Below are 144,179 nucleotides of genomic sequence, written 5' to 3' on the forward strand. Positions count from 1 at the left end.
CTAAAGAGGGTTGTGACAAAGTTTATCTGCATGGAGAAGACTTGTTACTTAAGAATAAACACAGGTGGGGGTGAGAGTTCTCCCTTTAAAAATGTGAAGAGGTGAGATATGGAAAAAGAGGTAGTTAAGTAGTCCAAAATATTCAGAGCTTTTATATGAAAATCTGTTTTACATTCAGAAACAAGAAAAGTTTATTATTGAGGAATTACAATGTGGAGTGTGCTCCACAGTATGATTTATTTTATTTGAACAAGTGGTAAACTCTAAGGGAGATGAAGCCAGCACTGTGGAAGACCCCCAAACTCTGCTATGGTTTCATAAAATCTTGAATAATTCATTCAACTATCATTATATCTGGTGAAGAACAAGCTTCTAATTTTTTTTTAAATCATTAAGATTTAACTGTCATTACATTGGGAATGAATCAGTAATGCAAATTCCTTGAAGTTTAATCAGCATGATCCAATAAACTAAAAAATTTCAACACATACCAAAAAAAAAAAGCAAAAACACCTCTAAGAGAGAGAAGGATTAAAGAAATAACAGACTTTCCATTTCATCAGTAATACTTTGGCTTTTCTTTGCTTTAATTTCAGGAGCTCATCTTGAAGGTTTTGTTTTCACTACTGATTAGAGTTACATTAACTAATAATAAACATATCTTGACATTAAAACCAACATAGAAACTATGGTTGCTTAAAGATGAAGGAAAAATAGCTGCTTTACAAAATAAAAACTTAAAATTTTTGTATAAAGAAATAGAGTCCAAGTTTTGCTTCTTCAATGTCCACTGAATAATTAAGACTCCAATATACACTATATATCTGAATACTCACTTTTAAGAAAAAGTGTAACTATATGATTCAGTATTGAGGAAGTGAATGTTCATGTCAGAAAACTCTTCAGTGATATCCTGATTAGTCTACAGGAGTTGGAATCTACAGCTAAATGCAGGTGAATATGGGCAGCTGACTTGCTCACAGAATACTTAAAATCTAAAGAGGGTTGTGACAAAGTATATCTGCATGGAGAAGATTTGTTACTTAAGAATAAACCACTTAATTTTAAATTGAACATTTATTTTTGAATATTAAGTGCTAAATGCTGTGATACAAAAGCAGATGAAGACATTTCCCTGTCTTTAAGAATCATATACATAAGCAGAAGTCACTCCTATAGACAAATAATATGATAACAATAATATTGAGGTACAGATCTCACAACTGTGTAATATATATATCAAATTTAGTTAAAAAAAATGCATTGTAACTTGTAAAAACGTGAATAGAATGGTAGCAGTAGAATTTGAACTCAGTTTAATTTAGTTCCAAAACTTACTTCTTTCCTTTAATCCACACTCCCATTGACAAGCAAATAAAATAGAAACAGTATGTATTAGTGATCTATTGTTTGGTTATAAATTACCTCAAAACTTAGTGGCTTAAAGCAACATTTATTACCTCAAATATTCTATGGGTCAAGAATCTGGAAATGGCTTTGCTGAGTGCTCTGATTCCTCACATACTGCAATCAAGTGTCAGCTATAGCCACAATCATCTCTAGGTTCTACTGGAGGTGAAGCCACCTCCAGATTCACTTATGTGGTTGTTGGCAGGATTCAGTTCCCCTCATGTAGCTAGACAGAGGTTGTTGAGTTATTAGCCAAAGACTTGTCTTAGTTCTCTGTGACATGAGCCTCTCCATGGAGTATCCCACAACATGGCAGCTTTCTTCATTAGAGTGAGCAAGTCAGAGAGCAAAAGAGGTCTAACAAGATGGAAGCTGAAGTCTTTTTGCAAATTAAATGGGTGTGACATTTCATCCCTATGGCTGTGTTCTATTCACTATAAGTATTTCAGTTCACATTCAAAGAGAAGGGACTACATATAAGCATGCATACTAGAACTCAGACATCATTGGGAGCCACTTTAGAAACAGTCTACCATAAAATGTATAAAAAATACAATAGTAGCTCAGAGGAGGAGTTGTTAAATCTTATCAAGTAGGGGCAAGATTTGAAAAGAAACAATGTATACCTGAACTGCATATTGAAGATCTTATGGTAGTTAGGCAATAATTTTGTTTTATAGGTTTGTTTGTTTATATAGAGGAAGTGTGCTTAAAACAAAAGGGTAAGGGAAGGGCATACTCAGAAGTTACAATAACATGGGAAAATATATTGAGTCATAAAGCTATGGAAGCCAGTTGGAGATGAAATTGAGAAAAGTAGATTTTAAATTTGGCAGTGGACATGATCAATTTAAATAATTGATGAAAATAATTGTAATGTTCTCAGAAGAAAATTGACCATAAATATAATATTTGTTGCTTTACTAAAATTATCTGTAGATCCAAGTTAAAAACTAACAAAATCTCCATAGTTAATCCAGGGAAAATTTTAAAGGACATCAGTTCAGTTCAGTTCAGTCACTCAGTCGTGTCTGACTCTGTGACCCCATGAATCGCAGCACGCCAGGCCTCCCTGTCCATCACCAACTCCCAGAGTTCACTCAAACTCATGTCCATCGAGTCGGTGATGCAATCTAGCCATCTCATTCTCTGTCATCCCCTTCTCCTCCTGCTCCCAATCCCTCCCAGCATCAGGGTCTTTTCCAATGAGTCAACTCTTCACATAAGGTGGCCAAAGTATTGGAGTTTCAGCTTCAGCATCAGTCCTTCCAATGAACACCCAGGACATACTTACTAGGAAATTGGGATTTTATCTTACAAGGCAACAGTCAGTTTCTGAAGAAACTTTAAGCAAGAGAATGAAATGATGACATTCACTAACAATAGGTGGACTGTCACTAACTGATTACAGGAAACAAGCCATATTATAAGGCTATTTAGTAACCTAGGCAACAAAGAGATCTGACTGGAGCTGTGATGTTTAGGTAGAGAGAAAGATTAATCTCTAGGAGATACAATCAACTGGACTCATTGACTAATTTAAAACTTGAGGGATACAGAAAGGAGAAGGACTTTAGATTTCTGGTTTTAGAAGCTGCGTCATGTGAAAAGAAAATCACAGTGGAGTAGGTATTTTTAAGAAAGACTGTAAAATGGAGCTGAGAGGCCACTGAGGAAGTGTGACTTAATGTATGTCTCAGCCCAGATGGAATCTAAACTTTTGATCACTTATTGTCTTAAACAGGCATCCAGAACATCTTCCAGAATCTCAAGATACTTACTGAACACTTACCTAAAGTAACGTGACAGCCTATTCCTTAGGGACAAATATTTCTTTTCCTGATCACAGTCAATCTCAGCTCCTGCTAAATGACTTTTAAGAACCATGCAAGTTTTGTTTGTATAATGCCCTAAATCTTTCTCTTCTTCAGAACACTATTTCATTTTCACCCAAATCAATGTCTCTGGAATTGCAATTTTTAAGACTCCAAAGAAAGTTCTTTGTTTATTGCAGCCTTGACACTGATTATTTTTCAACAGTGATAACACTTAGAGATAATAAAAAATCCTTATTTCTTTCCTATGGAGGGAGAAACCCAGTTCTTTACTCCGTTTTTCTTCTCTGTGAGTCCCCTTTACTATTTACATAAAACGTTTCACTTTTGACACCTTTGGTCACCAAATGTGTGGGGATTTTTCCTGCATAAGTGGAAGCAGGTCTCCAGGACACAAGCTGGTTGCCGTACAATTTAACTTGATCTTAAACTATCTACCTGGAGACAATGACAGATCCCACAGGTTAAGCTCAGTTCCACAAGACTGCTCCCACCCCCACTTCAGATGACAGTCATAAGCCTAGCTCATAACCTATACTTCTGGCAAAACAGCTGTAGGTTGACGATTCTAACGACCTCCTCCTCAGGTTTGATCAACTTGCCACAGTGGCTCACAGAACTCAGGTGAAACACTTATGTTAACTAGTATATTAAAGGATATGATAAAAGAATCATATAAACTGAGATGAAGAGATATATAGGGTGACGTCTGGTTCTGGGTGCAGGAGCGTATCTGTTTCTGTGGAAGTCGGGTGCATCACCCTCTTGTATGTTTGCCAACCTGAAAACTCTCTTAACTCATGCTTTTGGGGTTTTATGGAGGCTTCTTCATGCAGACATGATCAATCATTAATTCTATTTCCAGCCCTTTCCCTTCTCAAGAGAATGTGGAGTGGGGTGCTTCTAATCATGGCTTGGCTTTTCTGGTGAGCGGCCCTCATCCGGGAATCCACCCAGAGTTGCTGACTCATTAGAACCAAAGATACTCCTATCACCTAGGAAATGACAAGGGTTTTGGGAGAGCTGTATCAGGAATATATAGATATATAGATGTAGATATATAGCATCTACCCCCAGTTACATTATATATAAATAATATATATCTATATATTTCTATTGGGCTTCCCTGGTGGCTCAGAGGGTAATGCATCTGCCTGCAACACAGGAGACCTGGGTTCAATCCCTGGGTCATGAAGATCCCCTGGAGAAGGAAATGGCACCCCACTCCAGTACTCTTTCCTGGAAAATCCCATGGACAGAGAAGCCATAGACTACAGTCCAGGGGATCACAAAGAGTCGGACACGACTGCGCGACTTCATTCATATTTCATATTATCTCAGAGTATATATTAACACATATACTATTTTTTCTTAGAAATAAAAGAATAAATGTAACATTAGTAAAATAGATATGCCTGTATTGGCTATTCCTAACATTGTTAGAAATAAGATTTAGAGTCCCTTAGACAGCAAGGGGATCAAACCAGTCAATCCTAAAGGAAATCAGTCCTGAATATTCACTGGAAGCACTGAGGCGGAAGCTGAAGCTCCAATACTTTGGCCAACTGATGTGAAGAACTGACTCCTTGGAAAAGACTGATGCTGGGAAAGATTGAAGGCAGGAAGAGAAGGGGGTGGCAGAGGATGAGATGGTTGGATGGTATCTCCGACTTGATGGACATGAGTTTGAGCAAGCTCCAGGAGTTAGTGATGGACAGGGAAGCCTGGTGTGCTGCAGTCCATGGGGTTGTAAAGAGTCAGACACGACTGAGTGACTGAACTGAACTGAATATTGTTTAAGTACAATATCTGCCTATAATAGAAATAAATTTCATGGCACCTGGAGAAAAATGCAAGTAGAGAGGAACTGTCTACCATACAAATGAGATAGAAAATGCTGAAAATGCCCAGTGCTTCTCTTAAAATATTGTAGACTAACTAATGGAATTGCACTTCTTAATTTAATTAATGAAGTTTGCAGCCAGAAAATGCTTCTCTCTATGTTATTAGTCTGACATTCATTTGATTTATGTAAGCCAAAGAATATTTCAAATCACCTTAGGTTTGGGGTTTTCCATCTTATTTTATTCCTTTCTCCTTGTTCCTTATCCAACTCCAATTCTCCTTGAAAAATGCAACTGAGCTATGATAGACAAAAGGAATAGAAAATCATAGAGGTATGAACTGTATTCTTTCCCTTGGCGGTGTGAAACTGGTTATCTTTTAAGAATCAAGGCCCTGAGAATGACCTAGGTCTAGGTTTCAGAGATCAGTTCCCGGTCCTTCTGCCCTCTAGCCACCTTCTCCAACCTCTGACAGGTTTCAATTCAGTTCAGTCGCTCAGTAGTGTCCGACTCTTTGGGAACCCATGAATTGCAGCACGCCAGGCCTCCCTGTCCATCACCAATTCCCAGAGTCCACCCAAACCCATGTCTGTTGAGTCAGTGATGCCATCCAACTACCTCATCCTCTGTCATCCCCTTCTCGTCCTGCCTTCCATCTTTCCCATCATCAGGGTCTTTTTAAATGAGTCAACTCTTCACATGAGGTGGTCAAAGTATTGGAGTTTCAGCTTCAACATCAGTCCTACCGATGAACACCCAGGACTGCTCTCCTTTAGGATGGACTGGTTGGATCTCCTTGCAGTCCAAGGGACTCTCAAGAGTCTTCTCCAACACCACAGTTCAAAAGCATCAATTCTTCAGTGCTCAGCTTTCTTTATAGTCCAACTGGTTTAAAGGTTGTCATTTAGGGAGCAATATATTGACGCTTGTATAAAAATTTCACAGTGAAAAAATGCCATATGAATTCTTATGTTTTTTCATCTGAACTTTGGCCTAATGATAACTTCAGTTTAATACACTAAGAATGTTAGGGTCATTTGGCTGAACCATCAACAGTAAAACACATGTTTACTGAGTTCCTATACATGGAATATAGGAATGAATATAATATATTTACAAGCTACAGTCATTCCCTTTAAGAATTATAAACCTAGTAGAAGTCCTAAGAGTATATAAATAATTATGAAGAAAATAAAATTTATAAACACGACACTATTAATATATTCTGAAAATCCAGAGAAAGAGATCATACATTTCAATAAGAACTCAGAACTATTTCATTTAGTAGGTGGCATCTTAAACAACCTATAAGCAACCAGTAAGATTTTTGAGAAGTAGAAACAAAGCAGAAGAAATGGGAGAAAATACAGTCATGAGATTTCAGGAAATGTTACTGTTTATTGAAGTTTTTTCAAGGAAAATAAAAATGAACTTAGAAAAATATAGTTGAATTAAAATTAATTTAGGCTTGTTACTAAAAATATTCATTGATCTCTGTTACAAGAACTGGCTGGCTGTTTACCAATCCTGTTTTTTCTTCCTCCCTTGCATAGAGATAACTTGCATTTACTAGCATACTTTGCAGTTGGGTGTGGCCAAGTGATTGAATTTTGACAATAATGCAAATGTGCTACTTACAGAGGTGGCCCATAAAAGATTGAATGTAATCCTCCATGTTCTTTCCCTTCAGAACAAATTCTGAATACTCAAATTACCTGATTTGATGACTTGGATTAGTCAAGAGTTTTTACATAAGGCACTGGGAACATGATATATAAGATAAAAACTGCTAAATTAGACTTCATCAAAATTGAAAACTTGTGTTCTATGAAAGAACTGCTGAGAGAATGAAGAGATCAATTACAGAGCCAGAGAAACTATTTTAAAATCACATTTCTGACAAAGTTTATAACTAGAATGCATAAAATTTTCTAAAAGTCAAACAATGAAAGAAAACCCAATATTAAAAAGCAAAAGATTTGAACAAACTCTGCATCAAAGAAGATATTTTGATGGTGTGAAAGCATAGGAAGAGATATTCAAGAAAGCTAATCATTAGGGAAATGTAACCTATAGTCACACAAGATACAGGTATATACTTATTAACATTGCTATAATGAAAAAAATTACTTACCATATCAAGTGATAGAGAGGATGTGGGGCAAGTGGAACTCACATTTTTGGTGGTACAAATGTAAAATGATACAACTGCTTTGGAAAAGAGTTTGGCAGTTTCTTGTAAAGTTAAACTTACACTTGACATATGATCCAATAATCCACCTCCTAGGTATTTGGCTTAGAGAAATGAAAATATATAATCACACAAAAGTATGTTTCTGAATGGATATTAGCTTTTTGTTAATCAGCAAAACTGAAATCAACACTATTTCTGTTGTTGAATAAACAAACTTTGATACATCAATGCAATGAAATTTTACTTGGCAATAATAGGAATAAAATTTTGATTCATGCAATAATACAGATATATCTCAAATACATTTTGCTAAGTGAAAGAAGTTAAACACTCAAATACATTGAACAACAGAGGAATTCTACAATTATAATCACTTCTAAAATAAAAACAAAAATAGTATTTTTAAGTTCCTGAGTTTATGAACCTCTATATTCTCCTACATCATACAAAATAACATGGGAATTTTTTTAAAAGAATATTTCTATATATTTTTATTTTTAATGCTCAAAGTATTTTAAATAACTCTCATCAAAATGGTAAAAGGTAAGTTAGAAAAATTAGAGAATAATTAGATAGTGAGGTAGTTTATATGTATTTGGTTAGGGAATTAACCTTTTATTTGTGGCCCAACCACAAAATTGCAAGTTTGACATGTATTATTGGTATTAATAGCAATACTTCTACTTGTCTTTGTTTACTACTGCAACTGCAAAGTTATATATTTCATTGATTACATCATATCATACTTTAAAATTCAGATGATACTCTGGTGACAGTCTAAATATCAATACTAACATAAAAAGAAGTAACAAGATCTAAAAGAATAGGCAAACTTTGCTAGTAAAATGCTCTCTGGCATACATTTGTCTTTCTTTTCTTAAAACAAATATACATGCATTTCAAACCTATTTCTCAGAAAATAATTTGTATCAACTTCATGCATAATTCAACAAGGTAAATTCTGACATTTTAAAACTCTTTCCGGAGGTGTTAAAAATGTTTTCGAGAAATACTGTTACCAGATCCAGGAAGAACACAGTCATCACTTACTACTAGAAACTCTGCATGTCCCACATTCCCCCGCAAGCAAGAGATATAAACAAAGGAAATGACAATCACATATTTTGCAATTTCTAGATTTGCTATTCTTATTCATAGATTAGTTATAGATTTTTTCATTCTTTAATAATACTAAATTAGAAAACATGAAAAAAAATTTTTTAACTTACAGTCTTTCTGTACTACTCATTAGATTTAAGAGAAAGAAGAGAAAGAGAAGAGAGGAGAGAATGACTGAGAGGATTTGGGAAAAGAAGGAAAAAGAAAGAAACCTAAAGTAAAACTTTAACATTTAACTCTAAGTTGAATTTTGATTTAACCTACTAACATCTTGATTGAAACTAAAATGCCCATCACAAATATGAATGTCTTTTGCTCCCAACAATTTACAGCACTTTATGGCCTATTTCATTGCATCATAAATGTCATAATGACCAAATGTTCCATGAAATGTCATAAAATGACATGAATTACAGCTATCATCTAGTCTATGTCTGAAAAGAACGAGGTACTGGCTCCTGCTCAGGTAACATTGTGCTTTTTGTGCTTGAAATCTCTGTGTACTGTGACACTGAGTTAATTAATTTTATCATCCAAATGTACTGTTGTCCTCTCTCAAACAGTAATTCCTTAGTCTGGAGAGTACATACATAACTGAATTAAGTATCATTCAATTATAATGCTGTTATTTCTTTAAATATCAGCTATTTAAATATTCTTAAAAATCTCATCTTAATAAAGCTCTCTGGCATGACAATACTTTACAACTAAGGTTTCATTTTCAATATTAGGACGTTTGCTGCTCTGGGAGTTATTAACGTGCATGAGATTTTATCATACTGTTCAAATTCCATAATGAATGCCATGTTCTTTGGCTACCCCATTCTCCCGTTATTGTGTGCATGCCAGAATGCAATCTAATAGTTTCCTAAATGTGAGTAAGGAAAAAGAGAAGATCATAATGATGCTATTCACACACTTGTGCTGCCTGTACCTGTATTACTAAACCTATTTTTCACAACTTGGTTTTACTATTCAGCTTTGATCCAGCTGGAAATTTAGCTTGCTAGCTATAAAGCAGTTTTTGAAATGTTAATTTTCAATTTATATCAATATTTCTTCTCTTTATCTTAATCCAAATAGAGAAATGATATAACTCTCAGACTGTACCTAAGAGTACAACTGTTGTGTTGGAGAAGACTCTTTAGAGTCCCTTGGACTGCAAGGAGATCCAACTAGTCCATTCTGAAGAAGATCAGCCCTGGGATTTCTTTGGAAGGAATGATGCTAAAGCTGAAACTCCAGTACTTTGGCCACCTCATGCGAAGAGTTGACTCATTGGAAAAGACTCTGATGCTGGGAGGGATTGGGGGCAGGAGGAGAAGGGGACGACAGAGGATGAGATGGCATCACTGACTTGATGGACGTGAGTCTGAGTGAACTCCGGGAGTTGGTGATGGACAGGGAGGCCTGGTGTGCTGCGATTCATGGGGTCGCAAAGAGTCGGACACGACTGAGCGACTGAACTGAACTGAACTGAAGAGTACATTTTAATGTACCTGTTTATTCAACAAGTACTTACTGAACCCCTTCTGAATCTGGGTACTGCCATTTAGAGGAAGAAATAAACATGGCAACTGCTGTTTCTGCCTTCATGACACTTATCCAGGAGCTCAGAAAACAAATATGTAATTGTACATCCAGTTCTAAGGGGTTGACTTCGGTAAGCTAAGGCATCTTCTACAGAATGCCATTATTCCAGATCCATAGAGGAATAAAAATTGAAACACTTGAACCAGCGTTTTCAATTCTGCAATCTATTTCTTTTCCTTCTTAGTGAATTTTCCCTGCACTTTTCCACTGAGTAAATTATAGGCAAACTAATGCAAATCCCTCCTTCTTTGTAGGGGTGCATATCTGTGGACAACCAAGGTAACTGTAATAGTGGACACTTTACTATTCTTGATTTTCCAGTCTCACTCTGTATATTCCTGCTATTAACAGAAAGTAGTGAGCAACTGAAAATCCTGAGTAGTAATGAACATCCTGGGCCTCTGCATCTATCTAGTTCTCTCTCCTCTTACCTTCCTTAACAAAACATTTGTGTCTTAGTTCTTTCAACACCCAATTAGTTCTTTACCAAGTGGTAATTGCTAATCCCTACCCTAACATATAATAGTCATTCAGTAAATGACACAACCCCGGAAATAAGCTACAGAGAGTTTAAAAAATATCTGCAGATTCATGGTTCATTCCATTTGGCATGATATTTTTACCTGGTGTTTTCCTTAAATAATTATTCTGTGCAGAAAGAAGCTAAAACAATGTTTTAAAATTTTTGTCAGGGTTAGACAAAAGATCCATAAAACAATGGAATTTGTCATATTGGAGGCGTATGTGATTGGACAATGAATTTTAAGGCAAATATGCTTATTATAATGCCCCAAGAGAAAATCCTAAAGCCCAACTCAGAAACAATAGTCAGAGTTTACATAAGGCAATTTACATATTCCAAGGGAGGAAATCACTGCAGTGCTGGGGCACTTCATAATGTGGAAAAATACAGTGAGAAAAGCTGTGAGCCTAATGTTTCAATCATACTAAGTCTATACGGGAATAATTTCCTTGACTTCAATTTTTCTAAAGTGGCTCTTCATCAACAAGGAAAAAATTGGGAGGAAAATGTCTGCTTAAGGTTTTGTAAAGTTCTGAAACTTGCATCTGTGTCTTTTGTGTAAAATCTGCCTGTTGTTTCAATACAATTTATAATTTTTTCAAGGAATTTATTTTTCAGTTTGGCATATCATGAGAAATCCCTGTATTGAGAAAAACTGTGCAGACAAAGTTTGAACTACCTGTGGTTTTCTAATAATTCTAATTGCAAGAACTTCTGACTCAGGAAAAAAAATAAAATATCTGTAGGAACATTTAAGTACTTGGAAGAGAGGTGTTGGATAATGACAAATGAGATATTTGGCCTTGCATGACTAAGTCAATGAGGAACATATATTACTTTAAGTTTCCACAGGCAATCATATTTCCTATATGGTTTGCTAGGTTCCAATATACCTTTCAAACTTTCCATCTAATTTGGTCTCTTAATTTCATTGTTTTATATTGGTATATTTCTGGTGATCTTTAAAAAGAAAGTTTAAATGTATTTAGAGAAAGTTTTACTTTGTGAGTGATGTTTTGCCAGGCATATTAAAAGACATACTCTGCCATGAAAGAGTTTAAGTAGTCTATAATGAGGAAGAGCTTGGTCCATTTACAGAACAAAAATGCATAGTAGAATATAGTAGGGAGATGTTTTGAATATTAAGTATTTTTCTCATGTTTTCATTTTTAAGGGTACACTGAAAAATCTCAATTGTTAATAATACCAGAAAAAGAAAAACATTGAGGGTTGATTTGCAAAACATGAGTAAGAAAAATATGTGCATTCATTACAGTCCCACTCCTGTTCAGTTCCTTTGTTTTTGAAAGAACAGAACACAGGTAGAAATTTTCAGGCCTTTGAAAACATTTTACACCTTTTCACATGTGAACATTTGGTGCACATCTTTTCTATCTTAATGTTTTCTCTTAAACTCTATCATTTCTGAAAAGACAAAATTAACATTTTAATATTTACAGTATGGCTACAATGTCCAAGACTTGAATATTCTGTGAAAGTCAAGATTTGTGAGGATGAATGAAAGTCGAATGGAAGAGTTCTTCAGAAAACCACAGAATTTGACACTGAACAAAATACTGCTGTTTATATAACACACTATAGCTGCTTTTTGTTAAATCTTTGGCATGAAATACTATTAGGTTCCTCTAGTCCTCCTGACTTTCAGCAGGCTAGTGACTTGTTGCTTTGCTATGATGACTAAACTTGAGTCAACATATGTTGACTGCCTATAGAGTTTTGCATGCTACCTTGCTGTTAAATACACAAGGCTTCTCTTCTCTCTAAATTACACAGAATTATTTTGCAAAATAGAAGTAATAAACATGCAGCTTAGCTGAACTAGAAACACAAATACTCCATAACGTTTGAAGGAATGGCATTCAGCTAACAATACTGTTATAAGAGAATTCTTTCCTGTATGTTGATGTTATCTTAAAGTGGAGGGATCAATTGTTGTTTCAGAGAAATTGTTTAAAGAAAGCTTTTTCTTTCATCATTTGTTCTCTGGTCAGATCCAGAGATTTCTTCAACTGCATTGCTTTATTCATTCATTGAACCTAAATTCACAGAGTATCTGTTTGTGGCAAAGTCTATGCTAAATATTAAATGTACAGAGATGCAGAACCTGGTCTCAAAGCTGAAGGAACTTAAAGGTTGAGGGAAACTCAGCTAAGAATAAATTAAGTGCAACATGAAAACTGTAAATTTCACCAATCCTTCAAGGAAGCTATAATTCTTATTTAAAATTTCCCAGATATTCCAACTAATTTTATAAGTTGAATAAAACACTGATACCAAAACAATAAAAATAATGCAAGAAAAAGTAGAAAATTTTCACATATAAGTAGAATGCAAGATTCAAAATAAAGTATTAGTCAATACAAACTATCACTGTGTCAAGGGGAAAAAAACACCTCAAAAGGTAGTCTTATGACTTCAAAGATTAGTTGATGTCAGGAAATCTATTAATGTAATTTACTCCAATAACAAGATTAAATGGAAATAAAATAATATCGATACATTGACAGGTAACCAATATCATATTTTGCATTACTGAAACATAACTTCATTTTTTTCTGAATACCTGTCAGAAAGCTACGGCAAAGACTTATCTTCAAATACATTTATGCCTATTTTTACATCTCCTTTCAGTGTTGAACTAAATATTTGCATAGAGTTAAATGAATATGGCTGACAATTTAACACCTTACAAAGTTGGTGATATTTGAATTTCTTTCCTTAATGATGCATTATGTATTCTTTTTTTGTTTTTTTTTTGCATATGTGTTCTTAATCCTTGGATCTTTGGATTTATCTTAAGTTCCTTTATGGTTATTTATAATTGCATTGTATTATTTACCCACAACCACCCCCCAAATTCTCAAATTAAAAAGTCTGCATTTCAAATATTAATTAATTGACTGATATTTGGAAAGTATTTTCCTGTAGAAAATGGTCTAGATAATTATATAAAACCTATTAATACTAGGGTATAAACATAATGAAGAAAACAAACCTACATTCTATGTAAGTAAAATACAGAAGTAATATTAAAGTAGTGAAATAAAATACTTTGTGATACAAGTAATACATATATAAATAAAATATCTAATAAAAAATTTCAATTTTCCTTGGATTCTTGTCCTTGGTGGCAAGTAAGTTGAGGTTCTAGACCTTCCATGGACAATTAAAAATCAATAGAAACTGTTTTGGGCTTTTCTGTTTTGATTTCTTTTCCCCATGTATAGTTTCACTTCAAAGTGAATATTTTAATTATTGAAAATACTTTAATTATTTTAAAATTAAAATTTAATTTATTTAAAATTAAAATTAAATCTTAAAAGAAATTTATTAAATGTTATTCCAGTCTTTTATTGGATTACAACTGATGTTTTAAAAGATAAGTAAAAGACTGAATTTATATAAAAACAAAAGTCATGGGACAGAAAAAGAGTATACCTGACTGAGATCATTTTATACAATATGAAATGAGGATGACTTAGGGAATATCTGTACCCCCTCTTTGAGAGAGAGAAAGGAACAATGCATTAATCCATTCTCTTGCCAGCCACTAGTCTGCATCAGTATATGTCATCTCGGCTATTATCCAAAGCAGGCGTGAATAATCTTGGGGTGCACATCAAGATGTACAAATAGTTGAAAATATTGCACATTAACCATATACATACTTGTGGCAAAATTTTGATAACTACATAACTAAATGGACTATTTCTAACAATTTTGCTAGAGTTACAATGTAAAACAGTAAATTTCAATGTAATTTGCTATTTTTGTTTAAAAACTAATTTAAATATAATGTATTTCTTCTTTCCTTTTAATTGAGTTGTACAAGATTACCCTTATTTAAAAAAAACCAAAAACTCCAAAATGAAACCTGCATAATCTTTTCAACATAGTATTTATGAGTACTTATTGTTGGTATTCAACAAAACACATAGTTTTAGCTATCTTAGAATGACATTAAAAAAAGAACATAAATTCACAGTTGAAACTCGTGAAAAATATAATGAAGGAAAAGAAAACGATGCAATGATATACAGCAAAAGGAAGAGGGGGAGGGAGTTGTAGATGAAGTGAAGTGAAAGTTGCTCAGTGGTGCCTGACTCTTTACAACCCCATGACTGTAGTCCATGGAATTCTCCAGGCCAGAATCCTGGAGTGGGTAGCTATTCCCTTCTCCAGGGGATCTTCCTAACCCAGGGATTGAACCCAGGTCTCCCACATAGATGGCAGATTCTTTACCAGCTGAGCCACCAGGAGATCCCTTATGGTCTTGCTAAAAATGGCATTTCAGCTGCAGCCTGAAGGGTGACTAGAAGTTATGCATCTGGAGAAAAAAAGGATGTGCAGAATAAATAGCTAATTAAATAATAATAGTTATAACAATCAATTTGGATGAAGGAAGAGCTTGTAAAAAAAAAAACAAAAAAACTCCAGGTGGGTTGGAGGATTTCTGAGCAATGCGGGCAGTGATACTGAGACAGGCTGGGACCTGGGAACTTTTAGTGCATTGCTTGCACCTGGACAAAAATCTCAAGCAACAGGATACAAAGAAACTAAAAGGGACTAAAAATGACTGCATGCCTGAACAATGGGACAAATTATGAACAACAAGATACAAAAAGGCCAAAACCCCAACTGTGACTTCTGAGGTACCAGGAGCAAAAACAGGGTACCACACATGATCTCTGCATACAGCGGCACCTAATGGTGGGCAGACACCTAAGACACCTCTCAGGCCCGAACACCAGAATGCCCCCACCTTCACCCTGTTTAGGGAAACAGCTCACCAGATCATCTCCCCCAACCCTCCACAACTCGCCCCTACAAAAGCAAGCAGCAAAGGCACTTGTTACTTCTTGCTCTCTTGTGCTACAGCAGGAGTCTCAGTAAAGTCTTACCTGAATTTCTCATCTGACTCCTTATCAATTTCTATTAATCATAGAATCCAAGAACCCAGTTTTGTAATAATATGAGTTGATGTTGGAATTAAATCTTGAGGTTTTTACATTATTCTGAATTTAAAAGAGGAGGTTAAGGCTGTGATAACATTATTGCCATGACAGACATTTTTTTTTTTCCCCGCTTTGGAGGATCAAATACCATCATTAATTGGGTATAGAGTAGTTAAAAAGGAGGAAAAACATAGGAGCTTATAGGTAAGGTACTCACAAGCCAGGAAAGACAGCTACTGAATCTGTTATTGTATCAACAATTAACAGAAACACACAAAAGGGAATTTATGGATACATGTAACAGGAAAGTCAAAGGTTTGTATAGCTTCAGATATATTGTATTTACATGCTCAAACAATGACTGCAAAAGCAGCTACGTTTCATCATATGTTAGCTGTTTTTATTGTGTGATTTTATTTTTCATATGAAGTGACTCATTGCCAGCAGCATCTCCAAGGTCATTTTCTACCCATCTAGTAAACCCAATGGCATAGTGCTTCTTTCTTAGTAATTCCCATAATAAAGCCTCCTTTAAATCCAAGTCACCCACCCATCCTTGAACCACTCACGACTAGGAAATGATCTAGGAAATGGAATACCCTCCTGGCCTGACTCACATCCCCAATCCTCAGTGGGCATGTGGTTAGGCTTTTCTGAATCAAATTGACTCAACATGACTGAGGTTGCAGAAGTTGTTCACCAAGGAAAAATCAGGATGATGATATTGGAAGAAGTAGAAATTTACGCTAGATGGTGGACAAATAAGGATATAGGGGATTATGAAGGCAGTTGAAATAGGGAGAATCAGAAAAGGACCAGAAGAAATTAATGTCGGGAGAGTGAATCCATGAGATTTGTAAACACAAGTCCAAAGACAGGACAAAAGTAAAAATACATATATATGCTACAGATAACCAACAAGGACAGCACAGGGAACTATATTCAATATTTTGTAATAACATATAAAGGGAAAATAATCTGAAATCATTTTGCTGTGCTCCTGAAACTAACAAAACACTATAAGTCAACTATACTTCAGTGAAAAAAAAAAGATACAAGGACATATTAATAATTTCACTCAAGATCTGCTGAATCTGAACCAGATCATCTAGGCTGTTTCCTGTTGACGTGGATTTTAAAATAAGAACACCAGGATCCCTGAGCACTCTAAAGTTTGAGAATCACTAGATTGAAATTATAACCATGGGGATGCCCGAGTCTCTCAGTAATTCAAAGTGTAGCGTTTCTTTGAGTTGTGAATTTATATGACTTTTATATTACTTGTTATCTGAAGCAGGAAAATAACCTGACCACGAAAAGGACACCTACCACATAATATTGATTTTTTAAAAAAATGTTGGTACTTCTATTCATGTATTGGTATGTTGAGAAATTTGTCCAAATCAATATAAGGCCAGTAAGACCTCTTGGTTATTTTGCTTCAACCTCCAAACTTTCAGATTTTCTCTACAGCAGATGAATTGAGTTCTTGAAAACAGGTGTGGAAACTTGAAAATGAATACCCATGAGTACCTTTGAACACGAATACATTGCAAGGTTTTGCTTTGACTCTGAATTTCTTAGTCTCCTTAGGCTGGGGTTAGTGGTTAGCACTTGCTCACTGTCAAGTGTGTTGCAAATCCTGGATTAAGATTTACTGCAAAAAAACTCATCCTTGATTATTGTGAAGTCTGTTACGATTCAGCCACCAGGTGTCAGTAAGACTTGCAGAACAATAAGGTTTTGCCAAGTCCAGTGATGTTGTTCATTCAGCCTCTAGGAGCAAATTAATATAGTCTTTGGTTATATCTTCTTTTTTTGTTGTTGTTGTTCCAGGAAAAGAAATGCAATCCATTGACAGACCCATTGAACACAAAATATAAATCTTCCTACCAACTCCCACCCCTGCCCATGACAATATCTTGCTTCCCCACACTTTTAAGAATATGGGCTAGCTTTTAATTTCCAAGAATTGAGTACCTCAAGATTCATAGTGAATGAGGTCGTTTTTCCAATCTAGAAGGAAAAGGATACATCTGAAGCAAGTGACAAGGGGGTAAATTATCTTGCCAACTACATATAATCTACTAAGAAATGTCAATTAATAAAAAATAAGTAGAAAAGTTGAGTGCTTTCAGACTATATATAATGCCAAAAATAATATGCTGGTGCACTTGCAAAGCTTAAATAAAATGGGGTCTTTTTTCTTACTAATCATCCAAGGTTTTGTGTTAGTATTCTCACTTATTATTTATATTATCTTCATTATTATTGTTTTTTACTCTGCTATTGCTGCTTATAAGACAAACAAATCCATTTGACCCTTATACAAAGCCACCTGAATACCTCAGTTTATTTTTCCTATTTCATGTAAACCTTGAATTAAAACCTGAAATCAAATATGCCACAGCATACAAATGATATCATTATAAAATGTATTATATTCTCTATAGTTTTGGGTAGAAAAGATATTTTGCAAAATGTACTCTCACTTTCTTCAGAAGTATTCTAATAGTTACTGTGTTCTGGTAAATTGGTTTATTTCACTCCAAGTTTCCTCAGAGGTAGATATTTCAGGCCCTTGACGTAGCCAGCCTATCTAGTTAAAGTCTGACCAAGGTCATAAAGTCTATTGACTCCTATGGCAATTCCTGTGTAGAACACAAAATTCTACATCATCTTTGAATGAAATCCAATGGAGCAAGATCCCAGCTGTCCTAGTATCTGTTGAAAACACAGACTGACCTAGTTTAAATTGGTTCTCAGCATTATTTTGGAGAGCATTTATGTTTTCAAGACTGTAAGAATGATACATGTATATTTTAGAAAGTTTTAAAAGTAAACATCAAGATGAAAAATAGCAATTGTTAATATTTTGATTCACAACTGTCAAGATTTTGTATTATCTTCTATGTCTCTGTGTTTACAGTAATTAAAAAGCAGCAGCAACCAGACAAAACAGCTAGTTTTGTGTAGAAATTACCTGTTTAGGAACAATTCAAAAAACTATATAAAGCTTTTCTTCCCAGAATAAGAAATGGTGAGCCACAGTGGCTAGATTGTATTGTTTTTACGCCTTAGCAAGGTGAAGTCCATGATAGCTATCACCAGACATATAGTACTAACACATCTTTTCTTCTCCTTCAAATACAACATGTTTTTAGAATTTGAATTAAGAAAAAATTATTGCAAAAGAGGTGTGGGGCAGGGACAATGGTTGGAACCAGCTTTGAATGCTGTATAAACTAGGTCCAATATTACAAGGGGGTGACTTACTTCCCCAATGCCACAAAAGAGTCTGGGTCTGTGTGACTGCAATACTGGTGAGTGGAATGAAAAGCATACTTGGTTCTTTCTTTGTGTGCACTTGCTGTTTGCCTCAAAGCTTCATTAGAACTCGCGTTAGTGAACATTCTCTTGATATCTGTCGCGTTAAAACCCTGTATATACGTCCAGTGCTGTTAAATATTTTCATATCACCTTTTATTTTGTGTTGTGTTTCAGTGGGAGTATGAGGAGTGTGAGGAGGGCTCAGTCAGGCACTCCTAAATTTCTGCCATTTAACTCAGAAGGCCCTCATTACCAGCACTATGACGTCCTCACTCTGAGTCATTAGTGAGCACTTTTCCGTTTAGGGCTTTCAGAGCAACCTAGTTGAATGTATTTCCAGTACCAATCACAGTCCCCAGGACAGAGTAGATACTGAAAAAAAAATATGAAGAGTCAATAAACTAATTTTCTAAGAGATAGCAACCTGTTGTCAGGTATTGATGATACAAAACAAATCATATTTTTCATTTGTCATGCTTCATCAGTTTAGTTGGGACATCTGGTAGAAATAATTCAAAACAGACACTATTAATATATGAGTAGCAGGGTACATGTGTGCATGTGAATGATAAATATTGGACAGAATTATAATAAGAAAATATTGAACACTTAGAACATATAAAACATAAATACAATCTCATTTTTAGAAATGAGTAATATAAGAATTAGTGGAGTTCAACGAATGGTATGAGTGGGTAAGTGGAACTTGGGTTAACAACGTGATATTGTCAAGAAGGAAACCATACTTTGATAGTGTATGAGAGAGAAATTGGATCACAAATTGAACTTTGGTTATACTCAAACTGTGAAGTTGGAACATGACCTGGGAATATCACGAGATTTATCACTTTTGATGGTTTTCAGATTATCTAGGTGGCCAGGATGCCCTTTTAAACTCTCCATCTGACTGACTGCCTGCATCCTTTCCTACAGAGCACAGGCTCTGCTACAGTGATCCCTGCATTTATCATGTTCAGATGTGTCTATTTCAACGTGTTTTTCTGAAACTGGAGGAAAAAGTCATGTGGAGATTGCAGCTGGTACCTAATGCAGTACCTCACCTCATGGCATAAGACAATCTCCAAGAGATATTACTCAGACTCCCATGTACACAAAGAGAAAACATCCCTCAGGGAAGATTACCTAGTTCACCGCCTGGATATCTAGGTGAAGATTTTTTCCAAAGTGACATGTCATTCCCAGAAAACCCTACAAGTATCCTTAAATTTTACACATAAGACACAGGCACTTTCAAGAGGATATGTTGTTATTAAAAACACTTACATTTGAAATACTATTTAAGAAATAATTCATTTTGTATTAATATCTTCCTCTTATATAGGCATGTTTCCTTTATAGCCTAATGTGTTTGGTACTAACATGTATTTGTGACTTTGGCTTCATAGGATATAATTGTGACTTACACTTTTTTCATTCATTTAATAAATATTTACTGAGCATCTCTATTTTTATATAAGTTTACTATACTTCATAGGAGATACAAAAATGTTTAAGACAAAAAAAATAAATAGACCCTCCAGGGGCTTACGGAGGAGGACACAAAATAAAAACATCACTCAGATCTTTTTATAATATATAAAACAGTAAGTTCCCTGTGAAAAGTGTCCATCACTCATTCTCAATCAGCCCGAGAGGGTGGTGAAACTTTCTAAAGATTTTTCTTGTAAAATCAAACACTGAATTCCTTAAAATGCAGTGAATTTGAAATCGAGTCAAGAATTAATTGTAGTTGAGTATCAGTAAACATAATAGTCCCAGGCCCTGAGGCATATGCATTTACATTTAATTGACAAAAGTTACCTGATTGAAAATCATAATATACGAATGGCTAACTCAATCACCTGAGTGACTGATGCAGCATTCAGTGAAGAATATTGATGTTAAAATAGCTGGGAAAAGAATCAGCTCTAAAGAATTCAATTGGTTGGCTGGGAATAGACTCTCAAGTTTATGTGGCAGGTAGGAATCTCTGTTTTATGACTTTGCTTATTTTCTATAACTACTCAAATTTCTGCCATTTTGGCAGACACAGCATTTTAATATATAGCCAACCCATTCTCTTTTTCTAAATGCATCCTAAGTCTAGGGAAATTTTACATAGGACAAGGCATTGGAGAGACTCATTGGATTCTCAGTGTCCTCTTCCTGCCCGAGTGAGGTCCATGGTTTTATCTGGACCCATTTACCAATCCATGTTTCACCCTCGTAGTCATTTCTATCCCCATTTCTTCCTCTGTTTTCTGTGCTTCCAGGCCAATTCATAGGCATAAGCATCATGCTGCTATATCCATGCAAAGGCACAGAAATCCCTGGAAGGCTGTCTGAGGGCTTACCTTTTTTTCTCCACTTCCACAATGCTGACTGGGAAGTAAAACTCAGAGTGTTTTTCTGGGAGGAAACCATCCATTTCAGTATCCAGTCGTCATCATGTCTCATCTCTCACTTGCCTCTTTTCCAAAGGAAAATTTTCTATTTAAGTGTGTGTGGAGAGTCCCCTCTTCAATTTACCCCTCTTAAATGTATATTATATACATAGTATTTCTCCATTTATTGAAGCAACTAGTGTCTTGGGAGATAATAGTCAGGACATGTCTCTTTCTGCTTTCTCTCATCTCTTCCATGAAGTATTGAGTAGGAAAAGGTCTATCAACTTGACATAGAAGAATGAAGCAAAGTAAAAGGAATAATATCCAAGAAAAATTACAATGAATAATGTCAAATATGGCTATTCCTACATTTGTATATATTTAAATCACCTCATAATTTTTTGATCAAATAGCAGTCAAATGTATAATAAACAAAACTATAGAAATGGAACAACAGATCAGAACATGTATTCATTATTTTAACATTAATCTTTGAACATTTAAGGCACTGTTTCTAGTGACTCAGGATGCAAAAAATAACTAAACTGTCTTTTTTTAGATGCTTATGAGCTGTTGGAGATGTCAACACATAAATAAGAACACAAAAGTATTATAGATTATGAAAATATATAGAAAGCAGACTGTGGATGAAGGTCTAGGAGTGGTCAATTCTACTTAGGTGGAGAAGGATTAGGCAAGTTTCATAGAAATGAAGAATCTTGAGTTGAGTGTTGAAAGGTAGCCAGGTGTTTTCTAGCTGGCCAGAGCAGTGAAAGTATTTGAGAAAAGCAAGTAGGAATAGAAGAGCCATGGCATCACCAAGAAGGATGCAGACTGGAGTAAGGGAGTCTGGTTAAAAAGAAAATATAAGCAGTTTGACAAAGCAGTGGCACAGAGTGGGCTACGTTAATAGTAAACTAGCTGAAGACATAATCTGAAGGGCCCATATTTCATTCTACAGAACTCTGTATGCCATTTTGAAAGATCAGAAATTTAGTTAGAAGGTATTGAGGAATACTGTATGGTTTTATAGGAGGAGAGTTAATAAGACCTAACTGGATCTTAGGGGTATCATGTTGGTTTCAGTTATGGAGGACAAATGTGAGGGGAGCACAGATAGAAGCAGGGAGAATATTTTGAAGAATTTTTCAGAGGCACTGGCAAGCCATATTTAAAAGCAACCAGTAGTAGCAATGGGGAGGCAGTAGCTTCATAGTGTTATAAAGAGGTTGAATTCACAAGACTGAGTGCATATACAACTACAGTCTAAAAATGAACCCTAGGATAACACTAGATTTTTGGCATGGGTCTCTGGTATACAGTGGTGTATTTTGCAAAGATTAAAAAATAAAAGAGAAGCAGGTCTCTCTGGGGGAGAAAAGTAATCTAGTATACAAATGAAAGGTAGATTAATTAGGCAAACTGGACCTTTTTAATGCTGAGAATGATTATTTTTTTCATATCATTATATAAATGAAGGTTTTGAAATGTTAAGTTTAGTGCACATAATACCTTATTGACAGATATACTTTTCTCAATCATCTGCTGTAGGTAATTTCAGTACTTCATTTCAAAGTTCTAGCTGCCACACGGAGCTTATGTATCTAGTCAGATCTCAACATCTAGAATCATTATTCTCCTCTTAACTTGTAGCCTACTACAGTAATGAATGTTTTGTGTTATTTGGAGGGCAAGATTTCAAACTGATCACACTTTCTCTCTCTTTTAAGATTTATGAACTTTATAAAAGGCTTCTTTCAGCTGGAATTGTCCTGTGTCATGTTCTGGACTGTGTTCTTCATCTAATCTCCCATTAATATTAAACCAAAGTCAACAACAACAACAGAACCTTACAAGAGAAGACTTATAATTCTGGGGATGCAATTATCTTTATGCATTTAATAGCATGTTGCCCTTTATGACATTTAAAAATTAACAGAATTCTATCTTAAGTCACCAGTTAAACAGATGGCATTAACCTGTGGGAATTTAACAAATGAAATTGTTTTTAAAATTGTGCATGTGAAAGTTGGCCATGGCATTTATGAAAGACATTCTGACTTTAGGCCTGTTAAAGGATGGAGCAAGGGACAACAGCATGTTAGTGTCAGCTTCCTTTAGCTGTCACTTTAATTTTAGGGCAAATTTTGTTTTCAGTTAAAGAAAAAAGGCACTGATTTTTCCTCTCTCCAACCTTACCATTCTCCTGTGTTTTTCATTTCTGATGATTGTCACTGTCCAGACATGCCTACCATAAAATAAATCAATCAGATAACTTTCAATTATTTTGCTCATTCAATAAGCATTCACTGAGCTTCTGAGTAAAAGTGGGAAAGCAAACATAAACTCTAAGGACTGATATGAGGAACAACTTCATACTGGCCTTTGCTATTTGACTACTAGAATAATTGATTTTCTTATGCTAATTTTTGTGGCTCCCCAAGCAGAACAATGCAATTAGACCAATAGTGATCTATTTGCACTTCTTATGAGTGTGCACTGTGGGATGAGTCAACGTGAAATAGACAAGTGTTTATAGGGGCAGTTCTGGGAGAGGTAGCCCAGTGAGGAACAGGAGATGACAAAATTCATGCAGGGAAACTGAACTTAATCAGGGGTGGAATCACCTCATTGTGGGTCCCTGTGACTTCAGAAAAGCAGACCAACCTTGTTGACCTCCTTTGGAGAGAAACAGGTCATAGTTCTAGAAAGGACACCCAGCTTCAGAAAGAAGACCCAGGTTCAAGCTGTGGGAGTATCACAGCTTGAGAGAGAGGGAGGGAAGTAGGAACACAACTGATGTTGTTGTTGTTTAGTCACTAAGTTGCATCCTACTCTTTTGAGACCCTATGGATTGTAGCCTGCCAGAATCTCTGTCCATGGGATTCTCCAGGCAAGAAAACCATAAGGGGTTGCCATTTCCTTCTCCAGGGGATCTTCACAACCAAGGGATTGAACCCATGTCTCCTTCTTTGGCAGATGGATTTTTTTTCTACTGAGCCCCTGGGAAGCTCAAGGAAACATACACTGGTGCCAACAGATTCCTACTATATTGGCACTGAAGCCAATATACATGTCCTGTTACTATTTGTATTAGTTATCTACTGATGCATTGCAAACTGCCATATGCTTAGTGGCTAAAAACCCCTCATATTTATTATTTCATAGTTTGTATTTTGGGAATCCAGACACAGCTAGTAGATACTCTATTTCACGGCTTCTCAAAAGGCTGAAATGAAGGTCTTGACCAGGAAAAGGGATTCATCTAAAAATCAAATAGGAAAGGCTCCACTTTCAAGCTCAAATGATGGTTGGCAAGATTCAAATTTAGTTTGATTATCAGGCAGAGGCCTCAGGCTCTTGCTTATTATTGGGCAGAGGCCATTCTCAGTTCCTTGTCATGTAGACGGTTCCAATGGCTGGCTTCCTTCACCCAAACGAGCAAGGGTGAGAGTCAAGAAAGTCTCCCAGCAAGACAGAAACTGCAATCTTAGAAGTGACTTACCAGTTTTTTGCCTTATCCTATAGCTTAGAAACAAATAATAGGTCCCCTTCCATACTAAAGGTGTGAATGTCAACAGGTAGCAATAATAAGGGTACCGCAAGCATACGATAGAATAGAACATGTGACTAAGACCATACACTTAGGAGCCAGACACCATGGGTTCAGATCTCAACTCTGCTACTTACTAAGCTGTGTACTTGACACTGAGTTACTTAAATTCTTTGTATCCAGTTTCCCTGTTTATAAGATAGAAAAAATAATCACATTCACCTCATAGGATTGTTGTAAGGATTGAATGAGTTCAGATGTTTAAGCAGTAGGAAAGTCTTACTAAATGTTTGTTATTACATTTTGTGAGTAATGTGGCAAAAACAGATGTATTTGTCACCCAGCTAGACCATGGGTCATCCACTCAAGAGCACTTTTGAGTTTGTAGATAGAAAGGCATGAATATCAGGAATCAGTGCTTCACAGAAAGAGCAGACCGATAGATCTGCCTCTACAAAACAGACCTGGGCCCTGGCTCTCCTCATGGAGAGCAGGGTATGGAGGGAATCACATCCATCCCGAGAGCCCTTAAGCCAAAATGAGGATGCACATGGGTCTGAGTCTTATATACTGTATTTTTCCTCTTAGGTAAAGGGATAAGAGTCCTCATATTTTGTTTCCCTCCTGAGAAATGAAAATTCTCATTTTTCTGTAGCACCAAGAGGAATAAGAATCTTGTAGTGTACTCAACTTCCACCTCAACACTTCTATGCTCTATATGTTATTGTGTATACCTAGTTCTATTCTCTGGAGAGGGCAATGGCACCCCACTCCAGTACTCTTGCCTGGAAAATCCCATGGGCAGAGGAGCCTGGTAGGCTGCATTCCATGGGGTCGCAAAGAGTCGGACACAACTGAGCAACTTCACTTTCACTTTTCACTTTCATGCATTGGAGAAGGAAACGGCAACCCACTCCAGTATTCTTGCTGGAGAATCCCAGGGACAGGGGAGCCTGGTGGGCTGCCGTCTATGGGGTCGCACAGAGTCGGACATGACTGAAGTGACTTAGCAGCAGCAGCAGCAGCTCTATTCTCCAACATCACGTTACTACCTCTTTTACATCGTTCACTATCCTCAGCAACTGACTTCTTTGTTCCCTGAGGAAACCAGGACCTTTTTTGCCTCAGGATTTTACATATGGTTTTCTTTCTAACTGAATATTTTCTCCACATCTCTTCATACTGTTGTTCTTTGGTCTCAACTTCAACGTCCTCCTCCGGGAGACACTGCTGAGGGATCTCAACCCTGCCACAAAGCACCAAGCATGTAACTTTCTCTTCCATAATTTCTTTACTTTCTCTCCTTATTAGAATCTAAGCACCAGAATTACCAAACTCTTTTCTACCTGGTTTTGTTCAATACTGGCAACATCTAGCATAGGTGCTTGTAATAAATATTTGTTGAATAATGAATGATACAGATGTAATGATATGCTTGCTGAATTCAGTTGCATTGTTACAAAAGGTAGAAAAGTCATTTTAGCCATTTTAAACTCTCAAGATTTCAAATAAAATACACTCTAAAATATAGTCACATAAAGACAGTTATTTTTTTTTTTTTTGTAACAATGATTTAAAGATATGTCTTACTTTTCCATAAGATGTTAAAGAAAAACCCAAACAAACTTTTTGGTCAACCCAAACTTTTAAACCGTCACCAGAGTAGCATTTGAATATTAAAGCTTGACATATTACAAAATTCAATCAGCCACAATATTCAATGAAATGTATAATGCAAATATATATGAAGATAAGTAGGAGAATTGCTATTAATACCAGTAATACAGCATTCTAAACTTGTAATTTTGTGGTTGGGCCACAAATAAACAGTTAATTTCCTCACCAAATACACATAAGCTACCCTCTATGCAATTATTATCTTATTTTCTAACTCACCTTTTACCATTGTAATGAGTGTTATTTGAAATACTTTGAGTATTAAAAAGAAAAACATATAGAAATATTCTTTTTAAAATAAATTCCCAATGCTATTTTGTATGATGTAGAAGAATATAGTGGTCTATAACCTCAGGAACTTAAAAATACTATTTTTTATTTTTAAAAAAGTTATTATTATAGTGGAATTATTATCATTGTTCAACGTATTTGAGTGTTTAACTTTTTTCACTTAGCAAAATGCATTTGAGATATATCCATACTACTGCATTAATGAAAATTTTATTCCTCTTATTGTCAAGTAAAATTCCATTGTATCAGTTTATTCAACAACTGAAATGCAAATTTCTTGATTTCAGTTTTGGTGATTAACAATAAAGTTGACATCCATTTAGAAACAGATTTTGGTGTGATTATACATTTTCACTTCTGTAGGCCAAATACATCAGATGAGGTGCGTTACTGGATCATATGTCAAGAGCACGTTTAGCTTTACAAGAAGCTGCCAGTTTCCCAAAACAGTTGTATCACTTTACATTTCTGCCACCAAAATATGAGATATTTCTCAATACCTGGGAAAACTCTCATAACATACAGTATAGCTAAACACAAAGAGTAGTACACAAATTCTACATACTCTGTGAACTCAATTTTTTTTAGAAAGAAAGATTGTTTAGAAATATAACCAATTATTAATGTAATTATTTCTAGGGGCTGTTTAGAGTATGAGTATTTTAGTTTTATATTATCTGCTTTTATGTTTTTTCACATTACTTCTACTGTAAATTATTTTTAATAAGGAAATTTTCTAAAACAACTACATAAAGTTTCTCTTTAGACATTTTAATGGTTGAAAATCAATGAACAGTTCTTTTTACAATGGAAGACTGATATGAATCAGCTGCATTAATTAAACCTCCAGAACAGGAATAAATGGAGGAACAATGGTTAAATAAAGTTTGGACAATAATCTGAAGGAAGTGTTTTAAGCAGTGGGTGGTGCCTGTGTAAAATAACACCCTGCCAAGAGGAGCAGTAGAGCAGTTCCCTGGGCCACTTCAGGAGAACAGAAAGAACACTTAACAGGAGAGACCCCTGAGGACTATTTTTATATTAATGGCTAAACTCACTGCTGAAGTCAGGTGGGAATTTGGCCAGGACTCTGCTAAATCTCAGGTGCTTGATGTAGCTCCTTTTAGACAACAGGTTTTCTGAAGCATGTATAGGCCAACTTCACAGAATTTGATGGTAAGTGCTTTTTTGTTGTTATTGTTAGATTTGTCAATTCCAGAGATTTGATCCCACAGGTTAGTTCAAAATTATTTCTGAGCCTTCATATTTGTTAATTTTCAAACATGTAGCACAAAGGAAGGAAAAAGTCCTTCTTTTTATAGCTCATTCATTCTTAACACTTTTTTTTCTCTGCTCTATCCCTGTTCTATTAACACAAAGACGCCTTCTATTTTATATAGCTGTAAAAACCAGCAGGCTTCTCTCTTAATCAGTGCTGTCTAGGTTCATTGCCTGAGGGCCTAGGTCGTTAGTAATAAAGGTCATTAGTTGATGTTTCCAACATCCATAGACTGTCAGATGATCCTTTCCTTTAATCTCCCTATGATTAGAAACAGGCCCACGCTTGTGCTATTTAGTAATTTTATTTTCTTGTTGTGGGAAAAGTAAAAGGTTACCTCTTGGAAACAAAAGCTTTTTAAAACTAATAGCTGCTTCACAGTAGACATGAAGGAATAACAGACTATGTATAAAGATACTCAAAGCAGAAACAAGAGAAATGGAAGGAATTGGTATCTGCTGCACCCTAGGTTTCTTCAAGGAGCTGAATTAAATCGAGCCATAGGCAGCCTCCACTTGCTTGCCCTCATTACCTTACATCTTAGAGCATTGTCTGATTTCCAGCATTCTAATTGAAAAGACTCTTTGTAGTAAAAAGCTCCATTTGAGTCACTTTGAAATCATGATCCTTGAGTTTTCTTTCTGACAAATGTTTCTTGGACATCACTAAGCTTATTAAACAGTTCTGTGTTTGGAAGCTTCTGATGTTGGAACAGACATAGTCCAGACACCTTCCTATAAAAAAAATAGCAGTCAATTCCCTGTAGATTCTTTGGAAAGAAGCTGTGTGCTTCTCTCCCTCCCTTGACCTGTATCTTTGGAAGTTCAATGCCATGTACACAGGACATACCCGGTAAACAACTGCAGTGGCAGATCATGATTATGTAATTATTATTGGTAATAGAACAAATTGCTTTTTGTTCTGCAGTCTTCTTCATCTTTTTTCCTTCATGCCCTCAAAGGAAGAATGGGAACTTGCAAAGCATCAGAAAGTTTTTAAAGGAAAAATAGTTTATTTGAGTGAAATTTAAATAATCTTTAGGGAGTTGAAGTATTTATGAAGTCTGAACACCTAACAAAATTGTTCATAGTTCATTGTTGAATGTTGAAAAATAAGATTAATGAATGTAATTATAGGTTTGTCTTTCTATTCCAACATTTTATTCAACATTATGTTATAGAATGAATACTGCCATATAATAATTGTCCTAGGAAAGTGATTTTTAAAGAAAGGTCTTTGTTTTCATTGTTATTTTTCAGAACAGAAAAATCGCCTGTTTCATTTTTTAAAATTCCTTGAGACAAGGCAATACATGAGCCGGTTAAAAAGAAACTGGCAAACATACAGGATTTAAAGCTCAAACTGGTAAAAAGCATAATCAATTGCATCACATGTGGCAAACTTTGGTTATATACTGATTATTTATCTCAGCTGAATTAGCTACTCCTGGAAATTGGCTTCTACTCTCCATAGTCGTGCTGAAGTTCATGGGGTAGCAAAAAGTCAGACATGAGTGACTGAACTGACTGACTCTACATTGTCAGCATCCCTTTGAACATTCAGGTCCTCATTAATGCAAAAGTGATGCAAAGAATTCTGTAGTCACCTGCTTATTAATACATATCATCTTTTATTTTAATCTATTAATTAAGGGATCTATTAATTAAAGGGATTTGTGATTTAAATTAAGGGGATTTGTGGAAAAATAAAGAGAAAAAAAGAACTCTGAGTAGTTGCAGTGAAGAAAGAAAGTACTGGGGCACTGAGGAAATATTGCTGGGAGATCAACCAATAGGATGGTACTTGTGTCCAGACCAATGATCATTCATAGATGTGACTATTCATTTAACACTGGATTCCTAGTATGTGCCTTCCACTGTGCCGGTACAGGCCTTAACACCAAGCACCATAGCATTTAATGAGACACGATTTAAACACGAAGGAGGGAATGGCAAAGAAAGTGATATGGGCACTGTGATGAGGAGAGACATTGGTGAGGCCCCTAATCAAATTGGTGCTCAGGTGGTGGAAAAAGAAACAAGCTTCATAATCAAAACTTAAAATGAATCTTGGAATCCTAAATGAAACATTTAAGTACAGGGCCACTACGTAAGGAAGAAGATTTATCTTTGGTTCCAGTCTAAAATGTTGGCAGATGCTAGACTGTGATTTCTGAAGGTCACAGACTAGAGAAGATAATTTTCTATAAGCCTAATGTAGCCATGGAAATCAACCCTTAATATCCATTGGAAGGACTGATGCTGAAGCTCCAATACTTTGGTCACCTGATGCGAAGAGTCGACTCATTGGAAAAGACCCTGATGCTGGGAAAGATTGACAGCAGGAGAAGGGGGTGACAGAGGATGAGATGGCAGAGGATGAGATGGTTGGATGGCATCATCACTCAATGGACATGAATATGAGCAAACTCTGGGAGATAGTGAAAGACAGGGAAGCTAGGCATGCTGCAGTCCACGGGGTCATGAAGAGCCAGACACAACTTAGTGACTGAACAATAACAACCAGAAGGGCAACCTTGGAGTAAAAAGCTGAAATTTCACTTTGTTACTGCTTCTAATCAGCAGCCACTTTTAAGTCGTGAATGATACTTTACTATTCCCAGACAGAACAAAACAGCTCTATTCTTCTGCATTGGCGTAGGTTATATTGACTCTTCCCTTGTTTTGGATAGCTTGTTTGGTGACTGAACTATATAATGGTAATCACAGACCAGTTGAATATGACTCCCCTGTCTGACAAAAGGTTGGAAAACTATGAAATAGATACCTTTGTCAAAGAGATGCCACCGTAAGCAAATTATTTATTATACATTTAAAATTAGAAATTTTCTCTAAGTAGAACTTCTAGCTATGGAGGTTCCATTATTTATGGCATTACGTTTAAAGTTTGATGAACAACATAATTAAAGAAGTAAATCAAATGTATTTTTATCATATGCCTGAGAATCACTGAATATAACGGTCTTGGAAACAATAATTTAAAAAATACATTGTATCACTTATGCTTTATAATTACTGTTTTATGCATGTACTAAAAAAACTGAAGACAGAACCAACCTTATTATAGGCTTAAAGGTAATTTGGGAAATGAAGCATTAAGACACAACCTAACTTGATACCTATAGTCAATAAGAATTGGCTACTGTGTTTAATGCAAATGATAATAAGTGTAAGTGCACAAATACCCTCTCTAACACTGGTGAATACAGAAAATGTACATTCTATAAGCATAACAGAATATTCTTTCAAGCATTCTGTAGCATTTCCTTTTTTTTTTTCTTCCCCTTCCCCTTGTTCTTGACTCCTCCTCTCCATTCTTCAGTTTCAAATGGGTATATTTGTGAGATATATATTAATAGGAATTCAAGAAAGTTTTGATTTACCTCTCATCTTTCCAATCCAATTGAAATTTTAACAGCCCACAAATTCTGCATTCAGAATTACTTATTTAAAATAAATTTACAAAGGAAAAAAATTGGCATTTTCACTTTATGAATCAAAGAAAGTTCAAATTTGCCCCCAAAATAACCTTGTATAGATAAGATAGGCTGAGCAAACTAACCCATGACTGTTGATTCCGGTTTAGTTACACAGTTACCTCACCTCAAAGTCTTATCTGACTGTGCTGCATGCTTGTTTTAGGGGAGCAAATCTTCAGCAGGAGGAGGCAAATACCAAGAGGGGTCCTTGATGGTCTTTGTAGAAACCAGGAGTACTAGGGTAAGAAAGAATGGAAAAAAAAAAAAAAAAGAAACCCCTTTGGAAAGGTTTAGTTTGTATGAGATGCTGAATCAGTAGTAACTTTGGGCCAGGAAAGTGACCTAAGCAATTTTATTTAGAAGTTATCAAAAAGAATGTGTCTGCTTAGAATTTTATGCTGAGTAGGCAAAAGATGGTTTGGGAAGGCGTACATTAGTCAATAGGCTACTTTTAAATCATGAAGTTATTTATCAGTATCTGAGCTGCTTTTGAACTCTCATATAGATCTACAGAAATAAAAAGACAAATACAAAATCAGGAACTCTTAAGTTCTACTCCAAGAGGCTCCATTCATAGAGAATAGAATGGGAATGATGCTTTTGGAACTTCTTGAACATTTGGTGAACTTCTTGAACATTTACAGATTTTCTTGAATACTTACAGTAAATTTCTGCTATAATTTGATATATTTCTGATATAATGTATATCAATCTCCATATGTAAATTTTAGAAAAAAGATAACTTTAAAACATCCTATTTAATTACTAGACAATCAGCATGCTAATTATATAGAACTGATAACCAGATCTGCAAATATTTAAAGTGACCAAAAATACATATGAATCTTGCCATAGTTTTAGAACTAATTTTGATATAATTTGACATCCATTATGGATGAAAACTCTCATTAAAGTAGAGACAGATGTAGAGTTCCATATATATGTGTGTGTCTGTGTATACATATATTTATACAAAATATATGATCATATATAAACATGATGTATAATATGTATCTCAAAGTTAACATGTTAAAACACAGGCTCCTGATCATTTCACAAAAATCTAGGTGTATTTACAATCTTCTTCATGTGTGTTAAGTCAACTCCATCCTTTCAGTTTTTCAAACCAGAAAATTTGGAGTCATACTTGACACTCAGAAAATCCTGTTAATTCTTTCAAATAAATTCTGAATGTGACTACTTCTATTGCTACAAGTTTGGTAGCAAAAATGAGGCAGACCTAATATTAAAATTATGAAAAGATGTATATTGATATATTACGTAGAATAATCAAGTTACAAATAATTTTTATGTTACCACTTGTGTTCCATAATTTCTCACTCTATATAGTAATGTATGTATATATGCACTTGTTTTGCTTTTGTAAGTAATAAGTAAGAAAGAATATCTTTGGAAGACTGATGGTGTATTTGTTTGAGATAATGAGCTGATTGGGGAAAACATGGGTGAGGGGTTCTTTTAATTGTATAATTTCCAGTACCTTCTGAATTTTATACCAAGTGAATGTATTATTAACTATTAAAACTAAAATTTTAGAAGACTATAATTATTTAAGGAAACAGTTTACTTTTCTCTTGGCAGTTACTTTATATGGTACTTTGGATAATAAATATTTTCAGATTTTCATTTTAACAATCAAATAGTAAAATATCAATTCAACATTATGTAGTATAGATAAAATTATGTTTTGATAATTTTTTATTGCTATTTTTTGTATAGATGTGGTTAGAAAGTGGAGATAAATTACTTATGCCATTATAAACTATTTTATCTAGTGAAACTTAGATAAAATTAAGAAAATGAAATGTACATTTTGTGTTTAAACAAAAACAAAATCACAAAATCCATGAATTTAACAATGGATCAAATGATCTTTCAGGGAGAATGATACAGCTAAATACAGCTATAACAAAAAAGGGAAAAGTACACAAAATATCCTTAAGGGAATAATCCTAGTATTGCAGAGACAATACATGACTTCAGAGAATGATTTCTTTCTTCTTCCTCGGTGATAAAATACTATGATTATGAACAGTAATTAACTCTAAAACAACACGGAAGTTGGATGGAAAGAACTCTACCTAAAATGTTGAATAATGAAAGCGAATGCAATAGGAAGCACGCACTGGGGACATAAAACGTGCTACCCTGGCAGAGCTATTAACTACTGCATTAGAGCCCCTAAATCATGTGCTCTTTACCTTCATTGACTTAGGTCAAACTGGATCTTTCCACTAAAGGAGCCAAATGAGCTTCATGTTTCAGCTGGTTGATGCCAATGGCAAAGAGACCTTCAGATGCACTTCGAGAAAGATGTATGATCAAGGAGTAATAAGCTTTTCTCCATTAGTGTAACAAGTCAAAATATCATTTAATTTATTTCTGAAAGTTTTTTTTTTTTCTCTTTTACTGTAACAGATCTAGCTCATCACTTAACTTCATTCACCAAACATTATGCACTAGCATTTTACTATAATTTTAGGAAGAGAAAGGAGAAGCATTTCAGGGGTGATTCATTGATATTCCTGAAAATAGGATCCTTGCTTCAGGATTCTTAAAATGTTAAGCAAGGTGGATACTGAATGCAGTACAAGTGAATAACGAGGTTACGGTCTTCTGTTGCTATTTTAACTGCATGTTGTACAGATAAATGCTTACAAAATCCACAGAAAGCATTTTGAAATTTCAAAGAAGAGATAGAAAGTATAATTGATGCCACCATTGAAGGCCAAAGAGAAGCAATGAAAATAGAGTAAAATACCAGTAAATATTAATGTAATACTACTAAGATTCTATGACGATCTGTGCTATATATAATTAGGGTCATTTTCTCATGTCATAGATTATCTGCATGAGAAAATGCAAGTATATAGATGTTATAATCTCTAGATTCTTGGTTCCATACAGAAGAAAGAAACTTATTGTGAGTTCAGTTTTTCAGTCATCTTAATAACTTATGGATGTTATGGTATCTTTTTGGTCAAAAACAAGAAGTCTGGGGACATAGAGAAGATAATTGACATAATTTAGATTGAAATTGGGGGGGTACTAAAGATTATACTGTGAATCTAGATAAAATGGGCATTTATATACAGTATTACAAAAATGAATAAACATAGTACAGGTAGTATAAACAGTTATCAGGTGGTAGTGAAATATTTTTGCATTGCAGTTTACTGTAGAAATAAAAGCATCTGGAATTAGATTCAGAAAATCATATTGATTTCATTTTCTTACTTTGAAAATTGTCATTAAAGTCACTAAATATCTCTTAAACGCTATTTATTTATTAGGAATTTAGGAATAAAACTAGGAATAATAATTCTTACATCATAGGGATATTATGGATATTAAATTAAGTAATGGGTAGCACTTGGCACAAAATAAATGCTCAATTTATTACAGCCATTATTCGGTGCAAATTTTGCTATGTTAAGCATTTCTTGTAAATGTAATTGTAAATGCATTTTGTTTCTTTTGACAGTCAGTGACCTAACTATAACTATTAATCAAGTGTTAGCCTGGTAATGTGTAAGTATGGTATAGGCTTGCTTTCAAAAGAGTGCATGATCATTAAGCCGTATAAAGAAACAGATCTGGCTCTGACTTTTGACAATGAGGTTGACTCTCTTTTTTCTATCACACTTTTGAAGCATTTTGCAGTTCCACCTTGTAGATGAACCCCACCGCCGCCACCACCTGAAGCCCGTTGGGTTTTCCCTCAGAGAACTATCGCACAGTGGTTAGGAAGGGACTCTAGTGAAGAGTCCTGACTTGGAATTCCATACTATCTTTGAAGAAGTGACTTTTGTGTAGCTTAATTTTATTATGCTAAAATAAGGATAAAAATAGCAAACTTTTATTTGAGAATTAAATGAAATGATGCATTATATGTGAAAATAATTTACAAAGGCCTATCACATAAAAATCTGTTTGTAAATGTTAGCCATCATCCTTAGTCACTAGGCTTTTGGCTTTTCTCAACAATTGAAAAGAATCTGGGAATCTGAAAGAATCATGTTCTATCCTGAAACCTATATTCAAGTTCTAATGAAGTCATATTTGTATGATTTAGGAGTGAGTTTGATTATTATTAATAAAATTAAGCACAGTCATTTTAAAACTTGGTAACATTATTATCTAAACTTGATTATAGCTGCACACTCTGACTTGGCTTAGAGTTTTACAAACTTGTTTTCCATCAATTGATTCATCTTATTTGGCTCATTGGTAAAGGAGATGCCTGCAATGCAGGAGATGCCAGAAATATGGGTTTGGAAAATCTCCTGGAGGAGGGCACAGCAACCCACTCCAGTATTCTTGCCTGGAGAATCCCATGGACAGACACTAGGCCTACAGTCTACAGTCCATAGGTCACAAAGAGTCACACATGACTGAAGCGATTGAGCACAACCCATTTTGCCCACACTACTCTCCATTTGTAAAACAGATGGCGAATGAATTACAATTTCTTTTTTTCAAATACATAGACATTCCCTTGCAAATTTATGTATAGCAAAAGTTGACTGTTGAGATACAACCAAGATCCATTCTAAAGGAGATCAGTCCTGAGCGTTCTTTGGAAGGAATGATGCTAAAGCTGAAACTCCAGGACTTTGGCCCTCTCATGCGGAGAGTTGACTCATTGGAAAAGACTCTGATGCTGGGAGGGATTGGGGGCAGGAGGAGAAGGGGACGACAGAGAATGAGATGGCTGGATGGCATCACTGACTCGATGGCCATGAGTTTGAGTTAACTCTGGGAGTTGGTGATGGACAGGGAGGCCTGGCATGTTGCGATTCATGGGGTGGCAAAGAGTCGAACATGACTGAGCCACTGAACTGAACTGAAGATATAACAGATACAATACTTTATATTTTAAATACAAGATGTTTAGTTTACTTATTTTTTGAATTGATGTAACCAAGTCATTTTCAGCTATCTATAATTACAGTACATACAAGTAACTACTTTCTTAATTGAGAACTGGAATAATTATCCATTTAATCACAAGTTAATATATGGTACATTTTAAACTAATTTGGTTACTTAATAATTATTTTTTTCTCTACATACCATTGTTTATATGATAATTGTATAATATTGGCCTTACTTTGCTAGTAAATAAATAGGCCTAAAATTCTAGAGAAATTTAACCAAGGTTTCCTTGCCATCTTGTGAGAATATATTAAGTAAATATTTTTAAAATTAAAGTAAAATAGAATTAGTTTAAGAAAGACAAAAAAGTTTTTAAAAGACTCAAAAACCCAAGGGAAACAAACTGCTTCGATGTATTTAGTTCAATGTTTGATATAAATTCTGCTAACTGCTTTAGAGGAAATTATATGACATACAAAACTAACTGGACATTTTGGTGAAACAATTAGAACAATTAGAACTAGATTTACCTTGTTTTTTCTTGGGTAAGGCATAACGGACCATGTAGGACTTAGAAATAATAGGATGGGCTCATTTAATTATGCTTTCAGAATCTTAGTTTTATATTTAAGTATTATTTTTATTATCTTTCCTGCTCTTTGCTTCTCATTAAAACAAACTCTCTTTTTCAGAATGTAGAAATCTATTTTAATAGAATAAAGTGAAACTAAATCTGTAGATCTAGGTTACAGAACATATAACTAACTGGAAATAATTTTGAATCAAATACAATATTAACTTCTGATTATTTCTGTGTTGTAAAAAATTACTGTTGATTTTACTTTTTATCTTATTGTTTATTTTCTTATTCTACAATTAATAACATATATTTCTTGTATAGCATAGTAATTTTTCAAACCAATGGTATAAATAAATGTTTGTGTTATATCTATGTATTTCAACTCATATGATGTATTCTAACTATGGGTCAAACTGAGGGAGATTTTAATTAATCGAATTCTACTTCTTATGTGTAATAATGTCTTCAATTCTCACCAGTATAACATTTTAAGCAACTATTATTTAGAATAGACACTGGCAAACAATAATGGTACTAAAATAAAATTTTGGGTTTTAAAAAGAAAAAGTTTTTTTTGTGTTACTAAATATTTTCCTTTTTATAAAAATACTAAAATACTGAAAATCAAATCAAATTAAGGCTTGATAAAGTTGTCCACTATAGACACAGTCTTATTACCACACACTAGCAATCTACCCCATTTAAATATAAATCAAAATTCACTCAATGATCATCCATGCTGTACATCATACTCTTTAGGTGTGGTATATGGGAATACTTAAGTATTTGAAAAATATAGCTTACTAGGGAGGAACTTCAAATCATCAAAGATTGGCTATGGGAAGCAACTCTTAGATTCATTTTACTACTGTAAATTGTCTTACATTTAAAATAAAAAAAACAACAAAAAAAAGATGTATGTATCTTGGTACTTTTGGGGGACACCGTCTTGGAGTTTGGAGGATGCTGCTGCTGCTAAGTCACTTCATTCATGTCTGACTCTGTGCGACCCCATAGATGGCAGCCCACTAGGCTCCCCTGTCCCTGGGATTCTCCAGGCAAGAACACTGGAGTGGGTTGCCATTTCCTTCTCCAATGCATGAAAGTGAAAAGTGAAAGTGAAGTCGCTCAGTGGTATCCGACCCTCAGCGACCCCATGGACTGTAGCCCTCCAGGCTCCTCCATCCATGGGATTTTCCAGGCAAGAGTACTGGAGTGGGGTGCCATTGCCTTCTCCGTTGGAGGATGCAGGACCCTGCAAAAAGATTTAGATGAAGAGGATCCTGAGGATCTTGGAGGCTCCTAAGACCACAAAGCAATAAACGAATCAGTAATGAAAAGATGGTATCTTGCTTTAATAGTTTTGTATACTCATATTTGTAAGGACTTGCTAACCAATGGGTCTGATCATGGTGCATTCGAGCTTCCTCATATTAAAAAAAAAAAACAAACCTGTAATTTGTCACAAACGTCTTTTGAATAAGAGACACTATGAGCTAACTTTTGGTCAGTCTTAGAATGTTTATTTTCATCTCAGTTGCTATTATACCTCTTTCATTAACCATTAATGCCTCTTACCTCAAATTTTATCTCCTTTTTATATTTGTAACTTAGCCTCAAGTAGGAGAACTTGATGATCCATCCATATGAACAATTTTCTGAGCCAGTGATCTTGCCTGGTTCTCTGTCCCTGGGCATGTAACCATAACCCTTCATAAGCTTCCTCCTCAATAAGTTCCAGGACCCAGACCTAAACACTAGCTCCTGGTATGGTTGTGGTTACAACTGTGTACTAAAAGCAGATGCTTCCATACACTAGTAACAGTTTTATGTATATTTTAGAGCAAACAAATTCATAAGAAAAGGTTTATCAGAATGATTATCAATCATATGTCGTTAACCTATTTTCCCATTCTATAAAATCAGTGGAATAAAATTCATATTTTGTAGAAAGAAAAGAAAAATTTAAACATAAAACTCTTCCTCACCTACTTGGGTCTCCTCCCTCATCTTTAGTGGTTACTGTGCATTAACTAGACCTCCTTAGGAGATAACATTTGCTCTTAATCTCATACAGGGTCACAACTCCTCAGGAGATAACCTCCTTTCTTAATTTTGTAAGAAGTCACAATGACCCATGACCCACTACTTGCTCTGTAAGTTCAGATCTGGATTGTGTAAACTATTAATAACATAATCTTTTGTCTCAAAACTTTTACAACCATGCTTTTTATCTCTAATGGGGAGAATAATTCTCAGATATTTTTGGAAGAATATCTTCCAGGTTATAAACCTCAGTTCAGTTCAGTTGCTTAGTCGGGTTTGACTCTTTGTGACCACATGGACTATAGCACACCAGGCTTCCCTGTCCTTCACCAACTCCCAGAGCTTGCTCAAACTCATGTCCAAAAGTTGGTGATGCCATCCAACCATCTCATCTTCTGTTGTCCCCTTCTCCTCCTGCCTTCAATCTCTCCCAGCTTTAGAGTCTTTTCCAGTGAGTCGGTTCTTTGCATCAGGTGGCCAAAGTATTGGAGTTTCAGCTTCAGCATCTGTCCTTCCAATGACTATTGAGGACTGATTTTTTGAGGATGGACTGTTTTGATTTCCTTGCAGTCCAAGGGACTCTCAAGAGTCTTCTCCAATACCACAGTTTAAAAGTATCAGTTCTTCAGCACTCAGCTTTCTTTGTGGTCCAACTCTCACATCTATACATGACTATTGGAAAAACTATAGATTTGACTATATGGGCCTTTGTTGGCAAAGTAATGTCTCTACCTTCTAATGTGCTGTCTAGGTTGGTCGTAGCTTTTCCTCCAAGGAGCAAGCTTCTTCTAATTTCATGGCTACAGTCACCATTTGCAGTGATTTTGGAGCCCAGGAATATAAAGTCTGTCACTATTTCCATTGTTTCCCCATCTATTTGCCATGAAGTGATGGGACCGGATGCCATGATCTTTGTTTTTTGAATGTTGAGTTTTAAGCCAGCTTTTTCACTCTCCTCTTTCACTTTCATCAAGAGGCTCTTTAGTTTCTCTTTGCTTTCTGCCATAAGGGTGGTATCATCTGCATATTTGAGGTGACACCAGCATCAAGGTCTTTTCCAATAATCCCCAGGTTGGCTCAAATAAAATTTTCCAATTCTTTCTTAGATAACTTGACTATTGATTAATTTTTCCATCACCAATGTATTTTTCAATATTTATTTCCGTATTGACTTATCTGGCTGTGGTGGGTCCTGGTTGCAGCACATGGGGTATTTGCTGTGTCAGGGGCATCTTTTTGTTGTGGTGCATGGACTCTCTAGTTGTGTTGCACAGGCTCAGTAGTTGTGGCATACTGGCTTATTTGCTCCCTGGCATGTGAGATATTAATTCCTCAACCAGGGATCGAACTTGCATCCCCTGCACTGAAAGGTGGATTCTCAACCACTGGACCACCAGGAAAGTCCCCATCAACAATATAAAACTGTTATGTTATTTTCTCAAATGTTTCTGTACTACCTCATAAACACAGGTTTAATGAACCTTCATAAAGTAAAAAAAAATTAAAAAATTTCCTTTAGGATCATAGAATCCTGTCTAGTGTACATATAATTAGACAGTGTATTTCCTAAATTCTAACTGAGAATTCATTCTTATTTAGAATCCTTCTCTCTCTCTTAAAAAAGAAAGTGGTATTTCAGGAAAACACACTTATCTTAAAGATTCTCAAGTCACTGGCAGCTATTTTTATATAGGCCAACATACAGCTTTATGTTCTAACTTTTATTAAGAGAAAATGATTTTCTTTCCATTCTCACATAATTTACTTTGAATGAGAGAGTTGTCTTCAGCACATATGGTTGCAAGACAGAACAATGAGGTGTTTATAACAAAATAATGTTGCATAATGAAGCACTTCAAGTATATGAAAAGTGAATCTCCAAAGAGATTAGAGCTGTAATTTGTATTTGGTTCTGAAGATGAACACCTGTAACAGTCATTTTTTTCTGTATGACAGCTATCTTTATAAAATTAACAGTGATTTAGATTTGACCCATATTATATGTGTGTGCTAAGGCAATTTCAAATAAGTAAAAATGCTTTTTATTTAGGTCAAAAACAAGTATTGTGAGATTATAAGACTATTTTTATAAATGAAATGCAAGTTTTAGAAAAATGACATCCTTTTCTTTGGCTAACAAATTTTTCTTTGAACATGCAATGCCTGTAAAGAAAGGAGACAAGTGGTGTGTGTTTCTTTGTCATTAACATCTTATTGTGTCTTTGTTCAATCAAATGATTTCTTCTGAACACTGAACTGAGATGATATGGAAGAATTATTTTGAAATATTGTTATTTTTCATAAAATGTTTTTCTTTGAGTTGATACTAAATGTATATGTATATACTTATCTCCTCTCTACATATAAACTTATTTGATCTTTGATAACTATGAGGTAAGCATTCATGCTATTCCTAAATAGTCATTAGGTAAATAAAAGTCAGAACTGTATCTGTTTAATTTGATAAATCAAAATAATTCAATAGAAACAATTCATATGAAGCTTACATTTGACCACACAACCATATATGATCACTGACAAGCCATACAGCATGGTAGTTAGGAGCTTTACAGCCCATCTGACTGTGCTTACATTGCCTTGAGAACCTCATAAATAGTATGAAAAGGCAAGAAGATATGACACTGAAAGATGAATCCCCCAGGTTGGTAGGTGTCCAATATGCTACTGGAGAAAAGCAGGAAATAGCTCCAGAAGAAATGAAGAGGCTGAGCCAAAGTGGAAATGATGCCCAGTTGTGGGTATATTTGGAGGTGGAAATAAAGCCCAATGCTGTGAAGAACAATATTGCATAGGAACCTGGAATGTTAGGTCCATGAATCAAGGTAGATTGAAAGTAGTCAAACAGGAGATGGCAAGAGTGAACACAGACATTTTAGGAATCAGTGAAATAAAATTGGCTCTGAGACTCAATGCATTAGTTTAATTTCTTTGAATCTCAGCTTCCTTATTTATAAAATAGAGATTGATAGCTCCCACATAATAAAGCTATGATTGGAATTCAGTATATCAGTACAGGTAAAGTTCTCAGAAGGATGCCCAGCTCATAACATAGCAGTTATTCTTATTACCATCTCAGAGACAGCACACAGGAGAAATGTAGTGATGTTATATTTTATCATCACTAAATTAATTTGCAAGTTGGGAGAATTGGAACTTAACCTTTCAGTTCAGTTCAGTTCAGTTGCTCAGTTGTGTCTTGACTCTTTGTGACCACATGGACTGCAGCACACCAGGCCTCCCTGTTCATCACCAACTCCTGGAGTTCACTCAAACTCATGTCCATCGAGTCGCTGATGCCATCCAGCCTACTCATCCTCTGTTGTCCCCTTCTCTTCCTGCCTTGAATCCCTCCCAGCATCAGGGTCTTTTCCAATGAGTCAACTCTTTACATGATGTGGCCAAAGTATTGGAGTTTCAGCTTTAGCATCAGTCCTTCCAAAGAAATCCCAGGGCTGATCTCCTTTAGAATGAACTGGTTGGATCTCCTTGCAGTCCAAGGGACTCTGAAGAGTCTTCTCCAACACCATACTTCAAAGCATCAATTCTTTTTTTTTTTTTTTTTCAAAGCATCAATTCTTTAGTGCTCAGCTCTCTTCACAGTCCAACTCTCACATCCATAATGGCCACTGGAAAAAACATAGCCTTGACTAGACGGACCTTTGTTGGCAAAGTAATGTCTCTACTTTGGAATATGCTATCTAGGTTGGTCATAACTTTCCTTCCAAAGAGTAAGAGTCTTTAAATTTTATGGCTGTAATCACCATCTGAAGTGATTTTGGAGCACCCCAAAATAAAGTCTGACACTGTTTCCACTGTTTTCCCATCTATTTCCTATGAAGTGATGGGACCAGATGCCATGATCTTCATTTTCTGAATGTTGAGCTTTAAGCCAACTTTTTCACTCTCCTCTTTCACCTTCATCAAGAGGCTCTTTAGTTCCTCTTCACTTTGTGCCATAAGGGTGGTGTCATCTGCATATCTGAGGTGATTGATATTTCTCCTGGCAATCTTGATTCCATTTTGTGCTTCTTCCATGCAGCGTTTCTTATGATGAACTCTGCATATAAGTTAAATAAGCAGGGTGACAATATACAGCCTTGACATACTCCTTTTCCTATTTGGAACCAGTCTGTTCCATGTCCAGTTCTAACTGTTGCTTCCTGACCTGCATACAAATTCTCAAGACGCAGGTCAGGTGGTCTGGTATTCCCATCTCTTTCAGAATTTTCCACAGTTTATTGTGATCCACACAGTCAAAGGCTTTGGCATAGTCAATAAAGCAGAAATAGATGTTTTTCTGGAACTCTCTTGCTTTTTCCATGATCCAGCGGATGTTGGCAATTTGATCTCTGGTTCCTCTGCCTTTTCTAAAATCAGCTTGAACATCTGGAAGTTCATGGTTCATGTATTGCTGAAGTCTGGCTTGGAGAATTTTGAGCATTACTTTACTAGTGTGTGAGACGAGTGCAATTGGGTGGTAGTGTGAACATTCTTTGGCATTGCCTTCCTTTGGGATTGGAATGAAAACTGACCTTTTCCAGTCCTGTGGCCACTGCTGAGTTTTTCAAATTTGCTGGCACATTGAGTGCAGCACTTTCACAGCATCATCTTTCAGGATTTGAAGAGCTTAACTGGAATTCCATCACCTCTACTAGCTTTGTTCGTAGTGATGGTTTCTAAGGCTCACTTGACTTCACGTTCCAGGATGTCTGGCTCTAGGTGAGTGGTCACACCATCGTGATCATCTGGGTCATGAAGATCTTTTTTGTACAGTTCTTCTGTGTATTCCTGCCACCTCTTCTTAATATTTTCTGCTTCTGTTAGGTCCATACCATTTCTGTCCTTTACTGAGCGCATCTTTGTGTGAGATGTTCCCTTGATATCTCTAATATTCTTGAAAAGATCTCCAGTCTTTCCCATTCTGTTGTTTTCCTCTATTTCTTTGCGCTGATCTCTGAGGAAGGCTGTCTTATCTCTCCTTGCTATTCTTTGGAACTCTGTATTCAGAGGAAAATATCTTTCCTTTTCTCCTTTGCTTTTCACTTTTCTTCTTTTCACAGCTATTTTCAGGCCTTCCCAGACAGCCATTTTGCTTGTTTGCATTTCTTTTCCATGGAATGGTCTTGATCCCTGTCTCCTGTACAATGTCACGAACCTCCATCCATAGTTCATCATGTACTCTGTCTATCAGATCTAGTCTCCTAAATCTATTTCTCACTTCCACTGTACAATCATAAGGAATTTGATTTAGGTCATACCTGAATGGTCTAGTGGTTTCCCCTACTTTCTTCAATTTCAGTCTGAATTTGAAAATAAGGAATTCATGATCCGAGACACAATCAGCTCCCAGTCTTTTTTTTGCTGACTGTATAGAGCTTCTCCATCTTTGGCTGCAAAGAATATAATCAATCTGATTTCAGTGTTGACCATCTGGTGATGTCCATGTGTAGAGTCTTCTCTTGTGTTGTTGGAAGAGGGGGTTTGCTATGACCAGTGCATTCTCTTGGCAAAACTCTATTAGCCTTTTTCCTGCTTCATTCTGTATTCCAAGGGCAAATTTGCCTGTTACTCCAGGTGTTTCTTGACTTCCTACTTTTGCATTCCAGTCCCCTATAATGAAAAGGACATCTTTTTTGGGTGTTAGTTCTAAAAGGTCTTGTAGGTCTTCATAGAACTGTTCAACTGCAGCTTCTTCAACATTACTGGTTGGGGCATAGACTTGGATTACCATAGTATTGAATGGTTTGCCTTGGAAACAAACAGATCATTCCATCATTTTTGAGACTGCATCCAAGTACTGAATTTCAGACTCTTTTGTTGACCATGATGGCTACTCCAATCTTCTAAGGTATTCCTGCCCACAGTAGTAGATATAATGGTCATCTGAGTTAAATTCACCCATTCCAGTCCATTTTAGTTCGCTGATTCCTAGAATGTCAATGTTCACTCTTGCCATCTCCTGTTTGACTTCCAATTTGCCTTGATTCATGGACCTAACATTCCAGGTTCCTATGCTATATTGCTCTTATAGCATCAGACCTTGTTTCTATCATCAATCACACCCACAACTGGGTATTTTTTTTGCTTTGGCTCCGTCCCTTCATTCTTTCTGGAGTTATTTCTCCACTGATCTCCTGTAGCATATTGGCACCTACTGACCTGGGGAGTTCCTCTTTCAGTATCCTATCATTTTGCCTTTTCATACTATTCATGGGGTTCTCAAGGCAAGAATACTGAAGTGGTTTTCCATTCCCTTCTCCAGTGAACAACATTCTGTCAGACCTTTCCACCATGACTCACCCATCTTGGGTGGCCCCACACAGTTGCTGCAAAGTATTTAAGGTGATTTAAGCTCTCAGTTCAGTCAGTTCAGTTCAGTCACTCAGTCATGTCCGACTCTTTGTGGGCCCATGAATCGCAGCACATCAGGCCTTCCTGTCCATCACTGACTCCCGGAGTTCACTCAGACTCACGTCCATTGAGTCAGTGATGCCATCCAGCCATCTCATCCTCTGACGACCCCTTCTCCTCCTGCCCCCAATCCCTCCCAGCATCAGAGTCTTTTCCAATGAGTCAACTCTTCGCATGAGGTAGCCAAAGTACTGGAATTTCAGCTTTAGCATCCTTCCTTCCAAAGAAATCCCAGGGCTGATTCTCCTTCAGAATGGACTGGTTGGATCTCCTTGAAGTCCAAGGGACTCTCAAGAGTCTTCTCCAACACCACAGTTCAAAAGCATCAGTTCTTCAGCGCTCAGCCTTCTTCACAGTCCAACTCTCACATCCATACACGACCACTGGAAAAACCATAGCCTTGACTAGACGGACCTTTGTTGGCAAAGTAATGTCTCTGTTTTTGAATATGCTATCTAGGTTGGTCATAACTTTTCTTCCAAGGAGTAAGCGTCTTTTAATTTCATGGCTGCAGTCACCATCTGCATTTAAGCTTTAAGGTGCTACAATGTGGGCCTCCCTGGTGGCTCAGATGGTAAAGAATCCTCCTGCAATGCAGGAGACCTGGGTTTGATCCCTGTGTTGGGAAGATCCCCTGGAGAAGGGAATGGCAACCCACTCCAGTATTCTTGCCTGGCAAATCTCGTGGACAGAGGAGCCTGGTGGGCTATAGTCCATGTTGTTGAGCTGAAAATGACTGAATGATTAACACAAAGTATTTAAAATATCCAAGTATTACGTGTTAAATATTTGCTCCTCCACCCAGTTCATGTAGTGAAATTCTAACTACCATTATTACGAAGTTATGGGGTTTTTTAAGAGCTAATTGTGTCATAGAGCCCTCATGAATGGGGTCAGTGACCTTATAAAAGTGTTTCAAAAGAGCTCTCTGACCTCTTCCACTAAGTGAAGACACAGCAAAAAGATATCCATCAAAGAACCAGGAACTGGGCCCTCACCAGACACTGAATGTGATGGAGCCTTGATCTTGGGCTTCTCAACTTCCAGAGTTATTTAAAAAAAAATTCTGTTTTTTAAAGAGTGCCAATGGCACCCCACTCCAGTACTCCTGCCTGGAAAATCCCATGGATGGAGGAGCCTGGTGGGCTGCAGTCCATGGGATAGTGAAGAGTCAGACACGACTGAGCGACTTCACTTTCACTTTTCACTTTCATGCATTGGAGAGGGAAATGGCAGCCCATTTTGGTATTCTTGCCTGGAGAATCCCAGGGACGGGGGAGCCTGGTGGGCTGCCATCTATGGGGTCGCACAGAGTTGGACACGACTGAAGCGACTTAGCAGCAGCAGCAGCAAGTCTATAGTATTTTGTTATAGCAGCCTGATAGACTAAGACTTGGTGTAATTTGATTATGACCTAAGATTGAACACAAATATATATTTTATAGTTTATAAACCACTTTTATAAGCAATATCTGTTTTAATTTTCCTGAGTTTTTTTTAATAATAATATATTTTTTTACAAAAGTTCTATAAGCAACTCACTATGTTATACAGAATGAAATGACTATAATACTAGGCAAAAAAGCAAAGTGATCACACCATCTTGGAATCATCTTGGAATTTATAATACACATAGAAATGAATGTATAGTCAGATAAACAATTTAGACTTTAGGGTAACTGATCTCAAAAGCTTCAATATAGAATAGGCTTAGATAGGACAGGATATTTATTATGGAATAGATAGGATATTCTTAAAGGAGTCAGATCAGGAGAAATGTAAGGTAATATATAAAGTAAATTCTTATAAGACAATTTAAAATAATTCAAAAGATAAAGAAATTTGGCAATACTTTTCAAATTATGGTCTATTTACTGTGTTCATTAAAATGATGTAGGCTGTCTCCTAAAAAGGTGAATTCTAGAATCATACTCCAGTTTGGCTGAGTCATTATCTGGAGCTGAAGTTCAAATCGACATTTCTTTTAATAGTTCACTAGGTGATATTCATATATGCTAAATGTTGAAGTTGGGAAAATGTGAAGTACTTTAAGTAATACAGGATGAACTGGTAAAAGACCAAAGAAGAATCACTCCTCCCAACCTTCACAAACAAATGATCTTCAAAATCAAAGGATAAATAAAACTTGGTTGAGAAAATATTTGAATTTCATAAGTGAGTTATTAAACATTAACTTATTATTTAAATACAGTCATCCCTCCATATCTGTGAGGGATGGATTTCAGACCCCTACAAATAGCCACATCTGCAGATGTTCAAGTTGCATAGTACAGTGTGCCTTTGGTTTTCCATTCTGTTTCCTCAAAGTCTACCAGTTCAGCACTCATGGATTCCAAATATAGAAATTCAAAGTTGAATCCATGAATATGAAGGCTTATTTTAATTTTCAATTTCTTTCCCAAATAAATTATACTCAAGAAACAAGAATCTTAATTTCAACCCACTATCAGTGATAACAGGGTCTTCCCTGTAGCTCAAATGGTAAAGAATCTGCCTGCAATGCAGGAGACCCAGGTTTAATCCCTGGGTCAGGAAGACCCCCTGGAGAAGGAAATTGCAACCCACTCCAGTATTCTTGCCTGAGAAATCCCATGGACAGAGGAGCCTGAAAGGCATAACTAAAGAATTATGGATAATTTCAAAAGTAGTAGAAGAGAGCTATCTACATTTTTATTCTTTCCTTTTTTCTTTTCTTTTTTTTTTCTCTCTCCCCTTTTCTCTTTGTCTTCTTCCCCTGCCTCTTTCATTCTTTTCTTGCTTTCTCTATTTTTTCTTTTCTCTTCTTTTCTTTCTGTTTTGTGGAAGCTTATCTCTAAAATACAGACGAGTGATCTTAGCAACAACCTCAATAAAATTAAACAAAATCATGTCAGCACTTAGGAAAGAGGATTGGTAGTTATGATTGTCTCTATTCACTGAGAATTTAAAATATGTATATTTTACTTTTACTGTTTTTTTCTCCTATTTTGACAAGATTATTTAGCTGGCACAGTGAAGGCCACAGATAACTGTATTTCATTAAGATTGCTTAAAGTGTCTCTTATTATGAGCTTATGGTTACCAGGGGGAAGGTTGGGGTAGGGGGAGGACAGTTAGAGAGTTTGGAATTGACTTGTATACATGCCTATATTGAAATGGATGACCAACTGTATAGCAAAGGAAACTCTGCTCAATATTCTGTAACAATCAAACTGGAAAAAGAATTTGGAAAAGAACAGATACATGTATATGTATAATTGAATCATTTTGCTGTACACCTCAAACTAGCAAAAAATTGTTAATCAACTGTACTCCAATATAAAATAAAAAGTGAAAAAAAGAAAAAAAAACACATCTCTTTTTATGTTTTTATGAGAACTCTCTTAAAATAAGAATGACCCAGTGGTTTTAATTGACTATAATTCATACTTAGACAGTAGTGAGCTATGGCTGCAAACAGAGGCCACCCCCTCCACCCCCCCCGATTCATCTTTGACAAGAGAAAGAAAATCAATCATAAATAAAACACATTTTAAAAAATTTACAAAGTCACATTTATCCCCTTAAGCAATAATTCTCAACCTTGTAATTTTGACTTTTGGTATATATTTAAGCCTGCCCCTTTATGTTTTCTTCAGCTTTTGGGTGTTTAGCCCATGAAATAAATAAAACTGGAATAGGTCAAATCTGACACTAGTTGCATTTGATGAGAGAGATACCAGGAAATTGTGAGTCATTCATCAGGGTGAACATCAGGCCTTTTCCATACTGCAAGGGCTCTAAGATGGGGACTTTCTCCTGGGTGCCATGAGGGCAGTTAGGACTCTATGCAGAAACTGGAAAGTGTGAGCTGTAAAGAGAAGCAGACTGTTCTTTTAACCCCTGAGAGACCATAAATGACAATCTGTCAGCAATATCATACAATTTGAGTTGAAATATCATTACTTCTACTTTTTTTAAATGGTGGCATAATTTGTCAAAGAAAAGTATATCACAGAATTCCAGTATCTAAACCTGACAGCAGCCAATATAAAATGGAATTCTCTGGTTAAAGTCTGAAGGGAATAAAAACCCCACTCTACTCAATCCCCTCCCCATACCCCCAGGTAGACATTATGGTTCTCCCAGAAATCTCTGAGTTTCATATGGCCTTGGAATTCACAGAACATGGTTGGAAGCTTCTTGCCTCTTTCACCTCCTTCCATCTCCTTCTACCATTTTACAAGTTTGGTGATGCATGAGGAAATTGAGAACAGAGAGTTCCAATAATCTCCCCACGGTTGCTATTAATATTAGAAGGAGAAGTGAACTGCTGTCTTTAGTTTGTTGTTTCATTGTACAACACTGTCTGGAAGCAAAGGGAATGATTCTTAACATTATTTCAAACTCATTTTCAAATCATTTCCCATCTGAATATGTTAAACTGCAAAGAGAGTGGCATTTGTCACATACTTTTGGATTACTGCAGAAACTGAAGAAAACTTTGTTTAATAACTGAGGGAGTAATTTAGGGACACAGTCTTAGACTGCATGAAAATTCAAGACAACCACAGACAGTTCAACCAATAAGATTATTATTTATTTATCAGCAAGAGTGTGGACAGGATTTTAGAAGATATTAAAGGAACATAAGACATGGCACCTTAAGGAACTATTTTGTTAGGCAAACAATGTGTGTGTGTGTGTGTGTGTGTGTGTGTGTGTGTGTGTGTGTGTGTCTGAGCTTATGCGTGTGCATGGTCCTGTGCATTGTTGTTTTTAGAGGTATCAACTGAATTGTGTAGGGTTTAATAAAAACTTCATTGCAGTTTGTGAAAGAATACAATCAAATTCTCTTACACATTAATTTAAAAAATGAGAGAGAGAGAGAGACAGAAACAGAGACAGAAAAGTTCAGGAATTTGGTTTTTGATCTTTGAAGCTATCAGTGGGTTGACAGATCTACAACTGTTCAAAGTTTTCTATCCTGTCAAATTCATGGAAAGTAGAAGCCAAAAATTTTACAGAGAAAAATGGGCAGCATTAGATAAAACAGATTTTTTATGAAAAGAGAAGCAGAAATAGAGAATGCAGAAATGGAACTGCAACTTTGGAATGTTCTAACTACTATATTTCCTAAAGTTAGGCTTTGTAAGATTGCCTTCAAAATTTTAGACTCATGAGTCATTCTTTAAGCTTTTGTGAAGGGTTTAAGTTGCATTCAATCAAACTTTTCTTGAATAATTCAGAATAAGTGGATACAAATTGCCTGGTATAGTGTATAGTATATTAAAAGCAAAACATGATATATATCATTATTACATTGAAATATTGTAATTTCCCATACCCAAGATTTCACATGGTTAATGTTATAAAAATGCAAAGCTGCTGAGTACATTGTGTAAATGGAAAAACACTGAATGGAATCTGGGAGCTGGGACCCTTAGCTCCATTTTTTTTTTTTTTTTAACCAAGTGTCCCATTAGCCTTTGGTAAGGCTAACATAAAGAAGCCTCACTTTTCTTTATTGATGGATAAAGGAGAAGATGAGTGATTTCAAAGATATATTCTGTCTTTAAATTTATGTAAATGTGGGGTTGAATCAAAGGCCTGGCATAATCTGCAAGCACTTTCTTTATTTGTCCAGTGAAACCCTCCATGCATAAATTTATGTGAAGCTATATATGACAAACCCACGGCAAACATTATTCTCAGTGGTGAAAAATTGAAAGCATTTCCCCTAAAGTCAGGAACAAGACAAGGGTGCCCACTCTTACCACTACTATTCAACATAGTTTTGGAAGTTTTGGCCACAGCAATCAGAGCAGAGAAAGAAATAAAAGAATCCAAATTGGAAAAGAAGAAGTAAAACTCTCACTGTTTGTAGATGACATGATCCTCTACATAGAAAACCCTAAAGACTCCACCAGAAAATTACTAGAGATAATCAATGAATATAGTAAAGTTGCAGGATATAAAATCAACACACAGAAATCCCTTGCATTCCTATACACTAATAATGAGAAAATAGAGAAATTAAGGAAACAATTCCATTCACCACTGCAACGAAAAGAATAAAATACTTAGGAATATATCTACCTAAAGAAACTAAAGACCTATATATAGAAAACTATAAAACACTGGTGAAAGAAATCAAAGAGGACACTAATAGATGGAGAAATATACCATGTTCATGGATCGGAAGAATCAATATAGTGAAAATGAGTATACTACCCAAAGCAATCTATAGATTCAATGTAATCCCTATCAAGCTACCAATGGTATTTTTCACAGAGCTAGAACAAATAACTTCACAATTTGTATGGAAATACAAAAAACCTCGAATAGCCAAAGCAATCTTGAGAAAGAAGAATGGAACTGGAGGAATCTACTTGCCTGACTTCAGGCTCTACTACAAAGCCACAGTCATCAAGACAGTATGGTACTGGCATAAAGACAGAAATATAGATCAATGGAACAAAATAGAAAGCCCAGAGATAAATCCATGCACCTATGGACACCTTATCTTTGACAAAGGAGGCAAGAATATACAATGGAGAAAAGACAATCTCTTTAACAAGTGGTGCTGGGAAAACTGGTCAACCACTTGTAAAAGAGTGAAACTAGAACACTTTCTAATACCATACACAAAAATAAACTCAAAATGGATTAAAGATCTAAACATAAGACCAGAAACTATAAAACTATTAGAGGAGAACATAGGCAAAAACACTCTCCGACATACATCACAGCAGGATCCTCTATGACCCACCTCCCAGCATATTGGAAATAAAAGCAAAAATAAACAAATGGGACCTAATTAAAATTAAAAGCTTCTGCACAACAAAATAATCTATAAGCAAGGTGAAAAGACAGCCTTCAGAATGGGAGAAAATAATAGCAAATGAAGCAACAGACAAACAACTAATCTCAAAAATATACAAGCAACTCCTACAGCTCAATTCCAGAAAAATAAATGACCCAATCAAAAAATGGGCCAAAGAACTAAACAGACATTTCTCCAAAGAAGACATACAGATGGCTAACAAACACATGAAAAGATGCTCAACATCACTCATTATCAGAGAAATGCAAATCAAAACCACAGTGAGGTACCATTTCACGCCAGTCAGAAGGGCTGCGATCCAAAAGTCTACAAGCAATAAATGCTGGAGAGGATGTGGAGAAAAGGGAACCCTCTTAGACTGTTGGTGGGAATGCAAACTAGTACAGCCACTATGGAGAACACTGTGGAGATTCCTTAAAAAACTGGAATTGGAATTGCCTTATGACCCAGCAATCCCACTACTGGGCATACACACCAAGGAAACCAGAATTGAAACAGACACGTGTACCCCAATGTTCATCGCAGCACTGTTTATAATAGCCAGGACATGGAAGCAACCTAGATGTCCATCAGCAGATGAATGGATAAGAAAGCAGTGGTACATATACACAATGGAGTATTACTCAGCCATTAAAAAGAATACATTTGAATCAGTTCTAATGAGGTGGATGAAATTGAAGCCTATTATACGGAGTGAAGTAAGCCAGAAAGAAAAACACCAATACAGTATACTAATGCGTATATATGGAATTTAGAAAGATGGTAATGATAACCCTGTAAGCGAGACAGCAAAAGAGACACAGATGTATGGAACAGTTTTTTGGACTCTGTGGGAGAGGGAGGGGGTGGGATGATTTGGGAGAATGGCATTGAAACATGTATAATATCATATATGAAATGAATCACCAGTCCAGGTTCAATGCATGATACAGGATGCTTGGGGCTGGTGCACTGGGATGACCCAGAGGGATGGTACGGGGAGGGAGGTGGGAGGGGGGTTCAGGACGGGGAACACATGTACACCTGTGGCAGATTCATGTTGATGTACGGCAAAACCAGTACAATATTGTAATGTAAAAATAAAATAAAAGATAATTGAAATTTCAAAAAAATAAATAAATAAAATAATACATGCATATAAAACTAAAAAAAAATAAATAAAGTTAATGAGATAGCCATATTGGGGAAAAAAAAAAAAAAAAAGAAAGACATAACACCTAAATCTAATTTGTTATCCTGAATTAGATCTTCAGTTTAGGAAATACTCTCAGGAACAGTTAGGGATGTGTGTGCATATATACTATTTCAGAAAAATATTTAAATTCATATTAATATTATATAATTATAGACAGAATGGCCAAGCACCCATGGTAAGACATTAACACTATGAAATCTGGTGGAGGTCTAACTCTGTACTATTTTCTTTTCTGTAAGTTTTATTGCTGTTGAATTGTAATTCGAATATGGTGTATTTATATTTGAAACTTTATTCTTGAAATCACTTGATGTTGTCATAGCATATGATAACCAGTGACTTTTCAGCTTCAAATTTGTAAAAAGAATACAATGTATGGCAATGAAGCTAATAAAACAGTATAGAATGAGTGAAAAAAAATTATGAGACTTCAAAATAAGACAATTTTTCTTTATGTGAACTTTTTTTATGTTAGCTTTTCAGCCTTGTACTGTACGTGTAAACCTTGTTTTGGAGACTTCCAAATAATTATCACTGATTAAGAGTTGGGAATTTTAGTTTCTAAATCATAATGTGTGGGAAGTGTGTGCTTGTTTTCCTTAACATTAACAAGATCTTAATTCCATCTGAAAAGCTGCCTTAACACAGGTTTAATCTTGTGTATCTGTTACTATTGAAAATGGATATGCCTATATATTTGATAGAAAATATGATTGTGTTCTGATGAAAGTGACATCTAAAATTAGTTTCCCAGACCCAGTGTGCCCATCGAAACCTCACAGATGGAAGAGGAGAAAAATGTCAAAGAAGCTCATATACTTGGATTTGTTCCTGCTGCCTACACTTGTCTCCTGATACCTGCTTCTTGGCATTGCCTCCAGTGCATCTAAAGGAAAACATGTTGCAAAATATGTTAGAAAATTGTATAATATTTTAATACATTTTTAAAAAGGGAATAACTTTCTCTGCTCTCCTATTGCTGACCTCTCCATTCCTATATTCATCTTCCTCCCTTTTCTTGATCCTTCAGGACACTGTAGTGTTTCCTGAAGGACAAAAGCGAAAAGAAACTCCTGGTGCTTTAACAGGTTTAGATACTGCAGGGAATTCCCAGTTCTCACAATCCTTCTTTAAATAGCAGTTTAAGGACTCACTGCTGCAAAGACTGAAGTATGTATTTTAAGCAAAAGCAGCAAGGAAAAACAAGAGGCTGGCATCTCTCTGCCCATCATTTGGTAATGCTGTCTTTCTCTAAGGCAAAACTTCAGAGCTTCATCTTCAAGTATAAGCCTATGACAAGTGACCTCTGTGGTGTTAGTGGTTGGAATTGTTACAGCCTGTAATATCACATAACATAAGGGAAAAATGTGACCCTGAAGTAAAAGGATATTTTATTTGTTAGACAATTTTAGTTTGGAAGAAACAAATTCCAAAGAAACAGATTAAATAATCTGGCAAAAATTATGGTTCATCTTGGATTCATGTATTGCTCAGTGATGATTTCATGCTTACTTTCTATTCTCCATTGTCATGATTCATTTTAAGTGCCAACTTGACTGGGTTAAGGGACGCCCAGATAGCAGGCAAGAATTATTTCTGGGTGTGTCTGTGAAGATGCTTCTGGAAGAGATTCACATTCTAATGAGACACTCAGTCAAGAAGATCACCCCTCTCCAGTCCCCAAAGTGAGCAAACATCATCCAACTTCTTGAGGGTTTAAAGAGACCAGAAAAGTAGAAGGAGGATGAATTCTCTCTCTCTCTCTTTCCTTGAGCTGGGACTTGCTTCTTATCCTGCCGTCTTTCTTAGGTCTTCAGATTCTGGAACTTGTACCAGTGTTTCCTCCCCGCAACTCCCCATCTGCATTTCTCAAGCCTTCAAATTTGAGCTGAATTATACAGCTGGCTTCCCTGGTTCTCCAGCTCACAGACAGCAGATTGTTGAATTTCTCAGCCCCCACAACTGTAGGAGCCATTCCTATATCAAATCTCCTCTCACACTTACCCGTATGTATCCTATTGCTTCTGTTTCTCTGGAGAACTCTGACTAATACATCCATCATTCTCCTCTTTTCTGAGCATTGGATATAAAATCCCTATATATTTATCCATTTTCAATGACACTGCTCTTAAAAAAACTTTGTTAGATTTCTGTGGGATATTAATCTCATCCAAATTTCAGTAAAAATACAAGGGTTAACACCAAAACTCCTAGGATATCATATCTTTTTCTGCAATAAAAAATTATTATTAATGTTCTAGGCCAAGTTTAGTAACAACAAATGTGCTCTTTCCAGAAGCTCAATTTTCCAGCATCCTAATAATTGTGATTTAATCAGGTAGCCTGAAACTGTTGATTTTAATAGAAGTTTCTGAACTAAATGCCTTGGGTAAAAACAATCAGAGGAATAATACTGTAGTGACATAGTCCCTTAACAAAGCAGTAGCACTGGACTTGAGGAGACTCCAGTCTGCCTACAGAAACTAAAGAAAAATTGCCATTGTAACAACTGTGAAGTAGGAGGAAACAAGGGGTTCCAAGTTAAATGAGGTTTTTCCTTCTAGAATTGAAAAGCAAGTCAATCCAAAAGACAAAAATGGATGGACTTTCTTACAAAATTGTGGGCTCCCCATTATTGTGAGACAACAGATGGACACTCTTCTAGGAGAATCCCACAATAGGTTGGGATTGTACCAGGTGAACTGTAAGTCCCTTCTAATGGTGAGATTCCGCTCTTCTAAGAACCATATGGTGATGGCATTAAAAACAGGACTGGGAGGAAAGAGGCACTGCTAATCCTCCAGTTATCTTCCTATTTCTCTGTACTTGCTGGTTCCCTGGAAAGGCAGCCTCTCTTTACAACAGAGATGCTAAATTTAATGGGTATGTCTAGCCTCATCTATAATCTACTAGCCTATTTCCCCAAGTCCTTGTCTATACTATTGCAGGCATCATTTAAAAACCATTAATAATTGTGTCCATTAACTACATTTTCAAATGTTCTGAGACAGTCTCAGAGATGAGGCATGTGAGGTGCCTGGAGCCTGCAATGGAGAAGAATATGAATTGCACTCAGTTTGTGGCAGAAGGGAAGAACATAGGAGACTATTCCCCAGTTCACTTAGTTTTTACCTGATGATTTACAAGGTATGTAAATTAGGAGACAACCACAGAAGGTACATTTAATGACATCTTAATGCATCATGGAATTTACGACAAGGCATGAATAGCTTGTGCACTCAACCATTGGAAGCAGATGCTGTAATAATTCTACTTAATACGTAGAAGCAAAGTAAAGCATATTGTTTTTTGTACAAATGTTTATGAAACATTAATAAGAATAATATGCACCATTCAATGCCGAACATGTAATCTGAAATCCTTTCCTATAAATATTTATAAAGAAGACATTTTGGTTCCAACGTAAATTGATTTTTAAGCCTAGATTCTGAGATTCTACATTTTTTTTCCCCCTGTCTGGGTATATATTTAACTAGTGTAAGACTAACTGACTCATAGGACAGCAGTGCTTTTTACTGTACCCACTTAGTGAAAGCCTAAAGAGATTGCTTTGATTTAATTCATAAAATATATTCTGTATTACAACAGCTAGTCACTTGGAAATGGAACTTTTACTGTTGTATTAGCTGGTAACTACTTACTGTGTTACAAAGAATTAATGAGCTTCATTAGGTTCAAGGAAGTACACAGTTTCTAAATTACATGGTAATATTTGATATGTATAATACAAATAAGTTTTAAAATGCCTTTACCATCAATATCTCAAATGTTGGCTTGTTTATTCACAATGACCAATAAGAGATATTAAAGGAGCTGGAATATATTGAAGAGAAAAATCTACATTCCAATATTATAAAAATTTGATTTACTCTGCAAAATGTTGTAATTCCTTACTGCTAACTACAGTTAGCACGTTATTTTCTTTCTGACAGTATCTTTTCTATCTGCAATTATCCTGTGTTTCTTCTAGTGACTTTTACTAGCCATTGTCAGGTTTTGTTTGTTTCTTCCCCTCCCCTTCACAGGGGAACCATTTTAGAGAAACAGAATATCTGTGATTTTTAAGAGTCCTAACTGCTAACTGTTCTTCAACACTGCAGTTTTGTCCATCCTTAGCTTCCTAAGTTTGGTTGAAAATGTCAAGATTATGAAGTGAGTCATTTTCATAACTTTATTTGTATAAGTATATAAATAATGAGTGAGTTTTACGTGTCAAAGTTAGCTTTCTTAAGCAACACAGTGAACTTATTGAAAAGTACCAGGTAAAATTTGAGCCTTGGGAAAAGTGAAAAAGACTTCATGATGTAAAGAATATCCCACAGCAACAAAGCAGAAAAAGAACAGATTGAAGGTGGTTAGGAGATATGCATGTGAGTGATTTTTAAACTAATGCAGAATTTGCCTCATTAGTATCACTTAAATCCCTCTAACCCTTTGAACACAATATGATTGGTCATTTAAACCAATCTTGACACATTTTATCACAATATAATGACATCTCTAATCCACTTGCTCCTGTTATCATTTAAAGGTGTTAGGGTTTGTTACATCTGCTCTGACCTTTGTGTTTGTTTTGGATCTCCAAATGTTGATATGCATACTGGATGTCCAAATCCAAAGAAATCAAGTATCATAAAACTATGCCACTTGAGATATTTAAAAAAACTATTTCTGACCCACCCTTTTCCTCAATTTATGACTACCATAAATTGAGACATTGTAAAAAAGATTTGGTGATTTTTTTTCTTTTTTATTGCCATGCATCTACTATATGTTATGAATTTAAAGTGTTTAAAAAATTTTATCTCAATTTCATCTAGAATACCTCTGTGATATAAATTTCAACCCTAAAGTAAATGCTTGTAAGAATACAGTAGTAAACAATTATCTAAGTCATTGGTACTTAAGCAGATATTTGTTCTAATTGGAATAAATTAGACTAAAGTGAATTTGTGTTAGAAAATAGCAAAGGTTATTTTAAATCATCAATTGATATTGTAAAATAAGGCCTTCACAAATATTTGAGTTGTATCCGTTTCACATACCTTGTCTTGCAGTGGGAAAAGAAAGTACAGTAAATAACGAATATGGCAATCCACTCCAGTACTACTGCCTGGAAAATCCCATGGACAGAGGAGCCTGGTAGGCTACAGTCCATGGGGTCGCAAAGAGTCGGACACCACTGAGCGACTTCACTTCAGAGACAGAGATTATGGTTTAAATAAATGTTAAAGGCTAGGATAGCAGTATTCCTGAGTCCAGCTATGGTCTATATTTATCCAATGAAGCTGTAAGTGTCTTTCTTTTAAGGTTTTACTGTTAATTCCCTCATTCGACTCCATTTCCACAACATTCCAGGAAGCTGGTCTGGTTTATCGCCTAGGTTCAAATCCCATGTCAGTGCCTGCTTAGTCACACACACTGGATCATGGGACTCCAACAGTTATTAAAGTACTATTCTTTTCTCTACTACCTTCATCACCATTTATGATCTGGGATGAAAAAAATTCCTGTCCTCTAGCTATTGTCCCCCAACAATTCCTGAGAATGTCCTCTCTCTGCTATTTATACTTGGATTCTTGGGGGGGGGGGGGGGCGAGGGGAAGATGGCAACAGTAGCAGGAGGAGAACATACAATTTTATATATTCTAACATATTTAATATTACCAGACCCCATTTGGAGAGATCAGAGAAAAGCCTTTGGGAGGTTAAATACTTTGCCCAAAGTCACATAACTATGAAATGATATAGCAGGTGTTTCTGGACCAGTTTTTTATTTCAAAGCCCCCTTTCCCCCTATTGGATCACACTCCTGGCAACAAGAATGACCAGTGACTAAGTACGTCTTACATGCAAATAAACCTCTGACATTTTCACAAGACCATTATCTACCATATCAGGGCATTATAGCATTTAATTTACTAATAGATTATGAACTAAGTTTGACATCTTCAATTAGTCTTGGAAATTAGCTATTTAATGGAAACTCTAAGTCTTTTTCAAAGTTAGTTTTAAATGGTTATTTTTGAATGATGAACCCCAAAAAATCAGAGTTCTGTGGCAAAGTTCTTAACCAATTACTTCCCTGAGAGTTTATTTTCTCTGAAAATTTACTTTTAGACTTGACATTTGGCATGTGAATAGCAGCTTGAAAGACAGAATAAGCTGGAGGTAATAAAAGAATAAATGATTCTAGGAAAAGGCTTGAGGAAATGTCAAACTCAGGTTATAGATTGTTGGGACTGCTATTCATGTAACTTATTCTCCTGGATATACCCTTTGACGTGTTTTCATAAATATTTTCTTTGTCTCTCCAAATGAATTTCGAACTCCTGAAGCTTAGAGGGCAGATAAAGTGCTTTATTAGCAATATACCCCAGGTCTCACATTCACTTGCTGCTTAGTAAATATTTCCTGAATAAATGAATATAAATAAAAGAATCTACTTTAACTTTTGTATATTATATGTCACATCATATTTGCTTGACTATGCATTGTCAATTGTCTTTGAATCATGAATATAAGGAACAATAATAAAATCTATGCAGCAAAGATATATTAATCAGAACAAAATCCTTTAAAAATATGTCTATCAGTTGGCATGTATATGTGTAAGAAGATGTGGATTACAAGTATGTATATATGTTGGTGTTTGTACTCTTATCTTCCACATAGTGGGTTTCCAAATGTACAATTTTTTTTTTTGTAACTCACTTGATTGAACAACATTCACATTATGCTTTTACTATCAGCTATAATGCACAGGTATTCTAGATCTAACTCTGTACTTTAGGAACTTGAGAAGAAAACGTTCAGATGCTGTTTCATCATGGCTGATTAAGGTGACAAAAGTTGTAAAAAGCTATCAGAAATACTTGGCCCTGATATTGCTGATGGTAACAGAAGTAAGGCCATTACCTTGGAGCAGGGATTAGAAGCCTCAAGTGCTGCGATGCTTGATCTTTATTATTGCATCACTGTTAAACAACATTTACTTTTGAAATTATAACCCCTGACTACTGTTTTACATTGAAACATCTTTAAGATTTTTGATAAGCACTATTTATGGAAAATACATTATACTTTTATAATCAGCCAGGCTAGGGACTTTTGATTCTGGATTAAAAATGGGATAAATTCAATTCTCCTTATTGCTCCTCATGAGTACAGTTAAAAACTCTGGAGATTATACATATACAAAAAAAAAATTAGAAAACCCTGGAAGGTGGAGAGAAGAGGGCAGACAAGTAGGGATCTTGGGGACCATGAAACAACTCAGTGACATTCTCAGAGTCTTCTTTTTGCCTCATATATCCAGGATTTGGAGCTAAGACCAGAAACTTGGAAACACCAAAGGGAGCATACCAAAAAACAAATAAAACAATAAACAGTCATGCTCTAGTTAAAGGACAAGGAAAAGGTCAAAATACGAAGAGAGAAAACTTTTAGTCAATAACGTTCCTATCCCAGCCAAACAGCACCAATAAAAGACATGCCTCAACTCACCCCTGCTAGTAAAAGCCGAGTGAGGTTATACAGATGTTCCCCAACACTGTAATGAGCATTACGCCTCACACTCCTCTCCTACCCCCTCCACTTCCCCACCAGGTGGGGATCAGGGAAGACTGAGTGGGAAGCTGGGCCTTTCATCCCTACCTGGTGGTATTGAGCTTCTTACCCTCATGGTGGTGGTGTAGGCCTCATGGAGAACCTAGACTCCCGTGCCAGGCTGCACACCCTCTTCCTCTCTGACATAATGTTAGAGGAGACCTGAATAAACAAGATTTAAATAAGACACAGGGCCTTACAATATAACACCAAAATGCCCAGGATACATTCAAAAGTCACTTTCACACTAAAAGTAATGATACTATCAGCTTGAATGAAAAAAGGCCATTTCAGATGCTAACACTGAGATAACACAAGTTATCTGACAAAGATTTTAAAGAGAAATTATGTACTTGGTGCCTGCTCAGTCACTACAGATGTGTCTGACTCTTTGTGACCCAATGGACCACAGACCTCTAGGCTCCTCTGTCAGTGGGATTCTCCAGGCAAGACCACTTGAGTGGGTTGCCTTGCACTCCCCCAGGGAATCTTCCCCACTCAGGGATTGAAACCTCATATTCTGTATTGTAGGTAGATTCTTTACTGCTGAGCCACTGGAGAAGCCTATATGTACTTAGTAAGAACATATTACAAAATAAAAAGCATAGACAAATATAAAATGTAAATAGTAAACAAACAGAAAGTTTAGAACAAAAAATAAGATAATAACAGCAACAAAAGCCCCAGTGAATGTGCACAATAACATAATGTAAAGGGCAGAAGAAGAATCCGTGAATTTGAAGATGTTGTTCAGTTGCAGTGTTGTCCAACTCTTTGCAAACCCATGGACTGAAACACTGCAGGCCTTCCTGTCCTATCTCCCAAAATTTGCCCAAGTTCACATCCATTGCATCAGTGATATCATCCAGCCATCTCATCCTCTGATGCCCTCTTCTCCTTCTGCCCTCAGTCTCTCCCAGCATCAGGGACTTTTCCAATGAGTCATCTGTTTGCATAGCTGACAAAATTCCTGGAGTTTCAGCTTAAGCATCAGTCCTTCTAATGAGTGTTCAGCGTTTATTTCTCTTAAGATTGACTAGTTTGATCTCCTTTCTGTCCAAGGGACTCTAAGGAGTCTTCTCTAGCACTACAGGTCGAAGGCATCAATTCTTCGGTGCTCCGCCTTCTTTACGGTCCCCCTCTCACAACCGTATGTGTCCAGTGTGAAGACCATAGCCTTGACTACATGGACCTTTGCTGGCAGAGTAATGCCTCTGCTTTTCAACACACTGTCTAGGTTTGTCATAGCCTTCCTGCCAAGAAGTGATTGTCTTCTGATTTCATGGCTGTAGTCACCATCTTCAGTGATTTTAGAGCCCTAGAAGAGATCTGTCACTACTTCCACCTTTCCCCCCTCTATTTGCCATGAAGTAATGGGGCCAGATACCATGATCTTAGTTGATTTTAGTATTTAGTTTTAAGCCAGCTTTTTCACTCTCCTCCTTCACCTTCATCAAGAGGATCTTTAGTTCCTCTTCACTTTCTTCCATTAGAGTGGTATCATACACATATCTGAGGTTAGTGAACTTGAAGATAGATCAATATAAATTATTTAATATAAACAAGAGAGAAAAAATAAGTTGAAAAACAAAGTAAACAAGCTCTGAGATTATGTGGGACTATAAGAAAAGATGTGATATTCACATTACTGGATTCTCAGAAACAGAATTGAAAAAGAGTGTGGCTGAAAATTCATTCAGAGAAATAATAGCTGAAAAATTTCCAAATTAAGCAAAAATAACAAACTTATGGATTCAAGAAGCTGAGTGAACCATAAACTATATAAACCTAAAGAGTGTCATGTCAAAACCAATTATAACTTAATTTTTGAAAACTAAAAAAAAAAAAATGAAAAAAGCATAGGAAAAATAATACCTTACATACGTTAGAAAAACAGTTAGAATGCTCTAGACTTCTATGTCCAATTAAATATCCTTCAGTGTAAATCAAAATATTCTCAAGAGAATCAAAACTATGAAAATCTGTCATCAGCACATCTTCCCTAAAAGGATGGGTAAAAGTAGCTCTTGAAGCAGAATGAGGACAATTAAAATTGATAGTAATAGAAACAGCAAACCTTAGAACATAAAGAAAGAACAACAGAAAGAAAAAGAAATATGGACAAATACCACACATTTTCCTTCTCCTGATGAATTTCTAAATTGTGCTTGTTGGCTGAAGTAAAACTTATTCCTTTTTTTGATGTGGTTCTCTATGAAAAGGAAATATTTAAGACAATGCTATTGTAAATTGAAAAGGGATTTAAAAGAAGGTAAAGCTTCTTTCTGGTGATGAAACTGTTCTTTATCTTGATTTTGGTGGCTGTTATACAAACACATGCATGTGATAAAATGACATAAAACTATATCATACATTATACCAATCAATTTCCTGATTTTGATATTGTGCTACAGATATGTAAAATGTTACTGTTAGGGAAAAGGGTGAGGATACGTGGGATGTTTCTCTACTATTTTTGCCACATCCTGTGAATCTAAAATTATTACCAAAAGACAGTTAAAAAAGACAAACTGTGAATGTATTTATATATATATATACACACACACACACGTGTGTGTGTATATACATGTATATACATGTGTGTGTGTACATATATATATATATATATATATTTGTCTTTGAAAAATAAATACATTCCATATCCTGTACACAAAGACCTGTTCAGGACAGGTCACTCAATCTGGCTCACATCCAAACTTGGTCCTGATCCAATACTGGATCTTTAAAGGTGAAAGGCTGGATCAAAAGAAAATTCTACTGAACTTCCCTGGTGGTCCAGTGGTTAAGAATCTGCCTGCCAATGTAGGGGATACAGGTTCTATCTCTGGTCTGGGAAGATTCCACAAGCTGCGGGGAAGCTAAGCCCATGCACCTCAACTACTGAGCCCGTGCTCTAAAGTCTATGAGCCACAACTACTAAGCATGATTTCCACAACTACTGAAGCCTCTGCTCCCTATTAATCCATGCACTGCAATAAGAAAAGTTACTGCAATGAGAAGTCTGTGTACAAGTAGAGAGTAGCCTCTGTTCACTGTAAGCAGAGAAAGCCCGCACGCAGCAATGAAGACCCAGCACAGCCAAAAATAAAATAAACAAATAAATATTCTTTCTGGCTTACTTCACTCTGTATAATAGGCTCCAGTTTCATCCACCTCATTAGAATTGATTCAAATGTATTCTTTTTAATGGCTGAGTAATACTCCATTGTGTATATGTACCACTGCTTTCTTATCCATTCATCTGCTGATGGACATCTAGGTTGCTTCCATGTCCTGGCTATTATAAACAGTGCTGCGATGAACATTGGGATACACATGTCTCTTTCCCTTCTGGTTTCCTCAGTGTGTATGCCCAGCAGTGGAATTGCTGGATCATAAGGCAGTTCTATTTCCAGTTTTTAAAGGAATCTCCACACTGTTCTCCATAGTGGCTGTACTAGTTTGCATTCCCACCAACAGTGTAAGAGGGTTCCCTTTTCTCCACACCCTCTCCAGCATTTATTGCTTATAGACTTTTGGATCAAAGCCATTCTGACTGGCGTGAAGGAGAGGGTGGAATGATTTGGGAGAATGGCATTGAAATACGTATAATATCATATATGAAACGAGTCGCCAGTCCAGGTTCAATGCATGATACGGGATGCTTGGGACTGGTGCACTGTGACGACCCAGAGGGATGGTATGGGAAGGGAGGAGGGAGGAGTGTTTAGGATGGGGAACACATGTATACCTGTGGCAGATTCATTTCGATATTTTGCAAAACCAATACAATATTGTAAAGTTTAAAAAGAAAATAAAATTAAAAAAAAGAAACAAACAAAAAAAACAAATAAATATTATAAAAGGAAGTTCTACAGACATATCTATTATTAATATAAAGTGAAAGTGACAGTCATTTAGTTGTGTCTGACTCTCTACAACCCTCTGAATTGTAATCTGCCAGACTCCTCTGTCCATGGGATTCTCCAGGTAGGAATACTGGAGTGGGTTGCCATGCCCTCCTCTAGGAAATCTTCCTGACTCAGGGATCAAACCTCAGTCTCCTGAATTGCAGGTGGATTCTTTATCATCTGAGCTACCTGGGAAGCTCATTATTAATCAAGGATTCTTCCTAATAGTTTTTTAATACCTACCATGTGCCATGTACATTAAATATACCATCTTATTAAACTTCACAACAGCACTGCAATGTAGATTTTATTTTGTCTATCTTTTATTCAGAGATAAAGATAAAGCTTAAAATATTTAAATAACATATCCGGGATTATCTATCTAGTTAGTGGTCAAAGGCAATATTTAAACTTAAGCTGTATCAGGCAGCCTATAACCAGGAAAACAAACTATATTATGTATTTCAAATACAAAATAATTTAACATAGGGAATTAGTTATGTAGGTTTTGAAAATGGAAAAGAACAAAAATTGAAGTGTGTATTAATTCAGAAATTAGAGATCGTGAGAAGCCACTATTATCTGAAGGGGTGCAGAATACAAGGGTAGAAATGTTAGTACCAGACCCTGGCACACAGGAAAGACTCCCACCTTCGGTGGCCAATGCTCCAGCAGCAGTGCCGCAATAAGAAGAAGAGCTAGGTGAAAGTGGGTGTGAGGGAGTATGAGAGCAAGAGCAGCGACAGGGAGACAGAGACAGGAAGACACAGAAAGGGGATAATGGTTGTCTCTTATCTGCCAGCAGTGCCTCCTATGGGGCACACGCAAAGGGATTCCATCTGGAAAAATACCCTGGGAGACAGTTTGCAGACCTCCAGTGTAGATGGGTGAGGGGATAGAACAAAGGGTTGAAGCAATAACAAAAAAATGGCATAGACCGATTTTTTTTAAAGTTATATTGTTTATAGTGGAATATGCTGCCTGCAAACAAGGGACTATGTACAAATATCTAAAATTTGAAATCTAAAGGCCAAATTCATTTGTTACATTTTCTAAGATTTTTAAAATGATGTAAATATTATATAATTTAATCTTTTTTCTTTCTTTCCACCAGCCTTCCAGAAATGCAAAGATATGCAATTTCACTTTTAAACAGTTGTGTACTTTTTTTTTTAACATTAAGAAATAATTCTAAACTTTGACATAATCCAAAGACAAAAAGTGCTGACTGGCTTCACTTTCTTTCTTTCCTTTTTTTGTTTTTTAAATATTGTATTGATTTTGCCATACATCAATATGAATCTGCCACAGGTGCACACGTGTTCCCCATCCTGAACCCCCCTCCCACCTCCCTCCCCATACCATCCCTTTGGGTTATCCTAGTGCACCAGCCCCAAGCATCCTGTATCCTGCATCGAACCTGGACTGGTGATTAGTTTTTATATGATATTATACATGTTTCAATGCCATTCTCCCAAATCATCCCACCCTCTCCCTCTCCCACAGAGTCCAAAAGACTGTTCTATATATCCGTGTCTCTTTTGCTGTCTCACATACAGGTTTATCTTTACCATCTTTATAAATTCCATATATATGCATTAGTATACTGTATTGGTGTTTTTCTTTCTGGCTTACTTCACTCTGTATAATCGGCTCCAGTTTCATCCACCTCATTAGAACTGATTCAAATGTATTCTTTTTAATGGCTGAGTAATACTCCATTGTGTATATGTACCACAGCTTTCTTATCCATTCATCTGCTGATGGACATCTAGGTTGCTTCCATGTCCTGGCTATTATAAACAGTGCTGCGATGAACATTGGGGTACACATGTCTCTTTCAATTCTGGTTTCGAAGGTGTGTATGCCCAGCAGTGGGATTACTGGGTCATAAGGTTCAAAGTGCTAATAAGGCCATGGTCTCAGGTATATTTCTTTAATGTGCCAGTTAGCTTCACTGCCCTCGTGCCCATAGATGATCTGTAAAGTTATTTAGATGTGTTAACAGATGCTATTGTTCGCTGGAAATACCCTGGGGATGGATGGGTCACTGCAAAACTCACTTGGTAGTATTGGTAGAAGCTGTTATGCCTGCAGATTAGTAAATATTTAAACATCAAGAAAATACACTCCTCTTCTGTGTATTGGTATTCAATGAGAAAGAAAGAATTCTAGTTATTTTCTAGGGGCACAAAGTTCTTTTTAACAAGCTGACTCTCAGAGATGTCAATGAGGTTTAACCAATGGACTCTTGTCCCCATCCTCTCCCCCTGCCCCTACCACCCCATATATGTTGTTGTCTTTGGAACCAACATTGAATGAAAGTAAAAGTTTTGTATTTACTGGGTTTCTTCTTTAAAAAGTCAGTGTTGTCAGAATACAGTTTAGATTTTGAGAAAATTCTACATGAAAAGAATGAGGTATATTAGAGAAGGATTTTACACTTGGGAAGTGCACGCTAATTATTTATATAAATCACTAAGAAGCAGAAACTAAATGGACAAAAATATGCTTGCATCTCCAGTGGAATAAAGGAAAGAAAGAGAAGGAGAAGTTTATTTTAGTACCATAACACTTAACAATGTCAGATATATGAGAAGTAATAAATGAAGATAACTTGATAGAAGAAAAAGCTTTTCTCTGACTTCTGTTTTTATTTTTATGTGCTAATTTCTATTGAGGTATAATTAATATGTAACTTTTGTTTCAGCTGAACAAAAGGATGATTCAATATTTGCATATAGTGTGAAATGCCCACCACAATGTCTTGTTAACATCCATCACTATACATAGAATTTTTTTCTTGTGGTGAGCACTTTTAAGATACTTCTTAAAAACTTTCAAATATGCAAAAAAACTTTGTGGAATATATAATACATTATTATTAACACAATTGTCATGTTGCACACTACATCCCAGGACTTATTTATTTTATACCTAGAAGTTTGTACCTTTTGACTCCCTTCACCCATTTCTCTACTCCTCATCCTCCCACCTCTGGCAATCACCAATCTGTTCTCTGTATTTATGAGGTTTTAAAAAAGATTCCATATATAACAATCTTATGGTATTGTCTTTCCTTGTCTGACTAATTTCACTTAGCATAATGCCTTCAGTGTCCAACTGTGTTATCAATGATGGCAAGATTTCATTCTTTTTTATGGTTCAATAGTATTCAAATACATATGTATATATGTAATTGTGCTATAAATGGTTGTGATATATATATATATATATATATATATTCATCATGTTTTCTTTATCCATTCATTTACTGATAAACAGGTTGTTTCCATTCTGACTTCTGCTTTTAAAACTATGTTGCTTAGATGGTGATGGTGACAATATGTAATGGGAGATTTAATTCTAATTATGTCATTTTAGACTGACTTTGATCTTGTAAATATGACTAATATGAGAACTTGAGCAACATTTCACCAGCAACTTGAGAGTAGGTGAGTGATTTCCATAGTACCAATGAGTAAGTCATAAAATAATTGTAATGACTTAGTAGACCTGGTACATCATTTTGGAAAATGTAATTGCATAAAATATGATAGAACAAGACAGGATGGGATAGGATAACACAGGATGGAATGGAGAAAAAATATAGAATCCAAATGGATCAGGAGGAGAATAATATTTGGTGAAATGCTTACTTTGGTTGTATATATATGTATACATATATATATATATATCTGTGTATGTTCTGGGACATGATATTAAATGAGCTGCTCACCATAAATTGTGGTCAAAAATATTTTAATCTGGAAAATACAATGAAAGAGCTCTAACTGAAATAATTGTATAATTCCTTGTTATTTATACTAGTCAAACCACTCTGGCTAATTTTCTTCCTCTGTTAGATGAAGGTAAAAGGAGGGTGAACTTGATGTCTTAAAATGCTAATTCTTCATAAAAATATCAATTTTGACTTGAGCAATTCTTTCTGTCCTAATTTTACTATAGATAAAAGTAAGAATTTGAACCTGTTTCAACATGTTTCATCACCTGTAGGATTACTGTTACTCCAAATAACATAGGTCCAAATCACAAACCCATAGATCTGAAACTCCTTTTATGTGGTGGTTAATTTTTAGACCGTCTTTATATCTAATTGTAAAATGCATTCATTACTGGATATTTAGGATGTGGTAGGAATGGAAAGAGCAGTTGTGATTGTTCTAGAAAGTAGAAGACTGAATAATACTGATGTAGTCTGTGAGTTGTCATGTTTTGCCAACTTGACTGGTAAGCAGACTTGAAGACTGCCCCGCAATACTTCCCACTTCCTAGTGTTCACAGCCTTATTAATCCTGTCTCCTTTAGAAATGATTCTTACTAATAGACTATAGCAACGTTGAGGGATACTACATCATATTACAAAGATTGTGACTTCTGTATTGTTGGGAGATTCTCAGTATTGCTTTCTCAGCTTGCACAATTTGATGAAGAAAGTTGCCATGTGGAAGAGGTCAACATGAGATGGCCTCCAGACAACAGCCAGCAGGGGACTGAGGCCCTCATCTCTCCAGGAACCATTCTACGGGAACTAAATGTTGCCAAAAACTAAACATTCAGAAGCATATTCTTCTCTAGTTGAACCTTCAGATGAGACCTCCCACTCTTGCCAGTAACTTGATTGTGGCTTTTGGAGAGATTCTTAAGGAGAGGACCCATTTATGCCATATCTAAATTCTTGACCTGTAGAAATTGCTAATTTTAGGGTTAACGTGTAATACAAAGCCATGATAGTTAATGAATTGGCATATACTGTGGTTCTCAAACATGAGTCATTTGGCACTGGCTGGAAATACTTTTGGTTTTCATGACTTTAGGGGTGCTACTTGAATCTAGGTGGTAGAAGCTGAAGATGCTGGTAAATACAGGAGAGTCCCCTAACAACAGAGAAGTTTCTGCCCCCAAATGTCAATAGTGCTGAAGTTGAGAAATCTTGATCTAAAGCAGATTACAGTAACTTTAGATCGTTGATTTTAGATCTCATTTTCCACCTATTTCTAATATCTACTACTTGAAGTGAAATTGCTTTTAAATACATTTCTGGGAATCTTGTAAAATCATTGGAATTTCATTCATTTCTGAAACATTACAACATTTTTCCTTAGGAATGTCACAACAAAGAAAGTATGAAGCATGTCTCCATTAAAATACTTTATTAATCCTAGAGCTATGTCCATTCTGAAATACATAGGCAAGCTAGAAGCTGATAATAAAGCATCTAAATGAGGCAAAGAAATTTACATCATATTAATCTCACTATGGTAATACCTGAACAGCCAAATTTATCTTTCTCTATATTTGGTTAAGTTTGCTCCCCCTCGGGCTAAGGCTCATTCTGCCATGTTATATCTTACACTGAAATGGTTGACGTACAATGAAAGGAGATCCTAAAATCCTGGTGGGCGTGCCTGTAACTTTTCACACTTGAACTAAAGTGCTTCCTGAATAAATCTGTGAAGTTGTCACAGAGAGAAGCATACTTTTTTCCACAAATGGAACTGTAAGCAACCAGTGCACACTGTGAATAGCAGTATGTTTCATTTATGACCTGTCCTGTCAGAGAAATAGCATCATTTGTATTACACACAATTGATATATTTCCAGGATATAAAGACAACCTGAATAGTAATATAATAAGTACTGATATAACTGTGTTTCTGCCTTATTCAGAGCAATAATATAATTACCATTTTTTTAAAGGAAACAAGACTGACAACTGATAGTCCACTGAAGAAATAGCTCCTCATACTAAAGCCAAGAATTGTATTGCTAAAAGTTGCCTTAAGCACACTGTACCATGTAGCCATGCTCCATCACCGTCAAATAAGCTATAGAACCCTTTAGTCTTGAATGCATATATAACACTTCACTTTTGCCAGCATAGATCAGGAGATACTGGTTAAGGACACAGCTGTCAAGGTCTACTCTTCAATCATATTCCTGTCCTAAATGTATTATCTAGGCTAAAGAGAGCTAACTGAAAGGCTGGTTCAAGCCCATATTGTGGTTTTGACCATGATTATGAGAAATTATGATTGATCAGCACAGATTTGAAAAGAGGTTAAAATGTACAACATGTGAAATGAAAGATATAGGCTCAGTACCCCTTCTGTTCACTATTCAAAAACCTCTAACGGCTCCTTATCCTCTACAAAAAGAGTTTAGACTCTGTCTGACGTTTAATGATTTCCTTCCAACTACTTTTTAAAAAATTTCTTTCTAGTACTTCCCATCTTGAAGTTTTTACTTCTGTTAAATTCAATCAGACTCCTTTCTCCTTCTTATGTCTGTGTCACAGCTTATGGGGTTCCTTAAATCTTAACTAACATTTTCTCTTCCTGCACAAATTGTAACCATCCTCAAAAGTGTAGGTAATGTATTACTCCTTCAATGATGTCTTTTTAGATCTACAGGAAGAAGATAGTTCTTTCCTTCCTCTAATACCATAAAATGCAATTTATATGTATGTTTCAGTTCTTATTTTGCATTTAATTGCATTTCTGAATTACCTTTGTATTTCTCCAATGTACAATGTCTGCATATTAAATACATATGTAATAGCCTGACCTAGATCCTAGTGAAATCTAAAGTACTTAAATTTGCAAATTCACATTTTTATTGTCTAATTATTAAAACTATATTTCTTGTATGACTAGTTTGACTTGACTATTCCTGAGTATATCTTTCACTTTACAGGAAAACAATACAAAACTGACAGACAGTAGTATTTACATGGTAATTTATTCATTAAGTGATTTATAGAAAGTCCCTCAATATCTTGTATCAAATTTTAGTCTGGCACTACTACCAAATAAACATACTGATATTCCTTATTTCTTTCCTTGGTAAAGGAAGATGATCTAATTCATCTCAAAGATAATGTTTGAAATTCTAAACTTACACTGGAATGAAGGTTTCCTTTCTAGGACAGGAAAGGCAATGTGGTTAGTGCGCAATGGCTATAATGTGAGGAAAATACAATTGCATTTAATTAAGCAGGTTTAGTGACTAAAATGTTAATACAGTTCTAGCTTATAAGCCTTAATGTGTGCTTTGTGTGATGAATTCATAGTACATCCCAAGACTTATTTGGCTTGACTTTGCTGCCTGTAACAGAAGGAAACTGAATGACTTAGAGAAAGGAATAAACAGCTCTCCTTATTGTATACTCTGTTTATTTATGGTGTATTTGGGTTATAATAAAAGTTAGGCAAATTAGCATCTATCCTGAAGAATAAGATGTGAGAAGCTAACAATGAAGATAAAAGGAAGAGAATATAGACACAGATCAGATAATTATGCTTTCTCATTAACTCTTACTGCAATCTTTTAAATGAAATGAAATATCTTTCCATGTTTAGAAGACTGAATGTATTCCATTAGTAGAATTTACCTGCTAATAAAATAAAAATATTCTGCTTTATAGATTGAAATTTAATTCTGTTGTCTTGCCATCACATCCTAATGGGACCAGACCACTAATATTTGCTAAAGGCATCAAAGTTACCTTCTAAGAATAAGGACAAAGTCATAAAACTTTATAAACTGCATGCCAAAGACTTTGTGTGTACTTGTTTTGTGAATTTGTCTTTTACAGTGAGGAGTTTATATGTGTGATTCTTAAGAGGTAATTTCACTATAAGTTTCCTTTTGTCTTTAAGATAGAAATCTAATAAGAACAATTTTCTTTTTTCCTTTTGGAGAATAACAGTTTTTGAAATTCACAGCCCTTCACTGGATGAGTAGCTCCAATTCCAATTGAAATAAAATACATTATATTACTATTTTATTTTGGGAAGATTTAGATATGTGGTTCAGAGAAGGTGATGGCACCCCACTCCAGTACTCTTGCATGGAAAATCCCATGGATGGAGGAGCCTGGTAGGCTGCAGTCCATGGGGTTGCATAGAGTTGGACACGACTAAGCGACTTCACTTTCACTTTTCACTTTCATGCATTGCAGAAGGAAATGGCAACCCACTCCAGTGTTCTTGCCTGGAGAATCCCAGGGACAGGGGAGCCTGGTGGGCTGCCATCTATGGGGTCGCACAGAGTCAGACACGACTGAAGCGACTTAGCAGCAGCAGCAGCAGCAGATATGTGGTTGATAGGTAAAGGGACAGAGAAGAAGCAGAGAGGTATTTTTTTTTTAGCTGTTTCACATAATATTATATGTAGTAAATACATATTGGAGAAGGCAATGGTACTCCACTCCAGTACTCTTGCCTGGAAAATCCCATGGACGGAGGAGCCTGGTGGGCTGCAGTCTATGGGGTTACTATGAGTCGGACACGACTGAGCGACTTCACTACCTCTTTTCACTTTCATGCACTGGAGAAGGAAATGGCAACCCACTCCAGTGTTCTTGTCTGGAGAATCTCAGGGACAGGGGAGCCTGGTGGGCTGCCGTCTATGGGGTCACACAGAGTCGGACACGACTGAAGTGACTTAGCAGTAGCAGCAGTAAATACATATAATGTTTAAAAAGGAGATTTGTTTCTTGGGAAGCAGTTAGATAACAATGATGCTGGGAAAGAAGCCTGGAAGAAAGGAGCTCATATAAAGTGCAGCACTTTTCAAACTTATTCTCATACCACCTGCACTACAACGAACAGGAATGTTTAATAAATATTTAAATCCCTGGCCCACTCAAAATACGCTGGGTCAAAATATTTCAGGGTTGGACAAAAGGATCTGGACAGACATCTTGGTGTTTCTGAAGCACATTAAAAATTTAGAACTATTGCCAGTGAGAGCACATGTTAGTTTTTTTATAATAATAACTGTTTTAAAAAGCAACAGGACACTCATTTTTAGTACTTTCTCCATCTCTTCTTACCTTTTTAATTTAGCAATTCTATTTCATGGTTCTCTGCAGATTGTCTACAATTCATATAGCCTACCAGGTGGAAGATAGTACATCATAAAGCTCATATGTTTATATCTTTGTTCAAACAGGCAGTCAAGTACTTCCCTGGTGATGCAGTGGTAAAGAATCAGCCTGCCAATGCAGGAGACATGGGTTCGATCCTTGATCTGGCAGGATCCCACATTTTGCAGAGCAACTAAGCCCTTACACCACAACTATTGAATCTGGGCTCCAGAGCCTGGGAGACACAACTACTAAACCCATGTGCTTCAGTTACTACAGCCCTTGCATCCTAGAGCCCATGCTCAGCAACAAGAAAAGGCATTGCAATAAGTCCATGCATTGTAACAAAGATGCATGCCACAAGTAGATAAAAGCTGACACAGCAACAAAGACCATAGCCATAAATAAAGAAATAAAATTATTAAAAAAAAAAAAAAAAAGAAGGCAGCCAAGTTGGAGATTATATTCACTTGGCCTCAATTCCAAACTTCTAGGGAAGGGATTTTCTTTGGTTCAGCTTGAATTAAGTATCCACCTCTGTCCAATAAGGTATGGGAGGCAAGAGGGCCAAGAAATAAAACATGGTTACATGGTCCCTACCCAATTACCTATGAATTAATTTACAAAAATACTAAGCATAGGGAATTCCCTTGTGGTCTGGGCCTGAGTTCAGTCCCTGATGGGGAACTGAGATCCTTCAAGCTGTGCTGCTGCTGCTGCTGCTAAGTCGCTTCAGTCATGTCCGACTTTGTGCGACCCCATGAGCCCACCAGGCTCCTCTATCCATAGGATTTCCCAGGGAAGAATACTGGAGTGCAGCCTGGTGTATATATGTATGTCACTAAGTCATGTCTGACTCTTTGCAACCCCATGGACTATAGCCCACCAGGCTCTTTCTGTCCATGGAATTTCTCAGACAAGAATACTTGAGTGGGTTGCCATTTCCTTCTCCAGCGGATCTTCCTGACCCAGAGACTGAACCCACATCTCCTGCATTGGCAAGTGGATTCTTTACCGCTGAGCCATGAGGCAAGCCTTCATATGTGTATGTGTATATATATATATATATATACACACACACATATACATACAGAGAGAGAACATATACTGTTTGACAAAGACTGGGCACTGCAACCAAAATAAAATAGAAATGAGAGAAATCTCAGAAGACAAAGAAATCATTGTATTCTGGGCAGATAAAACTCATCCCTTAAATGTAACAAAAGGGTGGTAAGATTCTAAGTGCTCAACACAGGGTTAAAGTATAAGATACATCTATGAAACAGTAATCAGGGGATGTAGCTCAGTGGTACATCACTCCAGTACTCTTGCCTGGAGAATCCCATGGATGGAGGAGCCTGGTAGGCTACAGTCCATGGGGTCGCTAAGAGTCAGACACGACTGAGGGACTTCACTTTCACTTTTCACTTTCATGCATTGGAGAAGGAAATGGCAACCCACTCCAGTGTTCTTGCCTGAAGAATCCCAGGGACAGAGGACCCTGTTGGGCTGCCGTCTATGGGGTCGCACAGAGTTGGACATGATTGACGCGACTTAGCAGTAGCAGCAGCAGCTCAGTGGTACAGTTCATGCTTTGTATGTATGAGGCCCTGGGTTTGATCCCTGGCATCTCCATGTGATTCTGTTCAGATGGTAAAGAATCTGCTTGCAATGCAGGAAACTCGGATCTCCTAATTTATATTTACTTTAAACAACTGTGGGTAGCTCAAACAGTAAAGAATCTGCCTGCAATGTGGGAGACCTGGGTTGATCCCTGGGTTGGGAAGATCCCCTGAAGAAGGGTGTGACAACCCACTTCAGTATTCTTGCCTGGAGAATTCCATGGACAGAGGAGGCTGGTGGGCTACAGCCGATGGGGTTGCAGAGTCAGACACTACTGAGCAAATAACACACACACACACACACACACACACACAAACTCATTCTTAGGAGAATATATAGAATGAAGAAAAACTGTTCAAGAATATTTTATGCTAAAATATACACAAATTATTAAATATCTATAAAATGACCTTATTTAAAAGTAAATGCAAAAAGACTTAGGGAGATATACTAAAATAGCATAGTGAATGTCACTGGATTTCTTCTTTTTTCCTTCAAACATTTCTGATTTTACAAATTTCTACAGATTACTGTTAAATTAGAAGATGATAAAAAGGAAGAAATAACATTTATTCTGCAGCTTGCTGCTTATCTACCTTTAAGTCTGTCAACAAAGAAGCTGCTTTCTCTCTGTTTTTGGAGCCATGGACTGACTTGCTGAACACACCTCTTTTTGAAGCCAACCGTGGACAGACAACACAATTTGCATTCACTGCAAAGCCTAGACTAACCATTAGGCTGTCATAGAAGAAATATTCCTCAGGATTCGATCCTTGAGACATGGTAAACCCACACGTGTCTTCTTCAATCCACATGGTATTTGGGTTGACATCAATATGAAAAATACCTGTACTCAACTGAGGACACACAAATGTCAACTAGATTATAGTGATGATTTACTTTTTTTTCTTTGCCATTTTTCATCTGTATATACTTTTTATTTGGAGAAAATTTCAATATAGGTAGGAGGTATTATCCCACCTTCCACTATAAAAGTAAAGTGAAGTAAATATTTTTTCTCCCAGTCTAGAGACTGCTATAAAGTGGACTTGAGGCCCAAGTATAGACACTTAGGCATTCTTATCCAGAATTTTGATTTCTGTGATCATAATACAAAGATGCAAGAAAGAATCAGGAATTTCCAGCTGTTGAATTGGCTGTTTCTAGATTTGAGTGGCATTTGGAGAGTGGCATTCTGATGGGGTCAGTGACAAGCTGTGTCACCCATCCTGTTAAGGCGGCCACACCTTAGCTATGCCTCCCTTCTGTGATCTCCCTTGTTAACGAGTCTTTCTAAGGGTTTCATAAGGTTGCAGAGATGGTTAATTTTACATGACAACTCGAAAGGTCATGGGGTGCCCAGATTAAACTTTATTTCTGGGGGTATCTGTGTTTCTAGATGAGATTACATTTGAAGGAATAAACTTAGCAAAACAGATTTTTCTTCCCATTGTGGGTGGTGTCATCCAATCCATTGAGGGCATGAACAGAATAAAAGGCAGAGGAATTTTTCCTGTCTCATTGAAATGTTTTAGGCTTTAATTTTTAAAATGCTAAAATAAATATATATGAGAAATAAAGATAGAAAGGAAATAGGAGGAAGGGAGGGAAGGAGAGATTGAAATAGGAAGGAAAAGAATAATATTCAGAAACCGAGGCTCTGAGATTAAGCTGAAACATTTCTCTGTGTTGTATAATTTTAGGCAAATTACTGGAGCTCTCTAAGCCTTAGTTTTAACTCACTTGAAAGAAGTAAATCAGAAAGAGAAAAACAAATATCTTATATTAACACATATATATGGAATTTAGAAATGTGGTACTGATGAGCCTATTTGCAGGCAACAAAGGAGACGCACACATAAAGAAGAGACATGTGGACCCTGTCAGGGAAGGAGAGGATGGGGAGGAATGAGAGCAGCATTGAAACATATGCATCACCATGTGTAAAATAGATAGCCAGTAGGAATTTGCTGTATGATGCAGGGAGCTCAAAACCAGTCCTTTGTGATGACCTAGATGGGTGGAATGGAGAAATGGGAGGCTCAAGGGGGACATATGTATACTTATGGCTGATTCATGTTGATGTATGGCAGAAATCTACACAATATTATAAAGCAATCATCCTCCAATTAAAAAGAAAAAAAGGGGAAAAAAAGAAAAGAAGTAATAATGTTCTTTTTAATCTGTTGGAAGAATTAGAAGAGATAAGTTATGTAAAATAGATAATAAAAATAAAAGTTTTACACATGGTAAGGATTTAATAGATATTAGTTATTTCTCCTTTCACCAACATTCCAAGTGGGTCTGATCTTTCTAGTTATGTCTCTCTGTCATATGTATCAGGAAGGATGGACCCTAAAATTAGTTCAAGAACTTGTTATCTTGACTCACAGAAACATCTTGGTAACTGAACTTCATTTTAATGTTATAACAATAAAGTCAAGAAGATACTGGCTCAAGCTGTGAAAGTTCTGGGAGACTGAGAGTGGAGATGAGAAGTTTGTTTAGCAATATCTGTTCTGTGTATAAGCCCTTACGCATCACCTGGTGCATTGCGTTATAGATTTGATGTGCTTGGCCCAGGCTCTGGGCTCTCCAGCGTCAATCTAGGCAAGACTGCATGCTGAACTCTTGCATATATATTGGGTCTGAAGAGGGCAGTTGAGCTTCCAAGTCCTGATATTTATTCTTTCAACTTAATTATCCACAAATGTTGGTCTATAGTGCAGTCCCCATCTAAATGTTTTTAGACTAAAATGCTTTTTACCTTCATATGTCATTGCAGAAAGCTAATGAGCTATACTATATATCCTATTCAGTGCTGGAAGGAACACTGCTTAAGAATGCTCAAAAAAAAAAAAAAAAAAGAATGCTCAAGAATATAAGAGGATATTGTGATAGTCATAAAATGCAGCCAGCAGCTCTACTATTTTGTCAATCAGCTGTCACAGAATATCTAAAGATATCATTTTTCCTTTGGAGACACTGATTGATTCAGAGAAGTGATGTAATCTACAGAGATGTTGAGATGTTAGTCAGAGTTTTAAAATAGAAGATCCTACTCTTCTAGAAAAACCATAGCCCTTGTGGTAGACATGTGGCTCCTAAGAGGAGATTGTAATTAAGACAAAATAGGGAAAAGGAGAGACCATAAATAGCAACATCCATTAGCCCTTCATATGCTATGCTACGTTGCTTCAGTCCTGTCTGACTCTGAGATCCTATGGACTGTAGCTCACCAGGCTCCTCTGTCCATGGGATTCTCTGGGCAAGAATACTGGAGTGGTTGCAATGCCTTTCCTGGGGATTTTTCTGACCCAGAGATGAAACCCATGTCTCCTGGATTGCTAGGTGGGTTCTTTACTACTAGTACTGCCTTTGAAGCCCCTATTAAAAGGAGTGGTAATCACTCCATTCTCCAGGGCATCTTCCCAACCCAGGGATGGAATCCAGGTCTCCTGCATTTCAGGTGGATTCTCTTCCATTTGAGCCACCAGGGAAGCCCATTAGGTCATCATATCAAGCTACAATTGGCCAGAACTTTTCCTGGACTTTTTAGTTATGTAAGATAATGTGTGTGTGTGTGTGTGTGTGTGTGTGTGTGTGTGTGTTAGTCCCTCAGTCGTGTCCTACTCTTTGTGACCCTATGGACCATAGCCCACCAGGCTCCTCTGACCATGGGATTCTCCAGGCAAGAATACTGGAGTGGGTTGTCATTCCCTTCTCCAGGGGATCTTCCTGACCCAGGGATCAAACCTGGGTCTCCTGCATTGCAAATGGATTCTTTATCATCTGAGCCACCAGAGAAGTGCAAATGTAAGACCATAAATTACCTCTTTTCCTTTAGACATTTTTAATAAAGTTTTTTTTTTTTTTTTTTGTAGCTTGGAAATGAAAATGGGATGAAATTTTTCTTTATGGAATTTGGTAGCCAAAAGAATTACCTGATTAGCTGTAAGTAAGAAAGAGTGTGTGATGGGGCTTATGAATTCTTCCCAGCAGTACTTAATGATGTCCTGATTGATACCCACATTCTCAATTAGGATTTAAGTGTGTTCTCTCTTAACTCAGTCTATCCTTTGATTCTTCTGTAGGGTTATATCTTGCTTCCTATAATCCCCAATCCCTAGAGAGTCACGGTTTGTTGATTGTAGACAGATATTTTATTTACAAATCAATAGTCTCTATGTGATTTCCTAGTGTTATGTGCTGCTCAACATATTGAAAGCTTTGGTATCTCTAAGTACCTGAAGTTTTCTGAACTTCGATTATTCTAGACTATTTTTCTTTGGAGCATATGCTGATTATCTCCCAACTAACAGACTGACTGAGGAAATTCTGGGCATGGCTAGATTGTAAGACTGAAGTGTATGAATACAGGGACAAACAGATCCTCAATTGAAGATGGTAGGGTTTTAGAGCAAGCTATAGAGGAGGGCAAAACTAGTACCCTGAAATACACCTATAAAGAAACTAAGGGTTAAATAACCATTGAAAGAGTTAAATCTAAAAGGAAGAGCCACAAAACAAAAATGTTTCATTACAAAGGTTAATGGAACATCTATAGGAATAAAAGGATTCAAGCAAATTTAAATATGAGTATAGGGCAAAATTGGAGAAGGAAATGGCAACCCACTCCAGTGTTCTTGCCTGGAGAATCCCAGGGACAGGGGAGCCTGGTGGGCTGCTGTCTGTGGGGTCGCACAGAGTCGGACACGACTGAAAGGACTTAGCAGCAGCAGCAGCAGCAGCATAGGGCAAAATTATGAAAATAAAAGAAGTAAACTCACTCTGCTAATTCTAATAACTCTTGTTCAGCTTTATCCATGTGTGGAAATTTGATCTGCTTCACACAGGAACAGTCGAATAGAAAGAGATGAATCTGACAAAGTATGCAGGGCTCCGGGTAAAGGGTGAGGCTTCCATGCCCTCTTTAGCAGCTCTGAATCTCAGTGTATTCACCAACCCAGAAGCCTCTCAAAACCATTTCATTCAGGTTTTAGTCAAGGTTTCATTACAACAGGCATGACTGATTAGATCATAGACCCCAGACAACTGAGCTTGATCTCCAGCTCCATTCCCAGGAGGCTGGGGGATCAGGGAGAACTACCCTCTAATCAACGGTTGGTTCTAGTCTTCCAGAAGCTATTGAGGGGTTTACACTGAGTCAACTAATTAGCATAATGTCAGGCAGGATGCAAAGAGGCTCCTTATGAAAAACAAAAGACACCCATCACTCAGGAAATGCCAAGGATTTTAGGAACTCTATGCCAAGAACCAGGAACAGAGTCAAATATATCTCATACTATACAACAGAATTTCTCCCTGAAATTCCAGAGGTTACATGTAGACCAATCAGAACATCCATCTCATCCTCATAAAACCTTGTTCTCTATGCTTGGATCTTCATTATTTTCTGAATAGATTAAAACAGTGTCTGAAAATATTTAGAAATGCACGAGCTGATCAGTAATTTTCAATGGCAAAAAAGTTTATTTATATAGATTTTACAAACTTGAAATATAAAATTCTTCATGACCTTTATGTGCTTTTCTTTTTCTTTTTTTTTCCCCTAATCAACCATTATGCTCTGAAAGGGTATAAATGAAACTAAAGGTCTTACCAGTTATTTCATGATTGGCTGCAGTTATTCATGATTTTCCTATTTGTATAGCATGTGCCTGTTACTGTTTCACTTCTTTAGTTTGCATTCCCAAGTTACTACTATATTGCATATCTTCAATTCTAAAGCTGATTGTATTGTTCAAGATATGTTAGATGATAATAAATAACCACAAAATTCAGTGACTTAATAGAACCCAATGTTGTTCTTATTTTTGCTTCATATATAAAAGACCAGCAGGGTGCTCTTCTCACTATAGTCACCAGGACCAAAGGCCTTCAGAGACTTCATGCTGACACCTGTTTCTTAGATTACCATGGCAGAAGAACAAGATCCTGGCAGTCCATGCACTGTCTCTAAAAGGTCTGCCCAGAATGGACATGTCTCATTTGCTCACATGTTATTAACTAAACCCCCATGAATTTTTCTCAACTTAACTGCAGGTACCATGAGCCTATCAGATTTGGGTAGGAAATATAAAGGGGCTTCCCTGGTGGCTCAGCTGGTAAAGAATCTGCTTACAATGTGGGAGACTGGGGTTCGATCCTTGGGTTGGGAAGATCCCGTGGAGAAGGGAATGGCTACCCACTCCAGTATTCTCACCTGGGGAATTCCTTGGGATCGAAAAGAGTCGGACATTACTGAGTGACTTTCACTTCACTTCACTAAACCCGTAATTATTTTCCTGGAGAGACTTTGACTAATTAAAAGGTTTTTTTTTTTTTTTTTTCCTGTGTTGCCATATACCGTTCAGAGGTTTTAACAATGAGTTTAATGGCCAAGCCCTTGATTTGATGTTCACCACAAGTTTGAATTTTAATTGGCCCTTTTACTACAAATAATTTCTCCATTTTATTGTTTTTATAGTTTGAATTTGAAAGGCAGTTCTGCTTCTAAACAAACAAGTCCTTGAATTTGTGGATTATTTCTATTTCTTTTAAATCTGTTTTCTTGAACTCCTCTTTTTCATCTGATTCCTTGAAAATACAGTCAATAACAACTATAAACCATTATTATTCTATTTTCTAACTATTAGATCAATTCCAGCACTAAAAGTTCATGTGGTCAATGAGCTGCCTTCCAAGCAAAGTGGGAATGTTACTAAGTGCTTTAACCCTGCGTAACATGGACCATCATTTCAGGTCCTTGTATTGGTTATCTCCCTACTTATTACCTAGTCCTTGTATTAATTCCACATGTTTTAATCTTAATGTCATAGAAACATCCATTATCAATTTCTGTATAAATCAGAATAGGATATTTTCATTTGCCCCTTTGCAGTCCAAGGGGTCACAAAGAGTCAGACACAACTTAGCAACTGAATAACAACAGCAATCACCTGATCACCTATACAAGTCTCTTCACTACTTTGAGACTTGCTATGGGGGGAGACAAGAGGTAGGGATTGAGGGGTGTGACGTGCACAGAATTCAGTTGGCTTGATGTTATTATCCGCATCAATAGATTCTTTCATCTTCCAGATTCCCAGAGAAATCAATACAAATCAATGGAAGGAGACTGGGAGGGTAAAAGGAAAGTAGGTTACTTACTCTCCTGGATTTTTCCCCTTCAGGTTACTACAGGTTGACCAAATTCTTCTACTGAAGAATAGGCCAATCTATTGTAGGCCCTTTCCATACAACTGTACTATGTAGGTTCTAGAAATTAACACTTCTCCTTGCCCCTTCAGATACAGTTGTCATAACATCTATCCAATGTCACGAGGCCTAGGATACATCATTCCTGGTTAGTTTACCTAACATCTAGTGACTACAACTTTGTAAATGCTTCAATCATCTAGTTTAAAGGGGCTTCCTTTTAGGACTCTGATTGATTGCGTTATGTTTCAAGAGTAGAATATCCCTGAATCTTTGCAGCTTAACATAAAAAAAGTTCTTTTCTTTCCTAGGCTACCTATCCCATGTGTGTACGTAGGGAGATCTGTTCCTTCCAGTCACTGAACATTACAGGCTTCAGCTTGGCTTATGCTTCTGTGACCAGTGGGGCATAGGAAGAGTATATGCTACTCATGTTAAGGGCATTTCTGCTTCTGCCTGGATGTCACATCTGTCACTTTTACTTACATTCTAACCTCAATAGCTCAAAATTTACCACCCTATAATATGCAACCAAAATGAGGAGAACTGGAGAATTTAATGAGTACAAATCTTTCAAAAGTGGTTTTTGAAGCATATCGTTATGATGAAATTGAAGCAAGAATTAAAACTCATGTTTAACTTCATACATATACACAGCAAGAATGGCGACAGTGCATATACAGACTGAGTCTGTTTGTCCTCAAGCAAATAAATCTGCTAGTTTAATGATGCCTCACAATTGGTCCAAAAGAAGAGTGTAAACTCACAGACAAGTAAATAATGGAGATTGAACTGTACTCAGGCCAGTTTATGAGCCATCCAGTTCTCTCAGCTCTGCTCTAACCCTGGGCATGGGTGTTGGCCATTTTCCCAGCTTCCTATGCAGAGCATCTCCAGTGATGGCTTTCACTTTTCCTAAAGGCTCAAAGCCAAGCCTTATTCACTACTGCATTTGCCTCATTTTCAAAATATCCTATCATCCCAAGAATGAGAGTGGAGCTTCAGCAAGAATTCTATTGTGCCCTCATGGTATGAGATGCTGCTGCTCTGGCTCTTCAGCATGGCCTAAAAGAACTCAAGGAACAGCCAGATTCCCCAGCAGCTATCCAAAGGGATCAGTTAGTCAAATTCAGAGGACTGGGAGAGGAAATCACACGTGAAATGATCTTTGATCAAATAAAGACAAAGAGTAGTGTACTGAGAGATTGCTTTCCTTTCCTCTCCTATCAGTTTTAAGATGGTGGTATCATAGAGACTCTCTGCAGATATTCCATGTAACTAAGCAGCTGACTGCATTTCCTGGGAAGCTGGGAGAGTTCAGTAACATGCAACTTTAAACTCACTTGCCTTTCTTCACTGACTCACTTTCCTTAATACTCTTGTTTCCCTCTGAATGTACTGCCTCTCTCAATATAGTGTTTACACATAAGGTTTGCCTTAGGAAATATTTGCTAAAGAATCTAGTCTTAGAAAACTCGTACCAAGGATGGTCATAAAGAGAAAACCTTCAGGAGGAAATTTGGTGTTGAATCTCCCACTTGTCTGAAAGCAATAAAGACTCCTTCACTTGGGGTGCATTTTACCAGTGATGCACTAACAGTACCAGTATTTAACATTTTAGCAGTAAATAATAGAATTTAGATATTTTTGTGGTTTTCGGCTCATTATTATAACTTCAGTTTTTCATTGACCTATTATCACACTTTGCCCTCTAAGAATTTCTTTTCTTTTTCTTTGCCACTTATGAAAATTCTTCATCAGATTGTTGCTCTTGTTTTTAAGTAACAGACATATACTCTTTATTAAAAACTATAAAAAGTATTGAAATGTTGCTATATTTATAGATAAGTCACTTTTAATCACATTTCCAGAGAGAATGTCAGTTGTTAACAGATTCATTCCAAAGAAAATTTACGGAATTTTATTTTGAATTATCATTGCCCTTATGTTGGTTTTGCAGCTGCCATTTGAATTTTCTGACCCAAATCTGGCTGTTTTACTTCATCTGGACTGACAGATAAATATATTGATCCAGGTTTTGGTAACAGAATTCTTCTCATGCCAAACTCTGAATCAGGTCAAACTCACTTGTAAATCAAAGAAAAAGGAAGAATGTTCTAGATAGCAATAGAAGCTAGTAGACAGTCTGACTTAAAAGGGCTCAAACAGGTAGGAGTTACTTATCTCACTCAAGTCTGACATTAGGCAGTTACTGCTGTTGGTTTACCTACCCAAGCCCGTTAAGCCTCCCTGCTGGGTCATTCTTAGATGTTGGCTTGGGTCCACATGTTTATTACCTTTCTAGGGTTGCCATAACAGATGACCACAGACTTGGCAGATTAAAACAGAAATTGATTTTCTCATTATCAAGTTGTTGGCAGAGTTAGTTTCATTCTGAGGCCTTTCTCTTGGTTTATTTATGGTCCTCCTTCTCCATGTGTCTTCATGTGGTCTTTCCTCTGTGCATGAGTATATGTTCCAAGTTCTTCTTCTTATAAGGACTCCAGTCATAATGGATTGGGGTCCATCCCAATGACTTTAACCACCTCTGTGAAAATTCTGTCTCCATATATAGGCATTCTTATGAACTGGAGGTTAGGGCATCAACATAAAATTTTTGGTGGAGGGGCACTATTTCAGCCCACATGAGTATGGTTATCACCTTGTGGTCTTAAGATGAATGCCATGACTCTCATATTTACTATAAAAATAGAAAAGAGAGAGAAAGAGAAAGTAATAGGCCTGTTATCTTTATTCCCTTTTTAACAGGAAAACAAAAGCTTCCCATAGCACCATGCTTTCCTCACGTAGTTGATTCATATATTTGGCTCAATAGTCAGACTGTGTCATATGATCACTTCCAGCTACAAGAATGGCTGAACAAGTGACAAGGCTTTTGAACAGTTACATGAACTCTAACTATGGATCAATGGTAAAGGAGAAAAGGAAAACAATGATTAACGAGGGATTTGGGGCCACTCAAACTACAGAATCTGTTCCAGAGAATTTCACAGAATGTTAAAAAAATATATATTTATTCATTTACTACTAATGGCATACTATACTAAACATTCAAGATATATGAATTGAAAAAACACCCTGCCATCAAGGAATTTATAGTATGGTGTGGAAAACAGAAAATCAAAATAAGAAATTACAGTACAAAATGGCAATAAAAATGACAGAGAGCAGCACAGCATACTATAGACAATTCTAGGAAAGGCAACAAACCTGGTCACAGAAGATCCTGAAAGGCTCCACGAAAAAAGTGACGTCTATGCCTCTCTTATCATTAACATGCAAGTGACTGATTAACAATACATACTTTGTAGAGGTATTTTAAGCAGTAAGTAAACTAATGTGCTAGAAATCACAAGCACAGGACTAGGTACAAAATAATTACAATGTCTGTGTACATTTACTGATGATTGTGGGTGTTTTAAAAATTTTTTTTTACTTTTTTTGGTTTGTTTACTTTGTCACTGAAGAACTATGGACAGAGGTTTATGACATTCTACGGGAGGCAGCGATCAAGAACATTCCCAAGAAAAAGAAAGGCAAAAAGCAAAAATGGGTGTCTGAGGAGGCCTTACAAATAGCTGAGAAAAGAAGAGAAGCTAAAGGCAAAGGAGAAAAGGAATGATATATCCATTTGAATGCAGAGTCCCAAAGAATAGCAAGGAGAGATAAGAAAGCTTTCCTCAGTGATCAGTCCAAAGAAATAGAAGAAAGCAATAGAATAGGAAAGACTAGCGATCTCTTCAAGAAAATTAGAGATACCAAGGAACTTTTGATGCAAAGATGGGCACAATAAAGGACAGAAAAAGTATGGATCTAATAGAAGCAGAAGATATTAAGAGGTAGGAAGAATACACAGAACTATACAAAAAAAAAAAAAAAAAACTTCATGACCCAGATAACCACGATGGAGTGATCACTCACCTAGAGCCAGACATCCTGGAATGTGAAGTCAGGTGGGCCTTAGGAAGCATCACTATGAACAAAGCTATTGGAGGTGATGGAATTCCAGCTGAACTATTTCAAATCCTCAAAGATGATACTGTGAAAGTGTTGCACTCAATACGCCAGCAAATTTGGGAAACTCAGCAGTGGCTATGGGACTGGAAAAGCTCAGTTTTCATTCCAATCCCAAATCTCACATGCTATCAAAGTAATGCTCAAAATTTTCCAAGCCAGGTTTCAACAGTACATGAACCATGAACTTCCAGATGTTCAAGCTGGATTTAGAAAAGGTAGAGGAACCAGAGATCAAATTGCCAACAACCACTGGATCATAGAAAAAGCAAGAGAGTTCCAGAAAAATATCGACTTCTGCTATATTGACTATGCCAAAATTTTTGCCTATGTGGATCACAACACATTGTGAAAAATTCTTACAGAGATGGGAATACCAGACCACCTGACCTCCCTCCTGAGAAATCTGTATACAGGTCAAGAAGCAACAATTAGAACTGGACATGGAACAACAGACTGTTTCCAACTCAGGAAAGGAGTACGTTAAGGCTATATATTGTCACCCTGCTTATTTAACTTATATGCAGAGCACATCATGCAAAATGCTGGGCTGGATGAAGTACAAGCTAGAATCAAGATTGCAGGAAAAATATCAATAACCTCAGATATGCTGATGACACCACCCTAAGCGAAGAGGAACTAAAAAGCCTCTTGATGAAAGCGAAAGAGGACAGTGAAAGAGCTGGCTTAAAACTCAACATTCAGAAAACTAAGATCTTGGCATTAGGTTCCATCACTTCATGGCAAATAGATGTGGAAACAGTGGAAACAGTGACAGACTATTTTCCTGGGCTCCAAAATCACTGCAGATAGTGATTGCAGCCATGAAATTAAAAGACGCTTGTTCCTTGGAAGAAAAGCTATGACAAACCTAGACAGCATATTAAAAACCTGAGACATGACTTTACCAACAAATGTCTATCTAGTCAAAGCTATGGTTTTTCCAGTAGTCATGTATGGATGTGAGAGCTGGACTATAAAGAAAGCTGAGAGCTAAAGAATTGATGCCTTTGAACTGTGGTGTTGGAGAAGACTCTTGATAGTCCCTTGGACTGCAAGGAGATCCAACCAGTCCATTCTAAAGGAGATCAGTCCTGGGTGTTCATTGGAAGGACTGATGCTGAAGCTGAAACTCCAATATTTTGGCCACCTTGATGTGAAGATCTGACTCATTGGAAAAGAGTCACAATGCTGGGAAAGATTGAAGGCAGGAGGAGAAGGGGACAACAGAGGATGAGATGGTTGGATGGCATCACCGGCTCAATGGACATGAGTTTGAGTAAGCTCTGGGAGTTGTTGATGGACAGGGAAGCCTGGTGTGCTGCAGTCCATGTGGTCACAAAGAGTCAAGACACAACTGAGCAACTGAACTGAACTGAACTTACCTTGTCACAATAGTAAACACTTTTGTACTTCTTAAGAGTTCCCTTTTGCTCAGTTATTCCTTACAATAGTTAAAGAGGTAGTACTATTCTTGACCTCATTGTAGATGAATTAAAAAATTAAGTAATTGTGGAAGATCATATAACTTTTAAAAGACAAGGCTATGAATTTGAGTCAAGTCAGTTTAGCCCCAAAGCTCACACTCTTATCTACCCTGTCATCAAAGTTCTCATTTTACTCTGCCTCTAATTCTTACTTCAAGTGATGTTAAGAATGTACTCATACTAAAACTATGGGCTTCCCAGCTGGCTCAGATGGTAAAAAAATCTGCCTGCAATTTGATCCCTGGGTTAGATCCTTGGGTCGGGAAGATCCCCTGGAGAAGGGAATGGCAATGCACTACGGTATTCTTGCCTGAAGAATTCCATGGACAGAGGGGCCTAATGGGCTACAGTCCTTGGGGTCCCAATGTGTTGGGCAGAACTGAACCAGTAACACTAACACCCTGATGCTTGAGTTTCTGTTTCTGGCAATCTACCTACCTGGTGATAGGCTACGTAAACTAAGTCATATCCAACTCTTGTAACTCTATGGACTGTAGCCTGCCAGGCTCCTCTGTCCAAGGAATTTCCTAGACACAAATACTGGAGTGGGTTGCCATTTCCTCTTCCAGTAGATCTTCTCATCCCAGGGATTGAACCTAAGTCTCCTGCACTGCAGGCAGATTCTTTACTGCTAAACCACTAGGGAAGCCCCACAGGCTACTGTACTACATTTTTTTGTTTTTAAAGTTATCTATTTCCAAGTGAGACCATGTAATATTTTTTTCCTCAAATGGCAAGATTATAAATTCCATCAGTGCATAAAATCCCATCATTTTCCTAAGGCTGATTATCTCCACCCATGGTTTCTCCTCTTTTGTGATAGGTTATAAACCAAATATTGTCAATTTGACATTCAGACAACTTGGATTCAGACTTTAGACACTGTTTTAGGTTCTTCTGGGACAAGGAAAAATAGTTTTCTTTTTATGCAGCAACTATCTCTTCTCTTGTTCTTTTTATTTTTGTTTTGTTTTCATATTTTGTTTCATTGTTATCCAAACTTAATATGGTTTCTATTTAGTTCTTTGTTTCAGGATATAATTAAAGGAAATACATTCACTAACTATAATACGACTTTTAATTTTTCAATGACACACATTTTAAAGTTAGTAAAGCCTCAATTTTTCTTATTTTCCTCTGGCTGGGAAAAGAGCCTGCTAAGTCATATGCAACAATGGGATTTGAAGAGTATCTCTGAAAAAAAAAAAAGAATGGAAGAGAATTGGTCCTCACTTTTCATTTTAAATATCAACTATTAAATGTCTACACAGTACTGGCAATTATTCATAATCAAATTCTATGCTTTGAGAAGTCAGCAAATCCACAATCGTGAGAACGCTGGTTATTTTTATGCAAATATGTACTGCGTATAAACAATTGTAACTCAGGAAACGGACTTTTCTTTGTAGCCAAAGGTGGTGTTAACACATTTTTAACTATAGGTTTTAGAGTTTGCTGCTACCTACTGTTCATTTTTCTATAGTGATCTCTTGCCTGTGTATTTTCCAAAATCATATTTATTTTTTATTTCCAGTTGATGCAGAAGGTTTTAATTTCTTACTAACCTATTATGCTTTTTTGATTTTTACGGAATTAATAAATTTAAAAATTGTGTCAAGAATTATCAAGGTCCTTGATAATTTCCAAGGATGTATTCTTTTGTTTTACTTGTTATGATGCTGCTATTTCCATGTTACCTTGATACGGCAGCATGCAATTCTTACACTGCCTATGATAAAGTATGGTTTCTATTAAAATTGCAATTGATTCTGTATAATAACTACATTTTGAAATAGACCTTTTCACTTTTCTCTTGGCAATGCCTATTTCTACTTTAGAATCTCTATGGACTTAATACTTGAAGCCAATTGAGTTTTATTACATTTTAATGTTCCCAATACTGTGATGGCATAAATTAGCTAACCTCTAACCTGTTACAGCCTTCTGTTAAGATCTGACAAACAAAAATTTGTACTGTGTATTATGATGGTTATACAATTGTAGCTCTGCTCATTTCCAGCAATCAACATTGTGGGTGTCATTCATATTCACTCTAGGCCTCAAATTTCTTGTCTCTAAACTAGTAATGGACCTCTTTGGAATGACTCTTTCTCTGAATTGCTGTGAGGGTCAAAGGACATAAGATATGACTTGGCTTCTCAAAGTGGAGAACAAGGATTCCTAGGAGGAAAATTAGTAATTAGGAGGTGCAGAATTCTTAGAGTAAAGAATGTGCATCCTCCGACAGGAAGGATTTCACTGAAAATTTCGGGGGAGAAAAATGAAAAAAAAAATTATAATAAAACAAACAACAGTATTATGGTATGGAATTTAAGACTTACATGAATAAGAGAAAACATTCAAAACTAACAGTGATAAAAGGTCTCTCATGGAACTAAAATTCCCTTTTGTCACTTTCTGTTTATCTCAACCACCTACTTTCCTATCAAGCTTGTATATTTACTTTTCTCTACCTTACAAAGACTTGACTTGAGAAACAAGCATACTGCTGCTGCTGCTGCTGCTAAGTCACTTCAGTCGTGTGCAACCCCATAGACGGCAGCCCACCAGGCTCCCTGGTCCCTGGGATTCTCCAGGCAAGAACACTGGAGTGGGTTGCCATTTCCTTCTCCAATGCATGAGAGTGAAAAATGAAAGTGAAGTCGCTCAGTCGTGTCTGACTCTTAGTGACCCCGTGGACTGTAGCCCACCAGGCTCCCCCATCCATGGGATTTTCCAGGCGAGAATACTGGAGTGGGTGCCATTGCCTTCTCCGAATAAGCATACAAATGTTCCTAATTATGTACAAAACTGACATTCAAATATGACATATTACTATCACCTTTGGTCTTTCTGAAATTGTGTTCAATATCTTGAAAATACTTCATTATCTGCAGTTTACCACTTAATTCAAGTTGGTATCTTTACTCTGTGATCACTCTTTACTCCTTGCAGCTGACCTACTGTATCTATTCTGGTTTCTCTCAAAGTTAGCCTCCAGCACTCAAATAAAATAGTGCTTCTGAATCTCTAATCCAGTCATGGCACATTCTCCCTTGAAACCCAGCTGTGACTTCCCATTTTTCTGGGGAAAAATATAAAAGTTTTCAACATATCTTCTTACGCCTTCCATTCCAGATCCCTTAATTCTTCCTAGCTCTATCTGTTCCTACTGTTCTTATCTTTCAGCTCCTAGTAATATTTAAGCTCTGTCTTGCCACTGGGACTTAGCACATAATATCCTCTTGCTGAAATGGTTTTCCTTCCTCTCCATCTAGTGACTCCTCCTCTTGCTTGAGATCTTTTATGAAAAAGCAAACTCCCTATATAAAGTTTTCCCTGTCCACTACAGTTAGGTAAAGTAAGGCTCTGTAGCACCTCATATGTCTCTTTTGTCATACTTACTACAGTTGCAACCAAACATTATTTGGGCAAGTATTTTATAAAGGTTTTTCTTTATTACTGCTCTGTTTAAACTCCATCAGTTTACTTTGTTTCATAGTAGCACATAATAAATCATATATATAATATATATGTATATATATTTGATGAAGGAATGAATAAATGGATGGATGCAATTCACTTTAAATAATGATTATCATCACTAGCCCCAGTGGCGCTAGTGGTAAAGAACCTGCCTGCCAGTGCGGGAAATATAAGAGATGTAGGTCCAATCCCTAGGTAGGGAAGATCCCCTGGAGGAGGGCATGGCAACCCACTCCAGTATTCTTGCCTGGAAAATCCAATAGACAGAGGAGCCTGGCATACTGCAGTTCATAGGGTTGCATAGAGTCGGACACAAATGAAGTGACTTAGCATGCACACAGGTACTTACAAAGTAGAGTTATAAATTTTTCCAAGATAGTAATATTACATACTGCATGTCTCATTTATGTAAAATTTTATTGCTGACATAGTGTTGTATATATAGTAGAATTAAAGTGACCTTTTATTCAAATGGATTGAATGATGCAATTTATAGGGAAATGAAGATCAGCTATATGTTTGATATTAATTTGTTTACTGATATTCTCTGATTGAGATAGAACTATATGTATTCTACTCAGAAAAGTATATTACATTACCATCTAATCTCTATAAACTATCATGGAGAAGGGAAGAATGATCCCAGATAGAATATATTAACAATGAGTGAAAATGTAGAAAACAATTAGCATTTAGCACTAAGTGGATAATTACCTTTGTTAGAAATTAGATATAGACATTTGAAAGCTGGAACTGATAATTTAATTACTTATGTATTAAGCATTCACCATAGGTAAGAAACAGCAAAAGGCATTGTGAGGATATCAATTTAAATTAGAGGGTATATGCATCCCAAGACAGTTAAGTTCCCATTAGAGAAAAAAAAAAAAAGGCAAAATAGAGCCAGACTGCTGTAATAAATGCTATAGTACAGTGTTATAGGCTAAATTTTGTACCTCTCCACCCTCTATCCCCAGTCCATCCAATTCATATATTGAAGTCCTAACCCTTGGTACCTCAGAATGTGATAATATTTAGCCTTTAAAAATGTAAATAAGGTAAAATAAGGTCATTTGGTTGACAGGTTTTAGTATTCCATAAACAGATGTCCAAAATACAGATGCTCTTATAAAAAGAGGAATTTTAAACACAGATACACACAAAAGGAAGAGAATGTAAAAGCATAGGAAGAAGATAGCCATCTACAAGCCCAGGAGGGAGACCCGCAGGAGGAAAACGACATGCCAAAACCTTGATCTTGGGCTTCTAGCTTCTAGAACTGTGAAGAAATGAATTTCTATTGTTTAAGCCACCTGGTCTGTGGTACATTTTTAATGGCATTTCTATCTAACTAATACATACAGTTATAATCAAATATTTTTAGGGATACAAAAAGAAAAAACAAGTTTTTCTGGAGGCTTTCGAGTCTGTAATGGAAGTGGCATCTCTGCTGATTTATTGACATTTGAATAAGACTTCCAATAGCAGGATTACATTCTTCTCTGTTTCCACAGATCACTCAGTAAACCTCTCAGCTTCAAGTCTTGTAAATTGCCTCCAGTTTTGGTCACCTGTACCTTAAATCTTGACACCTACAATCCTCTATATTAGTTTCCTATAGTTACTGTAATAAATTGCCACACACTCAGTGGTTTAAAGTAACATGAGTTTATTTATTTGGTTTTACAGTTTTAAGGGTCAGAGGACTAAAATTGAGGTGTTGGCTGCGCTTCTTCCTTCTGAAGCCTCCTGAGGATTTATTCCTTCTCTTTTTCTGGAAAAGAGAAGAAATAAATCCCTTCTTCATAGCACTGTAACCTCTTGCTTCCTTTGGTACATCTCCTACTGCTAACTCGGACCTTTATTTCCTTTTATAAGAACCCTCGTGGTTACATTGTTTCAGTGGGGTAATATAGGATAATCTTCCCTTCTCAATATTTTTAACTTGATAATATTAGGAAGTCCCTTTTTCCATGTTATAAAGCCACAGGTTCTGGGCGTCGTGATGTGGACACCTTTGGGGGACATCATTCTGCCTAGTACATCCTATGAGACAGATCTCTCATATTTCAATACCCTGCTCTTCAAACTTGGTCTTTCATCTTCCATTTTCTCATTTCTGTTAAGCTTGCTTATTGAACTCTAGCAACAGCCAGTACTGCATCTTTCCTTTTCTCTATATTGTAGCTTCTGCTTTACGTTTACTGTAATTTGATCATCCTTATCACTCTCCTCCCAGATCCTTCAGTTCCCTTATTTACTGTCATGCCATTGCCCAGGCCCAGGCACATCCCAAACTGATCAGTCACCTATCCACTCTTCTCCCATACACTGGTGGCCCTGCAGAGTAGAGTACCACACAAGGGTCTCCAATCTAAGTCAGTTTGCAGTGTTAATTTTACTTATCCCTTTCCAGTTTCAATGTTTATTAAAAAAAAAAAGAAAACAAAAACAGGAAAATAAACTTTTACCCTTCACCTTAAACATTTCCAATCCTCACCATTTCTCAGTAGATGATGTAACTTCCTATTTCCATGAAATAACTGAGCCCATCAGTACAAAATATCTGATTCTTGCCCCCCATCCACAGAATCCTAGAAAGGTGTGTGATCAATCTCCATTCTCCTTAGAAAATGCTGGAAGGAACATAAATTTGATTGTCATACTGCTGCTTAAAAACATTTATCGGTTTCCAGCTATTTTCAGAGTAACTTACAGAATCTTAATTCAGGAAGGAAAAGTGTTCCAAATCATTGAAATAACTTACTGTTTTGCATCTTCATCTTACACGATATCTATATTGCGCTTATTATTATTATCTAAACAGGTAACTTTACACTATTATACATACTTGATCAACTTTGTCTGTAATGTTCTTACAGTATGCTGTAAACTAGCAAACGTCTCCTTAACAATCTAAATCACATTTTCCCTAGGATATCTTCCTCAACTCTCAGAGAAATGAGCAGCTATTCCTCTTGACTGAAGTACTATATACTGCTACTACTACTACTCTTGCTGCTCTTACTACTATTAGTACTATCCAGACTATTACAAATAATGTAATGATCAGCTACCATTAGCAGAGTTAACCAATGCAAATAATATTTCTTTTGAATTTCCCTAATTACCCCTTAATTTAAGTACATTTATTATTCCTTTTATTCTTGAAATTACTGAAGCTTAAGGCAGTTAAGTGTTTTGCCCAAGGTTACACAGATTAAAGATTTACACACAAGTCTGTCTGATCTAAAATTTTTTACTAAATGTTATATTCTATTGCCTCTCTTATAAATTTATCATATTAAACTGCAAGGCCACATAGTCTATATTATATCGATTACATACGCTAAAGGATTAGCAATTCTGAGGAGAAATTTATGTAAATCAAATTATTTTTTAATACTTCCTTAATGCCAAACTAACATGTTACTGACAAAGAACATGAAAAACAATTATTATTATTTAAAACCCGTGCTTTCTTCTATAAATTCAGGTGCTTTAAATTCAACAAATGATGCATAATCTACAAAGTCATTTACTTCTTTCCAGTTCCTAATGAACAGAAAAATGCTTCTGTGCATGTTTATAATATCATACTCTTTTGTTCGTGCAAATTCAGTTCAGTTCACTTACTCAGTCATGTCCGACTCCTTGCGACCCCATGAATTGCAGCATGCCAGGCCTTGCTGTCCATCACCAACTCCCAGAGTTTACTCAAACTCATGTCCCATCCTCTGTCGTCCCCTTCTCCTCCTGCCCCCCAATCCCTCCCAGCATCAGAGTCTTTTCCAATGAGTCAACTCTTCGCATGAGGTGGCCAAAGTACTGGAGTTTCAGCTTTAGCATCATTTCTTCCAAAGAAATCCCAAGGCTGATCTCCTTCAGAATGGACTGGTTGGATCTCCTATTATATAAATGTTATTAGAACTTTTTCAGATTATAAGTACTTGATTGACTTTGTTCTGATGAAAGGAATCGGACAATTACAGTACTCAGTTATTTTTTCCCATTTATAATTTCTTTTTTTTCCCTTTTTTTTTTTTTTCTTTAATAGAAAATTATTTAATTAGTATACATGTGTTCCCCGTCCTGAACCCTCCTCCCTCCTCCCTCCCCACACCATCCCTCTGGGTCGTCCCAGTGCACCAGCCCCAAGCATCCAGCATCGTGCATTGAACCTGGACTGGCATCTCGTTTCATACATGACGTTTCACATGTTTCAATGCCATTCTCCCAAATCTTCCCACCCTCTCCCTCTCCCACAGAGTCCATAAGACTGTTCTATACATCAGTGTCTCTTTTGCTGTCTCGTATACAGGGTTATCGTTACCACCTTTCTAAATTCCATATATATGCGTTAGTATACTGTATTGGTGTTTTTCCTTCTGGCTTACTTCACTCTGGATACTTATTATTTTTAACTTCTCATTAGCGCCTCCCATGTGATACATAATGCAAGGAAGACCTCTGTGTATAGAAAATAATTCTAACTGTGAACAGAATATCAGATTAAAAGATGTTAAATCACTTATCCAGTCCATTCTAAAGGAGATCAGTCCTGGGTTTTCTTTGGAAGGACTGATGCTAAAGCTGAAACTCCAGTACTTTGGCCACATCATGCGAAGTGTTGACTCATTGGAAAAGACTCTGATGCTGGGAGGGATTGGGGGGCAGGAGGAGAAGGGGACGACAGAGGATGGGACATGAGTTTGAGTAAACTCTGGGAGTTGGTGATGGACAGCAAGGCCTGGCGTGCTGCAATTCATGGGGTCGCAAGGAGTCGGACATGACTGAGTGACTGAACTGAACTGAATGATACCTTAGTGTTACTGATGCTAATTCTGCAGGCTGCATACATTTACCTTTTAAAAAAGTCATCACTTTGCAAATTATCTTTTCATTTACAATGATAGGAGGGGCAACAGGAGATAGAAAGCCAGATTTTGAAGGCTCCTCAAAGGATGTAGTCTACCAATTATATGTTAGCCCATAGCATTGCAGAACAGTAGACAATGGGATACAGAGCACTTCATCTCTGCCAACAGACACTACCACTGACTTTTTATAGTTAACATTTCCTGAAACAGCTGGAGTTTGAAATTTCCTAAACCCAAGCCCACTCAGCATCTATTTCAATATATGGCAGTCACAACTGAGGATCTAACCAATAAAGTCTAAACTAACTGGCTTTCTATTTGAAGCCATATATCAGATGCATAGTTAACTATACTAATCTCATCCTGAAAATGAATGAATTAAAATACATTACCACAGGGTTGGCTAGCTAAACAAATACCATAAAGTTTGAAACTATCACTGCCTAATTGATGCCTGTAATTAAATTTTAGGAGTTTATGTACCAAAAACTTGGAATGGTCTCCTAATGATCCCTGGAAGCCAAGTCTTTTAAGCTGAGTGCACCCATGGACATGATTGGCCCCAAATCTGACCCATAAGTCTTCATGGGTTACTTTGAGGGTGAAACTGATAATTGTCCTGATTCCTGAAAGATCCTTCTTTTATGTTCTGCATTTGAATGTAAGGTACTTCATTTTCATTAGGTGAAAGCATAGAGCTTCAAGCAGAATGATCTACTGAGACGCTGCAGAAAATGCATGCAGCACACACATTAGGGCATATATTGAGAGAATGTACAATATGAACAGCCTTTCCTATGACTCAAGATTAAAAACTCCAAAAACCATATAAATTTTTTACCTTTAGAAAACTGCACTGTTTCAAAGCCATTCATATGGGTAACTTAAAGAAATGTGAAATTAGGCAGCAGTAATAGTGTTATTTCTTTCATTAATTCAGACAGATTATCAGAGTTAATCCCCAAGAGCTTTCTATTTATTATAAAATCATTTCCTTGTTATTTTCCCCAGATTGGGAGGCGTGAGTGCATAGATGTTTGTAGCCATAGGATCCACCCTTCCGGCAGCTGCTTGGATTATGCTGAGGACTTTACAAGAACATTTAGAAAAGCATGAAAAATCCTGATTGCTAAGCATAAAAAGGAGAATATGCATAATATGGGAAAAGGTTATGAATTTTTATTACCCACTTCTCAGAGCTCCATTTTTCAAACATATATGGAGTCAGCATGGCTCTGTAGATGGAACTAGACCAGGAGCAGCAGGGCTAGATATTACACTCTCAGCTTTTACACAAACCAGATTTATGCTCTCACACAAGCACTTAACGCCTTAGAGCTTGAACTAATGATCTTTCATATTCAGTTCAGATTTAACGTTTTGTTACTCCATTTTGCAGTTTTTTTTCATAACATATTATCTGCCTACCTATCTACAAACTTACCTTATATCCATTTTCAAAAACACTTATTAAATAAATTTACTTTATCTTTACTTAGCAGTAAGTGAAGTCGCTCAGTCGTATCCGACTCTTTGCGACCCCATGGACTGTAGCCTATCAGGCTCCTCCATCCATGGGATTTTCCAAGCAGGAGTGCTGGAGTGGATTGCCATTTCTTCTCCAGGGGATCTTCCCGACCCAGAAATCGAACCTGGGTCTCCCGCATTGCAGGCAGACGCTTTACCATCTGAGCCACCAGGGAAGCCAATTTTCAAAATCTACTGAAGTCCTGGGTAATTTGGAAATGTATGGTTAAAAGAAACTCTTGCTGCTGCTGCTAAGTCGCTTCAGTCATGTCCGACTCTGTGCAACCCCATAGACGGCAGCCCACCAGGCTTCCCCTTCCCTGGGATTCTCCAGGCAAGAACACTGGAGTGGGTTGCCATTTCCCTCTCCAATGCATGAAAGTGAAAAGTAAAAGTGAAGTCGCTCAGTCGTGTCGGACTCTAGCTACCCCATGGACTGCAGCCTACCAGGCTCCTCCGTCCATGGGATTTTCCAGGCAAAAGTACTGGAGTGGCTGTTAGCAAAAATATTCCCCAAACTGTAAAACACTGTATGATGAAAAAAATGTGCCAGATTGAGACAGTTATTTAAACACAAGTTGATGCTTACTGGGTAAAACAACCATTTATAAATATGATGAGCTTATCATGGAGCCAAGAAAAAGGATTTACACAACATATACACAGGGGTCAGAGACTGAGCAGATTACGTTAAGAAATGATGGCACATTAAGGGAAAAAAAAAAACACATTTTTAAAGAGCTTATGGGTTTATCTGCTTGAAAAGTAAATCTCTTATTATTCTTTCTCTTGTGTTTATTTGAAGAGCTATTATATTGTGACCTATATACATTAATAGGATAAGAATAGAAGAATATTTTATTTTTTCTTCTATAATATTTACTACTACATTTAAACATTCTATTTCTCATATCTCTACCTACCAAATTTTCTTTAAAAAAGACTAACTGAAAAAAATATTGATAGAATAATTAAGGAAACAGGATAAACATACAACAGAAGAAAGGGTATTGTTTGTAGCAATTTTTCTTCAGTTTCCCCACTTGCTTATGTTTTTTATATCAACCTTCCAATAATAGTTTTCAGCTTTATTTAAGACATATTATTATGGTGTTTAGTCACCCAATCATGTTCAACTTTGCCATCTCATGGACTGTAGCTAGCCAGGCTCCTAATCCATGGAATTTTTCAGGCAAGAATATTGGAGTGGGTGAGTTACCATTTCCTACTACAGGGGACTTTCCTGACCCAGGGGTTGAACCCATGTCCCTTGTGTCTCCTCCATTAGCAGGCAGATTCTTTACCATGGTGCTATACCCTTAAGAATTCATAGTGATAAACAATTTGTCTAAATCACACTGTGGCTGACATATTCTCAGGTAGCTTTTAATGATCAGTGCCTCATGGTGTTCACACCCTTATATACTGTCTTCCCCTTAAGAGTGAGCAGAGTCTGATTTTATCCAATCAAATATAGCACAAGTGGTGAAATGTCACAAGCTTATGATTCATAGCTCAGTTGGTAAAGAATCCGCCTGCAATGCAGGGGACCTTGGTTTAATTCCTGGGTCAGGAAGATCCCCTGGAGAAGGGATAGGATACCCACTCCAGTATTCTTGGGCTTCCCTTGTAGTTCAGCTGGTAAAGAATGTCTGCAATGTGGGACACCTGGGTTTGATCCCTGGGTTGGTAAGATGCCCTGGAGAAGGGAAAGGCTGCCCACTGTAGTATTCTGGCCTAGAGAACTCCATGGGCTGTACAGTCCATGGCGTCTAAAAGAGTTGGACACGGCTGAGTGACTTTCACTTCAGTTTTGTTACATTACGTGGACCTTGGCAGTGCATTTCTGTTAGAGACTCACCTTGCCACCTTGCTGAAGTAAGAACTATGTTGGAGAAGTGCAGGTGTCAAGGAGCTGTGGGTGGCCTCCAGGAACTGTGGGAAAACTCTAAAGGGATCTCTTGGCTGTCAGCAGAAAACTGAAGTTCTCAGCCTACAGCCATAAGTAAGTTATTTCTTTCAACAATTTGAGGGAGCATGAAAATAGATTGTTAATTATTTGAACTTCTGGATGAGAACCCTGTCCTGGTCAATACCTTGATTCTACACTTGTGAAACCATAAGTAGAAGATCCAGATAAGAAACCCCCAGCTCCTAACCTACAGAATCCGTGAAGTAATAAATGTGTATTTCTTTAAGTTGGCATGTTATAGTCATTTGTTATGTAGCAATATATAACTAATGCATAGCATTTGAGAAAGAAGCAGAATTCAAACTCAGGTCTATCTGACAGTTAAACCAATTCTCTTTCCATAACATCAGTGTTCTACAAGTTTGGGTCCCAGGATCTCTTCTATAATAATTACCTGGAAGATTTATTAAAAATATTGTTTTGAGGATTTCAAAGCTGACCTACTGAGACAGAATCTCTGGAATAAAGGATGAATATCTGTATTTTTTACAAATTCCTGAAGTGATGGTTATATACAGTAATGTTGAGAATGTTTCACTATACATATTGCTTTTATAAGCTATAGATTTATTCCAATTATGTACAATGGCTATAGATCAGAATAACCTTTTGTCTTCTAAAAAAGGGTTTTTTTTGGAAGGTTGATCATTCTAAGATTTTTATTACAATATAACTAAATTATTAACTGATAGAGATAGAATTGAATCTTTCCAACTTACTTTGCATATTTTCCCATTATCATCCAAAAATAAAAATATTAGGCACTTGTTTTATGGCTTAAAATAAAATTAAAAAAAAAAAAAAACCCACCACGGGATGTGAGACCCTTCATAGATTAAGAATTAAGTATCTGAAATATGAAATACACCTATATGGTTAATCTCCACTGTATGTATGCAACAGTTGTCAGTCATAGTGCTGGATACATAGCGGGTACTCAGTGAATATTTTTTGACCATTAACTCAAGTTTAAAACAGGCAGACACACCAGTCCTTAGCTTTTTCAAGTCTTAATCCTTTAAGATAGAACTTCTTAACCTGAATTGGTATATCAACATAAAGACCCTCTTAGCTCTGCCTGGTACTCAAGGTTGTTCCTACTAGACCTAAGTAGAATTGCTCATTTACCTTATTGTGCCTCTTACTATTTCTATGTGTGTCATGACTAAACAGAAGTGGAGAGTTCCACATTAGAGTTTATATGACATAAAGGGTACAAAAAACAACTTTCAGTAAAAAATGTCTTTTAATTATGAGAAACAGAATCTCACCACTTTAATTTTGTATGTCTGTTTGACTTCTGAATGTGACCAGCAGGTTTCCCAGAAATATCACCAGAAATAGTTTTGTATAACCAAGTAGATAAAATCATCCCATTTCCTGTGATCTGCAGTGAGCCAAGTGCAAGTTTAAATACTAAGGAATTCATGTACTAAGACTATAATATCATAAAGCTATAATCTGTAAAAGACCTCTTACTTCTTATTGTATAAAAGACCAAAATTTGTTTAAAAAAAGTCTTATCCAGGCCAAGAATGTGATTTTAAGAATCCTCTTCCAATGTTCTTTCTTTAATACTGATTTTAAATTTTAAGCAGTGCGAGCCTCAGTGACTTTGGAAATAAAAGAAAAAAGTCTCAAGATTGAGTTAGGCTAGGAAACAAAGAAAAACAAGTTCCCCAGTACTAAAAGTCTCCCATGATAGCAGGGGAGATACACATAGACACATAGACGACTATAGGCAAGGAGGCCTCTAGTACTTCAAATAGATCCTCAAATGGCTTGGGTAAATGTCAGATGTAACTCCTATGTTTCTGTATGTTTATAACATATACTGGGCTTCATTCTCTCTCTTTCTCTTTCTCTAAGTTCGTACACAAACATTGTACCTCTCTTTTCCTACCCTTTACTTTGGGGCACACAGTAAGACTATACTTTCTCATTCCTCTTGAAAGTAGACATGACCAGATGACTTGTTTTAGGCAATAAAGTAAGAGCAGATTTAGCATGTTGTTCATAGGTAGAAACATGTAATTGCCAGAACTCATGTCTCCAGCAATATATTTTCCAGTTACCAATGATCATAGCCCAAATTGATGTGAAAATGCTCTTAATTCAAACCAGCCTGGAATACTGAGCCAAGAAAAGGAGAAAAATGGATCTGAAGATTTACTTAGATGTACAAAGTACTGAATACAACCAAGAAATACTTTTTGGGCATAGTTGAGGCACTTATCTTTTGGGATTATTTGTTACTAGGACATAATCTAGTCCATTCTGATTAAAACATATCCTAAGGATAGATAATAATCCTTCAGTTCAGTTCAGTTCAGTTCAGTTGCTCAGTCGTGTCTGACTCTTTGTGACCCCATGAGTTGCAGCAAGCCAGGCCTCCCTGTCCATCACCAACTCCTGGAGTTCACTCAGACTCAGGTCCATTGAGTCGGTGATGCCATCCAGCCATCTCATCCTCTGTCGTCCCCTTCTCCTCCTGCCCCCAATCCCTCCCAGCATCAGAGTCTTTTCCAGTGAGTCAACTCTTCGCATGAGGTGGCCAGAGTACTGGAGTTTCAGCTTTAGCATCATTTCTTCCAAAGAACACCCAGGACCAATCTCCTTTAAAATGGACTGGTTGGATCTCCTTGTAGTCCAAGGGACTCTCAAGAGTCTTCTCCAACACCACAGTTCAAAAGCATCAATTCTTCGGCACTCAGCTTTCTTCACAGTCCAACTCTCATATCCATACATGACCACAGGAAAAACCATAGCCTTGACTAGACGGACCTTTGTTGGCAAAGTAATGTCTCTGCTTTTCAATATGCTATCTAGGTTTGTCATAACTTTCCTTCCAAGGAGTAAGTGTCTTTTAATTTCATGGCTGCAATCACCATCTGCTGTGATTTTGGAGCCCAGAAAAATAAAGTCTGACACTGTTTCCACTGTTTTCCCATCTATTTCCCATTAAGTGATGGGATCAGATGCCATGATCTTGTTTTCTGAATGTTGCCTTTAAGCCAACTTTTTCACTCTCCACTTTCATTTTCATCAAGAGGCTTTTGAGTTCCTCTTCACTTTCTGCCATAAGGGTGGTGTCATCTGCATATCTGAGGTTATTGATATTTCTCCTTGCAATCTTGATTCCAGCTTATGCTTCTTCCAGCCCAGCGTTTCTCATGATGTACTCTTCATACAATCCTTAGACAGAGCTTAATCTTAACTTAAAAGTACATAGTGAAACTGTCCTATAATTTTTAATGCTAATTCATCTCCAAGTGAGAAAGGAATGACTTTTATCTGGTAGAGTACTGTTATTTTTTTCTTTGATTCTATCACCTAATGGCTCCACCTTCCATACACTCTCATTCTATGTCTCCTTGGTTGTGTTTAGAATAGATAATGGACCACTTTTCCCAGCTTTATTGAGGTATAATCAACACATAATATTGTAAATTTAAGGTATATGATGTGTTGATTTGATATATTTATGAATTACAAAATGATTACTACCATAATATTAGCTATGTCCTCACCTGGGGGATCTTCCCGACCCAGGGATCAAACCGAGGTCTCCAATGCTTCCCTGGTAGGTCAGACAGATAGAACATGCCTGTAATGTAGGAGACCTCAGTTCGATTCTGGGTCAGGAAGATCCCCTGGAAACAGGAATGGGAATCCACTCCAGTACTCTTGCCTGGAGGATTCCATGGACAGATCATGGGGTTGCAAAGAGTTGGACATGACTGAGCAACTTTCACTTTTCACTTTTATAGTATTAACTACCATCTCTACCCCATCACACAATTACCATTTTTTCTTCTTATGATGAGACCATTTGAGATCTACTCTCTTAGCAATAAGAATAAGAAACCGTATTATCATCTATAATCACTGTGCTGTACGTTAGATCCCCAAACTTGGAGCTCTGAGACTATGCATGTCCCTACCATACACATACACACCTAGGAGCATGAAGAACACACAGCAACAGCAATTAGAAGCAATGGACCACTAATGCACATAACAATGAGGATAGACTTTTAAAGGTAATACTGAATGAAAAACCTAATGTAATTTATACCGCATTGGAGAATACAGGGAAGACCAAGAAGATCTTCTCTATTCAGGAGAACAATATTAAAAAGAAACTGGGTTTACTGGACAGTGCTGACACTCAGTCATGTCTGACTCTTTATGACCCCATGGACTGTAGCCCACCGGGCTCCTTTGGTATGGGATTCTCCTGGCAAGAATACTAGAGTGGGGTGCCATTTCCTACTCCCGGGGATCTTCCCAACCCAGGGATCAGACCCACGTCTTTCATGTCTCCTGCATTGGCAGGTGGATCCTGTACCACTGAGCCAGCAGGGAAGTCCTTGTTGCAAATAGGATTCACCAAAGGCTGTAATGCAGAAAGTTGAAGCAAGAAGTATAGTATGGTTACCAGACTCTTACCTTGTGTTAATCACTGTATTTACTTATAAAATTCTTGCCATATATAAAAGGCAATACTTCTCTATCTCATTGTTAACAGTATGAAAACATAAGAAAGATAAATGATTTGTGTGTGTATATGTGTGCACATGTGTATAAATAAAGTAAATTATTAGATTCTTGGGCAGTTGAGGAAAAAACTATGAACAGTAAGGGGTAAAAGAAGATTTTCCTTCAAGACAAAATCTCAGAAATAATAGACAAATTTGGAGGAGAAATAAAAAAAGAAATAAAATGAGATTGAACATTGATAATTCTTTTGACTTGTATAAAATTTTATATTTTATACAAATATATTTTATATTGATCACATTATGATTTCATATTTTAAAGTTTAAATTGGATATATAACCTAACTTCATTGGAGATATGTGCCAAGAGCTTAGATGCTCTAAATTATCTATCCAATTTCAAATAATCTATTGAAATATTAAACCATGTTATAATAGGTCAATAGAATATGCAATTTCAATATAGCATAACATTTTAATAGCACTAAAACAACAACAAAAAAGTAATTTTGGTTCTTTTTCTTAAAAAGAGAGATATTGTTTTTATTATATTTTTTAAACCTTCCTATTGGTTTCTAGAAAGAATTCACTTCAAATTTATACTTTGTGAATGCTATGAATTCTGCCTTTCTTCAAGAAAACAGAAAGTAGAAACAGAAAAATATGTATTTTTCTACACCAAATCCAGAAAAATTTCATTACTATTTCTTTTGAAAATTTGTAGTTTAAAATCATGTAATATCTCATGATATTTTATTAATAATATAAATTATGTCTAAATTTCACAAAAGGTATAAATAAATTTGAATCTCTTTAGGTTGTATCAGGTCAGTTCAGTTCACTTAAGTTGCTCAATCGTGTCTGACTCTTTGCGACCCCATGAATTGCAGCACGCCAGGCCTCCCTGTCCATCACCATCTCCCGGAGTTCACTCAAACTCATGTCCATTGAGTCGGTGATGCCATCCAGCCATCTCATCCTCTGTCGTCCCCTTCTCCTCCTGCCCCCAATCCCTCCCAGCATCAGAGTCTTTTCCAATGAGTCAACTCCTCGCATGAGGTGGCCAAAGTCCTGGAGTTTCAGCTTTAGCATCATTCCTTCCAAAGAAATCCCAGGGCTGATCTCCTTTAGAATGGATTGGTTGGATCTCCTTGCAATCCAAGGGACTCTCAAGAGTCTTCTCCAACACCACAGTTCAAAAGCATCAATTCTTCAGCACTCAGTTTTCTTCTGTATTACAAAAAAAGAAAGTGGAGCCAGAGAAGATGCTCACAGCATAGATTTCAGGCAAATCCTTGGGACAGTTACTAAGTGTGGATTCTTGGCCTTGTGCAGGTAAGAATTCAAGAGTTAGCCACACTAAAGTAAAAGAAGGTTTTTTCAGGGAGAAACACACTCCACAGACAGAGTGGAAGGCAAGAGGCCCTGAAATATGTGGTGGTTAGTTTTTATAGTCTGGGTCATTTCATAGGCTAATGAGAAGTAGGATTATTTCAACTATTTTGAGGAAGGGGCAGATATTTCTGGGAATTGGGTCACCACCCACTTTCTGGCCTTTTATAGTTGGCCCCAGAACTGTCATGGCAGCTGAGGGTGTGTCATTTAGTGTGCTCATGTATTACAGTGAACTTATATGAGGTTCCACGTATACTGAAAGTCAGTCATACACTGTCTTGGACCTAGTTGGTTTTAACCAGTTTATGTTGTATCCTCAATGGCTGTGTCATTCTTTTAAAGGTTGTTCCTGCCCCCTTCCTGTCTCAATAGGACTGGGAAATAAAGAAACTTTTATGTTAAGAAAAATATTCTACCTATTCTTTTCAATTTCACAAAAATATACATATCATTTACTAGCTTACAGATTTCAAGGTATATATTACCTGCATAATAAAATAATAATAACATCTATAGAGCTTAAGCACCTACTATTAATACTATGCAGTCACTGTTCTAAGAAGTTGGCACATGGTATGCCATGTAATTTTTAGCACCACCCTGTGCATTGGAGAAGAAGATGGCAACCTACTCCAGTGTTCTTGCCTGGAGAATCCCAGGGACGGGGGAGCCTGGTGGGCTGCCGTCTATGGGGTCGCACAGAGTCGGACACGACTGAAGCGACTTAGCAGCAGCAGCAGTGAGATAATACTTACTATTATGGAGAAACTGAGGAACAAGTCTCTTATGCAAGGTTACAAAGAGTTAATGACCTAACTGAATTACAAACATGTGGTCTGGCTTCAGAATTTGTATTCTTAACCACTTGGTATCTTTACTCCTCAGTGTGACGGTCATAACTCTTGTTATCTTGTAGGAAAGAACCTTTCTAGAATCATCACATATTACCCTGCTATAGCTACTCAACCTCACAGCAAATCTGCTCCTCAAACCTATATCATGTATTCTCTTTCTTGTGGTTATTTTCATTATCCTTCCTTACTTAATGCTTGTCATTTTTATAATAGCTAGGTCAAAATCAAATTTCTCTGATTCCCCATCAACCCAGTTCTCCATCCTACCAACCACAGTGGATTCCTCTTTTTCTCCTTCATCCCCCTATCATCATCTAGCACTTAGCTTAAATCACTTGTAGATCTCTTCCCACTTACTGCTTTCTATTTTACCTTGTGGTTGTGTGTGCACATCTTTACAGTCCTAAATAATCTTACAGTGTTTCAAGACCAGGCCTGTTTATTTTTAGTCATAATATCTGATCTTACCTTTGAAAGCATATGTTTTGATTGAATATGTTACTAAATGAATAGATAAGTGATTTACATTTTAAAAAAGATCAAAAGATATGAAGGCAATCAATCTTGGAGACTTAATTAAAGTGTTCACAGTCACGCAGCATATCATCGTTTTTTTCAGACTACTGGGACTCTTTTATAAATAAATTTCAAGTGAGACTTAAGAACTCATTCACTCATGAAGTGAATGATGTACTTTTCACATCATAAGACTGAGTCAAATACATGTAAAAATAAGATATAATATCCTAATCATTCATCAAAATTTATGAAAATGTAAAATGTATAACAAAGCGTGGTAGTATCTCTATTTCTCCTAAATATATTCTGGACTACTTGAGCATAGGAGCTATATTTTGCTCTCTACCCTTATAATATTTCATAGTGTATATCCATAGAAAGTATTAATATATTCTTGGCTGAGTGAAATAAACAGACAAAAAATGAGTAAAAAATTAATGAATGATGAAAAAGTGTTAGATGCTCACTCGTGTCCAACTTTTTGTGACCCTATGGACTGTGGCCTGCCAGGCTCCTCTGTCCATGGAATTCTCCAGGCAAGAACACTGGAGTGGGTTGTCATTTCCTTCTCCAGGTTATCTTCCCATCCCAGGAATCAAACCCAAGTCTCTTGCAATGCTGGCAGATTCTTCACCATCTGGGCCACCAGGGAAGCCTACTAATAAATGATGAGAGAACTTCAAAATTTAAGAAATAACCAGGGCATATGAGTTTGTTTAAACTCTGATCCTAGATAAAAGTATTTTTGCTTAGAGAGTAAGGGAAGTTTACAGTCACTAATAAAAGAATTTTAAGCTCTTGCTGTTGATCTAAATTGTTATAGTTAATAGAAACTGAGACAATATCTATAGCAAGAATGACATACTAAATTGACATGTAAACATATCAACCGGCACTTGAAATCAGATTACTAGATTGTGGTTGAAAAAGAAATGTAGTGTTACGAACTGTCAATGAATAGACAAAGCAAGTAGAAATTTCTTTGGATTTAGGAATATGCTTCCAGTCTTTTCAACTATTGGGGAACATGGTATTTTTCTGTACTTTTCATTTTAACTCTTATCTCATGCAGAAGTATCATATTGTAGTTACAATGACCATTTTCCTAATGACTAAAGATGTTGAGCAAGTTTTCATGATTATTTTCTATTTTATACCATTTTTGGTGAAATACTAGTTAACGTTTGTTAAGAGATACAGTTAGCATGTACTTCCTTTTTTATGAAACTGTGAGATATCATCTGACAGTTTTGGCACATGTGCCTCTTCCCCTTATAGGTGGATAGACTGATAGCTAGATATAGAAATAAAATATATATAGCAAATAACTTCTCAATCTCTTTACTTTGTTCTTCATACTTTAATGTATTCTTGATGAACAAGTTCTTAATTCCATTATTATCTAATTTATCATTTTGTGCCCTGTGTAAGAAACTTTTCCTTACTCTAATGTTATAGTATGTTTTCCTATGTTGTTTCCCTAAAATTCTTATTATTTCTACCATTGACATTTGGATTTGTGATCCACATGGAATTGATTTTTAGGAAAGATGTAAGACTGAGGGTGGGGAAGAGGTACTATATACAAGTTTTCCTCATGAATGTCCAATTGACCCAGCAGTATTTATAGAAAAGATCATCCTTTCTACTTTTCATTTCTGATTAACATCTATCAAAAATCAGTGTGTTGTGTACAGATCTGTTTCATTACTCTGTACATAACTCTAATACATAAAGAGTTACACTGCTAATTGGTGCCATCACTTGGGAAAGCTATTTGTCAATACCTGCAAAGTTTGAATATATGCATATATACCATATAATTTAGCATTTCTATTCTCAGGTGTGCATTCAAAAATAAATCTGTGCATATGTTCACCAAAAGGCATATACCTGAATGTTCAGAAAAATATTATTTGTAGTAATTAAGCACTGAAAACTACCATAATGTTCATGAATAGTTCACTGGATAATTATATCATACAGTAAAATATGCAGAATGATAAAAATGCATCAACTACACCTATACACAATAACATGGATAAATTTAAAAAACACAAAATTGAGAGGGAAAAGCAAGTAAAAAAGCAGAGTAGGGTGTGGTGGCAATCCTTATACAATAAGGTTTTACTATAGGTAAAACTAATCTATAATACTAGAAGTAGGAAGTTACTAGCTGTTGGGTTGGAGAAGGCAACGGCAATCCACTCCAGTACTCTCTCCTGGAAAATCCCATGGACGGAGGAGCCTGGAAGGCTACAGTCCATGGTGTTGCATAGAGGCAGACAATGACTGAGCAACTTCACTTTCACTTTTCACTTTCATGTACTGGAGAAGGAAATGGCAACCCACTCCAGTGTTCTTGCCTGGAGAATCCCAGGGATGGGGGAGCCTGGTGGGCTGCAGTCCATGGGGTCGCTAAGAGTCGGATACGACTGAGTAACTTTACTTTCTCTTTTCACTTTCATGCATTGGAGAAGGAAATGGCAACCCACTCTAGTGTTCTTGCCAGGAGAATCCCAGGGATGGGGGAGCCTGGTGGGCTGCCGTCTATGGAGTTGCACAGAAACAGACACGACTGAAGCAACTTAGCAGCAGCAGCAACCATTGGATATATTAGTGTCTGAAAACGGGGTCTTCTAGGCTCCTGTAAGGTTCTTTTTCATGAACTGGATGCTAGTGACCCTGCTGTATTCAACTTGTGAATGTTCACTGGACTGTATGCACATGTGCATTTTTGAGGGGATGTTACATTTTAATAAATATATTTTTAAAAGGAAGAAAATATTTAAATAATTTATAGTTAAGGAATAAATTATAATAAAATAGGAAATCATTTATAACAAAATAAAAACTTGTGGAATGCAATCTATGCTCTGCTTAGAGGGAATTCTGGGATAGTTTTAAATGCTTATTTAGGAAAAAACCCTAAAAATTATTTAAGTAAGCAGACAACTTAATATAGGAGAATAGAGCAACAGAATAAATGTAAAGCAAGTGGAAAGAAGAAAATACAGACCAGATGCCATTAAAACATAAAACATGCATGCAATAGAATGAATTAAAAATATAATTCATTTTTAATGTGTGGGGTTTTATGAATAAAATTGATAAATTAGCAAGGCTGATTAAGAGAAAACATAGGTACAAATAAAAATATAATTTTTTGAGTGGAAAATATTTCACAGCATTGAGGATGTTTAAAGGATAATGAAATAATATCATGAGAAATTTAATGCCAAATTTGAAGTTAGGTTAAATAAGCAAAGGTATACAAAAAAAATTTTTTGCAAACTAAGATTCAATTCAAGCAACAACCAATTTTTCAGGAACAAAAATATGTTTTAGCTTGGTATTAGAAGGTACAGAGGAAAGTCATGAGAACTACGGTTTAAGAAAAGCAGTTGAAATTGTCTTAGATGAATATCTGTACAAACTGGCATCTTCTCACCTACTTTGTACTACTTTATCCCATCCTCATGCACTTGACTTTTGCTGTTGTTTTAGTTGCTAAGTCATGTCTGCCTCTGCAACCCCATGAACTGCAGCCCTCCAGGCTCCTCTGTCTATGGGATTTCCCAGGCAAGAATACTGGAGTGGGTAGCCTTTCTCTTCTCCAGCACTTGGCTTTTAACCCTAGGTAAAACCCAACCGAGCAATCATTGAACTGTAGAAAAACTGAAATCAATAATAAATAAGAACAAGAGCAACAACAACAACAAAAAGATTGATTCAGTGTTCTGGCTTTCCAGATTAAAGTCATATCCATTCATGGTTTCTCAGGCCACTCACTTCTTAAGCAAAGTCTACTAATTGTCAAGCCAAGCCAATGACACAGAACTACTGGTCAACATTCCTTTATGAGAGAGACTTGACTGAAAGCTGATTTACCTAAGTAAGAGTGAGAGAAATTTACATATGAAGGAGTGAAGGGAAATCACAATAGCTATCTGAAAAAAATCAACCTATAACAATCAAAACCTTGAAATATAAAAACCACAACAGATAAACATTGGAATTGACTATGGAGGAAAAAGGCATATTCTAAGAAACCACAAGAGTATTTAAAACAATATTACTGATACCACCAATACTAATGACAACCAATCCTTCTACTTATTAAGACTCCCTTCTTAAAAATTGGGCTTCCTTTGTGGCTCAGATGGTAAAGAATCTGCCTGCAGTGCAGGAGACCTGGATTCGATCCCCAGGTTGGGAAGCTCTCCTGGAGAAAGGAATAGCTAGCCAGTCCAGTATTCAGGCCTGCAGAATTCCTTGGACAGAGGAGCCTGGCAGGATACAGTCCATGGGGTCACAAAGAGTTAGACACGACAGAGTGACTTTAAATTTCTTAAAAACTGGTACTTATGTACTAATTTAGGGCACATGCCTTACAATCATCCCTATCCACATTTTCTCTCCTACTTCCCATCTGATTTATCAGTAAATCTTATTAACTCTAAATCAAAAATATAATTAGAGCCCAATATTTTTCTCATAAGCTACAGAATGACAACCTTATTTAAGATATCATCATTTAACCAATGGACTATTTAAGTTTCCTTCTAGCTTGTCTCTGGTTTCTTTGCCCTGCTGACTTTGCACCTCCCTCATCATATATGTTTCTACTTATACTTGTAACTGTGGTCATGCATATCTCCTTCAACGCTCCCCATTGTTAATCCATATATAAAAATAAAATCTAAACTTTATGTCATCATCTTTAAATAAATTACAAAAGAAAATGTAAAAAACTACCAATCCTCTCAGTGTAAAAAAGTTTTAGTTGACAGAGATCAATGACTATACATAGATGCAAAATATCAAAATATCAAGTGAAGTGTTAGTCACTCATTCATGTCCGATTATTTAACTCTATTTAGAGCAAGCCACTCCAGTACTCTTGCCTGGAAAGTCCCATGGGTGGAGGAGCCTGGTGGGCTGAAATCCATGGGGTCACAAAGAGTCGGACACGACTGAGTGACTTCACTTTCACTTTGCACTTTCATGCATTGGAGAAGGAAATGGCAACCTACTCCAGTGTTCTTGCCTGGAGAATCCCAGGGACCAGGGAGCCTGGTGGGCTGCCATCTATGGGGTCGCACAGAATCAGACACGACTGAAGTGACTTAGCAGCAGCAGCATCATTTAGATAAATATTATCATTCCTAACAATATAATCTTATGAGAGCAATCCACTATATTAAAATAGGAAATATTTTTACATAAAATTATATAAATTGTCTATATATTATATTTTACATATACTGAATTATACTTTGGTATTTTGAAAATTTTAATAAAAATTGAATGCAATTTTAAAAGATTTAAAAACATATACAATGTTATCTGTGGTTACTTCTGAAGGAGGAAATAAACATGGTGATTTTATATGCAGTTTTTGTTCGGCCATGCTTCCTAAACTCCTGAGTTTAGTGTTAAATTACTGACAATAATAGCATATAGTTTCATCTCAGTTATACTGCTGTGAAACAATCAAGGGATATATGTGCTCAGAAGGTAAAGCATCTGCCTACAATGCCGGAGACCCGGGTTAGATCCCTGGGTCGGGAAGATCCCCTGGAGAAGGAAATGGCAACCCACTCCAGTATTCTTGCCTGGAAAATCCCATGGACGGAGGAGATTGGTTGGCTACTGTCCATGGGGTCGCAAAGAGTCGACACGACTGAGCGACTTCACTATCACTATCACTATGGCTGATTCATGTTGAGGTTTGACAGAAAACAATAAAATTCTGTAAAGCAATTATCATTCAATAAAAAAATAAATTAAAAAAAATCAAACAATTACCCGCCCCCCACACACAAACCCATTCCCTAAAATTTATACACATAAACTCCTTCTCCAAACTTAGATATCATGACAACATTACCTCAGGATTTCAGAATAGCTATGGACCAAGGACTACAATGCACCTCTCATTCTTTCCCCCCTTGAGGGCCACTGAGTTTACAGATAATGTCTCTATTCCTCCTTTGGAAAGGTTAGATAATTTGTCTTTTTATACAAATTATATTGTAAGAGACACAGCAAAATCTGATGTAAGTCATGAGATACTGTACTTTGAGCATAACACTCTAAGTGGATCAAAATTTTGAGATTCTTGAAATAGAATAGATGTAAACAATTGTGGTCAGGATGTAGACTGTGCAATATCATTTAGAAAAGTAGTTACAATTAATCTTTTCTTTATAGTTATTCTCTGTTTGCAATATGACACTGTAAAATCATACATTAAGCAGTAAAATTTATTTCTTAGCCCTTGAATCTGTTCTGTCCTTTTAATTCATGGTGGCTTGCAGAGTACAACAGAAATCATATTGTGTGAATTCTAATTGTTTGCTTCTGCTCTCTCTCTCATGGAACCCTGAAACTGCTATGTGAACCACACCACTGATATACTAGATGGTGACAGTCATGTAGTTTATTTTATCCAATTTTCACCACTGACAGCTGACCTCCAGACTTGTGAATGAGGCAATCAAACACCAGCCCACCCCTAGCCAACCTGACAATAGACACCATATGTAAAACAAGTCAAGTAACCCAGGTTAGCCACAGAACAGCCCAGCTGACCTCTAGACTTATAATAAATGGCTGTTTTTTTATTCACTAAATCTGGGAAATGTGTGTTAACGACAATAGTTAACTAATATACTGGCTTAAGTGTAACTGCAGTTGAAAAATCACAATAGTGGAGCATCTATAAATTTGGAAGAAGAAAAAAGTCATGTAGATGCATGCTACTACTAAAATTAGAAGCAAAATACTATAGAGAATACTAATACACATGAGTTGGATTGACTAGTCAAGTGGTGAGTGATGCCTACCAAATATGGTTCAGGATTCTATAGTTTCTCAGTTTTATTATTTTATTATGCAAAACAATTTAAAAATCTGTAGCAGAGACATGAATTATTATATATATAATAAACAATGGATGGATGAGGCTATGAAAAATAAATAAATAAAAATAATTAAATCTTCCATATTTATATCCTTCTCCTCCCACCCTAACAGTCATATAAATGATGGTTGTACTTAAAATAATATCTATTTTCCATAATATCAATACATTCTGTCATCTCATTCAAATAACCAAATAAATCTCAAGTCATTCAAGATAAGAATTTTTTGATTAGAAATAGAAAAGCTGAATCATACTAGTTTAAGCAGTGTGAAAGAGAAGCTTGAAACATATTGAATACAACATTGCTACCTAACTTGGTATAAATCAGGTGAACAAATGGACTAATTTTACCCACTAATTAGAAATATACGAGGAGCAAAGCTGGATAAAAAGGCATGTTCTGCAGAAATTTGAATAAACCACATATAAATGAAGGAAAAAAAAACCCAGCAGAATAGCTAAGAAACGTTTTCTATTCAGAATTGTATAATGCATAAATAGGTCTCTTGGCACCATCATGGTCAAATTATCAATAGTGAGTTGAAGGTTATACAAACAGAAAAGATAGCATTTTGAAAAGTATCAACAAAATGAGAAAATGCTAGATTTGCATCATAAAGAACACACACCTTGCTGGGCTTTGAGCAGTACAGAAGAAATGCATTTACATGAAAAATTGAAAGACATTCTGTCAATATGGGCAAAGTGATGTGGAAAATGGGAATAATTATCTGGATAATTCAGGCCAAAAATGCTAATGAGGTAAAATAGTTCTTTACAATCTGATTTATCTAGATCCACTGTCTACATTTATTAAATTAACTGGACATTTATTCAAGTCTCCATTTTTCTAAGCCTGAATACACTTTAGTATTGATTCCCTGTTTGCAGGCTGAAGCAGAAGAACCTTGGTGCACTATTGGTATTTCCATATTGGTTACAGATCATGCTCATTTTCAATCTCACAATGCACTTAATTACAGTTTAAGACATTGCTGCATTATACTTAAATATTTACACCGTTCTTTAAATTTTGTTTGTTAAATGTCAGTTTTCCAGCTAGTCTTTTATTAAAAGCAATGTCCCAGGGACAAAGCAAGTTGAGCTGCACTTAATGGCTATAAACCACTGAATAGCTTCATAAGTCTCATAAATGCTTGACAAAATCAGATAAGATAGTGTTCTGTGTATTTCAAGGGACAATTTGACTCTGGGATCTTGATTGAATTTGTTAAAATCATATCAATTCAATGATTCATTTTATCTTTCTACACAATCCAAATATTGATTTTTTTTTCTTTTGACATTGATTATGTAGGGGTAAATGGAATATAATGGCATGAGACCTTTCTAGATACGTGCAAGTAAAGAATGAAGCAGAAAACTAGTATAGTATTTCCCCCAAAACACTTAGTGTTTCAGTTTCAAGCATTTTTATCACCAGCAACCATGAGGCATGTATTTTATTTTAAACATATGTGGGCTGAAACTGGAAGAGAGAAGATACATCTGAACAAAGATCGTTGTACTTGGAAGATTCAACCAGACTGCAAAAGGTTCCCATTAAGCCTGTTCAGATAAGAAAGTAAGATAAATACTTCTAAAGGCTTTGTGTTTTGACAAATATTGCAAAACAAATGCATCCTTAAAGATATCATCCCTAAAAATTTTTCATCTAAGGTTTGCCTCACATAACTTACTATTAGAAGATACATAAATTAGAAAAAATATATATATATATATTCAATACCTGTGAAGATGAATGAACCCACAGAGCTGTTGCTTTGCAAAAACACAGGCAGCTTTGATATTTGGGGCCAGATAATTCTTTGTTTTGGAAAGTCTGTCTTACGCATTGTAGGATATTTAGTAGTAGCATGCCTTCCTTGTCGTCTCTCTCCACTAAATGCTAGAATCACCAAATCTATATCAGATCAGATCAGAAAAGTCGCTCAGTCATGTCAGACTCTTTGCGACCCCATGAATCGCAGCACGCCAGGCCTCCCTGTCCATCACCAACTCCCGGAGTTCACTCAGACTCACGTCCATCGAGTCAGTGATGCCATCCAGCCATCTCATCCTCTGTCGTCCCCTTCTCCTCTTGCCCCCAATCCCTCCCAGCATCAGAGTCTTTTCCAATGAGTCAACTCTGCATGAGATATATATATATAACCACAAAATATAACAACTAAAAGTATTTCTAGATATTGACAAATGTCCCATGCTGCTGCTGCTGCTAAGTCATTTCAGTGGTATCCGACTCTATGCGACCCCAGAGACGGCAGCCCATCAGGCTCCACCGTCCCTGGGATTCTCCAGGCAAGAACACTGGAGTGGGGTGCCATTGCCTTCTTCAAAATGTCCCATAGTGGGGCACAATTGCCCATGGTTGAAAGTCACTGCCGTAGAGTGTACACTAGTGTTCTGAGTGCCACTATACCTGTGTGACTACTTCAAGCTCTTTCCCAAACAAGCATGTTGCCCTCAGAGAGTAAAGCTTTTCACCTTTGTCCCAGGTGGAGAACAGATCTAGAGCCTGAAAAGGAAAAAAAGTGTTTAACAGTAACTTTGCCATGAAGAAACTAACTGAACACCCTATAGGCAAAGCACAGCCCTTTAACTGAAGCCCTCAAGAGACTTTCCAAAGAAAACAAATGAATGCAACCCTGGACATGTGGATTTACGGCCACTCTGTGTGTAAGAACCTCTCCTGCTGGGAGATCTCTGGTCAAACAGGGAATGCTATAGGCAGGAGGGCTTCTCAGGAGGTACAGTGGGCTGTGCAGACAGAGTGACTTCCCGCCCACGCTTGGATTTTCCCCTCGAGATCAAAAGTCTGAGCTCCAGAGCCATTGAAAAGAAAGCCCCAGAGACCTATGTTCAGTAGGAAAACCAGGGATGCCTGATTTCTGTGAGTTTCTGTCATCTCTTGACAGGCCTATTGCTTTCCCCAATGACAAGGGTCTGTAAAAATTATGAACTGTTTTAAGTGCTGCAGTGGTGCCTGAAAGCCATTATTTGTTTCCCTGCAACCAGTGAAATGAATGTTTTTGTTAGAAAATATCTGACAGTAAAGCAAGTTTTTTTTTTTTTTTTTTAATTTTGGTAATCTATGATTTTCCTTTCAGAATATGTGCTGAAAATGCCTTTTAGTATAAAAACTATTTTTGTTAAGTTGTCTATATCCAACAATATCAATAAAGATATTTTCCCCCTTCTGATTAATTAGATAAATGGAAAATTATTTTAAACAGTCTGACATAGGTAAAAAACAAAACCCACCAGAACAAGGTTTCTCAGTCTCAGCCCTACTGACATTCTGGACCAGATAATAGTTGTGGGGGAGCCTGTCCTGTGTACTATAGGATGATTGCCAATATCCCCAGTAGATGGCAGGAGCACTACCACCCCACCACCACACACACACACACACACACACACACACAACACACACACACTTTTGGATTATAGAAAATGAAAATGGCTCCAGAGATAGCCAAAGGTCTTCTATGGCGGCAAATTTGCCCAAGCTGAAAACCACTGTCTAGAAAAGTACTGCTTTGAAATGACACAGGTGTCATTTGGCAGTTACAAATCCTTTGTCATAAATAACCTTAGGCCACAAAGATTTTCTATTTCTTTTTTTTCCCTAAACATGTTAAAATTTTACATTTGGACCTATGATCAATTTAGAATTGTTTATATAAGATGTGAGGTTGGTATCCTTTTTTTTTTTTTTTTGCATTTAGATATCTAATTTTTCCTTTTATTGAAAGCTACACTTTCTCCATTTAATTGCCAGTACCTGGGTGTCAAAATCAATGAACCATATTTGTGTGGATCTATTAATGGACTGTCTATTCTGTTCCATGGATGTGTATATCTATCTCTCTGCCAGTGAAAGTGAAGGTCACTCAGTCATGTCTGGCTCTTTGCGACCCCAGGGACTATACAGTCCATAGAATTCTCCAGGCCAGAACACTGGAGTGGGTAGTCCTTCCCTTCTCCAGGGAAATCTTCCCAACCCAGGGATCGAACCCAGGTCTCCTACATTGCAGGTGGATTCTTTACCAGCTGAGCCACCAGGGAAGCCCAGTGACACACTGCAAATAACAACATATAGTAAGTTTAAAAATTGGGCAGTGGGAACCTTTTAGTTGTATTCTTTTTCAAAATTATAATACATATATATTTGAATACATATAAACATATATTTATTTTTGGATTATATGCTAGCTTACCTTGAATGAAAAGGCAAAATAAATAACATAGTTAAAACAATTTTGAAAACGAATGCATCTGAAAGATTCAGACTTCATACTGCGTTGTTCTTTTTTTCTTTAAAGTGTCTATACAGACACGTAAGAGCACATGCATCTGAATCACTATTGCCCTACGCACCCACTTATTTTCTCAGGTATTCACTACACCTAAACACACAGTTACTTTGTAGTTATCATTTCTCCTCAAAGGGTCAAAAACAATGGAGTAATTTAACACTCAGCCTTTGGAATCAGGTACACTTTGGTTCAAACTTTGTCTCTGACCTTGTTGGCAGCAAGATGATTTGGGCTTTATCAAGGACTTTAACTCTTTAAGACAAGACTTTTTATCTGTAATAAGAGAAAAGCAATATTTAATTTGTAGAATTTTTGCCAGAAACACACATGATACTATTCAGTTCAGTGCAGTCGCTCAGTCGTGTCCGACTCTTTGCAACCCCATGAGCTGCAGCATGCCAGGACTCCCTGTCCATCACCAACTCCCAGAGCCTACGCAAACTCAAGTCCATTGGGTTGGTGATGTCATCCAACGATCTCATTCTCTGTTGTCCCCTTCTTTTCCTGCCCTCAATCTTTCAGGGTCTTTTCAAATGAGTCCGCTCTTTGCATCAGCTGGCCAGAGTATTGGAGTTTCAGCTTCAACATCAGTCCTTCCAATGAACACCCAGGATTTATCTCCTTTAGGATGGACTGGGTGGATCTTTTTGCAGTCCAAGGGACTCTCAAGAGTCTTCTCCAGTTCAAAAGCATCAATTCTTCGGTGCTCAGCTTTCTTTATAGTCCAACTTCCAAATCTATACATGACCACTGGAAAAACCATAGCCTTGACTAGATGGACCTTTGTTGGCAAAGTAATGTCTCTGCTTTTCAATATGCTATCTAGGTTGGTCATAACTTTCCTTCCAAGAAGTAAGCGTCTTTTAATTTCATGGCTGCAGTCATCGTCTGCAGTGATTTTGGAGCCCCCAAAAATAAAGTCAGCCCCTGTTTCCACTGTTTCCCTATCTATTTCCCATGAAGTGATGGGACCAGATGCCATGATCTTCATTTTCTGAATGTTGAGCTTTAAGCCAACTTTTTCACTCTCCACTTTCAATTTCATCAAAAGGCTTTTGAGTTCCTCTTCACTTTCTGCCATAAGGGTGGTGTCATCTGCATATCTGAGGTTATTGATATTTCTCCCAACAATCTTGATTCCATTTTGTGCTTCTTCCAGCCCAGGGTTTCTCATGATGTACTCTGCATAGAAGTTAAGTAAGCAGGGTGATGATATACAGCCCTGACGTACTCCTTTTCCTAATTGGAACCAGTCTGTTGTTCCATGTCCAGTTCTAACTGTTGCTTCCTGACCTGCATACAGGTTTCTCAGGTGGCAGGTCAGGTAGTCTGGTATTCCCATCTCTCAGAATTTTCCACAGTTTATTGTGATCCACACAGGCAAAGTCTTTGGCATAGTCAACAAAGCAGGAATAGATGTTTCTTCGGAACTCTCTTGCTTTTTCAATGATCCAGAGGATGTTTGCAATTTGATCTCTGGTTCCTCTGCCTTTTCTAAAACTATCTTGAACATCAGGAAGTTCACGGTTCACATATTGCTGAACCCTATATGATCTATTATTGTAAAATGTCCGCCCCTTCATAATATCTTTCAAGGCTGTTTTCTATGATGTATTCTCCAATTGAAATTAATCTCTTCTGTAATCTGCTTCCAATTTTTACCCTTATTTAAAATGACTAAATTATATTATATAGTATTATATTAATATAAAGCTGAACAGGACTCTGTTGAGGCCTTCCCAGGTACAAATACTTTCCATCTCCCTTTCTTATTTGTAAGAAATAGGCTTCATTCAGCCCCCTAAGACCTTCTCTGAGTTCCAAAGGGCAGATTCAACAAGTTGCTAAGAAGGGAAGGGAAAGAATGCAAAAACAAAAGAGGAGCCAGTCAAGAAACAGTAGTGCATCCATAAACCAGGGTCCTGGTTTCTCTTCAATGAATATACATAACAATGTATCTTTGAGTTCTTCTGCAGGAACTAAGACCCCTACTCAGGTGGACAGTGACTTCAGGCTGAGCGTAAGAGTCCTGGAGCACCACCCTGTTACCTTACCAGCAACCAATCAGAAGAAAGTCTGCACAGAGTGAAAAAAAGCGTTAGTTACTCAATCGTGTCTGACTCTTTGTTACCTCATGGACTGAAGCCCATCATGTTCCTCTGTCCAGGGGATTTCACAGGCAAGAAATGTAGTGGGTTGCCATTCCCATCTCCAGGGGATCTTCCTGACTCAGGGATTGAACCCAGGTCTTCTGCATTGCAGGCAAATTCTTTACTGTCTGAACTACCAGGGCACACAGTGGAAGACAATGAAGACTCTTACCCTCGTCCCCTAATAATTAACTGCAATTAACTTCCCCTTTATCCTTTTAAAAACTTTCAGGGTCAAGCAAAATCTTCAGAGTTGGTTCTTAGAACGAATTATTCTTCTCCCCAGGTTGCTGGCCTACTGAATAAAGCAACCTTTCCTTTCCAAACAACACTTGTCTCTTTAAGTATTGGTTTTCAAGCAGAGACCAGTCGAACCTGAGTTTGATAAGAGATAGTTATTTGTCCTATTGTAACTTAAGCTACTTAATGATGACCACATATCACATCATCATTAAAATCTCCACAAGGATTCTACCAAAAATGCAGCAGGTACTTTTAGCAAATACATAAATAAATGATCTGATTTAACTTTGGTAAACAATGAATGAATATGTAGATATATACTTGTTATTATTTTTATTATATCTATTGGAAGATGATTCCTCTTCCAGAAAAATAATATGTCCTGCAGTTATTAACAAAGTTGTCATTTGTGCAGCCATTCTTTTCTTAACACATTCACAGCATAAGATCCCCTTGAGCAGTGAGCTCATTATGACATATATACTTTTGTTGTGATCACAGAAATCTCATTTATACATCACTTTTGATTTGGTTGGAAACACTTGGTATACCAACTTACCCATATATAGATGAAATGAGGTGTGTTGAGGCAAGTCTCAATGATATACTTAGGAAAAGGTAATTTTTATCTTTGTGTGTGTGATCAGAAACCTCTGGAAACATTAGAATGCTAATGTCAACATTCCTCAAAGGAGGTAAAATAAATAATGAACTGTTTAGGTACTTAAGAAAGAAGCTGACTTGACACATCTTTCTGAGATAATGATAAAAATTTATGTGATTACTTCACTTATATTTATTTAAGCTATTTTAAATGTCAAAAATCTTTTTGAGGGCTTTATTTCAAAAGACTACAGAAGCAATCCTCTCTTAAGAAATGAAGATCCCTTTTGTCAAGAGAAGATTCAATGATGAATCTTTATCTTACTACCCAGACAAGCAGTTTTAAATTCTAGAAAACCTAGTAAATGTATTAGGCCTAAGCTGACAAAATAAACAGCAACATTTTAGGTAATCCATAGTTCAAAGAAACATAAATTTGCACTTGATAATTGCATGTCTTTATATTCCATATACTAATAGGTAAATTTCTACTAGAGATTAGAAACAGTATAGCCTTGATGCAGTGACACAAATGATGGGAAAAGAGGTAAGTTTATAACTTCTTAATAAAAAGGAATAGGTCTCAGTTAATGTCAGTCTTGGAGAAGGCAATGGCACCCCACTCCAGTACTCTTGCCTGGAAAATCCCATGGATGGAGGAGCCTGGTAGGCTGCAGTCCGTGGGGTCGCTAAGAGTCAGACACGACTGAGCGACTTCACTTTGACTTTTCACTTTCATGCATTGGAGAAGGAAATGGCAACCCACTCCAGTGTTCTTGCCTGGAGAATCCCATCTTGCCTGGAAAATCCCATGGATGGAGGAGCCTGGTAGGCTGCAGTCCATGGGGTCGCTAAGAGTCAGACACGACTGAGCGACTTCACTTTGACTTTTCACTTTCATGCATTGGAGAAGGAAATGGCAACCCAATCCAGTGTTCTTGCCTGGAGAATCCCATGGACAGAGGAGCCCGGTGGGCTGCCATCTATGGGGCTGCACAGAGTCAGACACAACTAAAGCGACTTAGCAGCAGCAATGTCAATCTTAGTTGCCAAAACAAGACTATAAGCCAAAAATGAACTGTGTAGACTATTGACTGTATCTTCACTCATGCTTTTACCACCCTTAAATATCTGTCTTTAACAACAGATTTCTGAATGCTAAATTCACTTGTAGTATACAGAATGCAGAATTCCTCTTTCTTTCTGGAATCTCCACATCCATGTTTTCTCTGTCAATTTCTCCTCTCTGCAGACATTAGCATGTTTATTATTTTAATGTGCTGATGGAAGGGGACATTTTAAACTGATTTTCTACTTGGAATTCTTGCTTAAAGTACAGTCAGCTCATGACATTTCTTAATGTGCAGGAATGTAAAATATGACTGAGAGTAGCAGCATTTTTTGTCAAACTATATTCAGTATCTCTTGGGCTACAAAAGCAATTTGTCTCAATTTAAGGAAACTTACATGGGATTTAGGCAACTGTGACCGAATAAGGCAGTCTGAGGGGATCTGAGATTAGATGATTGTTGTAAAGAAAAAGATTAAACTTTGGGTGCTGAGAGAAGAACCACACAAAGAGGTATGGCATCAAAAGGCTATATTCCAAGCCAGCAGTGCCAGTGTTGGATCAGTCCAAAGTAGCAGGAGGTAGGTGGAGCATTCAAAGGCAAGGATCTAGAGGAAGAGAGGCAGCTGGCCTTCAGGAGATGTGCTGAGGGGAAACAGGTGGCTTCATTTTTTCACTGCTTATATAATATTGAATATCTGTTACATGCCAGACCCTATGCTAGTGACTCAAAATAAGAGTTTTGAACAGGTACTAGCAAAGTAATGCTCCAAATCCTTCAAGCTAGGCTTCAGCAATACGTGAACTGAGAAACTCCAGATGTACAAGCTGGATTTAGAAAAGGCAGATGAACCAGAGACTAAATTGCCAACATCTGTCGTATCAAACAGAGAAGGCAATGGCACCCCACCCCAGTACTCTTGCCTGGAAAATCCCATGGACAGGGGAGCCTGGTGGGCTGCCATCTATGGGATCACACAGAGTCAGACATGACTGAAATGACAGCTTAGCAGCAGTTGTATCAAAGAAAAAGTAAGAGAATTCCAGAATAGTGTCTACTTCTGCTTCATTGACTATGTCAAAGCCTTTGACTGTGTGGATCACAGCAAACTGTAAAAAATTCATAAAGAAATGGGAATACCAGAGCATCTTATCTGCCTCCTGAGAAATGTGTATGCAAGTCAAGAAACAATAGTTAGAACCAGACATGTAACAATGGACTGATTAAAACTTGGGAAAGGAATAGGTCAAGGCTATATATTGTCATCTTGCTTATTTAACTTCTATGTAGAGTACATCATGTGAAATGAGGGGCTAGATGAAGCACTAACTGGAATCTAGATTGCTGGGACAAATATCAACAACCTCAGATATGCAGATGAAAGCACTCTAATGGTAGAAAGTAAAGAGGAACTAAAGGACCTCTTGATAAAGGTGAAAGAGGAGAGTGAAAAACTGAATTTAAAATGAAGTAAGCCAGAAGGAAAAACACCAATACAGTATACTAATGCATATATATGGAATTTAGAAAGATGGTAACAATAACCCTGTGTACGAGACAGCAAAAGAGACACTGATGTATAGAACAGTCTTATGGACTCTGTGGGAGAGGGAGAGGGTGGGAAGATTTGGGAGAATGGTATTGAAACATGTAAAATATCATGTATGAAACGAGTTGCCAGTCCAGGTTCGATGCACAATACTGGATGCTTGGGGCTGGTGCACTGGGACGACCCAGAGGGATGGTATGGGGAGGGAGGAGGGAGGAGGGTTCAGGATGGGGAACACATGTATACCTGTGGCGGATTCATTTTGATATTTGGCAAAACTAATACAATTATGTAAAGTTTAAAAATAAAATAAAATTAATTAAAAAAAATAAAAAATAAAATAAACATTCAGAAAACTAAGATCATGGCATCCAGTCCCATCAATTCACAGCAAAAGTGGAAGTGAAAAGTCACTCAGTCATAACCGACTCTTTGTGATCCCATGGACTGTAGACTGCCAGGCTCCTCTGTCCATGGAATTCTCCAGGCAGAAATACCAGAGTGGGTAGCTCTTCCCTTCTCCAGGTGATCTTCCCAACCCAGGGATTGAACCCAGGTCTCCCGCATTGCAGGCAGATTATTTACTATCTGAGATACCAGGGAAGCCTGCTTCATGGCAAATAGATGGAGAATAAGTGGAAACAGTGACAAATTTTATTTTCTTGTGCTCCAAAATCACTGCAGATTATGACTGCAGCCATGAAATTAATAGATGCTTGCTCCTTGAAAGAAAAGCTATAACAAACCTTGACAGCATATTAAAAAGCAAACACATCACTTTGCCAACAAAGGTCTGTGTAGTCAAAGCTATAGTTTTTCCAGTAGTCATGTATGGATGTAAGAGTTGGACCATAAAGAAGGCTAAGTGCTGAAGAATTCATGTTTTCAAATTGTGGTGCTGGAGAAGACTCTTGAGAGTCCCATAGACTGCAAGGAGATCCAACCAGTCAATCCTACAGGAAATCAACCCTGGATATTCATTGGAAGGACTGATGCTGAAGGTGAAGCTCCAGTACTGTGGCCACCTGATGCGAAGAGCTGACTCACTGGAAAAGACCCCAATGCTGGGAAAGATTGAGGGCAGGAGGAGAAGGGAGCAACAGAGGATGAGGTGGCTGGACAGCATTATCAACTCAATGGACATGAGTTTGAGCAAACTCTGGGAGATAGTGAAGGATCACAAAGCCTGGTGTGCTGCAGTCCATGGGGTCATAAAGAGTCAGATGTGTCTTAGTGACTGAACAAGATATGATGTTGGCCTTCACAGAGCAAACAGTTTAGTGAGGGAGATAAATGAGTATCAAATTTATATATATGACTATATAAGTATTACTGGTGTAAGAATGTCTTAAATAAGTGCCATACTGTGCTATGAGACCATATGGAAAGAAAATATAACTTAACATAATTATGGAAGATTTCTCTGAGGAGGTGAAATGTAAGCAGAGTTCAGCCAATGGGGAAAAGGCTGTCAAAAATAAGACAGGGACAATCCCAGAGACTGGGCTCCTAAGTCATTGCTAAGACAAAGATTCAGAAATGGGTCAGGCAGAAGCCAAGTTTTTAAAAACTGAATCAAAAGTGCAAAGTTAATACAGCTGTGAGAAGAATTTGATACCAAAAAAGGGAGCAAAATTAGTATTAATACAAGTTATATTCTTTTGTTCTTCCATTCCTGCTTTTCTATAATCACTTTACAACTCCATTTCCTGTTTGAGCTGAGTTGATCTTAGACAGTGGAAGAATGACTGAATTAAATGACTTCAGTTAAGGAAGAAAAAGAGTGCAAGGATTTTGAATTTTCTGGGACCTAAGAGGAATTAAAAAAAATAGAAGATATTACTTCTCTATGACCCATGAAATGAGGGTAAAGAGATACTGAAGATGTCCAACTATTCTAACCAATTAAAAAATATCAGTGATTATTGAGTGACTATAGAATGTCTGATACTATGCAATTCCTTGAATGCAACAGTGAACAAGATTAGCTTTTGCACTGAGATGGTTATAGTCCAGAGACATTTTTGACACATGATATAATAAGGTTAAGTTGTCAAAGGTAGCACAGAAGAACAAATAATCTAAACTTAGAAAGTGAAAAAAAATAATTTGTTGGAGAAAGTATTACAATGAGATGATTAGTGAGTAAAAAAATACATGATTTTGAGATTCTAGGATCACCCAGGAGAATGTGTAGAGTGAAAAGGAAACAGTGAGAAGGAGAGTTAGCATAAGGAAGGAATAAGGGCTTTTATGAAATGGATAATTGGAGAAGACTCTTGAGAGACCCCTGGACTGTAAGGAGATCAAAGCAGTCAATCCTAAAGGAAATCAATCCTGAATATTCATTAGAAGGATTGATGCTGAAGCTCCAATACTTTGGCTACCTGATTCAAAGAGACAATTCATTAGAAAAGATCCTGATGCTGGGAAAGATTGAAGGCAGGAGAAGGGGACGACAGAGGATGAGATGGTTGGATGGGATCACCAACTCAATGGACATGAGTTTGAGGAAGTTCCGGGAGATGGCGAAGGACAGGGAAACCTGGTGTTCTGCAGGCCATGGGGTCACAAAGAGTCAGACACAACTGAGTGACTGAACAACAACAATGCAATGGGTAGAAAGAAGAAGGAAAGTATAAACAGAAATGATAAAGGATTATCCACAGATAAGACACATATACAACCCCCTCCACACATATACATGCATACAGAAAGCAATCACAGAATACAATGAGAGAGAGCATTTCAAGAAGAAAGGAACTACAGACAATGTCAAAAGTAGCAATTCGATTTCTTAATAAGCATTTTCTGATTTAGTAATAGGCAATTTGTTGGCCACCCTGGATAAAGCAGTCATAATGACTGTCTAGAGGAGGAGAATATAAAGATGAAATATAGACGAGTGAACAAAGTTCCCTAGGTTCTGATGAGTTGTGAAACACATGGGGGAACCATCCTCTGGTTCAGTCTACATTGGTCATAGTTGATGCGTGTCTAAGCCAACTTAGTCTTATTAATGCAGATACCAAGATAAACCATTATTGACTTGCAAGGTGGTGATGCTGGGTTTCAAGTGTCTAGTCTGTCTAAGTGCACTGCACAGACATTCTCCACTGAGACCTTGCCATTTCCAGGATGCTATGGCACTAAAAAAATCTTTGTTCCTTTTACAGTTTTGGATGAAGTTTCTGCCCACAGTTTTTCATTTAGTAACGTTTGCTTTTTTCCTTCTTTCCCTTCTGAGATAAATGTATAGAATTTTAACTCTTACAAACAAAACCTAGATCACTTAGTTTCTTGTGCCTAGGGATATCTCCTTTGCACCTGACTGTTTTGCAGCCCCTGAGTGCAGAAGACACAATACTGACCATCTTCTTGGAATCAGGAGGAGAAAGCGTTTATAGCAATCCAAGAAAAATCCAAGTTAATGTTTCAGTAAATCATTCTGCCACATTAAACACCTTTTGTGCAAATTTCATATCCTTTCTTTATAGGTTATACTGTTGGCTTTTTGTTTTTCTGTGGAATTTGGAGATAATTTTTTTATTTATATTAAACTATCTTAAAGCTACATTAGACCATTCTACCTTTAGGCTTACATATATATAGTAAAATGTTTTGCTGTGTGAAATTTCTCCTAAATTTTTTCTTCTCTTCAAAATACATATGCTTAGTTAGTGAAGAGGAACTAAAAAGCCTCTTGATGAAAGTGAAAGTGGAGAGTGAAAAAGTTGGCTTAAAGCTCAACATTCAGAAAACGAAGATCATGGCATCCGGTCCCATCACTTCATGGGAAATAGATGGGGAAACAGTGGAAACAGTGTCGGACTTTATCTTTCTGGGCCCCAAAATCACTGCAGATGGTGACTGCAGCCATGAAATTAAAAGACGCTTACTCCTTGGAAGGAAAGTTAGGACCAACCTAGATAGCATATTCAAAAGCAGAGACATTACTTTGCCAACAAAGGTTCGTCTAGTCAAGGCTATGGTTTTTCCTGTGGTCATGTATGGATGTGAGAGTTGGACTTTGAAGAAGGCTGAGTGCCGAAGAATTGATGCTTTTGAACTGTGGTGTTGGAGAAGACTCTTGAGAGTCCCTTGGACTGCAAGGAGATCCCATCAGTCCATTCTGAAGGAGATCAACTCTGGGATTTCTTTGGAAAGAATGATGCTAAAGCTGAAACTCCAGTACTTTGGCCACCTCATGTGAAGAGTTGACTCATTGGAAAAGACTCTGATGCTGGGAGGGATTGGGGGCAGGAGGAGAAGGGGACAACAGAGGATGAGATGGCTGGATGGCATCACTGACTCGATGGACGTGAGTGTGAGTGAACTCCGGGAGTTGGTGATGGACAGGGAGGCCTGGGTGCTGCGATTCATGGGGTCGCAAAGAGCCAGACACGACTGAGCGACTGATCTGATCTGATCTATGCACTAAAAGCACTAACAAGTTTAAAGAATTAATGCATGGATACAGCATAGTTTTATCTTTACCTAAATAAGTTAGCTATGTAGACATTTTAAATAAAAGGACCATAGAGATGATATTTTTAACTATAACGGAAGGAGCAGCTGCCAACACCAAAGGAAATTCATTTAAATGCAATCTCTGAGGGAGTTAGATTATCATATGGAAGAGTTTCCTTGTGTGTACAGAAGTCTTTAAAGATCAATCATTTTTCACGAACGTTCTTATCCTTTAGTTTATTTGATTATGCTGGCCTTTCCACCAATGGCTGAGCTGAAGGAAGATGGTATTTCTGAGGTGAATAATTCGCCTTTTTTTTTTCTTTGGGTTCCTGAATAACACTAGAGGTTGTAAAACTTCAATGAAATTTCTGTTTACTTGTAATATCCTCTTCAATTTTTGCAGGTTTATAATAAGATAATATTAATGCAAATTATGATGCAAATAATAATGCAAATCCATTCTATATAATTTACTTGCTACAAATTTCTGAACAAACATGTCTCAGTCATTTGAAAAATAATTAATTATAGCAACTGGAAGGTGGTCACACATTATTCACAGGCAGTTTTAGTTTGGTCTGCATGATATTTTTTTAAACATATTTTAAAGACCCAGAATATTTCACATGTATAAAATCTGAAATTTATACTATTATTCTACTGTTGAAAAATGGTATTTGGAAAAATTGATCTACAACAGAGAAGCTTTATTCAAACTGAACACTCTCATTGATTGGTTCAGAGAAGGACTGGCCTGGCTACTGTGAACTTTGAATTTGCAACATTGATTTACATTGTTTATTTCCGGTAATGAGATTTTAATTTCCAAACTACTTTTAATAGCAGACCAATGCTTAAAAAAAAAAAAAAAATGAAAGCAACAATAAGAAAGAGTTGTCACTCAGTCCGAAGTGAGGTTTGGGTGTCAGTGAGCTCACCTTGTGATCTCTTCATAATAGTCTTCACTAAACCTCTGAGCTATCCACCATGTTGAAACTGTGAGCCTCAAACTGGGACTTGAACCCATGAAGTCTGGACTCAAACCTGGCCAAAATCTATGGTCTTTTGACTGAGATCACACTCCTGGTTTCAGGACTTAATGAGGCTCAGGTTCTTAATGTCTCATGGCAGAAAGAATTCAGTGAGAGGCAAAGTATAGGTAAGAAGTGGATTTATTTAGGTAGAGATACACTTCACAGACAGAGTAAGGTCCATCTCAGAAGGTGAGAGCTGGCCTCAAGATATTTTGGGTTAGTTTTTTATGGGCTGGGTATGAATGGGAGGATTAATCTAAACATTTCAGGGAAGGAGTGGGATTTCCAGGAACTGGACCACTGCCCACTTTTTTTCTTTGATGGTTGTCCTCAGAACTGTCATGGCACTGATGGGAGTATCATTTAGCTTGGCAATGTGTTAAGATGAGCTTATACTGAGGCTCAGTGGTAGAGAATTTGCCTGCCAAGCAGGAGAAACAGGTTGGATTTCTGGGTCAGGAAGATCCCCTGGAGAAGGAAATAGCAACTGTCTCCCATATTCTTGCCAGGGAAATCCCATGGACAGAGGAGCCTGGTAGGCTACAGTCCATGGGGTGGCAAAAGAATTGGACATGATTTAGTGACTAAACAACAGTATACTAAGGCTCAAAGTCTAGTGGAAGTTGACTTACTCACCATCTTGCATTTATCTAGTTCTAATCAGTTTGTGTTGTGACCTGGGGCTTTATCATTCTTTTAAAATTTGTGCTCTGCCCCCTTCCCTCTTATTTCAATGGTACTTTCAAGGCAAATTTTCATGCTCAGTTGTATGCAAAATACTATTCTTAAAACATCTCTAGTGATTTTCTTTCATGACATTGGTCAGAGCTATTTTTGTTCTTTCTCACTTTATCTTGCTTTGTAGTTGGCTACTTGAAATTCTGACTTGTGTGTAAAATATTGACAAGAAATAAGATACCTTCCCTTTTGCTGGGTAATTTATGTCCTACTAAGACAGGAAGGAAGGGAGCAGGGCACAATTGTTAAAAGAAGGAAGAGGTGAGCAAACCATTGAGAAAAACAGGATATGACAAAAACTAGCTGGAACCAGCGAAAACCAAAATGACAGTGAGCCTGGTCTGGCCACTGATCTTTAGCTCATTATACCTTCATGAGAATACTGGAAAAAAAAATCTCCTCCTGCCAAGACATTTCCAGAGCTGACCATGAAAGGACAAGAAGTAGGTAGTGTCCCAACTCCTAGAAACTCTCACCCTCTCGCCTGGAACAGCAAGAATATTCCTCCCACTTGTTAGCCTATGAAAGTACCCAGCCCATTAAAAACTAACAACCAGCAGATGAATGGATAAGAAAGCTGTGGTACATATACACAATGGAGTATTACTCAGCCATTAAAAAGAATACATTTGAATCAGTTCTAATGAGATGGATGAAACTGGAACCTATTATACAGAGTGAAGTAAGCCAGAAAGAAAAACACCAATACAGTATACTAACGCATATATATGGAATTTAGAAAGATGGTAACAATAACCCTGTGTATGAGACAGCAAAAGAGACACTGATGTATAGATCAGTCTTGTGGACTCTGTGGGAGAGGGAAAGGGTGGGGAGATTTGGGAGAATAGCAGTGAAACAGGTATAATATCATGTATGAAATGAGACGCCAGTCCAGGTTCAATGCACGATACTGGATGCTTGGGGCTGGTGCACTGGGACGACCCAGAGGGAGGGTATGGGGAGGGGGGAGGGAGGGGGGTTCACGATGGGGAGCGCAGGTGTGCCTGTGGCGGATTCATCTCGATGTTTGGCAAAGCTAGTACAATATTGTGGAGTTTAAAAAAAAAAAAAAAACTAACAACCACTTACCCCAGGCCATCCTCGTCTTTTTGAGGCTGGAGCTAGGTGGGCTCCAGGTTAGACATTTATAACCAGCCTCCTATTCACATTTCTTAGAGCAGAAAAAAGGTAGGCTTCAGGCCTGACACTTATAACTAACCTCCTGTTTTTATTTCCTGAGATAGGAGATTGGTGGACTCCAGGTTAGGCATTTACAATCAGCCTCCAGTTTGTACTTCAAATAGAAATAACAACATTAACAGAGTAAATAGCCAGGCTTTGTCTCCTAGGGACACTTTAATATAACAATTTGGCAGAAACAAAGGGGAGCTAAGCTCTATTTGAGTAAAAGATTGTGTGTGTGTGTTCAGTCATTTCCCATTCTGCAGTCATACGGACTGTAGCCTGCCCACCTGGCTCTTCTGTCCATGGGATTTTCCAGGCAAGAATACTGGAATGTGTTTCCATTTCTTCCTCTGGGGGATCTCCCTGACCCAGGGATTGAACCCGTGTCTCCTGCATTGGCAGGCAGGTTCTCTACCACTGAGCCACTTAGGAATCTCAAGTGAAAGATTAAGAGGTCACAAATGTCCCCTCCGTGGGGCAAGGGAGACACTATACATGCACAAAAGTCTCCTCAGGAGTCAAAAGACAGGGGACACCAGCCATAATAAGTCTGCCATTCTCTCCCTTCCCCCCGCACAACTCTTTCGTTGAAATCTATCTTGGCTCAGGGGGGTGCGAGCACACAGGGGATGACCCTGAGGCAAATTAGCCATGGTGGCAAAGCAAGATGATTGGCCAGAAGGAAGACAAAGACCTGGGATACACTCTTAAAAATGATTTAAACGTCCCCAAATGACTTTCTACTGCGTTTGCCCTTGCATCTTTTTGCATATACTCTGCTTTTCAAAAGTACTCTTTACTTTTCTCTTTCTCTTCTGTCTCATCAAGAAAAAAATTTTTTTTTTTTTTGTCAAGGCATGCAAGGACTGGGGATTTAAGCCCTAGCCACTAGCCTTTGTGGTCTAGCAGTTAGGACTCCGGGTTTTTATCCAAGTGACCAGGGTTCAATTACTGGTCGAGGAACTAATATCTTGCTTCCAGCTACTGCTCACTGCCACTGCTTACTGCAAGCTACCACTGATTGCTGTATGTGCCTGAAAGTCATTCTGTCTATGGAATGTATATCTTCAACCTGTTTTCACTCTACTTCCTCTCACTCTTGAATTTCCTGTACAAAGCCAAGAATCCTCACTTAGTGACCCGGCCCAGGAGCTTACGTGTGTCAGGAACAGATAGTACCTTCTGCACCACTATCACCTAAAACAGATTTTTCTTTTCCAGTTCAATGGAAACATGATTCTATAATTCAAGACGTAAATTTGGTCTAGCACAAGACAAACATATTTGGTCCAAAGTCACTTCAGTGAATTTAAACTGAAAATGTGGACACGTGAAACATGGAAAACAATTTAACTGAGTCTTTAATATCCTGTATTCTATCATTTATATTCATAGTAATTTAAATTATCTATCAGTGTAACAGTATCATAGCCCACAAATATGTGACTTTTGAATTTTTTCTCCTTTTTTGGCTTTTAAAATTCTCTTCAGTTATTTTTTAATTGATATATTCTGGGAGAACTTTTTTTTTCTATGTTTGTATCCTGAGACTTTTAGAAACAAGGAGTTATGAAGAATCTAATAATCACATAGTTAAAGTACATAAGACCATGCCGTTACCAGGATTTAGACTTTTCATAACCTTGCAATATCTAAAATCCCTTTTTCTCCCTGCCTTTGGCCAAGAGAGCAGATGGATAATTACACTCCTCAAAAGACAAATTAAAGAAAAAATTTGGACCAACTCGGTTATTGAAATATAGTGCTAATGGAGGGTTGTGGAGAAATGGCCAAATAAGAGTCTTGAATGACCTTATTTTCCTCCTGGTGACAGTGCTTTCCAGATTAAAAGCTGTTTTCTTTTATTGAAATAGAATAGTGCCAAACATTGAACCTGTTTTGTAAGACATACATCAAGAGGGAAAATATTTCACCACAATGACATGACCTGACATTTTAAAGCAGATAACAAATGACATCTTGTCAATGGCACCAATTTATTATTCCCTCTCTTGTACCTTGGTGCCACAGCGGGATGCACGCTCCTTTTAATCATGGGATTGTGTTAAACAAATTTTTACCAGCAGAGACTATAAAAGGCCCCTCATCATTTCCGAGTATCCTGACCTCTTGACTGTCCCCACTGCAGCATATAAAGACAAAGGCTATGCTAAATTTTTCATCATTTTATTCCATTTCAGATCCAATTATGTGAGGGTCTTCCATCACTTACAGGGGTGTATATGCTATAACAGGAAGTGCCGCACATTAATCAGACTCTTTTTATCCAGCAGACACCAGTGCTAAATCACATTACTTCACAAAAAAGGAACATGAAATAGAGGCAAACGTACAAGGAGGGTGCTCTCTTTTGCGCAGTTACAATAGGAGGTGACTTGTGCGGGTGGCCTTCCCATCAAGTCCCAGAGAGTATCAAAGAGCATTTTGTTTTTCATGTTTTCTGCCACATTCCTCCCCAAAAGGACCCTCTTCTCCCACTTGCTTTAATGTTCCTCTGCCAGTTCATATCACAGAATCCACCACTTTAAACACTGCCCTGGGCAATGACTTTCTAGTTGAACTGTTGTAACTAATCGGCCTGAAAGCTGAAAAATGACCAGCTTGACACTTGTTCAGCCCTCTTAGCAATGAAAATTCTCCCTTTATCTCAGCAGTCTCTTTACAAGCACGTAGGACAAAGACCTTAGATGCTGAATATTTCTGACAAATGACATTGAAATTGTGGATCTGAGGGAAGCAGAAAGATTTACATTACTAAATAATCTTAACTATTTGGGAGTTAACACTTTCTTAATAATATTTCAAAATTCTATGTGATTGCTTAACCATTATGAAGATAAGTTGCTTATGATTTCAAAGAAATGTATAAAAGTATATTATAAAAGTTAAATAACTTTCATTGAAAAAATTAATGGAAAATATAAGGATCTCTTTATACAAAAAGGGATAAGGCTTATAGTTCAAAATAGACATACTTATAAATACTAATAACTTGTGTTTGGGCAAGTTACATTATCTTTCAGAGTCTTGATTTATTCCTTTAAGAAACAGGAATAATATCACTTACTTCATAGAGTTGGGGCCACTAAATGAGCTAATATCTGTAAACCATCAGTAATAATAGTTGATAATGCTAGCCACTTAATAGATATTGTTCTTTGTTAATATCATCATGAAATTCTAAAATATGCCTAGAGTAAAAGAAATAAATATAATTGTTGCTTTGACTTCTTCCAAGGACTGATTGGAAAGAGTAATCTCAATTGCTTTAGATTCAAACTGTGTACTTAGTTTTACTGAAGAAAATATCATAATTTTCTTTAAGATACTCTTTCATAAGAAAGTTTTAATAGCCTAAAAAAATAAAATCTAAATTCTTAAAAAATCTATCTATAAATTAGTGGGTGTATTAAGATAATTTGCCCATATCAATGATACTTCCACTTAAGATAAAATATTCAAAAGATTTTTGAACTCTATGCATTTTGAGTATTTGATTAATAAATAAGAAATACATACTTTGTTCAAAGATTAAGTCAAAGAGTAATAGAAATGGATATTTAAGATGTAGTAGAAAAGGGGCATTGCTAATAGAACAAATTTCTGAATAAGATATATGAGAAATGAGTGATCAAAAGAACAGGTGAAGTGTTGACACTGAAAAAAGGGAAGGACAACTCTCTTCCTAAAACTGGGAGCAAAGGAATAATATGAGAGGGGGCATAGTGAGATAAACTTATTGGTGTGAAGGCAGAAAGATGAAAGAAATATACCTGACAACCTCAACTATGTACGTAAGGTTGAAAACAAAAATCATACCTGAGATTAAATGGAATGAAACAGATAAAATGACTTAGGGGGAATGGTAAAGGTTCAGAACTGTTCTGAAAGTAAAAGGGGAAGAAGAAGGTGATTTAAAAAAAATGAATTATTATTGCAAGCCTAGCTACCCTTCATGACCCTGAATTTACAAAGTTGTATGATTTTCTTCCAGCTTTCCTGGTGGCTCAGTGGTAAAGAACTTGCTTGCCAACGCAGGAGACTAGGGTTCAACTCCCGGGCAGGGAAGATCTCAAGAAGGAAATGGCAACCCACTCCAGTCACTCTTACCTGAGAAATCCAATGGACAGAGAAGCCTGGCGGGCTACAGTCCACAGGGTCTCAGAGTCTGACACGACTTAGTGACTGAGCATGCATGCACATGATTTTCTTCAGTAATTCTCAGCAGTCTGAGATGGAAGAAAGGAGCAACTATGGAAATAATAATTGGCTTTCCTGGTGGCTCAGCTGGTAAAGAATCCACCTTCAATGCAGGAAACCCTGGTTCAATCCCTGGGTTGGGAACATCTCCTGGAGAAGGAAATGGCAGCCCACTCCAGTCTTCTCACCTGGAGAATCCTATGCATGGAGGAGCCTGGTGGGCTACAGTCCATGGGAATAATTGAGATAATAGATTTTCCTAAGCAGGTACTAGACTGGTGCTAGGACTTCAGATAAATTAGCTCAGGCTATATTCTCCACCTATGGGAAAATTAAAATGATTGACATGCCTGTAGAAAGGATGCACCCCCATTTGTCTAAAGGCTACGCCTATGTGGAGTTTGAGAATCCAGATGAGGCTGAGAAGGCGCTGAAGCACATGGATGGAGGTAAGTCAAGCCCTGCTCTGATCTGTCCCAGACCAGCTGCCCACCATACCTGGTGTGATGAGAACTGATTTCCAGTCTGGCTGCATGTGAGAATTTCCTTGGAGCTCTGTCAAGATTCCAGTTCTTAATCAGTGGGTGTGTGTGTTTACCAAAAACATGTTTTACAGAGCATTATTCTTGAAAAAGTATTCATCAAATATGAATATATTAGCATTTTAAGAATATTTCAATCTGTTAAAAGTTAAGGATCAAATGAAAGATTTTTTTTTTCTTCACAAAATATTTGACTATAATGAAACATTTTTATATGGGAATGTTTTCTTTAATCCTGAGTTACTTTCTGTTTTGCTAAAACTTAGCATTTTTAGGATAAATTTCTGAATCCACAAATTTTACCTCTTTCCTAAAATGCATCTTAACTGTTGACGACATTTACAGCCACTTTGTATTGGCTTTGACAACCTTTGAAGGACTGTGAACATTTGTCAGTCATTTCGCATCTTGAATAGGCAGCATTTTGAGTGTGGGTTTCACTGGGCCCACTTGCTGCTTCTGTCCTCCAGGCAGCTGAGCTGAGCCAGGACTGCCCGAGCCCTATGCGGGCTGCCAGGCCGAATGGGGAGAAGAGTCTGAACCCCTGAGAACCTTGGCATCCTTGGAGGCCCTCTTACATGTTTGAAAGATAATTGCCCTTGAGCCCTGGTAGAGTTTGTATATTACAAAATGTTCCTTGGTACTTCTAAGTCTTTCAATCTCCTTAAATCCCCCTAGAGTGTTTTCAGGAGTTCAGCATAAACTAGGATCTGTCAAACTGCAGGCATCAGCTCTTAACTTTGTGAGTCATGCCTTTGTTTTAGAGACTGTCAGTCTTGTGTTTGACGGAGTCTGAGCACTTGCTAAAAATTTAGGAGGCTTAGACACATTCAGGATGAGTGTGATGATAAATATTCCACCTTGTCTTAAGATTCTGGTAGGACTTTTTCTCTGTTTTCTTGTATTGTGCTGAATGGAACTGCTCAGTCTCCAGAAAGAAATGGAAGGGCTTGGTTTTTACTGGCAGTTAGCTAGAGGATAGGAGAAGGCAATGGCACCCCACTCCAATACTCTTGCCTGGAAAATCCAATGGACGGAGGAGCCTGGAAGGCTGCAGTCCATGGTATCACAAAGAGTCGGACAAGACTGAGTGACTTCACTTTCACTTTTCACTTTCATGATTGGAGAAGGAAATGGCAACCCACTCCAGTGTTCTAGCCTAGAGAATCCCAGGGACAGGGTAGCCTGGTGGGCTGCTGAATGTGGTCGCGCAGAGTCGGACACAACTGAAGCAACTTAGCAGCAGCAGCAGAATACTCACACCAAACCTGTAAGGCAGCTATTTTTAATTTCTATTTTACAGATGAAGGAACTGTAAATTTTAAGTGATTTGCTGAAAGCCACAGAAGGTAGTACAATCTAATTTCATCTGAATACCAAAATCTTTTGTTCTTTGTTCCACAGCTAGTCATAATAATGGAGGATCCAAAGCTGAATCTATGCTAAAGAAATAACAGTGGGAATGCGGTGGGCTAAAGGGTATACCAGACCATCTGACCTGCCTCTTGAGAAACCTGTATGCAGGTCAGGAAGCAACAGTTAGAACTGGACATGGAACAACAGACTGGTTCCAAATAGGGAAAGGAGTAGGTCAAGGCTGTATATTGTCACCCTGCTTATTTAACTTATATGCAGAGTACATCATGAGAAACGCTAGGCTGGAAGAGGCACAAGCTAGAATCAAGATTGCCGGGAGAAATATCAATAACCTCATATATGCAGATGACACTACCCTTATGGCAGAAAATGAAGGGGAACTAAAAAGCCTCTTGATGAAGGTGAAAGAGGAGAGTGAAAAAGTTGGCTTAAAGATCAACATTCAGAAAATAAAGATCATGGCATCTGGTCCCATCACTTCATGGGAAATAGATGGGGAAACAGTGGAAACAGTGTCAGACTTTATTTTTCTGGGCTCCAAAATCACTGCAGATGGTGACAGCAGCCATGAAATTAAAAGACGCTTACTCCTTGGAGGGAAAGTTATGACCAACCTAGATAGCATATTGAAAAGCAGAGATATTACTTTGCCAACAAAGGTCCGTCTAGTCAAGGCTATGGTTTTTCCTGTGGTCATGTATGGATATGAGAGTTGGACTGTGAAGAAAGCTGAGTGCCGAAGAATTGATGCTTTTGAACTATGGTGCTGGAGAAGATCCTTGAGAGTCCCTTGGACTGCAAGGAGATCCAACCAGTCCATTCTGAAGGAGATCAACCCTGGGATTTCTTTGGAGGGAATGATGCTAAAGCTGAAACTCCAGTACTTTGGCCACCTCATGTGAAGAGTTGACTCATTGGAAAAGACTCTGATGCTGGGAGGGATTGGGGGCAGGAGGAGAAGGGGACGACAGAGGATGAGATGGCTGGATGGCATCACTGACTCGATGGATGTGAGTCTGAGTGAACTCTGGGAGTTGGTGATGGACAGGGAGGCCTGGCGTGCTGCGGTTCATGGGGTCACAAAGAGTCGGACACAACTGAGTGACTGAACTGAACTGAACTGAAAGGGTAATGACGATTTATTTTGATGTACGGCAAAAATCACCACAATACTGTTAATTATCCTCCAATTAAAAATAAACACATAAAAAAGAAAGTCTTTGACTCATTTTATATGGTTAGACAAAAAAAAATCACATAATTAATATATATTTTGTGCAGGGGTTCAAGAGAGTGGAGAGTTAACCTGGCAATGGTATCTGGCTTAAGGGAAAGTTAATAATTTCAGTTTTAATATGTTGTGTTTGAGGCTATAATGAGAAATATGACTAGTAATACTAGGAATACCTGTATTCCAGGTAGCAGTTTGGTGTTCACAATATGAATTTTAAAGAGATATGGTTGGGGATAAAGATCTGTATCTGATTTTATTTGAAAGATAACTTAGAACAATGAAATTCCCATTGTAGGAAGTAAAGGAGGGGAAAGAGAAAATCCATATAGAATATACATTCAAAGTTGACTAGCATACATTCAAATTTTGGCAGTAAAAATGCAGCGAAAAATATTCAAACTAATAGGAGGGAACAATGAGAGGGTTGTTCTCATATAAACTAAAAGTAGTTTGGTGTTTAGCAACTGCTCCTTGGAGACTAAGAACAGAAATGGGAATGATAATCTAGATATATCCATATTTCACTGTATGATTATTGACTTCAGAAAGAACAAATTTTCAAAGAGAAGTATGAAGAGATTCTAGATTACAATGTTACATATATACCATATATAAGTATTATTTATTTACTTAATAGACTCATATTTTGGTCATGACATGAAAAAATGTATCTTTCAAATATTACCCTTTATAATTTCTTTATACTTGAGGTACCAACCTTTTAAAGGACAAATTAACCTAGGTTCTATATAAGTCATCCTTTGCCAGTACAAAATTCATTCATTTTCAGTTTAGCCCAGTCTCATTTTAGTTCACCATTTTCAGGGTCCTCTTCTTGTTTCTCATCCTGCTTCTATTACTAAGCTCCAGGGGCCCTAGCAGTTAGGAGCAATCCTGCCTCACTCTCACCTGAGGGCCACACTGGTCTTCTCCTCCTGATAGAAAATGCCCGGTGTAGTTCTTGATGTTGACACCTCTGCCCTTTGCTCTGCTGGTTCTGTCACAATAATCCCAGCCACAACATTGTCCCTCAGTGTGCAGCCTCTGAATCACCAACCATGTATTTCTGGGCCTGGTTGCTGAAGAACTGGCTATTATCTACACCTTTCTGAGGGCTGCAAGTACTCAAGGGTCAGTGGTTACTCTTATTTCTCTATAAAGCCCTCTTCCTCACTTTTGTGAGGCTACTGACTACTGGCTCTTCAGACATATCAGGAGATGTGCAAGCTGGCCCCTACACTACCTCTTACTCTAGTTTTTTTTTTTTTTTCCTTTTCTCTTTTGCCTCTCTCAACTCTGAGAATTCTTTATGTGATAACCAGAAAAAAAAATTCTCTATGTTCATTTCACAGCCTCAATTATTATTATTTTATCTGATGAATCCTTTCACAATTAGAAGCTGTGAATGAGGGTTTTTTGTTTGTTTGTTTTTCCAGTCTATTTATGACAACTGCCCTGGTGCCAAAGATCAGAGTCTCTCAGTCGATGAATCAAGTAGGGGACTCACATGAGAAAATGAAAAATACATGCTATTTATTATCTCGTGTTATTCATCTTCCTTATTTATCACATCTTTTCCAGAAAAGGATGTATGGCAGCTTTCATATATTTAGATAAATTGAAGTAAAAAGCAAATGGCAGTGGGGGAGAAGGAAAGCAAAAGAAAAAAATATGAGATCAATTCAAGAATGCCATAAAGGCATCTAACTTGCTTGCAGCCAGCCACACACCTGACTCTTGAGTTCTGAAGCAGTCAAAGGAAAGAGGGCATTAGAGGAAACATGTTGCCTAGTGCCAATAAAAAAGAAGCTCACCTGTTGCCTAGAAGCAGCAGTGATTCCTGGCACTGAATCCAGAGACAAACTTCTCCTTTGAGTCCTCATAAAAAGGGATACTGTGACACAGTGAACAGTATCCTCAAGAAATTGTTGCAGTAACTACATCAAAGTAGTTTTATGGAACTGTTTATTACTGAGTCCTGCAGCGCAGGCCCAGGGTACAATGCCAAGGGGAAAGCATAATTGACTAGAAATATTTCTGTGGAGGACAATGTTTGGTTGTCTGGGTGTGCATTTCTCTGTTTTTCAGCCCTAACCCATGGGTTGATTTTAATGATTCCTTTATGTGGATTCAGTTACACTTCAGAAATTTTTCCAGATATTATTCTCTTAACTGAAGTTTTGATGGCTACTGAGCAGCAGTAATTTGTAGTTGGATTCCCTAACAAATGCTTGGAATGCAAGTGCTTTGTGTTATTGATGAAGATCAGGGTTGCACACTTTATTGTTCTGTGGCCTGGGAGTAGACCAGCATTTCTAAGGAAAGAGGAGGGGCCTTTGAAGGAGCTGGGATAATGATACCCCATTTCTACTTAGAAAATGCCTGTTGGGAAGGGTTGGTCCCAAATTTCCTCAGGAGGCACTTTGGAGTCTGCTTTAACTTATAGATAAAAAGGCCCTTTGAATTTGACCACAATAATTTCAGCCTGAAAAAAATGTATACTTTGTGTATTTAAATACTCAGAGCAATTATGAAATGCAGCTCAGCCTCTACAGACCATTTAACCTTGAGCTTTGTAATTTCAGAGCATGTCCTGAAAAATAAATTGATGGCAAATCATATATAGAGGTAAATAGATGAGTCAAAATTAGTCTAAAATTTGAGTCTAAAGTCAAATAAGTGTTGCCTTTTTACCTAACAAAAATAATAAGGTTGTTTTTAGTGGGGCTAATTAACACCTCTACTTTGACAGTAATTAAGTAGTGGATCAATGTGGAATTTTAGAATCATAAATTTCATTCATAGCCAATAATTTAAAAATATATTTTAAAAATAAAATTCTTAAAAAAAATGGAGTTCAGTATGTTTAGTGTGGCAATAGAGCTAACGTTATAGAATCAGCTGTGGTAAAGTGTGGCCTCTGTCCTACAGCATACAGGCTTTGCTTGTTTTAATTGGGGTATGGTTGCTTTACAATGTTGTATTAGTTTCTGCTGTAGACTGAAGTGGATCAGCCATATGTATACATTTATCCCCTCCCTCTTGGACCACCCCACCAACCCATCCTCTCCAGGTCACCACATGGCCCCGAGCTGAGCTCCTTGCACTACACAGCTGGTTCCCACTAGCTGCTTCACACATGGCAGTGCACATCCGTCAGTCCCTGTCTCCCAGGACATCTCCCCCACCCCCAGCCAGCCTCCGCCTGGCCATCCTGCCCTGTGCCCACGTGTCTATTCTCTACCAGTGAGTCTCTAAATTATTAGAGCCACCATGGAGAAGAGTACTGAGGTTCCTTTAAAAAAACTAAAAAGAGAACTACCATATGCTCCAGCAATCCCACTGCTGGGCATATCCCTTGAGAAAATCTTAATTCAGAAACTATAGATGTTTTTTAAACTTCATGTTTAGACTAAACTTTACCAAAACAGAACATTTTCTTTTTGACTGTTACATCTCTAGCCTTCAGAATAGTACCCAGAACACAGCAGTTATTAAAAGCTGAAATATGTGCTGTAATTAAAATAAATAGTATTCTCTGGTAAGACAAAAAAATAAAAAGCATAAAGAGATGTTATAGTTTCTGAGTAAGTATTACACATTTAAAAGTATACAGTGTAAGTTTGTATTAAAATCATATTGACCTTTAATTGGTGACTTTTTATCCCTTCTTTAATTAAAAAATTGGCTATCACATTTTAATCAATACTCTATCATATCCATGGAGAATGCTATAACCAATATAATATTTTTACAAGGCATTTTTGCCTGCTTCTTTGAAATCAGACCTCTAAATATATGATCTTAACAAAATTTATAGCCTGATTATGATCCGATTTAGAAACTAAAATATACAGTTTTATGTTTCTAACACAAGCTTATTGAGTTAGAAAGATTAATATGATGAGAGAAAAGCTCCCAAAATTTTAGGGACAGTGGTTCTGCATTTGCAGGTTATTATAATAATCAAAATATGGTAAATGCCAGTTGCTTCTTATGTGCTTAATCTGATGATATATTCATGTTACTATGATGTCTTTATGAAGCTAAGTACTGAGTATCAGATTAAATGTCTTAGCAGGCTCAAAAACCAAAGTCAGAACCCTTAATTTAAGTTTGAATTAATCCAGGTTGCCATTTGCGTGCTTTTTGATAATAGTCCACCCAAAATGACATGAGTATAGAGATTTTTATCTCAAAATGATATCCCTGCCAGCACCACCAACTGTTGAATGTTAAATATGAGATTAGGCAGGTGCAGAGATTTTTAGTTACCTACAAAAAGCAGTATGTAGACACCCAAGCCAAACAGCTCATACGCTAACAAAAATCAACATCCAAACCATCTGCCCATGGAGCAAACATGCCAGTCATTTTTCCATTTGACTGGCAGTATTTCTAGAAATGGATGATTTTAAACATTATTTCTGACCCAGAAAAAAAAAAACAAAAACAAAACAACCCACCACCACCACCACCAGCACCACCACAGAGCTTTAGTTTTATTTACCTGGCAATTGAGCTGATTCTAGGCAAAGTTATGAGGTTAAAAAAAAGTCTTCAGGTTGCGGCCCTTGCTCTTTCATTTGCCTGCCTCCCCATTACCAGTTTATACTTACATGCTCATCCTAGCATTTATTAACTCTTGCTGGCTGCCTACCAGTGACTAGGATGAGCTGATGCTTACATCTGATTTATTTCCTCTTAGGCAAGACATGTTTTTTAGGACTTTACTTATAGGTGATTACCTGTAGTAATTAAATCAGATCTAATCAATTCTTGATGATTAGACTACCTATTAAGTTATAATTCCTAGGTTAAAAATGACTTATCTTTATAAAATATGCTTCCTCCTCCCCATTAAAAATCTTTAAAGACTAAGTTAAATTCTTAAAATATTTGTATATCTCTAGTTTGCTTGGGAAATGTTTGAGAAATTGTTTGCTTACTCCATGCTCCTAAAATTAGAGGTTTTAAGGAGCATTGCAATGTCTACTCACCTCCGGCATACTCTGCTTGGAAAACTCTACCGACAAATGACTCTGCCTCTATTTGGTAGAGGTA

The sequence above is a fragment of the Bos taurus genome, chromosome 6 (assembly GCF_002263795.3).
Source record: "Bos taurus isolate L1 Dominette 01449 registration number 42190680 breed Hereford chromosome 6, ARS-UCD2.0, whole genome shotgun sequence".
NCBI lineage: Eukaryota > Metazoa > Chordata > Mammalia > Artiodactyla > Bovidae > Bos > Bos taurus.